Source organism: Cynocephalus volans, chromosome X (genome assembly GCF_027409185.1).
Source record: "Cynocephalus volans isolate mCynVol1 chromosome X, mCynVol1.pri, whole genome shotgun sequence".
Classification (NCBI taxonomy): Eukaryota; Metazoa; Chordata; class Mammalia; order Dermoptera; family Cynocephalidae; genus Cynocephalus; species Cynocephalus volans.
Window position 1 is genome coordinate 131,120,035 of NC_084478.1, and position 111,076 is coordinate 131,231,110.

General features: G+C 39.0%; 2 protein-coding genes and 1 long non-coding RNA gene across 4 annotated transcripts; all 3 read left to right on the top strand.

The window, feature by feature from the left end:
* Positions 1-21,050: 21,050 nt before the first annotated feature.
* IL13RA1 (interleukin 13 receptor subunit alpha 1) lies at positions 21,051-79,980 on the top strand. Of its 2 annotated transcripts, XM_063084254.1 has the most exons (11): positions 21,054-21,484; positions 32,533-32,672; positions 38,366-38,504; positions 40,300-40,420; positions 47,344-47,528; positions 49,689-49,840; positions 59,447-59,494; positions 59,759-59,891; positions 62,574-62,670; positions 64,447-64,531; positions 77,443-79,980. In XM_063084254.1, exons 1-11 carry the CDS (start codon positions 21,406-21,408, stop codon positions 77,533-77,535), a joined length of 1,272 nt encoding a protein of 423 aa, XP_062940324.1. In that variant the 5' UTR covers positions 21,054-21,405; the 3' UTR covers positions 77,536-79,980. The 2 variants fall into 2 exon arrangements, with proteins under 2 accessions (XP_062940325.1, XP_062940324.1); XM_063084255.1 differs by lacking the exon at positions 62,574-62,670 and having other exon boundaries at positions 21,051-21,484.
* Positions 79,981-102,032: 22,052 nt separating this feature from the next.
* On the top strand, positions 102,033-102,784 carry LOC134367438 (uncharacterized). Its single transcript, XR_010022414.1, has 3 exons — positions 102,033-102,174; positions 102,497-102,548; positions 102,760-102,784. It is a non-coding gene; the product is annotated as an uncharacterized LOC134367438 (long non-coding RNA).
* On the top strand, positions 102,780-104,674 carry ZCCHC12 (zinc finger CCHC-type containing 12). The gene is made up of 2 exons (XM_063084193.1): positions 102,780-102,875; positions 103,294-104,674. Exon 2 carries the CDS (start codon positions 103,402-103,404, stop codon positions 104,602-104,604), a length of 1,203 nt encoding a protein of 400 aa, XP_062940263.1. The 5' UTR covers positions 102,780-102,875; positions 103,294-103,401; the 3' UTR covers positions 104,605-104,674.
* The last annotated feature ends 6,402 nt before the right edge of the window (positions 104,675-111,076 follow it).

Here is a 111,076-nt window from a genome sequence, read left to right on the forward strand (position 1 = left end):
TGCGGGGAAGGGGAGGAAGGAGGAGAAGTGGTGGACTAATGGGTACAAAATTATGCAATCTACCCTAAGTGAATCATTGTGCAGTATATGCACATATGCAAACAACACACTGTACCCCACAAATATGTACAAGTGTTAAAATAAAAAATTAAATTAAAAAAAGATGATTTGATGGAAAAATGTCTATGACATGTTAAGAGAAAAAAGCAGGTTATAAAATAGCAGAAAATAATAATGATAATAATATTGCCCTTTCTCACCACCTTCATTACTATCATCCTAGACCAAATAACTTTTATGTCTTGCCTGGTCAACCACAATAGCCTTCTAACTTATCTCTCTGTGTCCACCCTTTACTATCTTAGAATCTACTCTCAACTCAATAGCCAAAGTAATCATTTTAAAACATAAGGCAGATTTTGCCATGCCTCTGTCAAATCCTCCAGTGGCTGGCTTTTCTTCTCACTCTAAATAAAAGCAAAAGCCTACAAAGCCCTGGCTTCTCTGGCATGTTGTTACCTTTAGAGAACAGCTGCTATCTGCCTTTCACTGTCCCAATCTGTTCCAGCCACACAGGCCTCCTTAGTGTTCCTTGTACACACCATGTCCACTTCTACCTCAGAGCATTTGTACTTGCTGTTACCTCTGCCTGGAATGCTTTTGCACAAAATTACACTGTAGCTTTCTCTCTCATTTTAGGTCTCTATTCAAATGTCACCTTATCACAGAGGCTTTCTCTGAAATAATAACCACTGACCCTACTCTCAGGACTCCCCATCCCCTTAAACCTGCTTTATTTTTCTCCGTATCAGTTCAAATCCTCTGACATTATAGTACTGTCTTTTCTGGTTTGTTTATGGTTTGGCTCTCTCACCTAGAACATAATCTCCATGAGGGCAGGACCTTTGTCTTGTTCACTGCTGTATCCTCAGCTCCTAAAATAGCATCTGGCACATAGTAGATGCTCAATAAATATTTGTTGAATGACTGGGTGAATGAAAAGCACAGCTGAGAGTGCAAGTAAGGTGCCCTAAAGGACAAGGAAACTGAAAACTAGAGTGGTGTGCAGGTGACCTATGATCTAGTAGCTTCAGATTCAACCCCTGTAGCCAAGACTATTAGTTATCCCCCACTATCCATTCCCTCTAAGTCCATAGTAACAGAAGTCCTAATTTTTAACTGCACACATGGCCACGAAGAGTAAAGACTACCTTGACTAAGTTCTGACCAATGGGATATAAACACAAATGTCACATGGAAGCTACTGGGAATCTTCCTTAAAAGATAGCTGCCATGTCCCTTCTTCTTGACTCCTTACTTTTTCCTGCTGGCTGGAACATGAAATTGAGGGCTAGAGCTGAAGCAGCCATCTTGGACCATGAGTTGACCTGAGAAATAGAGACCACCCAGAAGACAGAAGCAGCCTGGGTGCCCGTGAGCGTCATGGGGACAAACACTTTATACCAGCCTTGGCCTGCTTTGCTCTGGCATGTTATGTGAGAGATGAATTTTCCTCTTGTTTATGCCACTATTATTTGAGAGCTCTGTTGCTCTCAGCTGAACCTAATATGAACCAATACAATGCACACACAGAGAGAGGAGCCGTGGCCTTAGAACCAAGAACCACATACAAAGCTTGGATCCTCAGTTAGCTTTTCCCTCCGTGAAATGGTGAAAAAGAAAAAACCTATCCACTGGTTTCCTACCTAGGCTTTGGCAGAAAAATAGAGCTCACTTGAGAATTTATAACCACTAATAGGGAAGGGTTTTTAAAACAAGATATAAAAACTACAACCCAAAAGGGGAGATGATAAAGCTGAGTGCATTAAAATGAAAAATACTCTTCTGAATGACAAAAGATACCATAAATGAAGTTAAAATTATGCCACAGACTACATAAAATAAATAACAAAAAGTAATGAAAAATAAATAAAGAACCCTATAAATCAATAAGAAAAAAGATAAACAACCTAGTAAAAAAACAGTGGGGGAAAGGACGTGAAAAGGTACTTCACAGAGAAGGAAAACCTATGACTAGCAAACGAATTAAAAGGTGCCCAACCTCCATATTGATCATGGAAATGTTAATTAAAATAATAACTCACCCCTGTTGAGTTCCTGCTATTTGTCAGGCAACACTGTAAGTGCTGTACAGAAGATATCATTTCACACCCATCAAATTGGCAAGACTTTTAAAAGTACAAAAAATAACCTGTTTTGGCAAGGATATAAAGCGATGGAAACGTTCAGGCATTGCTCATGAGAATACAACCACTTTACAGGGCCATTTGGCAGTATCCAGTAAAGCTGAAGATGCAAATATCATTTCTAGAAGGATAACTAGAAAAAAACCTTGCATGTGTGCTTAACAATGTTTATAAGAGCCCTATTTGTAATAGCGAAAAAATGGAAACAATATAAATGTCCTCCACCAGGAGAATAGATAAGTAAACATACGTACTCTGGAATGCTCTACAACAAGGAAAATGAATGAAATAGAGCTACTTGTATCAACGTGGATGAGTCTTAAAAACAAAATGCTGAATGAGAAAGGCAAGTTTGGGGGTGACATGTACCAAACACGATTTGCATATACACTCATGAATCACAATGACAGGGATACATTCTGAGAAATGCATCGTTAGACAATTTCGTCATTGTGCGAACAGCATAGAGTGTACTTACGCAAACCTAGATGGTACAGCCTACTACATACCCAGCCTATATGGCATAACCACCATCATATATGTGGTCCATTGTTGACTAAAACGTTGTTATGCAGTGTATGACTGTAGTTTTAAAACGTGTGGAACGATCCTGGTATTATGTATGAACACCCTCATTGTAGCAATGGTATAAAAATATTCAAGATAATGGTACCTCTAGGGAGAGATGGTGTAGGGGAGACTCTGGACAGAGTACATACAGGGTGTCAACTCTGCAATATTTTAATTCTTAGAAAGAAAAGAAACTCAGGGAAATATGGCATAGAGTTACAGTTTGATAAAGCTACATAGGAGGTATATGTGTGTTGACATGGTGGTCTCTATACATTTCTGTATGCTGGAAATACTAACAATTAAAATACAAAAAACAAAGTAATCCAGTAGTTTTGAAAACATTAGATAATAGCAAAAAACTTAATACTCCCATCATCTAGAAATGTTAACATTTTGATCTAAAAGTTTTCATTGGTTTCTAGTACTTATTGAACCCCTACTTTGTGCCCAGTCAGGATACTGGACATTCAAGATACCCTGACCCAATAATACTGTGACATTCCTGAATCACACCCTGCCATGTGTGCTGCTGAAATCTTTCAAAAGGGTCATAGCTGTGTTATAAAGTACTATATGTTTAAAATGTATGTTTAAGGTTTTTCACTGGACTAATATTCAATATTTGTCAAAGGGATTACCCACCATTTTCTGGAAATGACAGTAACTAATAAAGTCATCCCTTGCTATCTGCAGGGAATTGATTCCAGGACCCCTGCAGACACCAGAATCCACAGATACTCAAGACCCTGATATAAAATGACATAGAATTTGCACATAACCTATGCACATTCTCCTGTATACTTTAAATAATCTCTAGATTGCTTAAATTACCTAATACAATGTAAATGCTATGTAAATAGTTATTATACTGTATTGTTTTTATTTGTATCATTTTTTATCATCGTATTACTTTTTACTGTTTTTTTTTTCCAAATATTTTTGATCCCCGGTTGGTTGAATCAGCAGATGCAGACCCCGCAAATACAAAGGGCAGACTGTACCTTTATTGAGCATTTGCTATGTGCCAGACCCTGCTCTGAGAATTTTACATATATTAACACATTTAATCCTTGCAACTACCCTCTGGAGTAGGTGTTTTTATTATCATAATCATCCCCATTTTCTAACGGAGGAAGCTGAGGCCCAGAGAAGTTAAACTTGCACAAAGTCACACAGCCAGTAAGTGGTAGAGCCAGGATTTCTACCAGACAATCTGGCTGCAGAACCCTTGCTCTTTATTACATGAAATTTTATTCTAGGTATTACTACTTTTATAGTAATAGTACTTTTGGTGGTGGTTGTGTGGCAAGTGGTATCACTAGCATGAATTTGTTAATAGCAGCTTTATTGAGATATAAGTCACCCATTTAAAGTGTATTCAATGATTTTTAGTATATTCATTGACTTTTACAGCCATCACCACAATCGATTTTATAACATTTTCATTAACCCCCAGACCTAGGCAACCATTAGACCACTTTGTGTTTCTATAGACTTGCCTCTTCTGAACATCTCATATAAAAGGAATCACACAATATGTGGTCTTTTGTGATTGGTGTCTTTCTCTTAGAACGATGTTTTCATGGAGGTAAATCTACACAATGAACTACTATGAGGGATATTCAAAGAGTTCATGGAAGGATTCATACTATCTTTTAATTCCATTTTTTTCCATGAACTTTTTGCAGTACCCTAGTATTTGGCAAAAAAAAAAAAAAAAAAAAAAGAAATCATTCCTTTTTAACACAACTAGTTTACTAAAATATTGCAAGATTTCAAACATTATACTTTTCTTTTTATTTTTTACATTTTTTATTATGGTAAAATATACATAACAAAATTTACCATTTTAACTATTTTTAAGTGTACAATTCTATGACATTAAGTACATTCACGCTGATCTACAATCACCACCACTATTCATCCCAAGTACTTTTTCATTATCCCAAACTGAAAACTCTGTGCACATTCCCCCTTCCCCTAGCCCCTTGTAACCACTTTTCTACTTTTCTACTTTCTGTCTCTATTAATCTGACTATTCTAGGCACCTCATATAAGAAGAATAATACAGTACTTGTCTCTTTGTGACTGGCTTATTTCACTTAGCATGTCAGTAAAGTTTATCCATGTTGTGACATGTGTCAGAATTTCTTGCATTTTTAAGGCTGAATAATACTCCATTGTATGAATATACCACATTTTGTTTTGCCATTCATTCATTGGTGGACATTTAAATTGTTCCCATAATTTGGCTATGGTAAGTAATGCTGCTATGAACATGGGTGTGAAAATAGCTGTTCAAGTCCCCACTTCAATTCTACACCTGGAAGTGTAATTTCTGGATCATGTGGCAATTATATGCCTAATTTTTTTAGGAACCTCCATACTGTTATCCATAGCAGCTGCACCATTTTACATTGCCACTGGCAATGCACAAGGGTTCCAATATCTCCACACACACCCCCACACACTTGTTATTTTCTAGTTTTTCATAATAGCCATCCTAATGTGTGTGAGTAATATCTCACTGAGGCTTTGATTTGCATTTCCCTAATGATTATGCCTTATTTTTGTCTATCTTACCTTATTTTTAATAAATCACAATATCTGTTAAATACCTTAAGAGAATGAAAAAAATCTGTTTACAAAATAATTTCCAAGTATCTAGAAGTTTTTAAATTTAGTTTGTTCAAAGTTAAGTATACCTGTAACTGAAGAAATTGCTTCAATAGTTTAAGCATTAATATAGCAGGCATTGTGCTAAATACTTGTCATAGGTTAGGTTCCCAGGAGGTAAACTTTGAGACAGTTTGTTAAGGAGTGCCCTGGGGATGAATAACTGGGTGTGAGAGGGAAAGAAAGCAGGATTGAGGTCCTCAATAATTTTTAACAATTTAAAGGGGCTCTGAGATTAAAATTGAGAGCCACTAGTCTATAGGATACTAGAGGAGGTAAAACCCCCTCTGAATCACTTCCAATCAAATATTTAGCTACTAAAATTGAAAGACCCTCTTTCCTGTTCCTCATCTCCTCCCCTCATTCTCTTTATCTTTCTCTCTCTCTCTCATCTCCATTTCTTTTCCCACTCTTTCTTAAAACTCTCTCTCCCTCCTAGATGTGTTTCAGTCGGTTACCTGTGTGTTCATCTCCAGTATATGAGGAGTCTACAAAACGTTCATGGAAGCACATATTATGAAAAAAACTGCGTAGACTTCAAAAATTTTTTTGCACCAAAATAAACTCATCCTAACTTGTTATAACATATATGAACAGGATCTAGTTTGAGGCACTAAAGAAGGATAAGACATCACTTTGAAAAAAACCCTATCAGAGCAAGATGAATTCTGCTAAAATTGAAGCAAGAGCAAACATCAAATTTATAGTGTAGCTTCGTTGGAAGAATGGTGAAATCATTGACGCTTTATGAAAAGTCTATGGGGGCAATGCTCCCAATAAATCAGCAGTTTACAAATGGATAACTCATTTTAAGAAGGGACGAGACAATGTTGAAGATGAATTCTGCAGCAGCAGACCATCCACATCAATTTGGGAGGAAAAAATTAATTTTGTTTGTGCTGTAACTGAAGAGGACCGATGATTAACAGCAGAAACAATAGCCAACACCATAGACAACTCAATTAGTTTGGCTTACACGATCCTAACTGAAAAATGACAGTTGAGCAAACTTTCCACTTGATGGGTGCCAAAACAATTGCACCCAGATTAGCTACAGAGAAGAGCAGAGCTTTCCATAGAAATTTTAAACAAATGGGATCAAGATCCTGAAGCATTTATTTGAATAATTGTAACAGATGAAACATGGCTTTACCAGTTCGATCCTGAAGACAAAGCACAATCAAAGCCACGGCTACCAAGAGGTGGCAGTGGTCCAGTCAAAGCAAAAGTGGAGCAGTCAGGAGCAGAGGTCATGGCAACAGTTTTTTGGGATGCTCAAGGCATTTTGCTTGTTGACTTTCTGGAGGGCCAAAGAACGATAGATAACATCTGCTTCTTAGAAGAATATTTGAGAAAATTAACCAAAGCTTTAGCAGAAAAATGCCTGGGAAAGCTCTACCAGAGCGTCCTTCACCACAGCAATGCTCCTGCTCATTCCTCTCATCAAACGAGGGCAATTTTGCAAGAGTTTTGTGGAGAAATCATTAGGCATTGACCTTACAAGTTCTGATTTGGCTTTTTCTGACTTCTTTTTGTTTCCTAAACTTAAAATATCTTTAAAGGAAACCCATTTTTCTTCAGTTAATAATGTAAAAAAGACTGCATTGACATGGTTAAATTCCCAGGACCTTCAGTTCTTTAGGGCTGGACTAAATGGCTGGTATCACAAAAGTGTCTTAAACGTGATGGAGCTTATGTTGAGAAATAAAGTTAATATTTTTTATTTTTATCTTTGAATTCCATTTTTCCACAAACTTTTTGAAGCCCCCTCAAATGTTTATCTCATCTTCTACTCCTCATATCCTTTCTCTAGATTGCAAGAAATCAAATTGCTCCTGTTTCTGTGCTTACAGTAGCATTCTCATTGATGAAGACAGATACAATAAATTATATATAGTTTGTTTTTTAGAACTTCTTAATCATAGAGAGGCATTTTGTTATCGTATTTGCTAACAGTTAGAAATATATTGCACTTCATCTACAATGTAAGTTAAAATTGCACTTTTGCAATAAAAATTTTTCAAAAAATACCAACAGTGTCTATTTAAAATTTATTATGAAGAATAAAAGCATACACTTAATTGCCATCAAAAGATTAGACTCTCAGATTTAAGTGAGACCCATTTGAAATATGGAAGTTCAGCACCTGTTTACTTCAATCCAAGTGCGGAAACCACCAGAGAACAGAAAAGCACCCAAAACTCCACCAAGTGCCAATGTTCCTCCAGTAACACAATATGTCTTGAAAGAATGTCATGCTGCAAAGGACACAGAAAAAGCAAAGCTCTAAAGTAACTACAGTAAGGAATCGCCACAGCAATCAAATACCAACTTAGAAGTAGTCTTCTTTTTTGGTCTGGGGAGTTTTTGCTTTTTTGGAAACAAAATGTTGTTGCTTTCTCTAAATGCCATGAAGAAAAAAATACACAGCTTACTAAATTTAGTTGCAGCTCTGTCACAACAATGATGACAAAATTTTCCTCTGACCACAATGTGTTTAAGTATAAGTGGTTCCTCTTTCCGGGCTCTGGCTTGTGCATATACAAATTCCTGGTGAGGTGACACCCACTCTCCTACAGCAGGACTCCTTCTTGAGAGTACAGAGTTAGGATCCTGCTGTCCTCCACAGGTGAAGTTGCCATGGAATTAAACTTCATCTTAGCTGGCGAGCTTTACTGCTTTTATACCTATTCGCAGAAACTGATGGTCCCAGCTGATCTGAGTGGCACCCAGAATTGCCTGTGTATTGGGCAGTACCTTTGCTACCTTATGGGATGGGAATCAGTGGACAAGGCAGCACACTCTCTGCTCCTGCCCCTGCCGTGCCACTGAGCCCCTTCATACTGGCTCTCTTCCCCCAAAGGGCCTCATCATTGCAGCTTGCACATATAGCTAGCCTGGGGATGAAAGGGTAAGAGGAAACAGGAAATTGAGTGGCAGTAAAGGAGAAATGAAAGAAAAAGAAGTGAGAACAAATGGAACGATGTTAGTAGAAAGGAGAACAACAGAAGAGGAACCACAAAAGTTAAGGGAACTATGAATATGAGAGAATACTAGAAATTCTAATAATAATTCTCATTTATTAGTGCTAACTATGTGTTAGGCACTGAATAAACATTTTATGTGACTTTCTTCATTTCATTTAATCCTTACAATAAACCCTGTGGTAGGCACTATTATGCCTATTTCACAAAAGATAAGAAATGTTCCTGTAATGAAAAAAGACAAAAAACAAACGACAACAATAAAAACTCCACAACATTTAAGAAAAGTCAAGAGAGAAGACTATACAAAGATACAGAAAAAAATGGGACAAATAGAAAGCACAAAATCAGATGGTAGGAATAAGTATATGTAAATGAACTAAATTCTGAAGTTATAAGATAATGATTTCCTATTGGATAGAAAAAACGAACTTACACTTTATATTGAGCAGACCTAAAACATAATGGCACAGAAAGGAAAGTAAAGATGTAGAAAAATGGACAAGGTACATACTAACCAAAAGAAAGCTTATGAAGCTATAATAATATTAGTCAAAGTAAACTTTAAGGCAAAAAGCAGTACTAGATTAATGAAAGTGATAAATGGTTCTGTTCACTAGGAAGCTGTAACAATTTTAAATTTGCATGCATCTGATGAAATAGCCCCCAAAATACACATATAAAGCAAAAGTTAACAGAATAATAAGGAGAACTTGACAAATCCACCATCATAATATCACAGTGGAAGATTTTAACACTTGTCTCTCAGTAATTGGTAGGTCCAACAGACAAAAACAAGAAAACCAGAAAATGTATTCATTTGACCAACACAACCCACAAACTTGATTTGATGGACGCATGTACAAAACTGGGCATAATAACTGGTGAATATATATTTTCCTCAAAAACTCATGCAACATTTAGAAAGATAAGCAATACATTGAATCATAAAGCAAATCTCATCAAATTTGCAAGGGATGGTACCATCCTGAAAACTGGAGATGCAGAGAAGTTAAAAGACTGGCCCTTGTTTCTATGGCTGGTCTCTGTCTCTCAGCCTAGAATGCACACAGCCACAGCATAGCACCAGGGATGCTATACTGCAGTCAACTTGCTCTATGACCAAGGGTCAGAAACGACAATGCAGGTGAAGGGGTATGGGAGAGATGGAGTAATGCAGGGACCAAATTGTGATGCGTTTTGCTGTTCCTCCTGAAGCCTGGAGTTTTCCAAAGGATAAGTGAGGCCTCCATTCTGTGCTTGTATAGGGATCTATCCTACAGCATTCTCTGGGGATGCAATTTAGATATGCAAATCAGAGTGCTGATACCTGAGGTGGAGTCACAGATATGCAAAAAGCCCCCTTCTTAGAGAGGCATTGTGGATTGAGGAAAGAGGGATGGCAGATTTCTTTGTTTAAATGTAAATATTAATTACCCTACACTTCCAAGGCAAACAATGGAAACTTTTAGGGGCAAGAAGGTGCAGGAGACTTACATGCTAACAACTCATGAGTCTTTAAACTAAGGAATCCAGAGGCTGAGAAGAGAGAGGTACTAATGCTCAAGAGCCAAAAATGGTGAGGCACTAACAAGGCTGTTAAAGGCTACCCTGGTAAGTGTGCAAGGATTGGACCCATCCTGTCTGAGCCAGTGAAGTGGACTGAACCTAAAGAGGGTTTTAGACCCAGGGTGGAGAGGGTAAATGAAAACGTTGCAGGGGATCTTGGCTGAGATGCTGGGGTAGTAGCAATGATGACAGCACCCTAACTGGAAGCCAAAGGAAGGCCTTGGATGCTAATGCACAGAAGCCCTTTCTCTTTCTGAGACTGAAGTGTTAGAAAGCAAAGCAGGGCCAATTCCAGAGAGAAGGTGTTTGCAGCCTGAAGGGAATTAGGCCAGGGAGTGCCTGGAGGGAATATTGAATGCTTTCAAGGGGAGCAAGAGAGAGTAGGGTGTCCAGGACCCAGGGGTATGTTCTTGCATATAGCAGCACCCCAAGTAGTTTTGCCCAGGGAAGAATCAGCCTCACAGCCCCTGAGCTCTGACTAAGGGAGCCCACAGTTTGCCTGGAGGCTGACCCTGTCCCTGGCTATCAACATCTCAAACAGCCCTTTCCTGACCTTCTTGCCTCCAGGCAGAAATTAACAAAGTCTTGGTAGTTCATCTTAGAAAGCCAGCTCTGCCGAACACCACTTTTATATTATGTTACCACCTCATTTGTAAAAGCCTTCTGTGGCTCCTTATTGCTTATGAGATCAAGCCATGAACTGATGGCTTCTTTCTGTCTCTCTGCCTCCATCTCTGTCTCTCTCTCATTCTGGTCATCCTTCAAGGTCTAGTTCAACTCCCACCTACTCCAAGAAGCCTTCAGAAACAATGCCAACTACACTGGTCTGTACTGCCTTTCTCTTAACCTGTACCACAGATAAGCATTTTTTGCCATTTTTTGTTTGTTTGTTTGCTTTTTGCATTTCTCTAATTATTTTATATACCTCTCCACAATTTAGACTAGGAGTTTCTCAAGGGCAGGGACTGTTGCCTTTTGTTTGTTTCTCGGTATCCCTTATAACACCTAACAAAGCATAATTTATTTTTTCATTAAAATATATTCATTGAGTATGTATTATGTTCCAGGTACAGTTTCTGAGTGCTGGGGATACAGCTGGGAACAAATCAGAAAAAATTCCCTGCCCTCATGAAGCTTACATTCTAGTGTAGAGAGACAACAACCCAGGAAGGGGTACAGGGAGGTAGTGTCGGTGGGGATTGCAACTTTTGATGAGGTGGTCAGGGAAGGCCTCAGTGAGAGATCTGAATGACACAGTAATGAGAAAAGTGGATATCTTGAAGGGTGGGAGCAAATAGCAGAGGAAATGGGCAAGGCAAAGACCCTGAAGCAGGAGTATGCTTTGGCTTGTGTGAGAAACAGCCAGGATAGTCAGTGTGGCTGGAGGAGAGTGAGGGAGGGGAAGAGATCAGTAGGAGAGGAGGTTAGAGAGTCCATTGTGAGGACTTTGGCACTGGAGACTTCTGGGTAGAGGAGTGCTTCATTGAATTAAAGAGTTAATTTAATAACCTGTAAAATTTGGAGGCCTAAGGTCTATGGGCTTCAGTACATAGACGCAGAAACCCCAGCAGCATGGCTACTTTATCTCTGGCTAAATTTAAAGGGTCCTGTCAGAGGCTTCTTGTGCAAACATCACTCCCTTGAGTGAACTCTGCTAAACCTGTAGAAGAAAACGACTTGCTAAGAGCAAGGACTTTCAATTCGAGGGCATGGCTTGTGCCACTAAACATGTGACATTCATCCTTTTATTCTCTATAGTGCCAGAGGATGTCTTCCCTCATGCTACCCCAAATAAATTTAGAATCCAAGTAAGAGCAGGGTGCTTGCTGTACACACATGGCTTTAAGGCAATCCCCTGGTGGTTGTCCTTTCGTATCAGATTACTGCCCCTAAGCTCCTCTGAGGTAGAAATCCTGGAATCACTCTGCATAGAGTCTCTGGCCTCCAAGAGCTTAAATTCAGTGGCAGAAATGGACATGCACACACAAACCTCTGTATTATTTGCTATGATAGAGAAACTTGTAAAGTGCTATGAGCACCCACCCAGAAGTGAGCAAAGAATTTTGCATTTGGGGGTTTAAAAAGCTACAAAAAAAAAAAATGTGACACTCGAGAAATGAATAAGTATTCAGGTGAAGAGAACAGCAACAGAAAAGGTCTGTAGTGAGAAAATATCAGAGAGGACAAAACAGAGCGAGGCAAGTTACTTATCAGTGAGGAAAGCAGGCCAGGCCAGGGAGCAATAGGGAGCCATAGGGCTTGTGCAGACAGGGAACACATGCCCTGTTGACAAAGGTGGCAGCCCCTGCTTGGCATCTGCTGACTACTGGCACACTGGAATGCAGCTCTAATATTACCAGAACTTCTAATTTCTTTAGAGAAGCTGGAAGTCTGGGCCTTATGCAAAATCGCCTAATTTTTTTTCATTTGTTGGTACCTAGGTCCAAATAAATTTAAACAAGATATAGGCCAAACAAAATTGCCCACAAGGGACATTCAGCCTGAAGATGGCAGGTCAGCTAGCAGTGCTTGAGCTCCAAGCCACCTGGGATCCTGCCTGGAGATAAAGCTGGAAGAGTCTGGGAAATGTGTCCTGAAGAGGCAAACCTGCAGGCAAAGGAATTGGGACTTCCTTTCATAGCATTTGAGTGTGTGTGTGGGGGGGTCACTTAAGAGGCTTATGCTGGGCTACCAGAGTACCCATACATATAAAGCAAGCATTATTAGACCTAAGGGGAGAGACAGATTGCAATTCAATAATAATATGGGATTTGAACACCCCATTTTCAACAATAAACAGATCATCTAGACAGCAAATCAAGAAAGACAGCAAATCAAGAAAGAAACATCTGGCGTAAAAGGCACCATAAACCAAATGGACCTTACAGATATTTACAGAACATTCCATCCAACAGCTGCAGAATACACATTCTTCTCAACTGTACATGGAACAGTCTCCAGGGTAGATCACATGTCATGCCACAAAACAAGTCAAGTCTACACAAATTTTAAAAGATAGAGATCATATCAAGTATCTTTTCTGATCACAGTGGTATAAAACTAGAAATCAACACAAGAAAAACTTAGGAAATTTTACAAATACATGGAAATTAAGCAACATGCTCCAAAACAACCAATGGGTTAATGAAGAAATTAAAAGGGAACTTTAAAAATTCCTTGAGACAAAGGAGAATGAAAACACATCACACCAAAATCTATGGGATATGGAAAGCAGTTTTAAGAGGATATTTTATAGCATTAAATGTCTATATCTAAAAAGAGGGCTGGCTGGTTAGTTCAGTTGGTTAGAGCACAGCCTTATAATACTGAGGTCATGGGCTCGGAACCCTGTACCAGCCAGCTGCCAAAAAAAAAAAAAAAAAAAAGATGGACACAGAAATCTATCAAAAAAGAAGAAATATTTCTAATAAACAACCTAACAATGCACCTAAATGAACTAGAAAAACAACAACAAACTAAACCCTAAATTGGCAGAAGGAACGAAATATTAAAGCTCAGAGCAGAAATAGATGAAATAGAAGCTAAAAAAAAACATTTGAAAAGATTGGTGAAATGAAGAGGTGCTTTTTAGAAAAGATAAACAAAATTGGCAAACCTTTAGATAGACTAACCAGGAGAAAAGAAGAGATGACTCAAATAAATAAAATCAGAAATGAAAAAGGACACATAACAACAGATACCACAGAAATAAAAAGGGTCATAAGAGACTATTATGAACAACTATATGCCAACAAATTTATTAACAAAGAAGAAATGGATAAATTACTGGACAAATACAATCTACCAAGTTTAAATTATGAAGAAATAAAAAATTGGAACAGACCACCAACAAGTGAGGAAACTGAGTCAGTAATACAAAGTCTTCCATGAAAGAAAATCCAAGGACCTGATGGCTTCATTGCTGAATTCTACCAAACATTTAAAGAAGAACTGGGTAGGCTGGTTAGCTCAGTTGGTTAAAATGCAGCCTGATAACACCAAGGTCATGGGTTCAGATCCCAGTACTAGCCAGCCACCAAAACAAACAAACAACCAAAAAAGAAAAACTAATACCAATTTTCTTCAGATTATTTCAAAGAATTGAGAAGGAGGAAACACTTCCCAATTCATTTTATGAGGCCAGCATTACTCTGATTCCAAAACCAGACAAGGACACAACAAAAAAAGAAAATTAAAGGCCAATATCCCTGTTGCACACAGATGCGAAAATCCTCAACAAGATACTAGCAAACAGAATCTGTATTAGTCCATTTTTGTGTTGATATAACAGAATACCTGAGACTGGGTAATTTATAAAGAACAGAGGTTTACTTGTTTACGATTCTGGGACAGCTGCATCTGGCATGGGCCTCAGGCTGCTTCTATTCATGACAGAAAATGGCAGGCCAGCCCTTGGGTACAAGCAGATCATATGGCGAGAGGAAGCAAGAGAGAGAGAGGAGGTAGCAGGGTCTTTTAAACAACCAGCTCTCGTGGGAACTAATGGAGCCAGAACTCACTCGTGACCACCCCACCCCACCCCCCAGGGAGAGCATTAATTCATTCATGAGGGATCTGCCCCCATGACCCAAACCACTCCCAACATTTCCAAGTTGGGGGTCCGATTTCCACATGAGTTTTGGGTGGACAACACACCCAAACTCTATCAGAATCCAACAACACATTAAAAAGATCATTCACTATGATCAAGTGGGATTTATGCCAGGGATACAAGGATGGTTTAACATACACAAGTCAATAAATGTGATATACCACATTAACAGAAAGAAGATAAAAACCATATGATCATTTCAATTGACTCAGAAAGAATATTTGACAAAATTCAACATTCCTTCATGATAAAAACTCCTAACAAATTAGGTATTGAAGGTATGTACCTCAATACAATAAAGGCCATATATGAAAAACCTACAGCTAACATCATACTGAATGGGGAAAAACTGAAAACTTTTTCTCTTAGATCAGGAACAAGACAAGGATGCCCACTTTCAACCCTTCTATTCAACATAATACTGGAAGTCCTAGCCAGAGCAATTAGACAAGACAAAAAAAGAAAAGGCATCCAAATTGGAAAGGAGTAAGTCAAACTGTCCCTGTTTGCAGACAATATGATCTTAGATATAGGAAACCCTAAAGACTCCACCAAAAAGCTATTAGAACTAATAAATGAATTCAGTAAAGTTGCAGGATACAAAATCAACATACAAAAATCAGTAGCATTTCCATATAATAATAATTATAATTATAATTATAATATATGTAATATATATAATATAATATAATATATAATTATATAATAATTATAATTATAATTATAATTATTCTATATAATTCAGATAATAGTGAATTATCTGAAAAAGAAATTAAGAAAACAATTCCTTTTACAATAACTAGACAAAGAATTAGACACATAGGAATAAACTTAACCAAGGAGATGAAAGACCTCTACAATGAAAACTATAAAACTTTGAAGAAAGAAAGGACATAAATAAATGGAAATATATCCCATGTTCATGGACTGGAAGAATTAAGATTGTTAAAATGGCTATTCTACCCAAAGCAATATACAGATTTAATGCAATCCCTATCAAAATATCAAGGATATTCTTCACTAAAATAGAAAAAAAATCCTAAAATTTATATGGAACCAAAAAAGATGCTGAATAGCCAAAGCAATCCTGAAAAACAAACAAACAAACAAAGCTGGGAAGCATCACACTACCCGACTTTAAGTTACACTACAATGCTATAGTAGCCAAAACTGCATGATACTAGTATAAAAACAGACAAATGAAATAGAATAGAGAACCCAGAAGCAAATTCACACACATACAGCCAACTCATCTTTGACAAAGGCACCAAGAATACATATTGGGGGAAGGAAAGTTTCTTCAGTAAATGGTGCTAGGAGAACTGGATATTCACAAGCAGAACAATGAGACTAGATCCCTACCTCTCACCATATACAAAAATCAACTCAAAATGGATTAATGATTTAAATGTAAAACCCAAAACTATGAAACAACTAGAAGAAAACATAGGGGAAATGATCTGTGACATGGGCTTATTTTTAAATAAGACTTCAAAAGCACAAGCAATAAAAGCAAAAATAGATAAGTGGGATAACATCAAACTAAAAAAGATTTTGCACATCAAAGGAAACTGTTAACAGAATAAAGAGACAACCACAGAATGGGAGAAAATATTTGCAAACTATACAACTGACAAGGGGTTAATATCAAGAATGTATAAGGAACTTAAACAACTCAACAGCAAACAAAACAAAACAAAACAAACAAACAAACAACCCCCCCAAAACAAATAACCCAGTTGAGTAATGGATCTTAATAGACATTTCTCAAAAGAAGACATAGAAACAGCCATCAGGCATATGAAAAAATATTCACCATCACTAATCATCGGTGAAATGCAAGTCGAAACAATGAGATACCACCTCACTCCAGGTAGAATGGCTATTATCAAAAACAGAAAAGAAAACAAGTGTTGGTGAGAATGTGAAGAAAAGGGAACACTTGCACACTGTTGGTGGGAGTGTAAACTAGTACAGCCATTACGGAAAACAGTATGGAGGTTCCTCAAAAAATTAAAACTAGAACTACCATATAATCCAGTAACTCCATTACTGGGTATATATACTCAAAGGAAACGGAGTCAGTGTGTCGAAGAGATATCTGCACTTCCATGTTTATTGCAGCACAATTTACAATAGCCAAGATATGGAATAAACCTAAGTGTCCAACAATGGATAAATGGATTAAAAAGTGTGGTATATATATGCAGTTGCTGTAGATTGGATGTGTCCCCAAACTCACTGAAGCTTAAATTCCCACTGTAACTGTTGAGGGTGGGAAATCCTATTACAGTAATTGAAAAGTGGGGCCTTGAAGAAGTGATTAGGCTGTAGGACCATGCTGTAGTGAATGGATTGAAAAGGGTGGTCATGGGCGTGGTTCTGAGCGCTTTAAAAGAAGAGTAGGTAAGAGGTTAGTCTCTCTCTTTGTGCTGCTATTTTCTGCCATGTGAGACCCCTGGGTCACTGTTGTCACCACCAAGGCCTTCACCAAATGTGTTCCCTGCACTTTGGACTTCCCAGCCTCTAAAACAATAAGCAATAAATTTTGTTTTCTTACAAATTACCCAGTTTCAGGTATTTTGTTATAAGCAACAGGAACGACTAATACAATAATGGATTTCTATTCAGCCATAAAAACAATGGAATCCTGTCATTTGTGGCAACATGGATGGACTTGGAGTTTGTTATATTAAGTGAAATAAGCCAGGCACAGAAAGACACATGATCTCACATACCACACATACCACATGACCTCACTCATATGTGGAATCTAAAAAAAAGAAGTTGATATTATAGAGACAGAGAGTAAAACAGTGGTTACCAGAGACTGGGGAGAGGAGGGAGAAGAGAAAACAGAGGGAGGTTGGCTAACAGGTACAAAATTACAATTAGATAGGAGGAAAAAGTTCTATTGTCCTATACCACAGTAGGGTAACTACGGTTAACAGTTAACTTTTGTATATTACATAATAACTAGAGGAGAGGCTTTTGCACGTTTTTGCCACAAAGAAATGATAAATGCATGAGGTAATGGTAACATTAACTACCCTGACTTGATCATTATATAACATATATGTATCAAAACATCAGATTGTACCCCATAATTATTTATTGTACCCCATAATTTTAAAAAGAAGCTTAAGCTGGAGAGTGAAATGATCAATTGGCACATTGGGAAGATCTCTCTCACGGAGGGTGGATCTTCAGGGCCAGTTTGAAGACCGTTGCTATGAATAGCCTAAGGGAAAGGTGATAAAGACCTGAAATAGGACCACAGAGGTGAAGAGGGAGAAAGAGATCTGAGAGATGTTTTTCAATCATCTGCATGACTGCATGGCTAAGTGGGGGAACCAAGGGCGCTAGAGACAGGAAAGGGATGTGTCAAGAGTAAGTACTTTTAGCATTGATCTCTCACTGATTTTTGGGAAACATGGTAACAATTACAAAATGCAACAAAGAGTATTCTAGCTCAACATTTCTCAACTTTGGCACTATTGTCATTTTCAGCAAAATAATGATTTGTTTTGTGGGCTGTCCTGTGCATTGGAGGATATTTAGCAGCATCCCTGGCCTCTACCAACAAGATGCCAAGAGCATGTTTCCCTCCCCCCAGTCATGACAACCAAAAATATCACAAGACATTGACATATGTCCCCTAGGGGGCAAAATCAACCTTGGCTGGGAACCACTGCTCTAGAGTCAGAAAGAGGGACATTCCCTGTTTTCAACTTCCCTTTTTTCTTTCCATTGCAGTGGTGTGAGCATCTGTTTGGTTTCTGTTTAACAAAAGGTAAAGGACCCTTTGTGAGGTTTCTGCCTATGGGACCAGCATTTTTAGCTAAGCCCTCGGTAGGTATGCTGGTATTTATGTCATTTTTGAACTCAGGAGGGTGTCTCCAACTGGTTGGAAGGAGACCTGACTTTGGAAAAATGGACATTATTCTTTCCTGCTAGATATTTCCTTGTACAAGTGGTCTTCAAAAAAGTTCATGGAAAGATTCGTATTATCATTTAATTCTATTTTTCCAGAAACTTTTTGAAGTACCCTCATATATGCCCTTTTCCACCTCCACTTAGAGAAAGAAGAAAGACTTAGTGAGAACAGTAAAGATCAAAACAGCTAACTGGAGCAGCGGAGGTACACAGAGCAGCCCAGAACTCCAGCTCTCCGGGGCCAAAGCAAAAGAAAGGCCACTGGTAGTCTCACACCCAAGTCATCAAGGGTTAAAGCAAAACCTGGTGTTGACTCATGATTTTGATTGCACAAAGCCAAACAGAAAGCTCCTTGTTTACTGCAGATCCTAGAAAGCCTTCCATTTGTCTTCATTCTTCCAGCAGACCAGAGCAGTAGCCTAATTCAATCCAACATGCTCTTTGCGTTAAAGTACACAAGGATTACAAATAAAAGTTTTATGTTGACAAAACAGCATTCCTAACCCTCTCCACGCCTTTCAAAAATTTTAAAAAATTGTTGCTTGATGTTTAGGTTTGGGAAGAAAGGGAACCGACTAGATAGTCCTACTCATGGACGGCAGGCCAGAACTATCTTGGTGAAAAAACTGAGGTCCCTCTCCTCCCCATGGTGTTCTTTGTCTTTTTCCTCACAATGCTCAAATTCGCAGGGCCTTTTCTGGAGGCTAATGACAAGTTGCGACCCTTATTTTTCTAATCATTTGCTGCCATCCATTACTGTTCATTTCATTAAGTGCTTGCTCAGTCTATGGCAGGCAGTGCCCACAATGGCACGTAGCCAGTCCCCGGGGGCTCCTGTTCTAACTGGAGACTCCTTAAAAGGCAGATGACATAATCATTTTGGAAACATTATTACAAACTTATTATGTAATGTTCATAGCAAATGTCAACAAGTGTATGTGTCTGTGATGATGGGGAAGGGAGGCCTTGGGTTAGAGAGTGGCCAACCTATTTGCAGGGAGGATTTGGAAATAATAGTAATATCTCGGGCTGGCTGGTTAGCTCACTTGGGTAGAGTTTGGTGCTGATAACACCAAGGTCAAAGGTTCAAATCCCTGTACCCGCCAGCCACCAAAATAAATAAATAAGTAAATAAATAAAATAATAATAGTAATATCTCTCAGTTCTATGGGCTTTGATAGTTTACAAAGCATTGTTATAAACATTATTTTGTTCAAGAATATATGCAGGCGAGGATTTATTCTTTAACCACAACAATCAATATTCCAAGATTCAGCACTGGCAGGCACTCCTCCTGGAAGCCTCCCTTGCCCCGTCTCTTCTATAAGGTGCCCTTGTTTGTATCCCACAATTCCTTGTTCTTCCTCTTATGATAGCCCCTCAAACTGGCTGCAGCTCTTTGTTGGCAGGACCTGCTTTTAAATGAGTGTCTTCCACGGTTTCTGGAAGGAGTTCATAAATATTCACTGAATTCGAGGGCCTTAATTCCAAGAATGGAGCTCTTATTTCAGGTAGGTTAAACATCCCTATGACCTTTGAGTGAGGTCTAGACTAGGCATACTATTAGAATTTTTATTGCTATATTTTTTGCCCTGGTTTTAGGTATATACATTGGCCTAATTCAACAAAATACACCTCAGGTAGTGGGTCTCATCATGTATCCAGACATGATTCTTTTGGGGGGCAGGGGGTGACAAAACAATGTCCCCCCAATGATGTCCATGCCCTAATTCCCAACACCTATGAATATGCTACCTTACATACCAAAAATGACTTTACTGATGTGACTAAACCTAGGATTTTGAGATGGAGAGATTATTGTAGATTATTTGGTTGGCCCAACGTAATCACAAGGGTCTTTATACGGCAAAAAGGGAGGCAGAAGGGTCAGAATCAGAGAAAAAGAGGTGACAAAGGAAGCAGAGATCTGAGTGGTGCAGCAACAAGCCAAGGAATGTGGGCAGTGTCTAGAAGCTGGAAGAGTCAAGGAAACAGATTCTCCTCTAGAATCTCCAGAAGGAACAGGGCTCTGCTCACACCTCGATTTTAGCTCAGTAAGACTTCTGACCTCGAGAAATGTAACATAATAAAACTGTTGTTTTAAGTCACTAAATGTGCGGTAATTTGTTGCAGCAGCAGTAGGAAACTCATACGGGTTCTTGTTTTCCACCCTCCCCAGCCTCATTGACCTTTATCGGCTTCCATGCCATAACGACTCACCTCTCGACCTCTCAATATATATTTTCGAAAAATTAACATACAGAAAGTTGGCTGTGTGCTTTTAAAAATGCTTCACTGGTACTTCACACCAGTGAAGTAGGGCTGGTATTTACTAACCTTGGAGTCACAGATTAGGAAACAAGGGCTCAGAGGCCAAGGACTGAAAGCCAGATTTCCAGACTCAAGGCCAAGGATCTTTCCCACAGATGGCTCTGCCCTGGTGTCCGGTGTCCAGCAGGGCACGGCCCTTGGCACCTCCGAGGCCCCGCAAGTCTGCACACAGCGGCCACGCCGGCGGACGGGGGCTCTGCCGCGCGGAGGGCGGGGACGCCCGGGCTGGGCCGCGCAGTGGTCAAGGAAGTTCGGTTTGGTCGGAGACCCGACTCCGGAGCGGCGGTGGTGCTGCGGCAAGGAGGCCAGGTGTCGCGCCCTAGGAGCCGCCGGCGCCACGCCCCCTGCGCCCGCGCTCGCCGGCTCGGGTTACCTGCGGCCGGTGGGCGGGGCGGCTTTTCCCGTCTGCGCCGGCCCCTAGCCTCCAGGGCGGCGGAGCCGGGAAGTGGGAGAGGGAACGAAGGAGGCGGAGACTGCCGAGGCTCCAGCCCGGCTGGGCTCCGACGCGAGGGGCTGCATGGAGCGGCCGGCACGACTATGCGGTCTGTGGGCGCTGCTGCTCTGCGCCGGCGGCCGCGGGAGCGCCGTGCCCACGGGTGAGTGCGACCCCCGGGGACCGGGGCGGCGGCTGGAGGGCAGGGGACGGCGGGGGTCGCGGCTGAGAGGCCCGCGAGGGCGCCGCAGAGCCTGGGGCCGAGGCGGGGGTGGGCACTGGAGGCTGCCCTGGCGAAGCCTCGCTCTCGGCGATCCCAGCTTCCCGCGCCTGCTCTCTGGGGCCCGGTGCTCGCGCCCGGTTCGAAGTGAGGGACCCAGGAGTGGCGGGGTTTTCCCAGACCCCGGGCGGGGCGGCGGTGGCGGAGCAGGAGGACGACGACTTGCCCTCGCACTTCCCTTGCTCCGTCGGGAACAGCCGAGGAGGCTGGCGCCCAAGGGCGGGACCGAAACATGCCCACGTCGTCGGAGGGCCGAGAGTCAGCACCCGGAATGTCGCCTGAGAACCCAGGAGGGGATGAGGGGCAAGGAGCTAGTGGAGATGGTGACCGAAGTCCGTGAGAGCTGGGAAGGCGCCGGCCCTCCTTGCCCGGGGCCGCATGGATCCTCCCTATCTAAGGGTGGCCCTTGGGGATGGAAGTTGAAAGGAACCTTGAAAGATCCCAGTCCCTATAGGAAAAGGACGTGAGGCTCATGGCCTTCTCTGTCGTCCAAGAAATCCGTTGTGAAACCCTGAACAGCATCCGGGCAGATTTGGTTTTTTTCTCTCCCTCTCTTTAATAAACTTTACATTTTGGAATTATTTTAGATTTATGAAAAAGTTGTAAAGATAGTTAAGAGAGTTCCTATGTACCCACACTCTGTGCAGTAACTTTTAATGAATCCGGCAGAGTTGCTGTGAAAGAAATTGGGGGATAATGACTTCCTCGTGGACGGCTCCTGGCACCCGTGCCCTTCTGGACATTTTAGGTGACAACGGTAGTTTCAGATTTTTTAGGTTTTATTATCACATTGACACAATCACCTACAATTCGCTTATTGCATTTTTACCAGTGTGTTGTGTTTTGAAACTCAAGCTGAAGTTGATTGGGAAGCCTTGATGCCCTCTATTGATTCAGTCAACAAAATTATGCAGTTTGCTCTGTGCCAGGCAGTATTCTCGGGGCTGAGGATGCAAAAGTGAGCAAAATAGATCAAGTCCCTGCCCTGTGGAGCTAATATGTTATTGGCAGAGTCAGGGAGGGGGAAAAAAGTAAAATATATGGAGTGTCAGAAAAAAGTAAAATATATGCTAAGTCTATGGAGCAAAACAAAGCAGGGAAGAGGTTTGCCATTGTAAATAGGGTGGGGTGGAAAGACCTCACTGAAAAGGAGATCTGAGGGAAGCATGAAGTTTGTCAGTCAATAATTATTTAAGTGTCTGCCTTGCTCAGTAGCCAGGATTTGTAGATTGACTTAGAATCTTAGACTGTACAGCATAATCCTTGCCCCTAAAGTGCCTCTAATTCAGTTGGGGACATCTGATTTCCAAAATCATATGGCAAAACTGCAGTCCAGAGAAGGGAAGGGACTTGTCTAAGGTCACCCATCTCATTAGTCTCCTGATTTTCACAGTGCCACTCCAACACCCTCCCTCCCACCCAGTCCCTCCCCCACACACCTGAAACAGCAGCTGGTCTTCTAGACAATACTGGCAACTCCCAGCTTAATCAGTTTTGTCACAGTGGTGCTGGTAACTTGGTTATTTAGAATACAGACACTTTTTATCCCATTAGAAATATTAATAGAATTGCATTGAGGTGCGGTAGAAAAAAAACATTAGATCTACTGTCAGGAGACTTGAGTTATAGTGATTCTGACATTTACCACTTGTGAGACTCTGGGCAAGTCATTTCTCCTCCCTTGTCCCACAGTTTTCTCATTTGTGAAATAAGGAGATTGAACTCCGTGAGTTCTAAGAGCTCCTCCAGCTCTAATCCTCTGAGTATTTATACAAATGATTAGGTTACCAGCTTAGTCTGTTTAGCTCAATAGCTCATATTCTGACGTCTTAACAGCTAGCGTTTATGTAGTGTTTACTCTATGCTCTGCAGTTTTCTAAGTGCTTTACTTGAACTATTTTATTTAATCTTTACCAACTACCTAACCTGTAGGTGCCGTTATTAAGTCCCATTTTGTATGAGGAAGCTGAAGCACAATGAGCCGAAGACACTTGCCCAAAGTCACATAGCCAGTGAAGTGGAGGAGCCAGGCTTCCAGCCCTGGCTACCTGATTCCAGAGGCCATGCCTTTAACCACTGGACTCGGTGCCTCTCTCAATAGAAGTGAGGGGTAAAGGGAGTCCATAGCTGGCAGAAGGGCTGGGTGTCTCCAAGTGTAGCAGGGCACGACTGGTTGGGACCCATGAAGGTATGTTCAGACCGTTTGTTAAGAAGCGAATGATCATATACTGGAGACTGGCTTTATAACGGCTAGACGGTGTAGTCCAAACAGTAAGTTCCGTAGGTGTTCAGAAGAGAGAAAACCATGAGCGTTGGTAGTTTTATGGAAGAGGTAAAACTTGAGCTAGACCTTCAGGATGGGTGGAATTTAAGCAGGGGAAACAGTTATTCCCAGCGGGGGAAATGCAGGAGCAGACACCCAGAAGTGAGGGTGTGAATGCTCCTGTGTGATCAATAAGGAGCCTGGCTTGGCAGAAAGGTGTGTTGGCAGAGTCAGTCCAGGAGAAGAGCTTTATTTGCCCCCGAAGACCCTGAGCATGGTGCAACTTAAAGGAAATGACACTGGAGGAGAAGCAAGCAGAAATCTAGGGCCTCCACTAGAAAGATGTGCTGTGAATGTCTCCTGTCCAGGTCTATGACTTACTGGTATCTGCCCCTCTTGTGGGGCCCAACAGAGCACATTCGTGTGATTGGAGTGATTAAGAAAGATGTTGTAAGAAAAAATGAACAGGAGTCGATGACTGAGTGGATGTGAGGGAAGGAGATGGATGACTCATATATGACTCTTGTGATTTCCTTAACATTTCCCGAAATGTGCCTGCCTCTGCCAGATCCTGTGATTAGGCAGGAGAGAACAAAACTATAAGCTAAGAAAAATGGTTTATAATTAAAGAATATTGATTGTGTTAACTCTTAATTCAAATAGAATGTTATTTATGCTAGATGACTATATGGATTTACTTGGGGTTTGAAGTTTAGTTGGGGGAGATACTTGGATCCCTCCCTCCTCCCTGCTCCCCTTTCTGAAGTCACTGATAACTCCTAAGAAGTGGTTGAAATTAGATGCCTAAGGAAAGCTTGTCAGGCAGAAAGGATCCCTGCGCTGTGTCAAAGGCCATGGGCACATACGAATTTCACAGAAAACCAAAGCAACTCTTTAGAACTGTTTTGTAGCTTAGAAAAGAAAGAACTAACACATAAACAGTACCTGCTGTGTGCAAACACCGTTCTCAGCACTTTACCTGTATTAACTCATTTAATCCTCATAAACAACCCTTTGCAGTAGGTTACTATTATCATCCTCATGTTATAGATGAGAAAACTGAGGAATAGAGAGGTTAAATAACTTGCCAGCTAGTAAGTATCTGAGGTGGGGTATGAACTCAGAAGTCTGGCTCCAGAGTTCATGGTCTTAATCACTAGACTATACTGAAATTATGTATGAAGAGAAATTAGAGACCTTTACAAGACATATAATCACCACTTATTTATGTATGTGTCTGGGTATATTATACACACAGCATACATAATTCGCATGTATTCATATATATTTAAACATTTGAATATTGTATTTAGAGTTTCAGAGAATGTGTGTGTTTTCAATTTTTTATTGTAGTAAAATATATATAGCATAAAATTTACCTTAAGACAACCGTTTTTAAGATACGGTTCAGTTTTACTAAGTACATTCATAATGTTGTGCACCCATCACCACCATCCATCTCCATAAGTCTTTTCATCTTGTAAAACTGAAACTCTGTACCCATTAAACAATAATTCCTCACTCCCTCTTTTCCCCATCCCCTGGCAACCACCATTCTACTTTCTGTCTCTATGATTTTGACTACTCTAAGTATCTCATATTAGTGTAATCATATAGTATGAGGATACTTCAAAAAGTTTGTAAAGACAAAAAATAAATAAAATTGAAAAATAATATGAATCTTTCCATGAACTTTTTGAAGACCCCTAGTATTTGCCTTTTTTAATACCTGGTTTATTTCACTTAGGATAATACCCTCAAGGTTCATCTATATTGTCAGAATTTCTTTCCTTTTTAAAGATGAATAATATTCCATTCTATGTATATACTACATTTTGCTTATCCGTTTATCTGTCAATGGATGCTTGGGTCGCTTCCACGTTTTAGCTATTATGAGTAATGCTGTGATAAACATGGGTATAAAAATATCTCTTCGAGATCCTGCTTTCAGTTCTTTTGGGTGTATACCAAAAAAGTGGAATTGCTGGATCAAATGGTAATTCTATTTTTAATTTTTTAAGGCATACTGTCTTCCATAGTGGCTGTACCATATTACACTTCCACCAACAGTGCACAACGGTTCCAATTTTTCAAGGTCCTTGTCAACACTTGTTAGTTTATATTTTTTGATAGTAGCCTAATGGGTATGAGGTAGAATGTCATTGTAGTTTTGGTTTGCATTTTCCTAATTATTAGTGGTGTTGAGCGTCTTCATGTGCTTATTGGCCATTCATATACCTTTTTTGGAGAAATGCCTATTTGAGTCTTTTGCCCATTTCTGAACTGATTTGTTTCTCTTCTTGTTGTTGAGTTTTAAGAGTTTTCTATATATTCTGGATATTAATCCCTTATCAGATATATGATTTACAAATATTTTCTCCCATTCTGTGGGTTGCCTTTGTATTCAGTTAATATTGTCTTTTGATGCACAAATTTAAAGTTTTTTCATGAAGTCCAGTCTGTCAATCTTTTTCTTTTGTTACTTGTGTCTTTGGTGTCATATCCAAGAAATCATTGCAGAATCCAGTGGCATGAAGCTTTTGTCCTGTGTTCTCTTCCATAAGTTTTATAGTTTTACGTTCTTACATTTAGGTCTTTGATCCATTTTGAGTTAATTTTTATACTTGGTGTTAGATAAGGGTCCAACTTTATTCTTTTGCAGGTGGATATCCCATTTTCCCAGCACCATTTGTTGAAAAGACCATCCTTTCCCCATTGTGTGATCTTGGCACCCTTGTTAAAAATCCTTTGATCATCTATGTGATGGTTTATTTCTGGGCTGTCTATTCTATTTCATTGGTTTATTTGTCTGTCTTTATGCCAGTACTATACTATTTTGATTACTGTAGCTTTGTAGTAGGTTTTGAAATCAGGAAGTGTGATTCCTCCAGCTTTTTTCTTCCTTTTCAAGATTGTTTTGGCTATTCAGGGTCCCTTGAGATTCTATATTGTTTTAGTCCGTTTTGTGTTGCTATAACAGAAATACCTGAGACTGGATAATTTATAAGGAAAAGAGGTTTATTTGGCTTACGATTCTGGGACAGCTGCATCTGGCATGGGCCTCAGGCTGCTTCTAGTCATGGCGGAAAGTAGCAGGCAGCCGGCAGGTTCAAGCAGATCACATGGTGAGAGGAAGCAAGAGAGAGAGAGAAGGTGCCAGGGTCTTTTTAAGCAAGGAGCTTTCACAGGACCTAATTGCGAGAACTCACTTATTAATCCCCCCTCCACCAGGGAGAGCATTAATCCATTCATAAGGGATCCACCCCCATGACTCAATCAGTTTCCAACACTGCCACATTGGAGATCAAATTTCCACATGAGTTGGAGGAGACAACACATCCAAACGCCATCATATATGAATTTTAGAGATTGGTTTTTCTACTTCTGCAAAAAATGTCATTGGGATTTTGATAGGGATTGCACTGAATCTGTAAATCACTTTGGATAGTATTGACATCTTAACAATATTAAGTCTTATAATACATGCACATGGGATGTGTTTTCATTTATTTATATCTCTTTAAATTTCTTTCCTGAATGTCTTGTAGTTTTCATTATACAAGACTTTCACCTCCTTGGTTAATTCCCAAATACTTTATTCTTTTTGATGTGGTTGTAAATGGAATAGTTTTCATAATTTCCTTTTCAGACTGTTTATTGTTACTGCATAGAAATGCAATTGATTTTTGTGTGTTCACTTTGTCTCCTGCTACATTGATGAATTCATTTATTAGCTCTAATGGTTTTTTGGTGGAATCTTTAGGGTTTTCTACATGTAAGATCATATCATCTTTGAACAGATAATTTACTTCTTTCTTTCTAATTGGATGCCTTTTATTTTTTTCTTGCATAATATTTCTGGCTAGAACTTCCAGTACTATGTTGAGTAAAAGTGGCAAAAGTCAGTATCTTTGGCTTGTTCCTCATCTTAGAGGAAAAGCTTTTGATCTTAGAGGAAAAGCATCACACCACTGAGTGTTTTCCATGTATAGCTTTTATTATATTGAGGTTGTTTATATTCCTAGTTTGTTGAGTGTTTTTAATCATGAAAAAGTGTTGAATTTTGTCAAATGCTTTTTCTACATCAATTGAAATGATTGTGTGTTTTTTTTCCTTCATTCTTTTAATGTGGTGTATTACACTGATCAATTTTTGTACAATGAACCGTCCTTGTGTTTTAGAAATAAATCCCATTTGGTCATGGTGTATAATACTTTTGATATGCTCCTAAATTTGCTTTGCTATTATCTTGTTGAGGATTTGTATATCAATGTTCATAAGTGATATTGGTTTGTAGTTCTCTTGTAGTATCTTTGGCTTTGATATTAGGTAATGCTGGCCTCACAGAATGAGTTTTAGAAAAGTTTGAGAAGGATTGGTATTACAGGTTGAGTATCCCTTATGTGAAATGCTTGAGACCAGAAGTGTTTCAGATTTTGGATTTTTTTGGATTTCAGAATATTTGCAGAATACATACTGGCTGAGCATCCCTAACCCAAAAATCTAAAATCAAAATGCTCCAATGAGCATTTCCTTTAAGTGTCATGTTGGCACTCAGAAAGTTTCAGATTTTAGAGCATTTTAGATTTCAGATTTTCAGATTAGGGATGTTCAACCTGTAGTTCTTTAAATGTTTTGTAGAATTAACCAGGGCTTTTCTTTGTAGGGAGATTTTTAATTACTGATTCAATCTCCTTGCTACCTGTAGGTTTATTCAGATTTTCTATTCCTTTGTGATTTCATTTTAGTAGGTTTTGTGTTTCTGGAATTTGTTCATTTCATCTAGGCTATCCAATTTTTTAGTGTACAGTTGTTCATACTACTCTCTTATAATCCTTTTTATTTCTGTAGAATCGGTAGTAATGTACCCATTTTCATTTCTGATTTTAGTCATTTCAGTGTTCTCTCTTTTTTCTTAGTCCATCTAGCTTAAACGTTTGTCAATTCTGTTGACCATTTTGAAAACCCAACTTTATTTTATTGATTTTTTCTTTATTTTTTTATTCCCTGTTTCATTTATCTCTGCTCTAATCTTCATTATTTCCTTCTTTCTGATAGCTTTGGATTCAGTTTGTTCTTCTTTTTCTAGTTTCTTAAGATGTAATGTTAGATTGTTTATTCGAGATCTTTCTTGTTTTTTAATATAACTGTTTATAGTTATAAATTTCCCCATTAGATCTGCTTTCACTGTATCCCATAAGTTTTGGGATGTTTGTATTCATGTCTTTCATCACATTTGGGAAGTTTTCAGCCATTATTTCTTCAAATATTATTTCTGCCCTTTTCTTTCTCTCTTTTCCTACTGGAACACCCACAATGCATATGTTGGTCTGCTGATGGTGTCCCCAAGGTCCCTTAGGCTCTGTTTACTTTTCTTCATTTTTTTTAATCTGTTCCTCAGACTTGATAATTTCTGTTGTCCTATCTTCAGGTTTGCTGATTCTTTCTTTTGCCTGCTCAAATCTGCCTTTGAATCCTTATAGTGAATTTTTCATTTCAGTTATTGTCCTTTTCAGCTGCATAATTTCTTCTTGGGTAATTTTAGGTTTTCTGCCTCTTTCTTGATATTTCCATTTTTTTTGCACATCATTTTCTTGACTTTCTCCGCATCTTCCTTTAGTTCTTCAGACATCTTTAAGACATTTGTTGTAAAGTTTTTGTCTACCATCAGGTCTTTTTCAGGGACAGTTTCTGTTGATTTACTTTTTCCCTTTGAATGGGCCATACTTTACTGTTTCTTTCTATGCCCTATGGTTTTGTGTTGAAAACTGGACATTTGAATCTAATAATATGGTAACTATGAAAAACAGATAGATTCTCCTCCTTCCCCTGGGTTTGCTGGGTTTTGTTATTGTTTTTATTTTTTGATGGTTGTAAGTTGTCTCTGTGTTGAGGATCGGCCTGAGGTGTAAACTAAAGGTCTTCTCAGGTGTTTTCTAAGGCTTTCCTGGGCATGCAGGGCCACTTTCTAATTTTCCTCACATATACAGTCATTTTTGGATGTTCTGGTCTTTAATGTCTGGCTGCCGAAAGGGGAAAAGGAGAAAAATAGCAGGGAGAGTACCAGTGCTTTAAATCCCCCAGAAGTCATTTCAGCTGGAGAGGAGTGGGAGGGGCTTTCAACAGTTAGGGGAGGTGCAACAACAATGGCCACTGGCCTCTTTGTCTGCACCTCTGTGGTTAAAAGCAGCAATCAGTGATCAGAGGACATATCCCTGATATTTGGAGGACAGGGTCCTTTTTGTCCACACTGACTTCTGCAAACTGTGTGCAGGCTGCTCTGGGAACATGTGCACAGCTGCTTGCCATAGGATTAGGGTGGGTAGCTGCAACTGTGGTAAAAGCTAAAATTGACCTAAATTGATTGAAATTAACCACAGTTTACATCCAAGCCTTTCCCTGGAAGTTGCAAGCCTTCAATATCATGTCAGTGATATTTTTGAAGACAAATCATTTGTCCTCTGATTGACTCCAGAGTTCCAAAATATTTAACAGCAGACAGATTCTGCCAGTATAATTGTTGTCTAGATGGAGAGACAGATTCCTGGTGCTTCCTACTCTGCCATCTTCCTGGAATCTGTATGTATGTTTTTAAACAATAGGAAGTAGAAAAATTTCAAGAAATATGAAGGGAACCACTAGAAAAAAAAAAAAAAAAAAAGGAAAGAATGACAGATGGCCCCAACTAGCCTAAAATGCAAGCCATTTAAAAGACTGACTAAAGGATACTTCAAAACAGATGGGAAAAAATTAATTCCATTTGAGAAATTGGAAATAGGGCAGAATATTGTGTTATTTCAAAACCTAGCTTAAAAAATAGGTTTTAAAAGGTCTTAAATTGCCTTGAAAATTGGGGTACAGTTGAAGTGAACCATAAATAGGTAATATTCTTATTATCAGGCTTTAATTTTTGTGTGGGAGTGGGAGGTAGGTGGGTGAATAGAGCATCCTGAAGTACTAACCCAAGTATCCTGGACTTTTGGTACAATGTGTTTCTGGAAACTGCAGAATGATGCAGATAATCCTAAAGTAGATTGTAGTTTCCAGTAGGAACAAAGTTTTTTATTAAAGGCTCTCTACCTGACAAATGATTTGTTTTCAAAAATATCATTGACATGACATTAGAAAGGCCAAAATGGCTATACACTCCTGTAATTACTTAAAATCCTAACGCTAGCAATGTTGCCTGAACCAGTGGTGCTCCCTGGCACTAGCTGGGTTTTAATGGAATGCAATAGGAATTCCTTGCTTCCAGGAGGCCTTGTACTGCTCTGGGCTGCTCCTTGCCACAGCTGGGCCTTGGATAAAGCTATTGATACTAGAGTTAGAAGAGGGGAACGAATATTGAGGGTGGAGGACCTTTGTAGGCTGCTGACCAAGTAGCTGCTATATAAAATTAGCTACTAGGGAAACCCCAACTACATAGTGCCTGTGGGGTTGATGTTTTGACACAAATGCAATTTTTTGCTTAGAGAGGAAGGTAATGGTTTAAGTACTGCCGATCATGTAAGAGGAGAGGTGCACTTCAAAGTGTTCACGTAGAGTATACAATTAATAATTTTTCAGTTTGCCACTTTAGAAAATTTGGAGGGGATTATTTTTTAAATAACTTTAATAAAATTTATTTTGGAATAATTTGTGATTTACAGAAAAGTTGTGAAGATAGAACAGAGCGTCCCTGTACACTCCCCACCGAGTTTCTGGTATGAGGAGAAGTCTCAGGGAAGTTTGAAATAATGTTTCAGTTTCTCCTCTTTCCCTTCCCTCTTCAGATTAGCCAAAGCTCCAGCTGTGTAGTGTCATACCTCTGGGGAACAAGGGCTGCTAAATCTCTTCAGAATTACTTCTTTGGAAAAGCTATAAAACACGATTACCAAGTCATGTCAGCAAAAGCAATTAAAGATGAGCTTTCTTAAACTAACTGATAGAACTACTGAGGTTAAACTGTCTATATTGAGTGAGATATGGATCCCAAGTGTAGTGAACCCAGAGTTCCCAGAGGAGAACAACTGGAGATACTAGCATTTAAGAATATGCTCTTCTCTATGTTCACAGTATAGCAAGTACAGTTAACCCTTGAACAACACAGGTTTGAACTGCATGGGTCCACTTATATGTGGATTTTTAAAAATATATTGGAAAATTTTTGCTTAGGTATGTCACATGACACACCTAACCAAACAGTTAAGTAGCCTACCTAACAGTAGGCTATTAATAGTTAAGTACTTAAGTAGTTAAGTTTTGGGGGATTCAAAAGTTATATGTGGATTTTCAACCATGCAGGGGGCCAGCCCCCCTAACTTTCCCGTTGTTCAAGGGTCAACCATAGTTAACAATGTGGCCTTGGAGCCACACTTTCCAGGTTGCAATTCCAACTCTGCCATTTACTAGCCATGGAATATGGGGCAAGTGACTTAACCTCCCTGTGCCTTAGTCACCTAATCTTTGACATGAAGCTAATAGTAGTCCCTATCTCAAAGGTTATTGTGAGGATTAAACAGACGAATATGTCTAGAGAATTTAGAACAGTGTCTGGCTCAGTAAATGTTATTGTTAATTCAGCTGTTAATATTCTTGGCCTCTAGGACTTAGGAGAATGGATTAAATGAATTCACTGAAAATACTGGGTGGTGTTGATAAATTTATTTCCTGTGCTTGATTTTAACAGAAACTCAGCTACCTGTGACAAATTTGAGTGTCTCTGTTGAAAACCTCTGTACAGTAGTATGGACATGGAATCCTCCTGAGGGAGCCAGCCCAAATTGTAGTCTGTGGTATTTTAGTCATTTTGGTGACAAACAGGATAAGGTAAGTTTTCTGGAACATACTGCATTAATGAGGTAAAGTGAACACTATGAATTGGAGCCAAGAATAAGCCACATTCTAATCTTACTTAAAACTGGGAATTTTATTTTGGGTTGTGTCCAGATTTCAACTGGGAAAGTTATAGAAACAACTATTGATAAAATTGTACATTTAAAAATATATTGCTAATTATTTGATTAAATGCAATTGAGATTGCTCTGATAGGAAATACTAGATATCTTCATTTATTAGGCATTTAATAAATAATTCATTATTTTATTGTTAAAATTTGTTCCTATGTTCCTGCCTGTAGCTATATTGCCATGTGTCTATATAACTTTTTCAATTTGTCAGGGAATTTTCACATTTACCATATTGTTAATCACATGGACATATAGAAATGCAAGAACTATGTGGTGTAAAGGTAAATGGCCATATGGAAAGTGAAAAAATAAAATATCAGTGGCAGGTGGGTTTGAGTAGAGGGTTTACTGATGCCTGAGGAAAAACGAGGAAAACTTTCAGCTTTTCCAGTCAGATGTAGTCGACGGATTTAAGTGAATTTTTGTTAACAGGATTGGATATTTTCATGTTCTTTATGATAATCTTATTCAACTGTTTTATATCTTTATACTTTCTTTCTGTGTGTGTGTTGGTGGGAGGGGGGGAGTATTGGGGGTTGAATTTGTCCAGGATTTTGAGGAGGCAGAATGAGAAGTTGTTAAGTTGTTATTAGTGACAATATTTTGGATCAGTGAATCGTGAAATCACCAAGTTCAATCAGCTTTGGTGGCAGGAGGAGTCAGGAAGGACTAGGTTCTCATTGGCATACTGCTTTTAGCTGGCTCACTGGCCTGAGGTAAATTACTGGCCTGGGGTAGGTTACTTAACCTCTCTGAACCTTAGTTTCCTTGTGTGTAAAATGTGGCCCTGCTCACTTCCCTGGCTTGCTGGGACACAGAAAATAATGTATGTGAGAGTTTAATAGTGAGGATGGAGTGCGCTCTTCCTCTGGAGGGAAACTTGCTAATCTGCCTTCCTCTCCTCTCTCCTGCTGAGGTGTTAATTATGGCTTAGGTATTAATTGATAAATAATTGAGGCTAGTCAGAAGTATTTGCATTTTGAAAGAGGTCCTCTAAATATGGGAACCTGTGATACTTCTAGCAATGAAATTTCTCTTTACACATTGTTGTTTTTTTTCTTATTCCTAAGGAAGAGCCTTAGGCATTTGGAGTCTTAGTGGTGATGTTTGGTACTTAAGCCTTAGAAATTCAGGAAAAGACCCTTAAGTGCCTCTGGATATAAACCCCATAGTCACCTAAGTATCTAATTGAAACTCTGAGGAGCGGTCACCTTTTTTCTAACCTGTCCCTTTTTCATCAGCCTGTCAAGGATCAATCAGGTAGACTTGTTAATATTCTAGCCCATAAATGGGGCGAATCCCTCAGTTAAAAATGGTTTTAGGAGGCAGTGGAATCAGACAGAATTGGGTTTGAAATTTAGTCTCTTCCCCTTTCAAGCTGTGTCTGGGGCAAGTCACTTAATGTCTCTGAGCATCCATTTTCTTGTTTGTAAAATGTGGGGCGGGTTGGGGGGGTAGTAACAGTACCTACTTTATATGGATGGTGTGTGTATTAAAGGAGATGAGGCTCGTAATGCACCTGGCACAGAGTTAGTGCTAAGTAATTGTTAGCTTTTATTATCATTACTATTGTTACATTTAAAAATATGAAATTGCTACTTCGATGGGTCAAAATGGTTCAATGTTGTCAGTATTATATGGTTCAGCCTAATATTATCATTTAATGTTGTTCCCTCCATTTTGCCCCTGAAAAGACCAGATGGAGACCATAAAGAATGACCTCTGCCTAAGGCCTGCTCATTTATTTTAGCCATTTGACAGTGCTGGTGGCTATCAATCCTGCAGTTGTGATAAATTCCAACTTCCTTCCAATCAGTGATAGGAGATTTCCTACCTAAACCTTTCGAAGTTTACCATCCTGAGGCTGGAAATGAGTGGCAGGAGTAATTTTCCTCTTCTCTTTCTGTCCTTTGGATGCAGCATTAACATCTTCAGGCAAAACTGGGGTGTATATATCCCCGAAGCATACTAAACCGTGACATTTTGATAGTTCGTACATGTTAGGGGGGTTATGCAAACGTCCAAAGGTCCAAAGTTGCTAAGTGAGATAAACTCTGGAGGTCATTTTCAATCTTCAGATTGGAGGCTTATCAAGATGAGAGACAAGGATTTGTAGATGACATTCTAAAAAGAAAAGCTTAGTGTAAGTGGTTGCCCTCTGACATTGTTTTAGTAATGGCTAATAGTTCCCTGGTTCTGCAAGTAGAAGAAGGATCTGGCATCAGATTTTACCTGTCTTTCATCACCAAGGATAGACAAGTCCCTCTAGGTAAATTAATCAAAAGGCCAGGTATCCAGAGAGGCAGAAGCTGAAACTGACTCCTTTCCCTTCTGAGAAAGGAATTCTCAAACTGGGAAAGGTGAACATTGGTTCACTTTAGCCAAGTGAGCATTGGTCCTGAGAGGGAGGGATCAGTTTAGGACTCTGGCTTCGGGTTTTGATAAATTTTCAGAGGCCAGATTCCCTGAGGGGTGGAGCATAATGTCATGCAGCAGCTACCAGTGGAATGATTCACCAAATCCAAAAGTCGTGTGTGGAGCCATCACACATACTTCACCAAGATGTGATAGGAGGAATTTAGTTCCTTGTCTGAAAGAGAGAGGTATGCTTGGCTTGGTGATCATTGATAATCAGAGTTCCTACTTTATTCTTTCCAATTTAATATTATTTACCTTGAATTTTGAAAGAAATTTTTTAAATATATTTTTAAAAATCTTTCCTCCTATTGTCTCTTTTCTAAGTTATTTTTTTATTCATATGCCTAAAACATAAGGTTCAGATTTAGTTACTAACATATTTTTTTTTAATAAACTCTATTATAATAAGGGCCGAGCCGTGGCGCACTCGGGAGAGTGCGGCGCTGGGAGCGCAGCGACACTCCCGCTGCGGGTTCGGATCCTATATAGGATTGGCTGGTGCACTCACTGGTTGAGTGCCGGTCACGAAAAAGACAAAAAAAAAAAAAAAAAACTCTATTATAATAAAAATCTTTGTGTAATAAAGCTCCTCAGCCCTCTAACTAAAACAATATCTAATATAATAACTAGGATTTTTCCATGATGATTATGTCACCAAATTAGGCTCTTGGGTCCCAAAGTCATAGAAAGGAACAATGCACCCAGCAGTAAAGCAAGCAAAGTTTTATTAAAAGAGGAGATAGACTTATGCATAAGGGGGTAGCTATAGGAAAGCTAGCGCCCTGAGGCGAGCTGTTCAGGGTGCTTTATAGGGCAAAGGGTTGAGGGGTACAGGCCAGCGTCGTCATTCTGCACCTCTGGAGGTGATCCATTCTGTTCTTCCTGGTTGTGTCACGGGTGCATGCTCAGTTAGGGCTTTGGTCCTTGTGCCTGCTCAGTAGGTCCAAGATGGTGGTGGTGTTCATTTTCATCACCCCAGGAGTGTCATTGTAGCAGTCACCTTGAAGTTTGTGTGCATGTGGAAACTCCTAAAGGGGTCTTAAGGTTAATCTGTGACTTAATTTTTACAAACAAGCCTTGGGGAGGGGATTTGCAACTCAGTGAAAAATCTGTCTCTTCTTATATCAGTTTATTTTATCAGGGTAGTTATGCCCAACCGGTCTCTTTCAGTTACTTTTTTCAGGGCAATAGGGTAATCATATGCCCTGGGGCTCTCATGACTAAGGAGTGGAAAAGTAAAAAAATGTCCTCTGTAGGGAAAATGGAATCAGTTTGGTTCACAGGCCTAGCCCTATCCTGTCTCAATTCTAATTTATGGCATTTGACCGTATATTTTCCCCCAGTGTCCTTAAAGGGTAAATGCAGTTTCCAAACAAGAATTATCAAGGATCCTAGGGTCAGGGTGACTCCTTCAGAGATATATAGGACTTGTGCTTAATAAAATTGTGAGGTTGGTGAAATTTGCATTTGAAGCCTTCCTGCCACCATTATGACGATCTCGGGAGCTGTTCTTCAGCTTCACAGATGCAAAAACCTTATTTCCTCAGCACACCTTTGTTTCTCGAGGGGCCAGTTCCTTACTTTGCTGTGAAAACTATAATGGTGAAGCATTCTAGGAAGACTTCTGTCAGCATAACTGGTGCATTCCAACCCTGTAGGCAGAGCCTATGTGGAAAGCCAAATGATAAGTAGATTTCTTGGTGAGGAATCAGGAATTAGTTGTGAAAATGTACTTAGCTGAGAGTAGCTGGAGGCCCCACAGAAGGTAAGCATAGCTTTCTTTGCCGGTGGGACAGAAGTACTCAACGTCCACACAGCTAAATCACCCTCTGTTTTCTCCCTGCCAGGATTTGTTCACAGATGTTTCTTTTTCTGTTCTTCCATGGCTGACCAAGTCCCTTTTTCTGAGTGCTGTCTTGACTGGGCCTAAGAGTCTCTATAAAGTGATTTTTTTTCATGTCTTTGCTATGGTTTATTAATTGTTAATTTGTTAGCCACTTCTCAGACGGCATCCTTCTGTCCTGGTTTTGGGGGTATTCCACAGTTGCCAAGATGCTCATCTGGCAGCAGGCATATGAAATGGCAGAATATCTCCTTAGGGTGATAGATAGAGCTAACTGTGGCTAATTTCCCCTTCATGGCCATCAGCACGTATATAAAAGGAAATACTATCTCAAACTTGAGTCAGAAACTATTGTAAAACAGGAAGCACTGTCCTTGGAGCTCTGATTGAAAGCAGCTCTATTAATTATTCTAACTCTGTCACTTTGGGAAATGTTAATTTCCTAGAGAGCTCTTTAATTTCATTATTCTAAATCATAATAACCATATTCGTGATTTGTGTCTATATAATGTCAATAAGTTGGCTTTCTGTGGTTCCACAAAGCTTACCTACTTTTCAGAATAAGAATATAGTTAGTGCGTATAGCAACCCTTGAAATTTATATGGGTGTGTGAGATAGTTCAAATAGTCGAACAGTACAAAAAGGAGTTTAATAAAAAGTCTCCCATCAGCCCTGTGGCTCCCCTCCTTTACTTCCTCTGCCCGGAGGTAACCATGATTACTGGATTCTTAAAGCAATCACTTTTTTACCTTGATGTTGATAGTATACTACATCTGCTTGGAATTGAATTTTGATAATTATATTGTATTTCCTTTAAAATTGCTTTTAGAGAGTTCATATGTTAGCATGGTAGGTTTATAGGTAAATTTCATGATGTTTACGCATTTAAAATGTGGGAAATTGTCTTTTATCTGCACCAGGGTTTCTCAACAGTGGTACTACTGACATTTGGTACAGGCTAATTTACCTTTGGTAAAGGTAAGAAGAGCTATTCTGTGAATTACAGGATGTTTAGCAACATCCCTGACCTCTACTCACTAGATGCCAGTAGCCTCCTCCTCCCAAGTTATGACAACCAAAAATGTCCATAGCCTAGACATTACCAACTGTTCCCAAGGGTGACGGTTGTGGGGGGGGGGACAGAATCACACCTGGTGAATCACTGATCTGTACCATTTGAGAACTTAGCACTTTTTTCTCTACATATTTGGGCATGCTAATGTTTTACTACTTAAGTGTATTTCTGTGTGTTTCCTGCAGCAATGCCTTTTTAAAAATTTTCTAACCTTAGAAAATTGCTCCAGAAACTCATCGTTCAGAAGAAGTACCCCTGAATGAAAGGATCTGTCTGCAAGTGGGGTCCCAGTGTAGCACCAATGAAAGTGAGAATCCTAGCATTTGGGTGGAAAAGTGCATCTCGCCACCTGAAGGTAACAACTGAAAGCACCATCTCTTGGTATTTAAAGAATAAATCCAAATGCTCCATATGCTTATGTTCAGTGTTCATTAATTCATTCAGTTCTCAAACACTTGCTGAGTGTCAGTGCCAGGCACTGTAGTAGGTGCTGGCAACACAATAATAAATATGAGGATGTCTCTGCCTTCAAGGAGCTCACAGACAACTTGAATACCATGCCTAATAGTTATACAGCACTTAATAATTCAGAAATACACACACACACGCGCGCGCGTTAAATCGAGCTTCATAAGCTTATCTTGTGAAGTGAATAAGGCATGTAGTATTACTCTGATCTGTTTTATGAAGAAGAAAGGAACTGAATGACTTGCTCTAGATCTTCAGATTCCAGGCCCAGTACTTTAAAAAAAAAAAAACCAACCAAATACTATCTTACTCATTATATATGGATATTAGTTTGACATACAGAATATATTTGGAGAAAGATGTTAAAAAAGAAAAAATAGGCATGCTGGCCCAGCTCCAATACAAGACTAACCCTAGGAAAAGCTGTCAAGTAGTGAGGTTGATCAATTGTTCCTTAATTCCACATTACTCAATGTCCTTCTGGTTCTTATGTTACTTACAGAGAGTAATGTATACTGATTAAGAGCAGGGCTACCAGAGACCAGCCACCTAGGTTTAAATCCCAGCTCTGCTAGCTAACTACTAGTTGTGGGACTTTGGACAGATTACTTAGCCTCATCTGCATCTCAGTTTCCTTGTGTGGAAGATGAGGGTGATGATGGGTTGATTGTTGAGAGGTTTACCTAAGTCATTATATGTGAGGTGCTTGGAATAGTGCCTGGCAAAGTGTTAATGTTGTATACATATTATCTATTAATATTATGTTGTCCCTTGGTTAGGCAGGACCCCATCTCCCACCTCTGAACCTGTGCTCCAGGCCATTCTTTCTACCTGCCTTGTACTGATTAAAAACATAAGAACTATTTGTAAAATTATAAAATCCAGGACTACCGGGAGGCTGGGTGCATAGTTTAAAACAACTTACTTGCCCTATTTTCATTTTTTTAGGAGTTTAATAATCTGGAAAAAACCCCACTGAATTATACTATGATGTAAAATGGTTGATGATGTCTCAGTGCAGTACCCCTTTAAGGATCATGACGGATAACAGGTTCACATTTTAAACAGAAGCATTTAATTTGGAGACATGACACATTAATTAAAATGGCTTTATAAAAGTAGAGATTTCAGACCAGAAAGATTTTAGGGCTCCTAAAATCACAGTACACAATAGGCAACTACTAAGGGTTAAGTCATGCTTACCTTTCCCTAGAATTGCTTCAGGAGGAATGTTTAGTTTTTTTAAGTAGGATGTGTCAGTATTGATCAAAAGACAGGAAGGTGAATTGTACCTCAATAAACTTAAAAACAACAACAACAAAATACATAGTTATAGGAGTTGTGTGTATTTCCACGTTCATTTAAGTAATCCGTAGTCATTGCCTATGGTTGTCCTATTATTTGACCTTTAACCTCTCCAGTTGGGGTGCAAGAGTTAGGGTCCCTCAGAGATAGCAAAGATGTTTTCTTTGTATCAGGAGATATAAGAGAAGGTGGCAAACAAATTAGATGTGGGCTTTCTCCATCCTGGGTAACTTCTGGGCAAAATGGGGTAAGAGATTAGGGATTAGCTTTCCTTCACCATCCCCCATGGCACAGAGCAATTGACTATGGCACAGAGCAATTGACTAGTTTGCATTACAAGAAAGAAGGGTCCTAAACTTTTGGCCTGAATATTCTAGGCGATCCTGAGTCTGCTGTGACTGAGTTCCAATGCATTTGGCACAACCTTAGCTACATGAAATGTTCTTGGCTCCCGGGGAAGAATGCAAGTCCTGACACTAACTATACTCTCTACTACTGGTGAGTATATAAAGTAGAGTTCCTGGAAGACTGACTGTGATTGTATTGAGAGACTTTGGATCCAATGTAGTTAAAAAAAATAAAAGAACAATCCTATTCCTTTCTGTAATCTCTAGAATTTGCTTAGTGGAAAAATGCATCTGCTTGTGGTGTCTACTTGTTAAAAAAAACTTTCTATTTTTAGATATAGATCCACAGGATGTTGCAAAAAATGTACAGGGAGATCCCATGTACTTTTCACTCAATATCTCCCAGTGGTAACATCTTGTGTAACTATAGTGCAATATCAAAACCAGGAAATTGGCATTGGTACAATCCTCCAACCTTATTCATATTTCACCCATTTTACATGGACGTGTATGTCTGTGTGTATGTAATTCTGTGTAGTTTTATCACATGTGAAGATATAGAATGGTTCCATCACCACAGGGATCTCTCAAGTTGCCCTTTATAACTACACCTGCCTCTCCCCTATACCCCCTGTCCCTCCGTACTCCTCTCCCCAAAGTCTATATCCTCTGGCAACCACTAATCTGTTCTCTATCTCTATAATTTTGTCATTTCAAGAATGTTATTGGAACGGAATCCTACAGTATATAACCACTTCAGACTGGATATTTTTACTCAGCATAATGCCATTGAGATCCATGCAAGTTGTTGTGCATATCATGAGTTCATTCCTTTTTTTGCTGAGTCCATGATATGGATATACTGGTTTGTTTAAACATTTATTCATTGAAGGATGTCTCAGCTATATCCAGTTTTTTGCTATTATGAATAAATTTGCTATAAATATTCATGTACAAGTTTTTTTATATGAACATACTTTTCATTTCTCTGGAATAAATGCCCAAGAGTACAATTGCTGGGTCATATGATAATTTCATATTTAGTTTTACAAAAACTGGCCAAACTATTTTCTAGAGTGGTTGGACCATCTTACATTCCCACCAGCAATGTATGAGTTATTGATATCTACTTTTAAAAAGAAAAATAATATTATGACCAGAGTCAAAAAGTAGTTTAGCTTTCCACAAATTAACTTTGATATTTTGGTATTTGATACTTTCGTATTTGATATTTGTGACTATATTGATTACAAACTTTGCTAAATTTCTGAATTAGTCTTTGATCATTTCCTTTCCTTTGGAGCCTAGAATTATTAGCTACAGAACAAGGAAGAAAGGACCAGGTTAATCCAATTTGATTCAGTAAACCTTTATTTTTACTTTTATTTTTTGGGGGGGAGAGAGGGGGACAGCTGGTCCATATGGGGATCTGAACCATTGACCTTGGTGTTATTATACCATGTTCTAACCAACTGAGCTAAACGGCCAGCCCAGGAAACCTTTATTTAGCACACATTGTGGGTAAAGCACTAAACGGGCAGCAGAGACAACATGTCTCTTTGCTCCTAAAGCTTAACATATAGAGGGCAAGATAGTGCCCAACACAGTTCCCTATATTAAAATCAGATAGTGTATGCTGAAGACTGTCGCAGAAGGATAGATGGACTCTGGTGGGAAGCTAGAGTCACCACTCTTAGGGTGGTGGCAGAGGGAGGCTGGAAGACTTTGATAAGGGGGGCAGACTGCACAGGTCGAGGAGTTTCTCAGAGGCTGCCTCTGGGGAAGAACGTTCCGAGCAACGGGCATATCTAGTCAGTGTGATACCAGGATGGAGAAGGGGAGATCTAGCTTCAGCAATCTTCCCTGCACATGGCCTTGTGCCCCTTACTATCGTTTGTTAAAACTGCTTCTGAGAGTACAGGGTGTGAAGGGCCATGTCCAGGACTTCCGAAACTACAGGATAAACGTGGCCTTTCCTCCTGAAGTGTCCATTTTGCCTGATGACTTCATGAAATGTATTTTTGGTATGTTAAAACATTCATGGCTATATTAGGGAATAGCATGCAAAAAGATCACGTGAATTTTTGGATGAAAACCTCTACAGTTGCCCAGGGGTTCGCATTCACTCTGCTCTGCGGTGGGAGGGTCCTCCTGGCAAAGGTGAGAAGAACTGCACTGAGATTATGTGGTTCTGTCTGGAGGTTTGGTTTTTCCCCCGATGTAAATAATTCTCATTTGAGGTTTTGTAGTATCATTTGCCCACTCTTGGTACCTGTTGTTTCTCCTTTGCTTAATACCCTTCAGTAGCTCCCTGGTGGCTTTGGGATAAAGTACAAATTCTTCAGCATGACAAAGCCCTTTATGACCTGGCCTCTGTCAACCTCTCCAGCCTTGGTCTCATCTCCCTCCATGTACCCCGCCCCTCTTGTAGCCTACCGTCCAGTCCACACCGAACTTCTGTTAGTTCCTCAAACTGACTCCTCAAACAGAATAGTGAGATTCAAACAGAATCGTGGAAACATTCTGCATCCTTGCACAGCCCATGCCTTTCCTTTTCGCGTCTTATTTGTCCTTGTCTCAGCTCAGACACCATTTCCTCTCCAGAAAGCCTTCCTTGACCTCTCGAGTCTAGATACGTGACCCGGCATCACGTCCCAGGGCAACTTGCCCTTTCCCCACGTCATAGCATTCAGCACATTGTGTTGTCATTTCCTGTTTACTTGGTGACAGCCTGCCCCAGGCTGCAATGTCTCTTTAGAGCAGTGACTGTGTCTTGTTTCCCCCTGGTGCCTGACACATGGTAGGTGTTTCATAAATAAGTTGTGAATGTTTGGTAGGATCCAGTGCTGGAGAACATTCAGGGGTGAGGTGAGGACTTAGGAGATAGAAGCAACTCAGGAGCATTATAGGCCAGGGATGAACAGAGAAAAGGATTGAGTAGATCTGGCTCCCCAAAGTATTACTAGTGAAGAAGCCAAAGAACTAAGCCTTAGAAGGAATAGCCTGGCTCTGTTGATATTGCAGTGAAGTCTGGGGAGAGCTGTTACTACAGGCTTTTAAGATGTCTTATGAGTTGGTGGCATCTCTGCATTTATTATGTTATTAACCCCTCTACTTTCCCTGGAGTCATTATTGGTAAAACCACAGAGAAAACTTTTAAAGAGTCTGTCTCTATATAAGGGGCAGGTAATGAAGGGAAGAAGTCTTAAAACTGTATCTCATTCCATCACAGACTGTGCAGGAAAGTAACTCAGCTATTAGAATGTGGGTGGCACTGGAAGTAGATAGTAGCCTAGTCCTTGGGGTTCTTATAAGACAAAAGTAGAGAAGTGCCTTGGGGATTTACACTTACACACCAAGTCTTCATGCAGATTGTAAAAAGAGTGTCCCCTGTGGGTGAGTGAATAACAAAAAACTGGACCGACCAATTTGAAAAGCATTCCTTTTCCTCTGGTCTGAGATGTTCTCTTCCTCTGGGGTGATACAGGCTCTCTCTTGCTAAAACCAACAGCAGATGGTGCTTGGGTTGGCTTTCAGCCCTCAGTGGATGCCTTTTTGCAGGAAACAATCTGTACAGCCATTGGAGGTGGTTCAAGAAGCAATCCCACAAGAGTGGTGGTTCACTGGCACCCAAGGGAGGCAGGTATCAAGATCCTACTTGTCATACACATTCACAGAACGCTCCTTCCATAGTGTAGATCTGTGCTGTCCAATACAGGAGCCACTAGCTACATGTAGCTATTTACATTTAGATTGAAGTTAATAAAAATTAAATGAAGGCTTCAGTTGCTCAATCTTAGTAGTCAGTTTCACAGTGACTAGTGGCTTTTGTATTGGACACCACAGATATGGAACACTTCCATAATCCCAGAAAGTTCTGTTGGGCAGTGCTGGAGTAGATTCTACATTTTCTGCCCTTACCACCCTGAAGTTTGTTCTTTCTAAAGCCACACTGCTTGGGTTTGAATCTTGGCTCTCTTCCTTATTAGCAATGTGATTTCGGGCAATTCTCTTCTCTCTGAGCCTCAATTTTTTAATCTGTAAAATGGGAATAGTAATAATAGTGCCTACTTCTTAAGGTTGTTGTGAGGGCTGTTATTGTATGAAAAGTGTTCAGAGCTGTGACTAACTGCTAGCATGTATAGGTAAGGACTCAGTACATGAGAGCTGTCGTTATGGGTTTTTATCCTTGCACACGTAGTCAGTACACACCAGACAGTGCTGGCCTCTCCCCCACCTCACAGAATTAGCACCTAGCCCATACCTACTCCTTCCCTTCTCTCCTCTAGATAGATCCTTTCCAATCAAAACCACAAAAGAAAGGGAGTCAAGACAGTGCTTGTTAGCAAGCACCCAGGAATGGTTTAGTTACCACTATAAATCATGTCAAACAAACTGCCAAAGATTGTTTCCCCTAATCTCCAACCGCAAAGTGTGGAGTCATTTTTCGAATTCAGAATAATCCTTTGAGGCCCCAGGGCAATGACTTGTGTCCCTGCATGTATAGTCTGGCATTTAAAGGAACCTGACCTGAGCAGCTACAGACTAGCCATGCCAGTACATTTTAAGGAATTGCTTACCACATTAATCATCTTCAGAGATGGGTGAATAGTCTTTAATTTGTCCATTTCCTCCTCGTGTCTGCAGTGTGATCCTGTGGAGGAATTCAGTGTGTGAATTTTAACAGGAATCACCTGCTATCTTAGGTTATCATCTAATCTTTCATGTGAAGTCCAAAAAAGCTGTCTATTCAAAACCAGTATTTTCCCTTTTATTATTATGTCTAAATTAAAACAAAATTGTTTTGAAATTTTGTATTTAGGGTCCGTGAGTGTATATGAAATACTCAGGGTACAAAAATGAAAAATGGATTTAAAAGATTGCCCATTCAAAGAGTTCCTTTCATTATTTAAAAATACTAATTTTATACACAGTTTTCTTTAGTTATGTAAGAAAAATGTCACAAGTTTCTTCAGTTTCTGTTTCTGGCTATGGGTGGAAAACATTCCAGGATTGCCTGATCCAAAAATCAGCCAATAACTTAATTTTTAAAATATTATTTTCTTTCATAAACCACAGGGGCCTGCAACTAAGAGAAAAAAGCTTATGTACTATCTCTTGAAGGACAGGAACATTTTTTTCATCGAAGCTTTCTTTGCACAACCTTTGAAGGAGTAAATGCATTAGATCTGAGTTTTTTAAAAAACCTTATTTGCAGCAGAATACCCTAGAGAATTGCTGTCAGACTGCTGATTCCTAGGTCCTGGCAAAACCTACTAAGTCAGATTCTCTGGGAGAAGGTTTGAGGAATCTGCATTTTATTTATTTATTTATTTAACCATATTGATTGTACATATTTATGCGTTACAGAGTTATATTTCAATACATGTATACAATGTGTGATGCTCTATTCAGGATCATTAGCATATTCATCATTGCAAAACTTAATCATTTCTTTGTGATGTGCACATTTGATCTCCTCTCTTCTAGTCATTTGATAATATGCAGTAAATCATTGTTAATTATAGATTCCTGGGCAGCAGTGTTGATGAACTTGGAGAGAATTATGTTAAGTGAAATAAGCCAGGCACAGAAAGAGAAATACCACATGTTCTCACTCATATGTAGGAACTAAAAATGAGAACAAAAGAAAACAAAACAAAAACACTAATAAATAATGAGAGAGAACTGTGGTTACTAGAGGGGGGAAGGGTGGGTAGCAGGGTAGTGAGATGCTGTTTCATGGACACAAAATTAGATCTAGATAGGAAAAGTAAGTCCTATTGGTGAACAGTCAACCCAGGAATCTGCATTTTAAATTGCTAAAGATTATTCTGAGGTAACAGGTCAAGGGATTTGGACTCTTTACTCTTAGTTCATTTTTAAAAATAGTTTTCCTTTTCTGTAGAGCCTTTGCTCAACTCCCATTGTGGCTGATGATGTAAGGCTTGACTCTATATTCTGCCCATTACTAAAAAGCAGAGTTCTCTGATAGCCTAGACAAGAAACGTAACGAGCACATTCTGCACTGTGCCTGCTGCTGATGATCATCGGACAAGGGTGTGTGCAGAGGTGAAATGGGAAGTAAGATACCAGCAATACTACTTCTGGAAGGCATTTAAAGCCATGTGGTGGAATAGGACACTTACAAAGCCATTGTGTTCTGGAATGTTGATCTGACAGTGATTAGAGGGAACTGATCATGAAGGACAGGGAGGTCAATCTGGAGAAGACATGAAACCTGAAGTGATTATGGTGTGAATCAGGGTGTGGGAAATGGGAATATCACAGAAGACAAGGGTCCGAGATGCTTTGCAAAGGAAGAAAGACAAGAATTTGGTGATAGAATAAAGGGAACGGTGATTTCAGAGTATCTAATCTAGGAGCAAGAGAAAATGAGCTCTGACTGGTTGAAATGGTAAGGTAATGAAAAGGCAGTTTGGTGGGAGAAGAGGGTGCATGGTATTTTTTGGACACTGAATTTGAGGCAAGAGTGGAACTCTTAAATGGAGTACAGTTAGAAATCTGGGACTAGCTCTGGCGTGAGAGGTCAAAACTAGGAATCCCCAGCATAGAAATTATAGTCAAGGGATGGGAGGGATAAACTGGGGGTGAGTGGATGAGGGAGTCACAAATAGAGAAGAATGGGAGTGCAGATCCCCCCCCCCCCCCAGGAAGAGGGAGGAGAAAGAGGAACAAGCCAAGAAAACAAGGAGGGAGCAGGCAGAGGGACCAGAGGGGAACCATGGAATTCAGCACACAGGCATTTTCAAAAAGCATAAAACTTCTAATCATGGCCTCAGAACATCCTCTCCTACACAGAAGCGGAAATAGGACTCCTGTAGTTTTCATAGCTATTGACAACACCAATGTTCAGCAAAAAGGAAGTCTTTTCTTCCTAGAGTATGAAATGAAGCACGTTGTAAATAGGGTTTTTAAAAAGCTATTTTGCCTTATTGCAAATATTGCTTTTCATGGACATCTTCAGTCATTAAAAAGAAAAAAAATTCCACCCTTGTTTTTTGAATACCTTGTTCAAAATAATGCAGAAGGTTGTCTCATTTTATCTTGTAGGCACAACAGCCTGGGAAAAGTTCTTCAATGTGAAAACATCTATAGAGAAGGTCAACACATTGGTTGTTCCTTTGATCTGACTACAGCGAAGGATTACCTTTTTGAACACAATGTCCAAATAATGGTCAAAGATATTGCAGGAAAAATTAGACCATTCTTCAATATAGTGCCTTTAACTTCCCATGGTAAGTTTTAGAAGTCCTCTATGATGGTGTGGATAAAAGTGGTTTTTGGCTTTTGAACAATCAGTACAAATAATAAAAAATGAGGATTTGGGTCTTAAGATCTTCCCAAAACAAGGGACTGTATTTATGTATACCTTTCTGTTATAGATCTTTTTTAAAGAAGCAAGCTTGGAAGTTCTGATATTTATTGAGCATGTGTGATTAAAAATCCATATTTACTTAGGAGTAGGCTGAGACTTAGAGCAGTTGCTTATAGAACCAAGATTAGAACCCGGGCTGCCTGACTCTGAGATCGTTCTCTTTTCACTTATAGTATTGAGAAGATGATGCTCATATAACCATATATACTTCCTGGATAATCTTTCTCTTAGCTTCAATTGAAGGTGGTGTAATCAGAGATGATATTCAAAATGTTTAATGCTGTGTGTGGCACACTGTTCAGCCAGAACAACCAGTACAGCCATAGCTGGGCATACCAGCTGGGTGTGGCCTATTAGAAAGAGCCTTCAACTTGAACACAGGTTCAAGGTTGAGGTCCTGGCTCCTCTACTCTAGAAAGGCATATAAACCCTTTTCAAGTTTTCCTTATTTGTAAAACGGAGTACACAGTCCCTCTTGACCTCAAAGAATTGTCACAAGGTACAAATGATTTAAGGTGTATAAAAGTGTTTTGTAAATCTCTAAAGCGTAATGGTTTATTTGTTGTAATATCCCAACGGGGAGCTCACATTCTGGCTAAGTGGTATACAGATGATTTATAGGCAAATAGCCATCAATTAACAAAGACCTCTAAGTCTATGAGCACAATACTATTTACCACCCCTTAAGATAGTCATGGAAGTGAATCCTAATAGGGAATCAAAGGCAGCTTAGTTTATAGGCCAAGGGAGCAAGGTCAGAGTAATTTGCCAGGTGGCGTAAGCTGAGGCAAAGCCCTTCTCTTTCCTCCCTGTTGTTTGGCAGATTATCTAGATGGACCTTCTTTTTTTTTTTTTTTTTTTTTTAAAAAAGATGACCGGTAAGTACCACGCTCAGCCAGTGAGCAAACCAGCCATCCCTACATAGGATCCGAACCCACGGCCTTGGTGTTATCAGCACCACACTCTCCTGAGTGAGCCACGGGCCGGCCCCCAGATGTACCTTCTAAGGCTTATTTTGCTGCTTTTCTTCCTGGATATTAATAGTGACATAAATGAAGACCCTTCTCAGCTGGAAGATGACATCTTTGAATTGTTTTCTGTTAATTATCCATTATCTTCTGTTGCTCGGTCTTAAGCATAGCAGACTCCTAAATAGGAAATTGACCAGGCTAAATGCTCTTTAAAAAAAAAAAAGAAAAAAATTATTCTTAATTGTGATTACAAACACATAACATTAAATTTACCGTCATAAATATTTTTAAGTGTACAGTTCAGTAGTGTTAAGTATGTTCACATTGTTGTGTAGCAGATCTCTAGAACTGATTCAACCTGGAAAACTGAAACTCTGTGCCCATTAAACATTAATTCCCCCTTTCCCCAGCCCTTGGCAACTACCTTTCTACTTTCTGTTTCTATAAATTTGACTACTTTAGATACCTCATATGAGTGGAATCATATAGTATTTGTCCTTTTGTGACTGGCTTGTTTTACTGAGCATGATGTCCTCGAAGTATATCCATGTAGTAGCGTGTGACAGAGACTAGGCTAATGTTTTAATTGTGGTTTTTGATTGCCATGAGTGAGTGACAGCTAGGGAAGCCCCTTGTATCTGGTTGCCTTGTTACCCATCTGGTGGAAGCTCATCTGGACCCAAGCATTTCTTTTCTTTATTTTCTCTGTTGTAGCTACATATCCTGATTATACCCTGGCCATTTTCTAACCATATGCAGGTCAGAGTTCATGTCATCTGACAGGCACCCCAAGGACATTCCTTAAATTCATTTTACTAGGCAGTTTAAAATAAACTTCCTGTATAATTTTGACTAATCAGCAATTCTAAAACTGTGTATCTGATCATGTAAGATCATTAAAAACAACAGCCCTGTTTTGATTTAACTTTATGAGCCTTCATTATTCCTGTGTGTGTGTGTGTGTGTGTGTGTGTGTACACGTGTGTGTGTACTATATAATCAAATAAACTTTGGAAGCTAATTCGTTTTCTTGTATTTCTATCTTTCAGTGAAACCTGGTCCTCCACGTATTAAAAATCTCTTCTTTCAAAATGGTAACTTATATGTACAATGGGAGAATCCACAGAATTTTTTTAGCAGATGTTTATATTATGAAGTAGAATTCAATAACAGCCAAACTGAGACACCTGTTATTTTCTATGTAAGTTTTTTTTAATTGTTGTTTTATTTCAATATTTCTCTCTCATTTGAATTTCTTACACTGAAATATCAAGGAAATGTAGCTCTTACGTTTATCACTTTATGATGATAATAAAACTTCTTGTCTGAAGTAGGTCATGGTGGAAGGTTTTCAGGTTTATTATAGTATTGGCTGCAAGGTTCAAGCTATTCATTAACTCATCGGCTCAACAAATTTTTATTAAGTGTCTACCATGTGCCGGGCACTGTTTTATGTGCTGGAGATAAGGCAGTGAACATGACACCTGATGAATAAGTTTTTTCTTTTTTTTTTTTCCATAAAGCTTACATACTAGAAAATAAGTATGTAAATGAGCAAGCTAATTTCAGAGCATATGTACTATGAAGAAAATAATGGGGTGATATAGTAGAGCGATTGGGAGAGCCTGAGAATATTAGGTAGGGAAGTCATCTGAAGGAATGAGACAAGAAGGATGAGCAGGAGTTAGCCAGCTAAAGATGTGGGGGTATAAGAAATAGCAAATACAATGACACTGAGGCAAGAATGAGGATGGCATGTGTGAGGAAACAGAAGGGAGGCTGGTGTGGCCAATTCTAGTAGGAAAAGATATCTAAGCAGTAGGCAGAGACCAGATTATGTAGATACTTTGAGGCTCTGATAAGGCCGTTCAGTTTTCTTGGAGTCTCTGGCAACTAAAGTAGTCAAATTTGAGTAGTCAGTATTTGTTGGATTATGTACATTTACATTATTCAGAATCTAATGTAAGACATGCTAGAGGTCCCTGTGGGGCATTGATCAGAATGTGATGTAACCTCAGGGCATTAATAACATTGTTACAATGTGGAGTAGAGGTCACAAACTAGGGCCTCATACATTTTTATTTGGACCACAAAGTGAGGTTTTGTTTGTTTCTTTGCTTATTAAATTTGAATTTTTTGCCCAGATTTAAAAAATCATGGTACCCTAGAAGTATATTTCCATAAGACCACAGAGACTGCAGCACTCACTTGTGTGTTACCTGCCTGGGCCCTTTGTGTATTTGAGTTTTAGAGGTTAGAAGCCAAGTGTTTTTATATTGGCTTTTAAAGGAGCCCAGCATCTTGCATGTGGACAAATTCCTTGGTCCAGTTGTTCTATCTCATCATGGAACTTTCAAAATGCTTATTAAGGGCTGGCTGGTTAGCTCAGTTGGTTAAAGCATGGTACTGACAACACCAAGGCCCAGGGTTCGATCCTTATACAGGCCAGCTGCCAAAAAAAAAAAAAAAAAAAAACAAAGCAAAACAAAATGCTTACTAATAGAAGCCGAAGTATAGTTGATTACTCTAGCCTTTACTGTTCTCTTCTGTCTGAAATCCTGGGACACATACTACTTGTATTACTTATTTTGCAACACATTTATGTCCTATTTAACCTGATCATGTGTCTGACTTTTCTCTTCACTGAAAATATAAACTCCTGTAGAAAGGAGTCAGGTGGTGTCTAGTTAGTGCTATTTCTGCTACTAATAGCAGCTAACATGTATGAGTGATTACTATGTGCTAGGTATTATAATAAGCACTATATCTGAGTTGTCTTATTTAGTTCTTACAATGACCCTAAGGATCTAGGTCCTGTTATTTTGTTCTCATTTTACAAATGAAAAAACTTACTTTCTCCTAAAGCTACATTTTAGTAAGTGGCAGAATTAAGATTTAAGCAAAGTTCTAACTCCAAAGCTTGTATTCTTAACCACTGGAGACCACATCAATACTTCTGCTTAATAGTAATAGTGTTTATAATGTTCTTCAAAGGTACTCTTCATGTTTCTTAAACAGTAGCTCATAAGAACCCAGGAAATAGGTACTATTTTAACCTACATTTTATTGAAAAACTAAGGCTCAGAGAGGTTAAGTAACTTGCTATAGGCCACATAGCTAATAAATAAGTATGACTTCAAAAGTTGGTTGGTCTCCAGGTATTAAACTTTGACCAAGAATACTTGGTATGACACCACATGCATAAACATCATTTAATAAATTCTTGTTGAATTGAGGTACTTGTTTATTTTTTGTAAACTTCTGAACTGAAGAGAGCACATACACTATGGAAGTTATCTACCTAAATTAGAACTATAGTCTATTCGGAATTAATTCTGTTTATACAGTTGAGTTTAATGTTCTCTTTCTTAGCAGATGTTCATCAGCTGCTTCCTCCCCTAGAATGTCATCAGATTTTTGTGTGCTCACTGATTTTGAGCTTTGCTGGTCAGACCCTGTAGTTTTTTTTTACAAGACTATTTGAGGAATTATTTTGCCTAGTGTGACAGTTAAGAGGGGGAAGTAATCTGGAACATGAACTGATACCATCACATGGGGGCTGTGGTCAGAGGTAGTTCATGACAGAATCATGAAGTAAGGAAAGGCTTGTTTTTGACCACCTGGTATCCCTGCAAACGATCTACTTGTGCTCCCGGCCCTTGTTTTCCTTCTCTTGGAACTATCTGAGTAAATGATAAATTATTCAAGGGGATTTACATTTGTTTTTTTATTTAATTTTTTAATTTACATAAGTAATACAACAATAATTTTTCATCAAAAACCAAACAATATAGATGTACATGCAGTAAAATAAAATATTTCTGTGTTTTAACTGTGTCAGCCTAGTTATTATTAAAATTGAGCATTGTTTTCTGTTTCTTGGTTATTTCTATTTTTTTATGAATTTCTCCATTCGGGATTGCTGGATCATATGGCAGTTCAATCTGCAGTTGTTTGAGGAGCCTCCATACTGTTTTCCATAATGGCTGCACTAATTTACAGTTCTACCAACAGTGTAGAAGGGTTCTCCTTTCCCTCCATCCTTGCCAGCATTTGTTATTCTCTGTCTTTTTGATAATGGCCAGTTTAACTGGGGTGAGGTGATATCTCAGTGTGGTTTTGATTTGTATCTCTCTGATGCTTAGTGATGTTGAGCATTTTTTTCATGTGTCTGTTGCCATTTCTGTATCTTCCTTTGAGAAATGCCTATTCGGCTCCTTTGACTATTTTTAATGGGTACTTGTTTTTTTACTGTTAAGTTGTTTGAGTTCCTTATATATTCTGGATATTAATCCCTTGTTGGGTGCATCGTTTGCAAATATTTTCTCCCACTCTTGTTGTCTTTTCACTCTTATTTCTTTTGCTGTGCAGAAGCTTCTTAGTTTGATATAATCCCATTTGTTATATTTTTTCTTGTGTTGCCTGTGCTTTAGGGGTCTTGTTCATAAAGTCTTTGCCCCATCCTGCTTCCTGAAGTGTTTTCCCTGTGTTTTCTGTTAGGAGTTTTATAATTTGGGGTCTTATATATAAGTCTTTAATGCATTTCAAGTTGATTTTGGTATATGGCGAGAGGTACAGGTCTAGTTTGATTCTTCTACATATGGATGCCCAGTTTTCCCAGCACCACTTATTGCAGAAGCCGTCCTTTCACCAATGTATGCTCCTGTTGTCCATGTCAAATATCAGTTGGCTGTAAGTATGTGGATTGATTTCTGGGTTCTCCATTCTATTCCATTTGTGTGAGTGTCTGTTTTTATGCCAGTACCATGCTGTTTTGGTTACTAAAGCTTTGTAGCAGAACTTGAAGTCAGGTAGAATAATGACTCTAGCTTTATTTTTTTGCTCAGGATTGCTTTGGCTATTCGGGGTCTTTTGTTGTTCCATATGAATTTAGGATTGTTTTTTCTGTTTCTGTTAAGAATGTCATTGGTGTTTTGATGGGAATTGCATTGAATCTGTAGATTACTTTGGGTAGTATGGACATTTTCACAATGTTAATTCTTCCAATCCAAGAGCATGAAATATCTTTCCATCTTCTTGTGTCCTCTTTAATTTCTTTTGACAGTGTTTTGTAGTTCTCATTGTAGAGATCTTTTGCATCCTTGGTTAACTTTATTCCTAGGTATTTTATTTTTCTGGTGACTATTGTAAATGGGCTAGCTTTCTTGATTTCTTTCTGCTAGTTTGTTGTTGGAGTATAAAAATGCTACTGATTTTTGTGTGTTGATTTTGTATCCTGCAACTTTACTGAAATTTTTTATCAGGTTTAAGAGTTTTTTGGTAGAGTCTTCAGGTGTTTCGATATATATGATCGTGTCATCTGCAAACAGTGATAGTTTGACTTTTTCTTTTCCAATCTTGTTGCGCTTTATTTCTTTCTCTTGCCCGATTGCTCTAGCTAGTACTTCTAAAACTATGTTAAATAAGAGTGGTAAGAATGGGCATCCTAGTCTTATTCCTGTTCAATATCAGGATGATATTGGTGGTGGGTTTGTCATATATGGCTTTTATGGTATTGAGATACTCCCCTTCTACATGTAATTTGCTGAGAGTCTTTATCATGAACTGATGTTAAATTTTGTCAAATGCTTTTTCTGTGTCTTTGAGATAATCATCTGGTTTTTATTTGATTTTTGTTGATGTGATGTATCACATTTATTGACTTGCCTATGTTGAACCATCCTTGAATCCCTGGTATGAATCCCACTTGATCATGGTATATAATTTTTTGGATGTGTTGCTGTATTCTCATTGCTAATATGTTGTTGAGAATTTTTGCATCTATGTTTATCAGAGATATTGGTCTGTAGTTTTCTTTTTTGTTGTATCTTTGTATGGTTTTGGTATCAGGGTGATGCTGGACACATAGAATGAGTTTGGGAGAATGGCCTCTGTTTCCGTTTTTTGGAATAGTTTGAAGAGAATTCATATTAATTACTCTTTAAAAGTTTGGTAGATTTCAGCAGTAAAGCTATCTGGTCCTGGGCTTTTCTTTGCTGATTACTGCTTCAATCTCTTTGCTTGTTATTGTTTTGTTCAGATTTTCTATTTCTTTTGGTTTAGTCTTGGTAGTTTGTATGTATTCAAAAATTCATCCGTTTCTTCTAGGTTTTCAAATTTGATGGTATATAGTTGTTTATAATAGTCTCTAATGATTGATTCTTTGTATTTCTGTGGTATCAGTTATAATGTCTCCTCTTTCATTTCTGATTTTTGTTATTTGCGTCTTCTCTCTTCTTCTTTTAGTTAGGCTAGCTAATGGTTTGTCTATTTTGTTTATCTTCTCCAAAAACCAAATTTTTGATTCATTGATCTTTTGTATCAATTTTTTGGACCTCTATTTCATTTACTTGTGCTCTAATCTTAACTATTCCTTTCCATCTACTAATTTTGGGATTGGATTGTTCTTCTTTTTCTAGTTCTTTGAAGTGTAGCATTAGGTTGTTTATTTGAGCTCTTTCTATTCTTTTGAAGTGTTTATTGCAATAAACTTTTCTATTAGTACTGCTTTTGCAGTATCCCACGGGTTTTGATATGATGTATCTTTATTTTCATTAGTTTCAAGAATTTCTTTGATTTCCTGTTTAATTTCTGATTGGACCCAGAGGTCATTCAAGAGCATGTTGTTTAATTTCCGTCTATTTGTATAGTTTGCAGAGTTTAACTTGTAATTGATGTCTAGTTTTTTCTGTTGTGGTTTGAGAAGATACTTGAAATGACTTTAGTTTGGTTTTTTTTTAAATTTGTTGAGACTTGATTTGTGACCTAACATGTGGTCTATTGTGGAGAATGTTCAATGTGCTGATGAGAAGAATGTATATTCTTTCTGTAACTGTTGGATGAAATGTTCTGTAGCTATCTGCCAGGTCCAACTGGTCTAAAGTGTAGTTTAAACTCTGTGTTTCACTGTTGATTTGTTTCCTAGATGATCTGTCCAGCACTGAGAAAGGGGTGTTCAGGTCCTCTACTAATATTGTATTGGGGTCTATCTCTTTCTTTAGGCCTAATCATGTTTGCTTTATATATCTGGGTACTCCAATGTTGGGTGCATATTTATTTACGATTGTTGGATCTTCATGCTGGATAGATCCCTTTATCATTATATAGTGGCCTTTGTCTCTTTTTATTGTTTTTGGTTTAAAGTCTATTATATCTGATATAAGAATAGCTACTTCTGCTCATTTTTGGTTTCCATTTGCATGGTTATATCTTTTTCTGTCCCTTCACTATTAGTCTGAGTGTGTCTTTAAAGGTGAATTGAGTATCTTAAAGATAGCATATGGTTGGGTCTAGCTTTTAAATCCAGCTAGTCAGTCTGTGTCCTTTGAGTGAGGAGCTTAATCTATTTACATTTAAGGTTGTTATTGAAAGGTTTTGTCTTACTCCTGGCATTTTATTGATTTTTGTTTGCATGTTTTAAATATCTTTTGTTCCTTTCTTCCCCCTTTATTGTTTGTCTTTAATGTTTGTTGGTTTTTTGAGGTGGTGAGATATAGTTTCTTTCTCTTTCTCATTTGCATTTTTGTTTGACCAGTGTGTTTTGTTCTTTCATGTGTATTCACAGTATTGATTATCATTTTTCAGATTCCAGATGCAGGACTCTCTTGAGGGTTTCTAGCAGGGCTGGTCATGTGGTGGTGAACTCCCACAGCTTTTGTTTGTATGGGAAATACACTATTTCTCCCTTATTTATGAAGGATAGCCTTCCTGGTTATAGTATTCTTGGCTGGCAGTTTGTTTCTTCTAGTATTTTGAATATATCATTCCATTTTCTTCTGGTCTGTAGGGTTTCTGTTGAGAAGTGTGCTGTTAGTCTCATGGGGACTCCCTTATAGGTGACTTGATGCTTTCTCTTGCTGCTTTTATGATTCTCTCTTTGACTTTGAGCTTTGCTAGTTTTTCTATATGTGTTTAAGAGAGGATTTTTTTGGATTGGATCTGTTTGGGAATCTTTGAACCCCCTGGATCTGAAGGTCCATGTCCCTCCCTATTATTATTTTGTTGAATAGGTTTTCAGTGCCTTTTCCTTTCTCCTCCCTTTCTGAAACACTCATAATTCAGATGTTTGTGTGCTTAAGGTTGTCTACTAGCTCTCTCACATTTTCTTCATTTTTAAAAATTCTTTCTTCCTCATTTTTGTATGCCTGGGTTATTTTGAAGAGACTATCTTTGAAATCTGAAATTCCTCTGCTTGCTCTAACCTGCTGCTTAACCTCTTGGTTGTGTTTTTTTATTTTGTTGAGTGAATCCCAGAGTTCCAGGAGTTGTGCTGCCTTCTTTTTTGAGGTATTAATTGCTTTATAAATTTCCTCCTTCATATCCTGGATATTTTTTCTCATTTCATTATGTTGTCTAACTGACTCTTCTTGTATCTCGTTGAGTTTCCTTAAGATTGTTGCTCAGAATTCTTTATCTGTCATTTTAAGAGTTTCCTGCTCTATGAAGTCTGGTAGTTGAGAATTACTATATTCCTTTGGTGGTGTCATATTTTTTGGTTTTTCATATTTCTAGTATCTCTACATTGATGTCTGGTCATCTGGTATAGCATTTGCTTTTTCTATTGTTTGAGAGTAGGCTTTGAAGAGAGAGAATTTCTCTTCTTTTTCTGATGACTCTCCTTGTGTCAGTGCAGTCAAGTAGGTGGCAGGCTGCCTGCACAGTGGGTATAGCTGCTACTGTGGTGGCATGCCAGCCTTGCGGTGGCAGTGGCTGTGGTAGTTGGCACCCACATGGAAGTGGTGTTTTCAGCATGTTCCTGCCTTCTGCCAGGCAGGGGGTGCTGCCCATGGCTCCTCAGGATTTATATTTGTATAAGAGCCTACAGACTTAAATTTACATGATGATTTGCTGACTTTGGAATTTATATATTTGGGAGATGATTTGGAGGAGGAGAGACATCAATCTGTCTGCAAGTTGATCCCTCAAGTGGTAGTTGACACTTGTGATTCCCCAGTAGGCTCATGATTCCAAATTGCCAGCACTGGGCTATAGTAACCCTCTGAGTGGCTTTTTCTCTGCCCTTTATGAAATATTGAGTGGATAGTCTTTCATCATTCAATCGGCCTTTCAACTCTTCACAAATGCTGGTAGGAACCATTTAGTGAATGACACTGAATGTCAAAAATAATGGCTATGTGTTCTGGTCTTTGTTCCATGTTTAAACATCTCTTTGATAGAAGTCGAATATTTAAACTATGAAACAGATGTTCATATGTTTGTTTTTTACTCCATTTAAAAATATTTGCATTGAAGGAATGGATTATTCTCTTTACATCAGACAGCAAATGACTTATGTTGTGTGAAGGAGAATTTTGCATTATACTTTCTTTTCTCTAACCCAGTCACTTTTTTTTATATCTTATGCTCTCTACAAGGGAATATAGTCTCTCTCTCCCTCTATCTTTTTTAAAAAATTTGTTATTGACATATAATATACCATAGAAAAATCTCACAAATCATAATGTACAGCTTAATGATTTCTCAGAAATCTTAATTGATCATTTTTACCTATATAACCAGCACCTGAGAAGCCCCACCATGGCCCCTTTCAGTTGCTGCTCTCCCAAAGAGCAACTATTATCTTGACTTCTAATCCTATAGATTAATTTTGTTGCTACTTATAAAGTTATATAAATAATAATAATAAATTATATAATTTATATAAATAATAACTTTGTATAAATTGAATTATACAGAATGTACTTTTCTTTTTCTGCCTTCTTTCATTTAATGTTATGTTTATGACGTCAACAGTATTGTTCCCAGCAGTTGTAGATGGTTCATTCTCATTGCATTCATTTCATTGTGTGACCATACCACACTCTATTTATCCATTCTCTCATTGATGGACATTTGGATGGTTCCCAGTTTGGGGTTTAAAGAATAAAGTTGTTATGAACATTTGCATACTTGCCTCTTGGTACAAATGTGCATACATTTCTGTTGGGCATATATATAGGCATGTATGAGTGTGGGTAATAAAGTTACATATGATTGTCTCTAGTAGATAATAAAAAATAGTTTTCCCAAATGGTTGTACCGGTTTATACTAATAAGCAGAAATGGAGAGTTCTAGATGCTTCACATCTTCACCAACTCTTGGTATTGTTTAGTACATGTGTGTATTGTTATCTTGTGGATTTAATTTACATTTCCCTGATAACTGGTAAGGTTGAGCATTTTTTCATATGTGTATTGGCAGTTTACATGTTCTCTTGTGAAGTTCCTGTTCAAGTCTTTGCCAGTTTTGCTGTTGGGTTTTCTGTCTTTTCCTTATTAATTTCTAGGGGAAAAAATATATATACAAGTACTTTGTCAGAAATTACAGGTATGTTCTCCCACTCTATGCATTGCCTGTTTATTTCCCTAATAGAGTATCATTTGATGAACAGAAGTTTTTGATTATAATACAGATGACTTTATAAAAAATTTTCCTTTATGGTTAAAGTGGGGTTTTTTTTGTCCTGTTTAAGAAAACGTTTCCTTCTTTAAGCAAGATATTCTTCTACATTTTTATTTAAAAGCTTGATATATTTATGCATTTATTTGTTCATTTATTTTATATTTCACATTTAGATCTGCAGTATATCTGGAATTGATTTTGTGAATAGTGTGAGGTGGGGGGGTCAAGATTCTTTTTTTCTCACATTAATATGCAATTGACCCAGCACCACTTGTAAAGAAGCCAACCTTTTTCACTCTACTTGGTCCTCTTTTAATGGGATAAATGGAAAGCTTGCTAGAAATGGTTAAATGATATAAAATGTGGTCTTTTAGAATCTGGGACTCATTCTTTTTTATTTTCAAGGTTGAAGAGGCCAAATGTGAGAATTTAGAATTTGAGAGAAATGCGGAGGTCAGTAATTCAACTTTAGCTATTTGGGCTTAGACTCAGAGCAGTTGGGGGCATATCATAAATTTGAGCTGCTCTGAGAATAACAAACTACTTTGTTCTGTGGGTTGTTGCCATGTTTCTTTCAAGAGTAAAAATTAGATAATTTGAATTGCAATCCAAGTCTTAATCATATACAGAATTTGGCAGATAATTATATTATGATTCAATAGCAGAGAAAGAGAATAAATTGGTAATATTTTGGTGTATTTGTATTTTATATCTAAGGATACAATTTGTTTCATGATCCCTGGTGTTCTTCCTGATACTTTGAACACTGTCAGAATAAGAGTCAAAACAAACAGATTTTGCTATGAGGATGACAAACTCTGGAGTAATTGGAGTCAAGCAAAGAGTATAGGTAAGAGAGAAGGATTTCATTAAAATTTAAAACACTGATGCGTGGAAACAAAGCTGAAGCAGAAAATAGATTAGGGAAAGAGACTGTCATGTTTTCTTGATGTCAGCCAAGGAGTACTTACAACTGAAATTGATTTTTTGTTTAGTTATGTCAAGTCACCCAGGATTAATTTACAATATACAGCTCTTTGGAAAACCACAATCCAAATGGTGTTATCCTCTCCTCTGTCCCATCTCAATCTTTTTTAACAATCTGAGTGAAAATATAGAAGGGAGGCTTGATCAAATCTGCAAATGGCACAATGCTAGAGAACTGTCCTATGTGCTGGTTAACAGAATCAAGAGTGGAACAGTGACCTTGATGGCATTTAATAGATATAAGCCTGTATCTAGGTTTGAAAAAAAAATTATTAATCCAGAACTGAGCAAGCCAGGCTCAAGTACAGGATGGGAAAGACCAGTTCTTTATGGATGTGTGTGTTGTGGGGTGGGCTTTAGTTGACTGTAAGCTCAACATGACTCAACATTGGAACCTTAAATATCCCTAAAAGGCATATGCAGTCTTAGGCAGCAATGATAGTGCAGCACCCAGAACAAGGAAATGCTGCACAGTGGAGCACAGCGGTCTGGCCATATGAGAAGTGTGCAGTATTCCTTTCAGAGTACCGTGTTGTAGGAGATGCATTGGCAGACTGCAATATGTCCTTGAAGGGTAATCAGGATGTTGAAGAACCTCAAAATTTAGCAAGGAATAATTGATTAAGTAACCCTGAGGAAGTCATGTTTGCTGAGTTTTAGTATTTGAGGTATTGTCAGGTAGAAGAGGGTTTCTTTTTTGTGCCTCCAGGGGGCAATATAGAACCAACTTAAGAACTTTTAAAGCCGCTATCTAAGAGTCAGAGAAATGGGTTGTTGAGGTCATCAATTCCCTATTAATTAAGAGGCTGAACAAGCTATGTGCCAGGCATTGTTGTATTCATTATCTATTATTGCATAACAAAGCTCCCCAAAGTTTAGTGGCTTAAAACAACACACACGTACCATTTCATAGTTTCTGTGGGTTGGGAATCTAGGCATGGCATAGCATAGCTAGAGGTCTCATGAGATTGCAGTCAACCTGCAACTAGGACTGCAATCTCATCTAAAGGCTTGACTGGGGCTGGAGAATCCACTTCCAAACTCATTCATGTGATTGTTGGAGAGCCTCAGTTTCTCACTTGTTGCTGGATGAAGGCTGTAGTGGGTTGAATTGTGTTCCCCAAAAAGATAAGTTCAAGTCTCAATACCCAATACCTTTTAATGTGATCTTATTTGGAAATAGGCTTTTTACAGATGTAGTCAAGTTAAGATGAAGTTATACTGGATAACTTGGGCCCCAAATCTAATGACTAGTGTCTTTATGAGAAGAGGAGAGGACACACACAGACACAGGGAAGAAGATCATATGAACATGGAGGCAGAGATTAGAGGGATACAGATACAACCAAGGAACACCAAGGTTTCCCCAAGGAGCCACTAGAAGCTGGGAAGAGACAAGGAGGGATTCTTCTCTAGAGCCATCAGAGGGAGTCTGACCCTGCTGAGACCTTGATTCTGGACTTCTAGCTTCGAGAACCGTGAGAGAATAAAAAAATTTCATTGTGTTAAGCCACCCAGTTTGTGGTCATTTGTCACAACAGCCCTCTGAAACTAATATGGAGGCTTCCTTTAGTTAGTTCCTTGCCAGTTGGACCTCCCCACAGGGCTACCTCCTGACATGGAAGCTGGCTTCCACAAGTAAGTTATCCAAGCAAGAGTGTTTGAGAGAACACCCAATATGGAAACCATGCTCTTTTACAACCTAATCTTGGAAATGACATTCCATCATTGCTACTGTTCTGTTATTTAGAAGTCAGTCAGTTAGTCCAGCCTACGTTCAAGGGAAGGGGATTACACAAGGGTGTGAATATCAGGAGGCAGGAATCATTTTAGGGTCATCTTAGAGGATGCCTAAAACAATGGTGCTAGGCCTGACGATGATTTCTAGATGTTCATTTCCTAGTGGGAATGATGAACGTATAAGTAGACAAAAGGCATTCTGTGTGTTAGGTGTAGCAAGGCAGGCTTTGGAATTGAACAGTGCTGTGTTTGAGACTTGACTCCATCATTTAATAAACCCTTCCGGATGACTTACTAAACCTCTTTGAGCCTTATCCTTTTCATCTGAATAAATGGGAGATAATACTATCTATCTTTATAGCATAGATATAAGCATGTAAAAGTTCCTAGGATGGTATCAGACATATAGTAGGTGCTCATTTAAGAATAGTAGTAGTGGTAGTTGTTAGGATTATTTTAGGTGTTCTAGTAGTGCTAAGTAACCAGTAAGAAAAGATAGTCACCATTAATGAAATGACATTAATAGATATAACAGCTTTGTTAACAGTATCGGAAACTAGTTAAGATATCCTGATTTCAGATAATCCTTAAGATATTGACTCATCCAGGGAATTTCAGGCACCAGAGAAGGATGTCTTTTAAACTATTAAGATACCAGAAGATAAGATAATTGGAGAGTTTTGGAAAATAGATTGGGGTAGGAGGCAGAAATATCTGTGATCTCACTAGCCAACAAATTGTTGCTTGGTTTATTACTAAAAGGGTTTTATTTCTCATGCCTTTCTATTTGATTTTCATTCTCCAGGTAAGATGCCCTATTCTACATTCTACATAACCATGTTACTCATCATTCCAGTCATTGTTGCAGGTGCAATCATAGTCCTTCTGTTTTACCTAAAAAGGTAAGACAGCTGCCCAGGCAGGTTTTACAGTTTCTGCTAGCCTGGTTGCTATGGCTATTACTCTTTGTGCTGGTGTTTTATGCTTTCGCAGTGTATAAGAAGCATTTTAGCCATAAATGGCTTTTGGTGGTATGACATAGCAGAGAAGTATTATTGCACTCATTTTCTGGTGAGGAAAGCACTGCTTCTTTTGTATGTGTTTGGCATTGTTGATAGGGCCTATGTTTACTTTACTCTTTCAAATGCCTAGTTTATCAACAGTTAGTTGGTAGCTCATGGAATGAAGTTTTAGAAATGGAAAACATTACTAATGAAATGACTGGTCTATTATTAATGCAAAGCAGGCTGCTATTTAATGCTGCAGGAGAGAGAACTTCACCAGGTTGTCACTATTATATAGCACTCATTCCTTGAGAATGTTTTATTTTCTCTATCTCACTATATGGACTGTTATTTACTCTTGCAGTAAATACCTAAGGTTGGAGTAATCTGGGTCCAGAACCAGTATTTGAACATCCCTATTTCGAGTGCATATTTATGTGCCAGCCACTGCTCTAAGTGCTGGGGTTATAGCAATAAACAGCAAAAAGTCCCTGTCTGTGTTCCAGTGGGATGTAGACATATATATATAAAAAGATGAAGATAGCCAATACTAGGGGAGCTTGTTTGGAGGTTCTAGCAGGGGAGCGCAGCTACTCGTATACCCTTGACCGAAGAACGGTCCTCTCCTCTAGCGGGGAAGGTCGTCCTCTTCGACCGAGCGCGCAGCTTCGGGAGGGACGCACATGGAGCGGTGAGGGAGGAAGGGGACACCCGCCTAGCCAGCCAGATCAGCCGAATCAACCCTGGCGATCAATGGGGTGACAGATGTCGCAGCCAGATCGCCCTCACATCCCAATACTAGGGGATTAGCATTAGAGGTAGTAAGAAGTGGTCACATGTGGGATAGATTTTGAAAGTAGAATTGATAATACTTGCTGATAGCGTCTTGTCTGTGGGGGTTTGAGGGAAATTAAGGATTCAAGGATACCTCTTAGATTTTTGGCTTGAACAGCTGAGTAAATGCTGGTGCTATTTATCAAGAGAGAAAAGATTGTGGGGAGAGCTGGCTTTAAGGGAAAGGTAAAGACTTCTGCTTTGAACATGTCAAGTTTGAGACGCCTATTAGATGTTCAAGTAGAGATGTTAATTAGGCAATTGTACTCATGAATCTGGAGTTTAAGGGAGAGGTCTGGGATGGAGATATAATTTTGGGTAGTCCTTGGCATGTAAATGGATTTAAAGCCCTAAGACTGAAAGAGGACACTCGTAAAGTGAGTGAGATCCGAAGAGCAGAGGACAGATGACCAACCCTGGGATACACCAATGTGCATACCCTGGGAGATGAGGCAGGCCTCCCAATACTATAAGATTCAAAAATGGAGAACAGAGAAATAAAAAGAAGAAAGGAAAATTAAAGAGGAATATTTCCTGTTCTCAGAAGATATTTTTTTTTCCAAAATTATAAACAGCAAGTTCCCATCTTATCTGTTAAAAGTACAGCACTGTTATTATTTAAATAATAGGATATAAGTAATTTGCTTATCCTGATGGCCTGTTTGCTGCATCCAAACTCGACGTTCTTGGACAGTGAAATTTCTTCACAACTGCTTCGTCACTAAAGTTGAATTGTATAGCACGTCTTTTATCCATGCCTTCTTTGAATATGGCTGTATTTATGTGGGATACTCCTATGGACTGGAAGGTTTGATCCAAAATGTGTCTGTTTTCTTAAAGGCTCAAGATCATTATATTCCCTCCAATTCCTGATCCAGGCAAGATTTTTAAAGAAATGTTTGGAGACCAGAATGATGATACCCTGGTAAGCATTGACTCCACAGGGTTTGAATTTTTTTTTTTTTTTTTGAGGCTATGGGATTTTTTAAAAATTGTGATAAAATATACATAACATGAAACACACCATTTTAACCAGTTCAGTAGCATTAAGTACATTTACAATGTTGTGAAACCATCACCACTATCTATTTCTAGAACTTTTTCATCATCCCAAACAGAAACTGTGCCTATCAAACAGTAACTCCCTATCCTCTCCCTTCCCGTTCTCCCACCCCTGATAACTTCTATCCTACTTTCTATCTCTATGAACTTGCCTATTCTAGGCACCTCATATATGTGGAATTATACAATATTTGTCCTTTTGTGTCTGGCTTCTTTCACTTAGCATAATGTTTTCACTGTTCATTCATGTTATAGCATATATCAGTACTTTATGTTGAAATTGGTTATTTTAAACTATAATTTATCGAAAAGATTAAAGAAGAGCTTATTTAAAATGTTGTATCTCAGGCCGAACATACCATCTAAGAAGTCCCCAGAATACTTTGCCCATCTCATATCACTGGGCTCCATTCTCTCTCTGGAGTAGGGGACATATTGTATCTAAACATGCAGTAGGAGGAGCCTCCATTACAGAGCTAGCCTAATAGTCAAGCCTTCTGACTCTTGGATAATTTTTAAAATTTGCTATGGGGAAATATAAAGATAGAGTAAGCAACTGAAATGTATTTCATTTATACCATTACTTGGAAAGCTGGACTCCAAAGACATGGAAGTAGAGCAGACCTACCCCACCTGTTATATAGTTGGTTTCCAGCAGATTCTCATACTAGAATTTGTGGCTGGAAAACCTAAGACATTATGGGAACAAAAGAGTTTGAGGTTTTTGTGATAAGTACATTTGCTTTAATGAAATAATAAAGACACTAAATGAAATAAATATCAATATCATTGTATATATCTTAAATTAGTAATAACAGGCATATAGCAGTTAATTTAGGGAAGTAGTTCAGCATAGTTTGATAATAGCCTGAGTTCTGGAGTCAGATTGTCTGGATTCAAATCTCTGTTGTGTCATTTACCATCTTTTTGACCTTGGGTAACTTCCTTAGCCTCTCTGTGACTTGGTTTCCCATTTGTGAGGTGGAAGTAATGATAGCACCTACCTCATGGCGTTGTTATGTGGATTAAATTAATTTGATACATAATTTAATAGAAACTGCTTAGCATGCCTGTCATATTTTAAGTCATTAATAAGTGTTAGTGATTAGTATTACTATTGATGATAATTTCCATTTATCTTTAACCCCCAAATAATTCTTGTAATAATGGGTGATTCACAGTGGCAGTGATAATGTTTGGTTAGGGAAGGCAGGGAGGCTGATATGTTATCAGAGGAGGATTCATCTGGATCACTTTTTCACCAAGTTCACTTCACAGATAGTGGGTAACTCTTCCAGACCCTGGGGAATAGAGCATCATTAGTCAGGTAGGTCTGGAAGCCAAGTGCCTGATGAGGAGACTTTACACCATAACTGGGATGAGTATGGCAACCAGCAGTTCTTCAACTTTAGTTAGATCACAGTCAACTGGAATGCTTGTAAGAAATATAGATTCGTGGGCCCCATATGCAGAAATTCTGATTCGGCAGGTCTGGGGTCAGTTTCAGGAATCTGCATATTTAATAAGAGCCTATAGATGATTCTGATCCCAGTAAGATAGTCTGTGGACCACACTTTGTAAAGCACTATTATAGATATTTTACTTAGAATTACCCCTGTCTCTTTCTTCATTCCACCAGCTACTGTGATAGATGCTGGGCTAGGAACTGTGCAAGTACTCTAACAACTCTAATCAGTTTTTGAGTGTCTGCTATGTGCCAAGCAGTAAATTAAGTGCTTTGCTTATCTTACTGAATCCTCATAACCACCCTGTGGAGTAGGTGCTGTTAGTACCATTTTACAGATGAGGGAATGGAGCCTCAGTGAGGTGAAGTAACTTAGCTGTTGTCACACAGTAAGTTGGTGTTAAGGTAAGATTTGACCCAGGACTGGCTGATGCCCGAGTGCTCTCTCTCTTTGCGCTATGCTACACTGCCTCTTTTGTGGTAGGTTGCTTGTCCTCAAGAACCTCACCATCTTCTAAGAGGTCTGTATGACAGAAGTAGAGGGTAGAGATAGGAGGGTTCTGAGAAGAAGATTTGGAGTCACATTATGAATAGCTTTGAATAAGAAGGTATTAGGAATATCATTCTGACAACAATCTGGGGGAAATGAATTGGAGAGGGAAGGCACTAGCATGGTAGCAAACAGGGAACCTGGACGTGAATTTCCCCATTAGATGTTTTGTTTGGCCATTTGGTATATTTAAAATCTTTCCATTTGGAATCTTAGGCAGGGCACACACTCTCCAATTTGTCTCAGGCCGTGCCATTCCCAATTCCCACTGTGGTTTCACATATAGACCTAAATGGTAGACCCCTGAAAGGCATTTGAGTTTGCTACCCCTCTTAGCAGAATGGAGACTAGTTAGTGTCATGGCACAAATGCCCAATATCTGTGTAAACATGTTTGGACTCACTAATAATATATACAAGACATGCTAACCAAAGCATTGATGAAATATAAAGTTTACATCCTAATTTCTAAAAAGTAATAATATTCAGTCTCTAACAAGTGGGCAGGGAACTGAAACTTTCATGTACTGCTGGTGGGCCTGTAAAATAATATGTATCCATTATGGAGGGCAACTTGGTAAAATGTTACAAGAATCTTTGATCCTATAATTATACTTTCAGGAATCGATTTTAAGGAAATAATCCAACAGTGGCACAAGAGTGGTAAATGCAGCATTTACTTCTAACAAGAAAAATTAGAAACCAATGAAACATGAACAATTGAAAATTAGTTAAAAAAAAAAAGTTAGGTTTTCAAAGTATTTAATGTCATAATAAAATACTCATGAGTATGAAACATCATAAATGTGTAATATGTTACAATCCTTATTTTTATAAAAATGCATTAATATATACATAGAACAATGAGTGGAAGGGAATGAGTCAGGATGAGTGATCATCCATGGGCAGAGGGATTGTGGGTCACTGATATTATTCTCCATCTGCCTTCCTGCAATTTCCAAATTGCCTATAATGAGCAGGTATTACTTTTATAGTAAAAGAAACCCTATACCAGTCATTAAGGGAAAAAGAGAATATTGTAGTCATCCAGGTCTAAGTGATAATAGAGACCTGAACTTAGGTGGTAGCAGAGGAGACTGATGTAGGAGACATTATTAAAGGATATTCGTTATGACTCGGTGACACTGTGTGGGTGATGAGAGGTGGGAAGAGTAAAAATAATTTCAAGTTTTCAAGTCAGGATGCTAGAGTGAATGATGGTAACATTGACAGCAAAATCAGATCAATTATCTTTCTCAGAGATGGGAAAATTGCTTTTTTTTCAATTTGCTGTCTAGAGGGTAATATGTTTTCATCTTGATGAGTCAGATAATTCTGTAATTTGGTGAGGCCGATATACTGACAAGAAGGACCACTGAAAGCACCACGGTATTTTTGTTGGTGGTGGCTGCAGACCATTAAACAAAATCATCCTTTAAAACTATAAGTAAAATAAAAAAAACAGACATGGGAAAGGATAAGAGAACAAATTTTCATGTCTGCTTTTAACCAAGTGAATAATCTGCTTTCTTTACATGGCAGCAATCCTCACAAATCGAACTGCATATGCAGCATAAAGACTAACCTTTTCTAGAATCATCAGATTATAGAACATGGCCTTAGAGGTCATCTAATGAGGTGGATGTTTGCATGTTTAATTATTTCTCTTCCATTATAAATTTTCAAAACTCTATATTCTTGTCCAACTCTCTCACTTTAGAGATGGGACATAAGGAGCCACGGAGAAGTTTCTCGAGGACTATCACACAGAGATAATAACCAGAACCTGAACTAGAACCTATATAGCCCAAAGTTAATAACTCCTAATCCAAAGCAGTAATCCATGTCCATTTTTAGTACCATTAATAGTGGTTCTTAAGAAAACGTACTTACATGTGGTCATGAATAATTAAATCTTCTGTATAGTTTTCCTTAAGGTTTCTAGTATTTTGATAATGTTTTGTTCATCACTGTAGTAACGTTTTGGCCAACAGCAGTTCTTTCTGTTGCTTTGCTCTTTGCCTTTTCCTTGTGACTAATTGGGCTACTGGCCATATTGGGGGGGAGGGGTGTTGCAGAGGGAATTGTTTCTCCTCTGTATCTGCGTTTTTTTAATCCACAAAAAATTATCTATTCCCCGTTTCTTGGAAACCAGTTATATTTTCAGCATTGTGCCAGTTTTACATTCCTGATCAGAAAGCAGCTTTTTAATTTGAAGTTGACTTTCAAATACTGCCAATTTTTTTTTAACTTCAGTATGTATCTTCAAAACCTAAGAATGCTTTCCCACATAGCCAAAATAGCATTATTGTACTTTTAAAATTATTAATTCCTTAATATCATCTAATAATTCCTTAATATCATCTAATACTCATTCCATATTGAAATTTTTCACCTGTCCCAATTGTCAGGAGACAGATATGATCCAGTTGTCCCACCAGTAGTGAGGCTAAGATTGACTACACATTTAGGGTGATAATAGCATGTCCCCTCCTGCCATCTGCATTTATTTCCCCCTTTGTCACCTGAAGATAATTTGTGTGGTGTTATGCTAGCACCCTGTCAACTCTTCAGCTAATGCTTTTTACGTCAGTTGATATCCTTGCTTGAATCGATAATTTCTTCAGGGGTTGTAAAGTGACTATTTTTCTCATCATTTCCTCTACATTTGTAAGCTGGAACTTTTCTGTAAAGCACTGCTTTCAGTCACCATCTGGGCAATTTGGTTATTCTGAAATTCGGTTCCTGCTGAAAAGGCAGAATGCATTTCAATTCTTTTCCTTTATTTATAATTTTTTCTTTTTCTTTTCTTTTCTTTTATTTTTTGGTGGCTGGCCAGTCTGGGGATTCAAATCTGTGACCTTGGTGTTATAGGGCTGGACTCTAATCAACTAAGCACTAACTGGCTGGCTATTTATCAATTTTTAAAGTGAGGAGTTGGTTTAATAGCCACCTCAAATGGTACCAAACTAGTGCCCTCCACACCACATTCAACTTGTTCTTGTTTAAGCTGCAATGATTTTAAGGCATGGGGATCTACAATTCATATTTTACAACTTCCTATTTTGAATGTTGATCTGAAGAGGACTGAGACATAAAATGGGTTGATTTGTATATAGAAGGCCAGTGTCTTTGTGTGGGGCTTATGCACATGAAACCCACTCCTATAATAGTGGGAAACAGCTTAACCAAATCTTGAAAGTAATCTTAAATTGAGACTTGGTGTTTCATTATACTACCAAATTTTTTTTTTTTTTAAATAGAGAAGCCTGTATAACGTGCTATTTTTCAAGGCTAAGATGACCAACAACTAAAAGCCAGTTGTGTTAGCCTCCTAAACTCTGATATTTTTCATGTGTGGTGTTTTTCATCTTTGGCCATTATTCTGTTGTTGATTACCTTGTTTAAAAATTTGGCAATGTCAGGATTGAATCATGGACTATAACTTTGTGTCTTTATTTTTTATACAAGTGATTTTAGGCTGGCATAAAATTCACAAAATTAAATAATAGTTTAGAGCCCTTTATATTTATTCTTTTTACCTTACATGGACATATTCATAAAAGCAGTTCTCAGGAAATGGCCACAGTGCTGATAAAGGGTAAAGATGAGAGTAATCCAAGTTTTAGGAATGAAAAAAGGCAGTTGAAAAGATGAATGTATTCTTAGAAGGCATTTCAGCTGCAGTGTTCACTTCATTGAAACAAATTTCTTTTTTCTTGTCCAACACAGTTAAGCATTAAGTCAAATGACCAGAAACCAATGAAAGTATAATTTTCAGGGTGCATTTTCTTAATTAAATTATTTTTTCTTCTAAAAACTATATATTTATTGTAGAAAAATTAGAACTACAGATAATCAAAAGAGAAAAATGAAATCATTCTTAATCCTATCAGCCAGACATAACTATCTTTAATGTTACGTGAACAACATAGAGAAACAGAAATACTGTTATTGATAAATGGAATAATAGCAACAACAATTATGATAGTTTATACTTACCGAACCTTTACTATGTGCCACACACGTTTTTAAGCACTTCTCTCATTAATCTGTCCCTACCCTGAGGCAGATATATATTATCTCCATTATACGAATTAAGAAAATGAGACACCAGGGGATTTACGTGTAATTTGCTCAACATTACATTGCTAGTACATAACAGAGTTAAAAATCCGAACTTAACTAACAAGTGGAAGAGCTGGGATCTGACCCTAGGCATCCTGATTCTCCAGTGCATACTCTTACCCAATCATGTTGTATAATACATTTGAATAGAATTATCATATTGAACTTTATTTGAATTGAACAGATGGAAAGAAACAGATGGAACTAAAGGAATTTCTGAACTTTTGATAAATTGTAAAATAATGTTTAATGATTATTGAAAAGAGCAATTTTTCCTTATGCTGTTCCCATTTGCTCCCCATTTTTAAAGTTGTCCAATGTCTCCATTGTCGGTACCCTCATATAGAGCCCTCATTTCATTTTACTTCTGTGTGTGAATACATATTTGATACTCACTATCAGTCACATGTCAATGTCTCTTCAGTCATTTTGGTTGTTTGAAGTTCTAAAATTTTTCTTAGAAAGGATTCATGGGACCAGCATTTCCTGAATAATTTACAGCTTGATAGAGTTTGCTGCATTTATAATTGAAAGTCATTTGGGCACGATATAAAATCCATGGCTGAGTTGTCCTGTCTTGGGAATTTTAAATGTATCATCCATTTTCTTATGCCATAAAATATTGTTGTCAAAGTCAACTGACAATGTAATTTTTTTGTATTAAAGTACTTGGTATTTTTGCCCAGTTGTCAAAAGATTTTTTTCCCTCAAAGTCCAATTTTACCAGAATATGTCTTTGTGGTGTTGGTCATGGTGGGCTGATTTTCTGAGGTATGTGGTGTACCATTTCAGAATGTAATTTCAGATCTATTTTTTTAATTTCAGTAAAAATGTCTTCACTTATAGATTTTAGTTATTCTATTCCCTTGTTCTCTTTGCCTGTCACATCTTCGTGGATAATTTTAATCCATCTTCATTTTTTTTTTTTTTTAATTAAAAGAACCCTACTTTTCATTTTCTGTTTCTCTTAAGGTGTTATCTGATTATCTGTTGGGTTTATTTGCCTCTGTGCTCCTTCTACTTAGTCTTCTTTTCTGAAATGATTATTTTCTCTTACTTTTTATTTGTTTTGGTGGCTGGCCAGTACAGGGATCGAACTCTGGACCTTGGTGTTATTAGCACAATGCTCTAACCAACTGAGCTACCCGGCCAGCCCTTCTTTTATTATCAGTTCTTTCCTGAGTTTTGTCTTCTCATTTCTGAGTTGTTCTTATTTTTACTTTATGTATATTCTTCCATATCATTTATATTTTTTCATATCATGTAATTTTTTATTAATGTATTTTCAGCTAGTTTTGAAATATTAGATTAAAGTTTTTATCTATTTTTTGTGGACATATGTTTCTGACGTGTTTTAATTCTGTAAGAATATTATTCTGTTGCTCATTTTTGCATGAAATTAGTTTCCTGAACTTTTAGAAGACTTGATTTAGACTAGGTTTTTTTTTCTAATTTTATGGCTATAGAGTTCCATATTCTGTTGTTTCTGAGAATTGTTCAAAATTATGGTGAATTATTTTCTGAAATCTCCTGGCCCTGCCTGTCCACCTCCTCTACTTTTATCTGGGCTTTTTTTTTTTTTTTTTTTTTTGGTTTCTCTGGTCCCTGTCCTGGCCAATTTGGACTCTGTTCTTACCAATTTCTCTAGAATGTGGCTTTGCCCTGAAAGGGAGCTTTGGATGGTTAGTTATTATTATTATTTTTTTTTATTGAAACATAATTGATTGTACATGTCTGTGGAGTACAATGTTGAATATCAATACCTGTGTGCAATATGTGATGCTCAAATCAGGATAATTAGTATATTCGACATTATACAATGTAATCATTTTTTATGGCCCTTTACCAATTTATTGCTAACCATCCACACCCTCCCTTCCCACCTCTGGTAACCTCAGTTCTGTTCTCTCCTTTTGAAAGTTCAGGGTATTATTGTGATTGTTGTAGCTTTCTTTTTTTTTTTTTTTTAATAAATTTGTTTGGTGTTTTTTAACTCCCGCTTATGACTCAGAGCATGTGGTATTTCTCTTTCTCGGCCTGGCTTATTTTACTTAACATAATTTTAAGTTCATCCATGTTGCTACAAATGGCAGAATTTCATTCTTTTTTATGGTGGAGTAGTATACCATTGTGTATGTATATACACCATGTTTTCCTTTGGATGGTTAGTTTTGAGAGTTCGTGGGGGCCTAGGCTGCTCCCAGTCTAGAGCATGGACTCCTTGCACTCAACCACTGTTTGAAGGTGCAGACCCCTCCCATTCTTAGTTGCTGTTCATAAATTAGCTTGCTGAAGTTTGAGTGAGTTTTCTTAGAGTTCTCAGAACTATCGAATGCCATGTTGATTGCCTCTGTGTACTCTTCCACAGCTGATACCGTTTTGGTCTTGTAGTTCTTTCTAGTTTGTCCCTACCCACTCTTATTTTGGGGTTCATAGGAGGAATCATTTTCATCTAGTTTTGCTGTAGATTGTGCCGCTGGACTTTAGTTTTGCTTTTCTACTTGCCCAACTTGTCTTTCCTATTTGTGTGTGTTTGTTTGTTTGTTTGTTTGTTTGTTTATGATGGCATTTGGGGATTCAAAAACTATGCTGCCGCCACCACCACCTCCCTCGCAGAATTTCTCTGTAAACTACAGACCGTGGGCCAAATCCTGCCTGCTGCTTGTTTTTGTACAGCCTTTGACCTAAGAATGGTTTTTATTCTTGTAAATACTTGAAAAAAATCTAAAGAATACTCTTTCATGGCCAAAAAAATTATATGAAATTCAAATTTCAGTGTCCATAAATAAAGTTTCATTGGAGCACAGCCATGCCCATTCATTTATATATTTTCTATGGCTGTTTTCATGCTACAAGAGTTGAGTTATTGGTACAGAGGCTATTTGGCCCTCAAAGCTGAAAATACTTGTTATCTGGCCATTTACCGAAAAGTGTGCTAACTCTGGTCCTATAATATACTCTTTAATGGCTAAATAGTATTCTGTTGTGTGAATATATTATAATGTACTTAACCAAGTCCCTATTATTGAGCATTTAGATGAATTCTAAATTTCATTAATTTCATTAATAGTTTCATTGCTAATTGTTAGCATATGTATTTTATTACTTTCTTGAGATAAATCATTACAAGCAGGATTCATGGATCAAGGGGGAGAGTAGACACATTTTGATAAACTCTTTAACTGATATTGACAAATTATCATCCAGAAAGGTTGGACAAGTTAAATATTCATTAAAATACCAGTTAAGTAAGTTATGACACATTTATGCAATGAAATATTATACAGAGGTTAAAGAAAATGAGGTAGATTTTACTGATGTATAAAACTATATATGTTGTTAAATGAAACACCCAAGTTAATATATAGAATATGATTCCTTTAGGTTAAGGAAACAGGGGCATTAGAATACACATTCTTAAATTTTTCACAAGAAGAATAGATTACAACTACGGGTTGTACTAATTTATATACCTACCAGTACTATGTCTGAATGGTTGTTTGGCCACACTTTTGCCAATATGGTATTATCTCATTTTAAAATTCTTGCCAAGTTGATAGTTGAGAAAAAGACATCTTGTCTTAATTTTACATATCAGGTTTTATATTTTTTTCATAAGTTCATTGGCTTGAATTAATTCTTTTGTGAAATTCTTGTTCCTTGTCCATTTTTCCCTGTGGTATCTTTTTTTTCCTTGATGGTTTGTAAAGCTCTTTATATATCAGATATTAATCTTTTGGCTTGTCATCCATGTTTGCCTTTGTATTGTATTTATGGTGATTAATGATGTACAAAAGATTTTTTTTCCGTTTTTATGCAGTAAAATCTTCCTTTATTTTGTATGTGTTGACAGCCCTTCCTACCTCAGATTTATATAGTTGTTCCCCTTTATATTTTTCTAGTACTTACTTGATTTTGTTTTTTACAGTTAAGTCTTTAATTCATCAGGGATTTATTTCTGTAGGCTGCGAGGTAGGGTTTAACTTTGTTTCTCAGATGCTTAGCCAGTTGTCTTAGTGCCATTCATTGAATAAGCCATTATTTCAAGGTTATATAACTTTTCAGATTGTTTTTATTAGAAGTCTGTGCATTTCACATTTTTAAAAATCAAGTTTGCCGAGATGCAATTTACATACAATAAAACTTACTCTTTTAAGTGTTCAGTTGTAGTGGTTTAGCAAATATATTCAGTTTTGTAGCCACCACTCCAATCAAGATACAGAATATTTCCATCATCCCACAAAAGTTCCTTTGTGCCCCTTTGTAGTCAGTCCTCTCCCCAGACCCTAGACTGTTTCAACCACTAATCTGTTTTCTGTCCCTAAAGTTTTGCCTTTTCCAGAATGTCATGTAAGTGAAATCGTACAGTACAAAGCTTTTTGAATCTGGCTTATTTCACTTAGCATAATGCATTTAAGAGCCATCCATGTTGTTGTGTGCATCAATAGTTCATTTCTTTTTATTGCTAAGCAATGTTCCGTGGTATGGCTGTACCACAGTTCAACCCTTTACTTGCTCAAGGACATCAGGACTGTATCTGATTTTTGGTGTTGCTTTGCCTCCCACGGATTTGTCACCCCTTTTCCAAAGGTGACAGAGCTGCCAAAGATTACTCAAAGCCCATCTCTTCTGAGCAGTGAGAAGCCCCGAAAAAGGGTTAATCTCCTGGAACCCTCAAGATAAAGTCATTCCTTCCATTTGGGAAATTAACCACGAATTGGGGTTCTCTCCCTGCGTTTATTCTCCAGACCAGGAAGTTCCAGGAAGAGAACATAGGTGGGGTTTTTGCTAAGTACAGTTTAACAAGTTTAACAATAGAAGCTGGTAACATTCAATAAGGTTCATATTCAACATTCTATAATGCAATTAAGTTGATCCACTAACAAAAGCTTGATTTTAGCAAACATTCTCTTCTTACAGCAATTTCCCAGTATCTTTACATATCAATCAGTAACCTGTCTGTCTTTGAGCCAGCAACTTTGCTGTGTTACAATTTTTTATCTTACAACAGAGACTATTTAGCCTGGGGAGAATTTCCTGTCCTTCGCAAGGTCAATATTTGAAACTGCAAGGCTTTGGAAAACCAGGCCCTGTGAAGTACATTTGTTTTATGCATACTTTACATTTTGGCTATTATTAGTAAAGCTGCTATAAACATTCACGTATAATTCTTTATGTGGACATGTTTTTCTTTCTCTTGGGTAAATATCTGGGAGTGGTGTTTCTGGTCATCTGGTAAGTGTATGTTTTGTTTTATAAGAAACTGTCAAATGTTTTCCATAGTGACTGTACTATTTTACATTTCCATGACAATATGCAAGGGATCCATTTACTCTGCATACTCACTAGCACTTGGAATTGCCAGATTTTAAATTTTAACCATTCTACTAGGTGTGTCAGAGTTAAATAATTTAATTAGAATAATTTGGATATTTTAAGTGGTGTTTCTCAGCTCATCCGTCCATACACCCTCTAAGACTGGATGCTCCTAATTTTCTCAGTCTACCTCCAGTTGCACAACCTGAGGCAGCTGAATAGTCTTTGTTGCTCTTGTTTCTGTTTTTCTTTTCCCCATTTCTTTTCCTAAGCTTATAGGACCATAGAACATCATAGAGCAGAAAAGGAGCTGAGACAGAATCTAGTGTGGGAGTTGGCAAATTTTTTCTGTAAAGGACCAGATAGTAAATATTTTTGGCTTTGTAAGCCATTCAGTCTCTGTCACAGCTCTGCCATGATAACATGAAAACAGTCATAGATAATACAGAAACAAATGGGTGTGTTCCAATAAAACTTTATTTACAAAAACAGGCAGCCAACCAGATTTGGCCTGTGGACCATACAGGAGTACTTCAAAAAGTTCATGGAAGAATTTGTATTATCTTTTAATTCTATTTTTCCACAAACTTTTTGAAATACCCTTGTAGTTTGTTGACCCCTGGTTTAGTCTAACAACTTAATTTTATAGATGAGCTCAGGTTTCACCCTTTCTCCTGATTTACAGGTAAAGAAGGCAAGGACCAGGATATTGGCTTTCACCATAACAGACATGCTTGAACTGGGTTCAAGATGAGTTTGCCTTATGCATAATTCCCTGTTCTAGCAAATGATATTAGATGAAGCTGTTAATACAGGATCTTTCAAAAGTTTTAACTGCACTAAGATTTTTGGACATCCTATGTAATGCCATGCACTTAAATGTTAGTTGACTTTTTGAGTCTATCGTATCTCTGAAGCAATGGTCAGATTTGAGTGATAAGAAAATAAAGATAATAAAGGTCTGAGTGAAACAGTTGAAGTAAGAAAAGTATGCTACCCTTTTATTCTTCTTCAAAAGACTTTATTTCCAATTTTAGAAATGTCCTAAGTTGTTTGTCATTTGAGATAGCCATTAAACATCATGTAAGATATCCCATGCTTTTCCCCCTTTGAATGTTAATTCCTGATTGTTTTGTTTCATTAATTGTTCAAGTAGATGAAGATCCTTAGGTCAAAAAAACTAAAACAAAAACCAGAGAAACATACACTCATGGTTCTATGCACGCAAACCTAAAAATAAGTGTTGGCTGTGAGTACTCAGGGAAAGATCGTTGTTTGGAAAAATCATCATGTATCTGTTTTTTCCTCCCTTCCAGCACTGGAAGAAATATGACATCTATGAGAAGCAAACCAAAGAAGAAACTGACTCTGTAGTGCTGATAGAAAATCTGAAGAAAGCCTCTCAGTGATGGGGATAATTTATTTTCACCTTCAGTGTGATCTTGTGAAGATTCATCCCATTCTTCATTTGTTATCTGGCAACTTGTTAAATGGAAACCGAAACTCTTAGACCATTTCAAAGCAGGCCGCTCATAAGAGCCCCGGGTCTTTATGTTGAGTCATGCACCAAAAAACTAAAAATAATGGGCTATTTGGAGAAGAGAGTGGAGTCATTCTCATTGAATTATAAAAGCAGACATCCTTTGCGAAGGCTTCAAACTAGGGGACAAAGCAAAAAGTGATGATGGCAGTAAAGTTAACCTTATCAAGAGTTGTGACGACTTTCAGAGGGATCTGTTTGCTTTGTATTCTTTGGGTCAAACAGCACCAACAAGTTTTATTTGTGGGGGAACTCATTTTGGGTGCAAATCCTAATGCCAAATTTGAGTCAGAGAGAACATCTAACAAAATGGGTAAAATCTGGTATGTGTTGTTTGGTATCCCACTGAGCAAAGTTTGTGGCTATTAAAACTCTTAGCAGTCTGTAATCATCATCCCCTTCTACAGCATTTTTCTCTGCTTTGAAAGCCCCGGAAATCAGTGTTGGCCATGATGATGACAACTACAGAAAAAGCAGAGGGAGCTTCTTTACCAAGACCTTTCAAAGCCATTGCAGACTTTGAAGCTCAGTAGAGGCAGAATGACTAACTCATTGGGTATTAGAGTTTGAACCATGAAGCCTCTAGTAACGTGTTGTTTTTTCTTCGCCTCTGCTACTCAAATCAAGTATTTACTCTATGTGTCTGGCTTCCACTAGACCCTCAAGTGTGAGGCACAGATCCCCCTCAAAGGGTTTACAATCTAGTTGGGACTCCTCAGTTCTTAACATTTGATTTATCTCCACTGGTCATTTTTCAGACCTTCCAACTTTCCAGCTTCCTCACGATTTCCCCTTTTGCATTCTCCCTCATTCCCTACCTTGTAGCCTTTTGCCTTTCATTGGAAATTAGGATATAAATCTGCTCAGAACACCTAGAGGAGCAGCAGGTAATTTGCATCTCAGGTAAAGTGTGAGTAGACTGAGAAACAATGACTAATTCTAGCATATTTTGTAACTTTCCTTTGAGTCTACAATTGTTTGAGTGTTTTTAGCATTTGATGTTTCTCTATACCTTTTCTAAACAGAGATGAGTTATTATCTTCACCTAGAACTTTGTTACTTGCTTGAGAAAAAGAGTAGTTGTATCTTTTTCTCTTTCTTTACAAAGGCCCTAGGATTCCTCTTTTCCCTGCCACAAATGCTTAATTAAGTAGGTTTTGTGTCTTATATTGATAAACAGCCATCCAAGGCTCTAATGTTTATATTTTTATTATTATTATTTGTGCATATGTTAGGGTTCCATCCTCACCCATCTCCATAGCATATCCATATATATTCCCTCTACTGCCTCTACTGCTCCTACCTCCTCCAAACTTAAAGTATGGGAAATGAGAGGAACCCTTCCCTATCTCTGCTCATACACACAGACTCAGATTACAGGTAGGAACCTGAGAACTTCATATCACAAGTTCTCCAAACATTTACCAATTTATATTAATAAGCTCATGCTACTTGCAACTCTTGCTCCTAGGGGATGAGAGATAACAGACCCCTACTCTCCACGGGTTTGAGTAAAAGTGGCAACCTGTTTCCCTGGCAGTGGAGGAGCACTGTGCCCTGGCTTCTCTGGGGAAGCTGGTGTTCATGGCAGTGGTACATGTAAAGGTGTTTCCTCCCTGGCTTTTATTTTTCTGAGATCAGATTGAGGCTGGGAAACAGGCATAGTGGATGTTTTACTTTGTTCTCCTATTCTCTAGAAAGGATATGGTTTTCCTGTGGAGGAATGAGAGTACTTCCTCGCCAGGTCTTTTATCATTCTGGGAAGCAAAACACTTAATTGCCTCACCCAAAGCCATTTTTACTGTTATCTTATTTAGGTGTTGATGAAGAGGATGCTTTGAAATTTCCAAGGAACTGCTGACATTGACAGTCATGCAGCGTGGGAATGGGAAAATTGTATTTTGTTTCCATCCTCTTCTAGCAGTACAGTAGCTGAGGGAAAAGGGGGCAGTAAATTATGGGAGTACCTATGATTATTTAACAATTTCTAAAAAGTGATCTCCAGGGCTTGGGAGCTCTTGGATTCTTCAGTATATCAGTAGGATTCCCATTACCTGTAGGAAACTACTAGGTTCCTTTACTGTTTTATGTCTAACCTATACGGATTTTTTTCCCACACACCCAAGTAAACCCACTGTAAGCACGGTCATTCTTATTCTTTCATTCAGATAAGTTTTTTCCTCATCTGGGTACTGAAGGGATACATGAAACAACGTTAACATTTTGGTAACGTCTTCCATTAAGAATTGTTTTTGTTTAACTTCTTATATGAAAGCTTGAGTAAAATAAATATTAATTGTCTTTTTGTATGCCACCCAAATGTTTTCCTTTGTTTTATTTTGGGAAAAGTGTTGTATGGGGGTGGTGGAGAAAAATGGAGTTGAAGGAATAAATATTGTGAAAGAATTCCAAAGCAGCTATATTATCTTATAATCATTTATCATAAGCTTCTCTCCTGTTCTGGTGTGCCTTTGTTTCCTGATAAGGGCATGAATGTACTTAGTTTAATATTAGTACAGACTTTGCAAGCAGTACCTGAAGGGAATTAAGTAGTTAATAAATTATAGTTATAATAACTAATGGAAATGGAGAGCTGGTCCTTTCTAATATCAAGCTTAAAATGGGGTGCAATATGCTTGCTGTCATGGTATACATGATGTATGAGGGTACTTCATGGAAAGTTCATGGAAAGATTGGTATTATCTTGTAATTCTATTTTTCCAGGAACTTTTTGAAGTCCCTTGGATAAATGGAATACATGACTGTCATGGTATACGTGATGGGAGATCTCTAACTACAAGTTAATCAGGCTAGCAAGTTAGATTCGAGATTAGTTTTCAATAGTTGGCCTCTTAAGAGACGGTGATATAGTTTCCTATTTTCTATAACTACAGCAAAATGGTTAGAATGTCATAGAGTTTTTTTTCTCACTGTGTTAGTTTCTAGAAGTGTCTTTAGCGAGACTACATTTGCTTATTACCCTGAACCTTTACGGGATCCAAAACCTAGGGTGAGGGCGCTGATCTTGGTCAGGTTATTTCTATAACTAGAATTATCCAGGAAGATTCTGGAAATCCATCTCCAGGTAAGAATAATCTTTTCTTGTTGTTTTGAAATAAAAAAACATTCTGATTCTTAACACATCAACACTGACTATAACAGAAAACATTTAATTGAGGACCCTTAAGGTCATAAATCTGTATGAGATCTATGGAAAACAAATTCCTGTAACCACAAATATGTTCACCTTGTCTCAGGGGAAGAGGAGCCAGAATGATGTCAGCACATTTGCTTTCCAGAGTAATTTACCATTTTGGCGTATCCATGAACTGCTCTTTTAAAAGTGCTTTTGATGCTCACATGACTAGCACATTACGTTACTAAGATATTAGTAGTTTTACAAGAAAGCAAGGGAATAAGAACATTTATTTCAGGGACTCTGTTTTCTTTTAAACCCTATTGATTAGGTCAAGCGAGAAGGTTTTTTATAAATACTGTGACTAAATCTTGGTATGCTTTTACTTTAAGGAAGGGAGGAGTTTTACTGACATTTGGATGTACTAGATATTTTTGACATCAATCCCCAAGATGATTCTTCCTGGAGGTTCTTTGGTCTTTAACCGTGTTTCCTAATGTTCACATTTTTAGTTTACCATTAGCAACAGGAAAATATTTCACTGCTAGTTTTCAGTATTTATCATGTAGACCATTATATAAAAAGAAAAACTGAATAGTCATTGAGTGGCAACTGTGTGCCAGTTACATGTGTTATTTCACTTAATCCCTATGCTGGTCCCATGAGATAGGTTACATTATTATCTTCGTTTTACTGATGAAGAAACTGAGACATAAAATGAGTTATATGTGCAAGATCACACTGCTAGTAAGTAACTGAGACAGAATTGGAAAACAAGTCGGCCTGACTTTAGAACCTGTATAATACAGCCAGCGATGCATTTATTTGTCCTAAGGAGGCTACCTAAAGAAGAGACTTCCTATTTCACATTATTGTCAAATTGCTTATCAACTGGAGGACTGTTTGAAAATTTAAATCATTTAATTGCAAAGCGAGTTTTTTACAGTGTCTTAAAATTGATTTGTGCATTCATTTGTGTGCCAGGCAGTGTGCTAGGTTATAGGAATTTACAAGTGAATAAGATTTTGCTTAGTATCAGGTAGTTAGTCAAGGGAAGACTACTTTTTGTATAGGGGAAAAAACCTGGATTAGAATTTAAGAGTTCTAAATGGCCTTGGGCAGGTCTGTCTCCCTGTCTGGGTCTGTTTCCTCATCTGTTAAATGGAGATGTTAGACTTCGTGATTTATCATCCCGTCCATGACTCATAACCATTGCTATAAGTTGTAGAACTCACTCCCAAATGAGAATCTTTGCTATGTCCACTAGGTCTATGACGATGGGCAAGTCCTTTCCTCTCCCTGGGTGTCTGTGTTCTCATCTGTAAAATGAGGAGGTTGGACTAGATTAGCTCTATTAATTCTGACATTCAATAAATGCTAAGATGGTTTTTGTCTGACAAATCAGGAAAATATGGGGGCCGGCCTGTGGCTCACTTGGGAGAGTGTGGTGCTGATAACACCAAGGCCACGAGTTCGGATCCTATATAGGGATGGCCGGTTAGCTCACTTGGGAGCGTGGTGCTGACAACACCAAGCCAAGGGTTAAGATCCCCTTACCAGTCATCTTTAAAAAAAAAAAAAAATCAGGAAAATATGTTTACAGTTACCTCCTACTTTTGCTACAGGAAGTAGCAGTAACTATTAGCAGTAACTGCCAAAATACCCAGAGGAACAAGCCCTTTAATGCAATGGGAAGAGCAAAGTAATTGATACATTGGATGAGCCCTGTGGTTCTTAACATGCTTTGCAGACCTTAGCTCATTTTGCCTAGAAACACAAAAATGGACTGTGTATGATAAAGATTGCATATATAATGACTACATATGATATAACCTAAAATAGAGTCCATTTGAATTCAGTACTTGCAAATTTGATAATTGAATTTAACTTTTTGATTTTTATTTGATCAAAATAATACATGTACATAATTTTAAAAGTCAAAGAATATTATAGGGCTTATAGAAAAAACAAAAACAAAACAAACAAAAAAACCCCAGCTGTCCATTGCCTCCCGCCCCCGATTTCTGCTTCCAGAAAAGATGCCCACAACTTTCCTCTTTGAGACATTACCTTATATTATTTCTCACATAATATTTTTCCTTCTATTTTCTCTATTTCTGGAATTCCTATTGGTTGGATATTGGACAACCTGAACTGAGTCTATAATTTTCATGTCTTTTTCTCACATATTCCATTTATTTGTCTTTTACTTTTTGAGAGATTTCCTTAACTTGATCTATCTGAGCCTCAGTCCTCATCTGTAAAATGTTGATAAAAGGACCTATCTCATAGGGTTATTGTGAGGTGTTGATGAAATAAAACATATAAAGTGCTTAGCCCAGTGAACTTAAATAAGTGGTAGCTGTGATTGCACATACTGTTATTGTGGGACCAGTTCTTTCTATCTTCTCATGTGAAAATGATAATCCTGGTGGTAGCAATATATCTTGATTTTACAATATCATAATATTTACCTTCATTGTACTGAATTTGTAATGACATGATATTTTTCAATTATGCTGTTTTTAGAGAAAAAAATCTATGGTGTAAATTCAATTAGCAACATTAACTCTTTTATTTATGCTTCTAAAAATACTTAAAAGTAGCTTTTTCTTTTTTCTTTTCTTTCTTTCCACTCTCCCTTCATCCTTGGGATAGATGAGAATTGGATAGCTGCTCCTTGACAGTAAAAGAAGTAGTTTGGAGCCCCAAATAACCATTTTCTCAGGATGAAAATGCAGTGTAAACTTTTAATGTGTGAGGGTTGCTGTACACTGGGGGCACTGAAGAGACTAACAGATAATTAAACCCCAAGCCCCAGAGGAGGACTGGATTACCTGTGAACTTTTTAGCCAAGGGTTGCCCTGTCTGCACTTAATGGCTCCATGGAGACTAAAAGTAGAATTACAGAAAAAGAAGGTCTGTAAGCCAAAAACAATCTAGCTTTGCTACTTTCTCCATTCATTCATTCATTTATTCAGGCAGAGATGATATTAAAACTCTATGACATAGGAACCAACCAATCAGATCAGATGCTGACTGTAATTACTTGGTAGGTATTTACCTCTTCTGGATTCACAGATATTTATTGAATGTTTACCAGGTGCCAGCACTGTGCTAGGCAATATATGATGCTGGGCAAATTCCTTTCTTTTCTCAGAGCTTCAGTTTTCTCACCTGTGAAAAGTGAGCAAGTGCAGGGGTCCCTTCAGGTCTAACATCACAATCAATAAAACGGTAACTTTTAATGGTTTTTAGGAAAATAATGAAAGCAAGTATAGAAAAACAGCAGCTGATCCAAGACTTGTAGATTTGAAAATGTGGGGGGGGGGGGACAAGAAAATGATTCTATGAGTTATTGTTTGACTTGAAAATTGAGCTAAGAATGAATTCAAATTTCTTATCTACATGATGTTTCCAAAGGCACTAGAGAGGAGACAAAGATAGCTCTAATCAAAAGGTGATTTTTTTTACAACCTTGACATTCAAGTTGCACCCCACTAGCCGCCACCAACATGCATCCACAAGACACACAACCTTCCCCCTTCAGAGTCTACTACTTTCTTTTAGCATCTCTCCAGCCGCCACCACCCCCAGACCCTCGCTTTCAGTGTCTGGCAGTAGCTTATTCACTGGCAAGAATCCATGTTCTGGGTCTTTCCTAATTTCTCTTTTCAGACTTTCCCTGCCTCATTTTCTGTTCCTTCTGGTCTCTGCCTCCAAATAAGACATTTGATCAGTTCAGCCTTGCTAATGTGGTCAAGGAGGGCTAGGAAGTTCATGGATTACCATTCTTGGATAAGATTTCTATTACAAGGAGCCTCCCTAAAACCATGCTACCACTTTCATGGTGGGTTTTAAAAAATCTTTTACTATGGAAAAGTCCAAACACATACAAAAGTTGAGAGACCATTACGATGAATGATCATGTACACTTCATCCACCTTCAACAATTATCCACACTGTCAATCTCTTTCACCTACACCTCCATGCATTCTCTGTTCCCTACACAATGAGTTATTTTGAAGCAAATCCCAGACACATCATTTCATCTGTAAATAATTCAGTATACATCTTTACAGACTAACTACCCCTTTTATTTTAAAAAACATAACTGCAATACCATTACCACACTTCTAAAAGTTAACAATAATTGCTTAATATTACCAAATATCCAATCAGTGTTCAAATTTCCCCAGTTGTCTCAAAATTTTTTTCTACAATTTGCTCAAATCAGGATCCAACAAGGCTCTAGTGGATTTTTTAATACTGATGCTTTGTGATGTACAGGGGTGAGGATTTGGGAACAAATGATTGTTTGGCTTTTATATCCATACTATACTGGCATCTGGTAATGAATATGGCCCTGTCAACACAAGTAGCTCTTTTTCCCCCTTCCAAATTGCTGTTACTAAACATTTGTTTAGCATCCCATTGGATTCCAGAAATTCTTTATAAGCACATCTGTGAAAGGGTAAAAGAAGTGAAACCCAGCTTGGCCTGGAAATTTAAAAGTTCTTGTTCAACCAAGACATAGCCCTCCTTACAAAACAACAAACCCGACATGAGCATGCACATACACACACAAAGGCCAACTTCTAATGTGTCTAGGGAATGTTTCCTGCAAATGGCAGTGTAGAGCATATCTGTTTGTGTCATTTTTTCTCACAGGATAAGGACCAATATAAGCACATTGGAAATGTGATATTAAAAGAGAGCACTTCAGCATGGATTAAGACCAAAATGGTGCAACCCCTTTTTGATATATATTTTTTTAATTTATTTTTTTAATTTATTTTTATTTTTTATTTATTTTTTTAAATTTTATTTTGTCGATATACATTGTGGCTGATTAATGCTCCCCATCACCAAAACCTCCCTCCCTTCTCCCTCCCCCCCACCAATGTCCTTTCTGTTTGCTTGTCGTATCAACTTCAAGTAATTGTGGTGGTTATATCTTAAATGCACTTAGGTAACGGGTGCAAAACTATGCTATCTACCCTAAGTGAATCATAGTGCAGTATATGCATGTACTGAAACAACACACTGTACCCCACAAATATGTACAAGTAAATGTTAAAATAAAAAAAAATAAATGCACTGATAATTTGACAACAGGATGGAAAAACAGGTTAACAAGTCTGAATGTTAGGTTGAGAAGAATTATTCTGTGTATGCTTCTTAAATCTGCTGAGTTTACACTTGATCATGCAGTTTTCAGTAAGCTGCTGCCTTGAATACCATTGGGAAATATTGATACAAACCAGTGACTATCACCAGCAAGATATATGGATACGTTGGAGTGAAAAAAGCTGATTAAATTGAACCACGGCATCTGGGAGCTGCATTTCTGCTGTCAGGGTCTGCTTTATTCCACTTTACTTTTTTATTCATTCATCCAAGAAGCTTTTAAATGAATATAGATTATGTGCAAGATGCTGTGATGTGTTCACAGAAGAGTAGGGCGTGCTTTCTGTCCTATTGTTGCTTATAGTCCAGGTCAGGGATGGCAAATTTATTTCATCTTGTGGACCAGTTCTGCCTGGAGTACTGTTTCAAGAAGCATTTTGAGATTGGATTTGGGCTCAGTGGGAAGACAGCTAAGCTGTATTAGTAATGTCTGTCATTGGGTACTGGTGGGAGGAGGTGCCACATAGTTGCCATCTTGGGCTAAGGGCTAGAGGGAGATATTCATGTGTATAAATAATGAATAATATATAAGACAGAATGTTGAAGTTCAAGTAAAGTGCTGCGGACAGTCAGTAGAAAAAAATGATGGCGGTGTTGGGGACGGGAAGATACCCAGAAAAATTTCTTGAAGGAGGTGCTAGTTAATCTGCACTTTGAAGCGTGAGTAGAATCTGAATACGTTAACAAAAAAGGGCATTCTTGTCCTTGGGATGAGTTTGATTAAAGGCACAGATCATGGTGGCAGGGTGGGTTTTGAAAGGAAGATGATGGAGATAAGCAGATGAGTTAGGAGATGAGGCAAGAGGTGGTCAGGATTGGCTCTGTGCCTGGCAAACTGGAGAGGAGGGCACAGATCTGAAATAGCTTAGAGGTGTACTCACCAGGACTTGATGAATGGGAAGGAGATGTTCAAGGTGATAGAGCGAACACAGGCTTGGGTGGAGAGTAGGGAGTGGATGAGGAATAAGAATTCCATTTTGGACATGTTGACTTTGGAGTCCTAGAGGGAACTATTAGGCCACTATTTCCAACAGGGTTGAGGGCATTCAGGAATGGCAATGAGAGGAGAGCTGTTTCAAGAGTCAGGGTCACAGGAACCAGCCACCAGGGAAAGACCAGAAGACACATTGCAGGTCCTCCAGCACAGGGTGAGGAAACCCCAAAACTAAGCTTGCTATGGGGGCAGTCATGGGATGGCAGGTTAGAGGTTGTTAAAACAGAGCACAGATGAGTGGATACGGAAAATGTGGTACATCTACACAATGGAATACTACTCAGCTATAAAAACGAATGAAATACTGCCATTTGCAACGACATGGATGGACCTAGAGAGAATTATATTAAGTGAAACGGGTCAGGCACAGAAAGAGAAATATCACATGTTCTCACTTATTGGTGGGAGCTAAACATAAATAAATAAATACACAAATAAACGGGGGGTGGGAGGGAAGAAGACACAACAATTACAATTCCTTGAAGTTGATTTGACAAGCAAACAGGAAGGAGGTTGTTGGGAGGGAGGGGGGAGAGGGTGTAATGGGCCACAATAATCAACCACATTGTATATCGACAAAATAAAATTAAATTTAAAAAAAAAACAAAAACAGAGCACTTATCAGGAACTTGAAGCTCAAGAGTAGCACACTGCTGCCATCTGGGGACCGCAAGTAGACATTATAATGGCAGCTTTGTGAAAGCCGCTTAGAGAGGATGTTATTTTGGAGCCAGCAAGACTTCTCCTCTTAAAAGCCTTTTTTTTTAATAGCTCTTCCTCGAACTCTTTTCAGCTTAGCTCTACTTCTCTGTCCCCAGTGAAGAAAACCATGGGGACACATGTTCTGTAGCATCCTTACTTTCCAAAAGGTTTAACCCCTGAAAGCAGACTACTTCCGCTCAGCTACAGCATCCTAGCAGTGAATTGAGATCCTACCTGCTGCTGCTGCTGTCCTTTAGCTACTGACCAAATTTCTGTCCTGGACCATGACTCCCTGGTGGATCCACCAAATCTCTCATTTTGACTGAGTTACTGCCTGCCTCTGACCTTTGATACTAGAATACGAATTTTTTTTTTTTTTTTGCCTTTAGGGGCACCATTTATTCATTTATGTTTTCTTTTGCTAACATCCTCTTCTGAAGTGGAACTGGATCTTTGTTCATTTATTCATTCAACAAACATTTATGGAGTGGCTACAGTGTGCCAGGCACTGGGGATACATTAGGGGACAAAACAGATAGGGCCCCTCAAAAAGCTGTATTACAGTGTAACTGTAAAGACAGAAGACAGTCATTTTAAATGTGATAATTGGTATGAAGGAAAGATCAATGATGCATAAGAACAGGTAACAGGGGAATCTGACCTAGTCTCGGAGAGTAGCAAACACTTTTCTGAGGATATGACATTGAGGCTGAAAATTGAAGGATAGGTAGGAATTAGCCAGATGTCAACTGTTCTGAAAAAATATAAAACCCACAAGACCAGGAAAAGAAGGGACCATCCTGGTTCCTCTGTCTTCTCGGATGATAGTGCAGCAAGTAGATTCAACCGCTTTACACAGGACAGTCCCTGCAAGGATCTTTAATCCTGAGTTGGCATATTCATTTAAGTGAAAAGCATATGTCTAACATAAAACTAATAATTACAAGAACAGCAATCAGAAAATCAGGAAATAGAGAAATAGAGAACAAACAAACAAAACCTCTTCAAGTTAGACTACCCTATTTGAAAAGGAATAGATATAGGTTTTCAAAAAATACTCATTTTCTTGAAGTCTTAAAATACTATGTTTTGGTTTCTTTTCTTTTTCTTTTAAGAATTGAACCAATTTTTTAAAAAAATCCCCATATGTACTCAATTGAACAACTCGATCATAATGTCTTAGGTCTTCTAACACATCAGACCTGAACAAAATAGGATATCAAAATCTGTCTGTGTTTCAGATTCCCCATCAGTAAAATAGGGAATAAATAATAATAGCTACATCTTAGGGTTTTTTGGAGAATTAATGAGTTAGCACTTGCATAGCACTTAAACCAGTGCCTGGCCCACAGTAAGTACATATAATACATGTTAGTATTATTATTTCAGAGCTGAGCTGTTTATAGAACACGTCAGGGAAGAATACTTTCAGACTGATGGAATGTTGAGGTTGCTTTAATACCGTGCCATGGAAAAGGCTGGCTACTCCAGCTACACAAGGGCCACACCTGACACTAGAAATGGTAAGTGAAAAAAAGAATCATTCCAGTACCTTGTATATAAGTCACCTGGTTTGCAGAAGTATACAGGGAGAAGCTTGTTCTGTGGCTCATGTTTATAAGGGATTTCCCATCTCTTATTCTTAACAGGTAATGATCTAGTCTCTGCCTAAATACCTCCAGCAATAGGGAGTTCCCTATTTTTGGAGAAAGGCCATTTCATTCATTGATAATTCAAATTTTTTAGATCAGTCTTCGCATTCTATAGTCAAAAATCGTATTCCTCATATGTCTACCCATTAGTCTTCCTTCTGCTTTGGAGAACCACACAGAACAAAAAAGTCCTCCTTCAAAATTGGCAAAATAGGAGTAAGGACTCAGATTACAATATTGTATCACTGTTAAATTTCCTGAATCTGATAATGGTATTGTAGTCATCTATGAGAATGTCCTTGTCCTTGGGAAATATGCACTGCAGTATTAAGGAGTAAAGTGGTAGGATGTATGCAACCTGCCTGCATACAGTTGAGAAAAAAGAACATTAATATATAAGTAGTGAGAGAGAGCAATAAAACAAATGCCAAAATATTTAAAATTGGTGGGATCTGGATAGATGGTATGTGGGAATTCTTTGTACTATTCTTGCAACTCTCCTGTAATTTTGAAAATATTTCAAAATAGAAAGTTAATAAAAGTCCTCCCTCTTGCATATGACAGCTCTTAAAGGTTTGAGAACAATTACCTCATTTATTCTATTCTATTTTTCTCTCTCACTCACTTGTTCATTCTTCACTCATTCATTCTTTGAAAAATATCGATTGAGCATTTGCTTTGTGTCAGGCTCAGAGCTGGGCACTGTGAATACAGCAGAGAAAACAAACCTGCCTGCTCTCATGGAACTCGGGGGGACTTGGGGAAAACCGAAGGTAATCAAATTGTTTTACAAATAGTTCTATTCTTTCTAACTGATAGGACTATGAAGGAAGAATCGGGGGGCGGGGGATTGGTATGAGAGAATCTACCTGAAGGTTCTGAACCTGGCAGGTGGCCCTAGCGTCTGAGGTTATAGGGATGCAAAGGGCAGTGAGCCAAAGAGATTAGCACTCCTGTATGAAAAATCTGTTGGCTGGGTGGAGGGATTTGTGAGCCCAGGTGAACAGCTTTGGACAAGCATTTGACAAGTTGTTCCATCTGCTCCCTTAAATGTCACAGAGCATTGAAAAGAAATTACCTGGAGTTGAATGACAGCTGCTGTGTCCCAGCCATGTAAGGGAAAGAAGATAGAAGAGCCTCAGTGCCTTGGTGCAGGTTGGGACCAATCAATAGCAGGAGTCTTTAGCCAACTCCTCAGAATGTTGGGGACTGCCTCAGAAACCAGGGCCCAGCTCCTTCCCTGCCCCTGTCCTTGTCTCCCGTCAATCACAGCTATGTCATGGCAGTTGGGCTCCTTGTCACATAATTTCAAGTTTGGGTTTGAGTTGGGCCTAGAAGAGTCCTGGATTCAGAAACTCCAACAGGAATCATGCCAGGTTCTGTAGGTGGACTTGCCTTACAGTCTGGAAGAGAAAACTTGGGCTTTAGAACCATTAACATGTATTTTTTCCCAAGAAAAATAGCCATTATATGTGGGGGTGGATTTGAAGAGCAAGCTAAGTATGTGCCTGTGCGTCCTAGTGCCTAGAACTTAATAAGCCGTCAATATCATTCTTGTCATCATTGATAACAAGTGGGCTGGGTGAAAAAAAAATGAGGTAGCGTGAAGACACGGGCTATTTAACACCTCCAGAGCACTGTCAATGGATTTGGGTCTGCTCTGAAATGGTCCATTTGCACTGTACAAACTTTCCCAGTATACAAAGCACTCACACTTTTGGACATGCTTTCTCCATATTAAGTCATATACATAGCTTAATAAAACTGTTCGTTTAGAAAATTACTTGAATTCCCCATTGATCAATGGTTATGTTCAAGTCTAAGAAAATATGAAGTGGAAAGTGCAAAGGATTTGGAGATAGATGGACCTGTTTTCAAAACATGACCCCACCTTTATAAGCTGTGTGACTTTAGGCATCTTACTTAACCTTCCTGAGTGTCAGTTTCTATTAAACATACCAATCCACAAGATCGGATTGAGGAATAAAGGAGTTGACATATGTAAGGCACCTCATACGATGTCTGCCACATTAGAACATTCAATAAATACTTATTCTTTGCAACCTCCTTTGAACCGAGGAGGCAGAACCAGTCTAAAAGAGTCAGAAATGTAAATGTGTTAAGATGTGATTTTAATATTTTCATGTATCTACAATAAATGGGAAATAGGACAATAACACATATGCTACAGTGACTCAAAATTAACTTACCTTTTAAAGAGCTTTAAGAAGAAATAATAACAGGTGCTAGTGATAGAGCACTTACGTGGCAAAAAACATCCTTAAGGTTTTAAAAGGACAATCTCCTTTAATATTCACAATAACATTTGAGCTAGATGAGATTATAATCTCCATTTACAAATGTGGAAACTGAGGCACAGAAGGATTACGAAGCTAAAAACGAAGTGGTAAATGCAGAATTTGAACCTAGTCAGTTTGGCTGCAGAGCCTGCATAATTTACCACTCTTGCCCTATCTTTATTTATTTTTTTATCTTTTTAAGCATACTTTATTATTCACACTGTCACTTTTTTTATTGAAACATAATTGATTATACATATTCGTGGGGTACAGAGCTGAATATTGGGAAGCAAAGGAGTATTTCTTTTAGGTAAGTCAAATCTTTCTTCCTCTTAACTCCCTCTCCATCCCTCCCTCTTTTAATCTTGAGACACTTAACTTAGCAACCCTTTTCTTTAAACATCTGGAATAAACAGCCTGACTCAGCCCAACATTTTAACAATTCATGTAGTCCACATAAACTCGGGCGAATGAGTGTAATTTTAAGGTTTTATTGAAAAAAAACAGACATAAATGTGTGTAAAACATACATGTGCATTTTAACAAACAGGAAACAAATACCAATGTAACCACCAGCAAGATCGGAAAGAAAACATTGGGATATCACAGAAGCCCTCTGTGGGTCTCTTTGTAACCAAACTCCCACCTCACCCCCAGGGCTAATCACTATTCTGCCTTTTATGATAATAGTCCCTTGCTTTCTTTTAGTTTTATCTTCTCTATATGCATATCTAAACAATGTAGTTGAGTGTCACTTGTGTTTGAACTTCATATAAATGGATCCATATCATAAGTATTCTTTTTTTAATAAAAGCTTTTTTGTATAGTGCACATCCATAAAATTCATTCTTTTAAGGTGTATAATTCAATGGTTTTTAAATATATTTGGAGTTGTATGACCATCATGACAATCCATTTTAGAACATTTTCATCACCTCAAAAAGAAGCCCTGTAGCCATTAGTTGTCTCTTTCTTGTCTTTCTTTTCTCTGGCCCCTGGCAACATCTAATCTACTTTCTGTCTCTATGGATTTGCCTCTTCTGAGCATTTTATATATATTTATTATACAATATGTGGCCTTTTGTGTCTGTCTTCTTCCACTTAGCATGTTTTCAAAGTTCATCATGTTGTAGCATGAATCAATACTTCTTTCTTTTTATTAATTCATCAGTTGATGGACACTTGGGATGTTTCCACTTTGGGACTATTATTAATAATGCTGCTATGGACATTAGTGTACAAGTTTTTTTATTAGTAGTAGTAGTATAGTCAACATTATGCAATGTAATCGATTTTTGCGGCCCTTTACCAGTTTCTCCCTTTCCCACCTCTGGTAACCTCAGTTCTGTTCTCTTCTCTTGAGAAGTACAATGTATTATTGTGATTGTTGTATCTTTTTTTTTTTCTTTTTTATTAGCTCCCACATATCAATGAGGATATGTGGTATTTCTCTTTCTGTGCCTGGCTTATTTCACTTAACATAATTTTCTGTAAGTTCATCCACGTTGCTGCAAGTGGCAGCATTTCATTATTTTTTATGGCAGAGTAGTATTCCATTATATAAATATACCACATTTTCCTTATCCACTCATCCAGTGATGGGCATTTAAGTTGGTTCCAACTCTTGTCTATTGTAAATAGAGCTACAATAAACATGGCAGCACAGGTGTCCCTTCACTTGATGATTTCCATTCTTTGGGTATACACCCCGCAGTGGAATTGCTGGATCATGTGGCAGGTCTATCTGTAGTTGTTTGAGGAACCTCCATACTGTTGTCCATAATGGCTGCATCATTTTACATTCCCACGAACAATGTAGAAGGGTTTCGCTTTCTCTGCGTCTTTGCCAGTATGTTATTCTCTGTATTTTTGATAATGGCCAGTCTAAATGGAATGAGATGATACCTCAATCTGGTTTTGATTTGCATTTCCCGGATGCTGAGTGATATTGAGCATTTTTTCATGTGTCCATTGGTCATTTGTGTATCTTCCTTTGAGAAATGTCTATTCAGCTCCTTTGCCCACTTTTTAATCAGGTTACTTGTTTTACTGTTAACTTGTTTGAGTTCCTTGTATATTCTGGATATTAATCCTTTGTCAGATGCATATTTTGCAAATATCTTCTCCCAGTCCGTTGGTTTTCCTTTTGCTCTGTTAATTGTTTATTTTGCTGTGCAGAAGCTTTTTAGTTTGATATAATCCCATTTGTTTATTTTTCCTTTAGTTGCCCATGCTTTGGGGGTCATATTCATAAAGTCTATACCCAATCTGACTTCCTGAAGTGTCTCCCCTGTGTGTTTTTTTTTTAGGAGGTTTATATTTCAGGACATAAATTTAATTATTTAATCCATTTTGAGTTGATTTGGGTATATGGCGAGTATAGGTATAGGTATGGGTCTAGTTTCATTCTTCTACATATGGATGTCCAATTTTCCCAGTACCATTTATCAAAGAGGCAGTCTTTTCCCCAGTGTGTACATTCTCGGTGCCTTTGAGGAAGATCAGTTGGCTGTAGGTATATGGGCTGATTTCTGGGTTCTCTATTCTGTAGTGTACAAGTTTTTGTATGGACATATGTTCTCATTTTTCTTGGGTACTCAGCTGAGTGGAATTGCTGGATCATATGGTAATTCTATATTTAACCTTTTGAGGAAACTCTAGACTGTTTTCCAAAGCAGCTGCACCATTTTACACTCCCATCGGCAATATTTGAGGATTCAAATTTCTCCATACCCTTGCCAACACTCGTTACTGTCTCTTTTATTATAGCCATACTAGTAGGTATAAAGTGGCACCTCATTGTGGTTTTAATTGGTATTTCCCTGATGGCTAATGATGTTAAGCATCTTTTTGTGTGTTTATTGGCCATTTGTGTATCTTCCCTGGAGAAATGTCTGTTCAGATTTTTTGTCCATTTTTGAATTGGGTTGTTTGTCTTTTTGTTATTGAGTTATAAAAATATTTTATATATTCTAGATAAAGGTCTTTTATCTGATATATGATTTGCACATATTTTCTCTCATTCTGTGGATTCTTTTCGATTTCCTAACAGTATCCTTTGATGCACAAAAGTTTTAAATTTTTATGAAATACAAATTTTCTGTTTTCTTTTGTTGCTTAAACTTTGGTGTCATATCTAAGAATGCTTTGCCTAACTCAAGGACACAAAGATTATTCTATCATTTCTTCTAAGAGTTTTATAATTTTAGCTCTTATATTTATGACTATGATCCATTTTGAGTTAATTTTTGTACACAATGTGAGGTAGTGGTCCAAATTCATTCTTTTGTATGTGGATATTCAGTTGATCCTGCACCATTTGTCGAATAGACCATTCTTTCCCTATTGAATGGTCTTGTCACCCCTGTCAAGAATCAATTGACCAAAAATGTATGGGTTTATTTCTGGACTCTCAATTCTATTCCACTGATATATATATATTTTCTTATGCCAGGACCACACAGTCTTGATTACTGTAGCTTTGTAGTAAGTTTTTAAATTGGGAAGTGTGAGTCCTCCAACTTTGTTCTTTTTCAAGATTGTTTTGACTATTCTGGGTCCTCTGGATTTCCATATGAATTTTAGGATCAGATTGTCAATTTCTACAAAGAAGCCAACTGAAATTACACACTTGGAATTACACAAAATTTGTAGTTCAATCTATAGATCACCATTTTAGCAAAATTAATTCTTTCAATCCATGAACATGAAAAATCTTTCCATTTATTTATATGTTTAATTTCTTTCAACAGTGTTTTGTGGCTTTCAATGTAGAAGCCTTGCACTTCCTTTGTTAAATTTCCTCATATGTATTTTATTTTTTGATGCTATTATAAATGGAATTGTTTTCTTAATTTCATTTTTGGATTGTTCATTGCTAGCACATGGAAGCACAATTGATTTTTATGTATCGATCTTGTATCTTACAATCTTGCTGAACTCATTTATTAGTTCTAGTAGTTTTTAGTGATCTCTTTTGGATTGTCTATATACAAAATTATGTCATCTACAAATAGAGATAGTTTTACCTCTTCCTTTCCAATCTTTATGCCGTTTATTTCCTGTTCTTGCCTAATCTCCCTGGCTAGAACCCCTGCTACAATTTTGAATAGAGGTGGCAAGAAAATACATTTTTTACTTATTTTCATGCTTTCTTCTAATGACTTCCTGTTCCTATCTTTATCATATTTTTTTTCTAATTTTGTTAGGCTTATCTTGTTTGCTTTCTTACATCTTGAGATGGACATTTATCTCATTAACTTTTGGCCTTTCACTATTGCTAATAGATACTTTCTCCTTCTAAGCATTGCTTTAGCTGTATCCTACAAGTTTTGATATGAATTATTTTTATTATTGTTTAGCTAAAAATGTTTTTTAATTTCACTATCATTCTTCTTAGACCCATCAGTTATTTTCGAGTGTGTGTCTTAGTTTCCAAACATACCCAGATTTTCCAGTTATCCTTTTTGTTACTGATTTGTAACTTATTTGCACTGTGGTTAGATTTCAGTACTTTGAGATGTGTTGACACTTGCTTCCTGGCCTAGTATATGGTCAAATTTTGTAAATGTTCTGTATGTGTATTCTGGAGTTGTTGACTGCAGTGTCTTATACATTGGCTCTTAAATCAAGTTCTTGATCATATTGTCAAAAATTCTATATCCCTTAGAAACATTTTTTGTCTCCTTGATCAACTACTGAGAGAGAGATGGCAAAACCTCCCACTCTGATTGTATATTTGCCTATTTCTCCTTTAGTAAGTTAATTTTTCCTTCATATATTTTGTGGCTTTGTTATAAGTGCATACTCAAATTTGTTAAACTTCCTGGTGAATTATAATTATCATTATAAAATAATTTCTGTATCTCTATTGATGCTTTTTGCTTTCAAGTGGTTTGTGTCTAATATGAATATGAATACATGTTTTCTGTTCATTATATATTATTTGCATGATTTATCTTTCTCCATCATTTTACTGTCAACCTATCTGTATCCTTATGCTTTAGATTTGTCTCTTTTAAACAGCATGTAGTTTGTATTTATTAATTACATTTGACAATATTTGTTTTTTTTTTTACTTGAGCATTTATCATAAATATTTAATAAAGCTATTGATAAATTTGGGTTTAAAGCTCTCTACCAGTTTGGAAATGACACCCCATTGCTATTATTTTGATAGTTCCATCCTATTAATTACTAACTATATATGTAATTACCTTATCAAAGTGTAAATTTAATAAATACCTAAATCATTTCTGATATGACACAAGGCCCTTAGAAAAGTTAAATTCCATTTACACCCCTCCTGACATCTTTTTTGATTGTATGGTACTTTAAGTTTGTTTTTTAAAAACCAGAATAGATGTTTTTATGATTCCTTCTTCCATCAATGTTCATTACATTGCCTACTTACTACCACTTCCTTGCTCTCCATACTTCCTGTGTTTAGTTCTTCTAAGGTCATTTTCCTCCTGAAGCACATCCTTTAGAATTTCCATTAGTGAGGTCTGCTGGTGAAAAACTCTGTTTTTGTTTGTCTAAAATATCTTTAAAAGCATCACCCTCTCTTGCAGATTTTTGTGAACATGACTCTGCCTTTATGGTGTGAGATTAATATAGGCAGGGTCTCCATTTAGCTTCCCCATCCAGGCTTTCATCTGATGACTCAAAGCCCTACTGTGAAAGAGCCTCTGTGTCCTCAGCTTCTCTGGTGGAATAACAATGCCTATCTCTATGCAGTTGCTGAGAAACTTAAATGAAATAACCCATGGAAAATTCCTAGCACACAGGAGAAAGACATCCAAAGGTAGTTGTTATTAATTATTTCAACTGAAAGTTTTAGCTCTTAACTTTCAGGATTTTAAGGTTTATTTTTTGCAATTGGAAAATAAAATACTCAGAGACATCAGAGCCAGAATCTTTGAAATTGGAAGCCCCCTTTACGCCTAACCCTCCTCCCACAACATGAAGCCAGAAATAAGGTTTGCTCTGTATTCAGCTGGAGCCAGTTCAGGAAATGCTCCTCCCAGCCCTACATTGAGACCCTCACTTTGTTCTGGTGACCCAACCAGGCACCTTTACATAATCAACATTTTTTGTGAGAGCTCTGAGATCTAGTCTTTGTCTTTTCTGATACCACCAGATCCAACTGCAGATCACCTGATTTGGTGATGAAGCCAATTTAAATGCAGAACAAGATACTGATTTTAAAGTTAGAGGCCAGGGTCAGATGTCATAATACTGATGAGCAAAAGCAAGAGTCTGAAGAAAACCCATAAGCTACTGCCAGCATCACCTCTGATTGTGCAGGGTGAGCAACCTGCCTTCTGTGTACCTCCAACACCCTCCACCCTCCACCACCACCATCCCACTATTCCATCCACAAAAGAAGGGCCATGTTCCTGAGATAAAGGTGCTTTATCTCCAAATTCGGAGTGTGTACTCCAAGGAATTCTAGGTATTGGGGTTGAAAATAAGAAAGCAGAAAGGAGCAGGTGAACTACCAACTCAACAGCAGTCAAAGGGCATCAGGAGTCAAGAACAAGCAATAGCAGCTCCTTTGCACTTGGGCAATCCACTTCTGCAGTGCATGCCACCACCACCCTAGGGCCCCCAAAGCCCCACAGGAGCCTCCTAGCCATACTTTACATAAGGGAAATATGACATACTTTCCCAGAACCAGAAGTAAGGGAAAATGGACTGTTATGGGCTGAATTGTGTCCCCCTTACCCCGCCCAACATTCATATGTTGAAGTCTTAACTCCCAGTACCTCAGAATGTGACTTTAGCTGGACGTAGGGCCTTTGAAGAGGTGATATAGTTAAAAAGTAAAGCCCTAAGGGTGGACCCTAATCCAATGTGACTGTTGTCCTTATAAGAGGAAATCTGGAGACACTGAGAGACACCAGGGGCACACATGCACAGAGAGTGCCTTTGGTTGAATGTTCCCCCAAAACTTAATCCCCACTGTTACTGGTGAAGGTGAGAAATCCTATTATGGCAATTGAAAGGTGGGGCCTTGAAGCGGTGATTAGATTGTAGGACCATGCAGTAGTGAATGGATTAACAATGGTGGCCAGGGGCATGGTTCTGAGGACTTTAAAAGAAAAGCACACCAGGAGCTCTCTCTGCTCTCTCTGCTCCACCATTTTTGCAGTGTGATACTCTGCCATCACTGTCGCCACCACCAAGGCTCTCACCAGATGTGTTCCCCAGACTTTGGACTTTCCAGCCTCAGGAACTGTAAGCAATAAATTTCATGTTTTAAATAAATTACCTAGTTCCAAATATTTTGTTATAAGCAACAGAAACAGAATAATACAGTGTCCTTATAAAAGAGACCCCAGAGAACTAGTTTGTCCCTTCTACCATGTGAGGACACAGAGAGAAGGCACCATCTATGAGCCAGGAAACAGGCCCTCACCAGACACCAAATCTGCCAGCACCTTGATCTTGGACTTTCCAGCCTCCAGAAATGTAAGAAATAAATTTCTGTTGTTTATAAACCACCCAGTCTATAGTATTTTGTTATAGCAGCTTGAATGGACTAAAACACTGCCATAACAAATTACCCAAAACTTGGTGGCTTAAAACAAAAGAAATTAATTTTCTCACAGTTCCAGAAGCCAGAAGTTTAATATCAGTTCCTCTGGGCTGATTTCAAGGTGTTGGCAGGACCCTGCTCTGTTCCTTGCCTCTTCCAATTTCTGGTGGCTGCTGGGGTTCCTTGGCTTGTGGCCAAATCACTCCAATTTCTGCCTCTGTCTTCACATCACCTTCTCTCCTCTTCTATGTATACCAACCTTCCCTCTGCCTGTCTCTTATAAGGACACTTGTGATCAGATTTTAGGCACACCTTAAAATAATCTCCCCAAGTCAAGATCCTTAATTTAATCACATCTGCATAACCCTTTTACTTTATAAAGTAACATTTACAGGTTTGAGGTATTAGGACTTGACATATTTGGGTGGCCATTATTTAGCCTCCAACAGTGTATTAGTCCATTTCTGTTGCTTGTAGCAAAATACATGGAACTGGGTATTGTATAAAGAAAACAAAATTTATTGCTTACAGTTTTGGAGCTAGGAAGTCCCAAGTCCAGGGAACACAGCTGGTGACAGCCTTGCTGGTGGTGACAGTGACCCAGGTGTCTCAAATTGCAAGATGGTGGAAGCAGAGAGAACAATAGAGAGACAGACTCTTTGTGCTTCCCTTTTTTAAAGCCCTCCAAACCACGCCCATGACCACCATTTTTAACCCATTCAGTACAGTGTGGGTCCTACAATCCAATCACCTCTTCAAGGCACCACCTTTCAATTACCATAATAGGATTTGCCACCCTCAACAGTTACAGTGGGGATTAAGCTTCTAATATATGAAACTCAGGGCACACAACTCAGGTTTCAGTGAGCTTTGGCGGGGACATAATTCAATCCACTACAGACAGGGTCCGAATTCTTTACATACAATTTCAGGAAGATCATGGACCCCAGGGAGGAACATCTGCTCTGGAGTTGTATTTCACCACAGATATGCTGTGCACAGTTAAACTGGAGACTGGCCCATTTACTTATTTGCAAACCTCTTTATACCTAAGAATCAACTGCAGCGCTGGTTAAACAAAATACAAAACCACAACCCAGCCCCTAGTCCTAGTAAATCAGAATCCCCCAGAGATGGGTCCCTGGAATCTGCATTTCTAACAAGCGTCTCCAATGATTGTGATGCAGCCAGCCCCGCACTAATACTTGAGTGAGTATTGGTTAAGAGCCTTGGTGTTCCAAGTCTCTCTGTTAAATAGACATATCACCGCCTCCTTCACAATAAAAAGAAAAAAAAATGATGTCTTTGGAACTCTACTTGCCCACAGAAAGGGCTAGTGCTCTTTCCCCCCTCTCTTCCCCCTATACAAAGGTGAGGAACTTTTACTGATGACTTGATTTTGGTCCTCCCTTGGGTTTAATGCCTCAAGATGTGGGGATGAGCCAAGGGAGAGGGAGAATGGAAGGGTGGAGGGAGGGAAGGTGTCATGAGCCCAAAAGCACAGGCAACAAAAGAAAAAATAAACAAATGGGACTATATCAAACTAAAAAGCTTCCGCACAGCAAAGGAAACAACAGAGTGAAATGACAACCTACACAGTGGGAGAAAATTTTTGCTAACTCTGCATCCGACAAGGGATTAATATCCATAATATAGAAGGAACTCAAGCAATTACACAGTAAAAAACCAAACAACCCAATTTAAAAATGGGTAAAGGAGATGAATAGACATTTTGTAAAGGAAGACATACAAATGGCCAACAGGTACATGAAAAAATGTTCACCATCACTACTCATCAGGGAAATGCAAATTAAAACCATACTGAGATATCACCTCACCCCAGTTAGACTGGCTATAATCCAAAAGACAGAAAATAACAAATGCTGTCGAGGATGTGGAGAGAAGTGAACACTCCTACACTGTTGGTGGACTGTAAATTAGTACAACCACATGGAAAACGGTACGGAGGTTTCTCAAACAGCTACAGATAGCAATCCCTCTTCTGGGTATATACCGAAAGGAATGGAAATCATCATGTCAAAGGGATACCTGCACTCCCATGTTCATCGCAGCTCTGTTTACAATAGCCAAGACAGGGAACCAACCTAAATGTCCATTGATGGATGATTGGATAAGGAAGCTGTGGTATATATACAGCATGGGATATTACTCTGCCATAAAAAATAATGAAATTCTCCCATTTGCAACAACATGGATGAACTTGGAGATACTTATGTTGACTGAAATAAGCAAAGCACAGAGGGGTAAATACCACATGTACTCACTCATATGTGGGAGCTAAGAGAGAAAGAAGGAAGGAAAGAAAGACCACAGTAGTGCGTTGGACTTGCAGAGGGAGAGAGCAGACCTAGGGATACAAAGTGGAGTGGGGAAAGGGGATGGGGAGGGAGGTCGGGGATAATTGGGTGCGGGACACGGGGTATAATCACAATTTGTGGTAATGGGTATGCTGTCAATATGGATCTGGCCATCACATCTCAGTCAGGAGGGATGACAATCAGCTTTGTTTCTCATGAATATTCATAACCAGTAGAAAATTACAAACAAACAAAAACAAATTCTCGGGTAAAACGCAAACCAGCTCAGTCATTCCAACTAAAAGCTGTACTTGATGCCCCCGCACCGGGCCTGTGACGCCCTGTCCACCTCCTGCGTCCGTTCGCCTCGGGCCGAGGCTGCGCCCGGAGCCCGCCCCCGCGCCGCGCTGATTGGCCGCATTGGCCGCCTCCTCACGCGCTTTCGTCTCTGCGGGCAGAGGATAAAAGCAGCCGGGGCTGCCTTGGGAACCGCGCTGCCTCGCCTAGGCTACCCCTCGCTGGGCCGCCGTGCGAAGCTGCTCGGTCGGGCAGCCCCGGTCGCTTAGCGGCCGAGGAGGCGCCCGTCCTTTTTCCCTGCAGGATCGCGGAGATCGGAAAACGGAATCCACAGCTGTCAACGCCGGAGCATCCGCGGCCCATCAGCGGAGCACAGGTAAAAAAAAAAAGGGGGCGCGATGGCCCGGCGGAGAGGGAGGGGAAGCCCCGCCGGTACTGGGCGGTTCCCGGCTTGGAGAATCCGTCGCCGTGAGACAGCGGAAGGAGCACTGCTGTGGCCGGGCTGCCCTGAGGAAGGCAGCGGGGCTCACCTGGATGCTGCCGACTGGGTAGGATTTGCCTGGATGGGGGCCGGGGAGGGGTTCGGCGAGGAGAGGGGGGATCTCGCAAGCTGAACCCCCTTTGCATCTCCTCATCTCTTCCTGGGGAGGAATATGTGGGTGAGTGTGTTCAACTCCTGTTCCCTTTCTCCGTGGCAGGCCACCAAAGCCGAATCCGAACTTGAATTCTGCGCAGCTGATTGCAGAGCTGGTAGGCCGACGGTTTCCCGGGAAAATGTAATGGGGGGTGGGACGGGGGTGGGGGGACACTTGGGCTTGTACTCAGAAGGTGGGAAAGGGAATTTTCTGCCTGGCGACAGCGGAGGCGGGGTTGGGTGGGTGGGGGGGAGACGGTGCACCAGGATGACAGGTGAGGCCGCTCCAGATCCTTTTCTTCCCTGCCCTCCTCGACTGTGGCGCAGTCTTGAGGCCCTGAGGAGCCGGATCTGCGACCCCCTGCAGACGGAGGTTGACTGTATCCCAGAAGCGAGCTTTCTCACGGAGGGCACCCGCTGCAGAGTCTGGAAATAAAATAAAGGTGCGCTCTTATTTCCGAGCTCGTGGAAGAATCTGAGAAATAACGGGGCTCGGGGGGGGGGGACTTTGAAGGGGGTGTGGTTGAGGCCTGAGACCCTGAGGTTAATGAGATCTCATTTTATTCCCATAAATCTCTGACCATCGTGCTGTATTTTGAGAGCGCAATATCGGCTCCACGCACTATTACACCTAGAATTAGAAGCAACAGTTGCCATCCCTCTTGAAGGACTAGCTGGAGGGAATGGATGTGGCTACAAAAGCTGTGCTAGCATGCGGACACAGTCTCTTACAGGATATTTTCAGGGCAGTGGGCAGATGTAAAGTGTACTGCAGGGTGTTCAGGTGGGGAGAGAATGCAGCCGCAGCCCAGCCTGCTCCCTTATTAACCGTGCCCCCGCCCCCTTTTCCCTTTTTTACAGCTCCTACTGACATAGGAGAGAGGAAGAGCTCCCTGGCAGCCTGCAGATTAGGCTTTTCTAAAAAGCCTAAGCCTCCTGTTATATCCGGATACTTTTTCGTTGTCAGTCATGGCTAGCATCCTTGCACGTGTGGGTAACAGCCGGCGGCAGAATGCGCCCTTGCCACCTTGGGCCCATTCCATGCTGAGGTCTCTGGGGAGAAGTCTTGGTCCTTTAATGGCCAACATGGCAGAGAGAAACATGAAGTTGTTCTCCGGGAGGGTGGTACCAGCCCAGGGGGAGGAAACCTTTGAAAACTGGCTGATCCAAGTCAACGGGGTCCTGCCAGATTGGAATATGTCTGAGGAGGAAAAGCTCACGCGCTTGATGAAAACCCTTAGGGGCCCTGCCCGGGAGGTTATGCGTCTGCTCCAGGCGGCTAACCCCAACCTAAGTGTGGCAGACTTCCTGCGGGCCATGAAATTGGTGTTTGGGGAGTCTGAAAGCAGTGTGACTGCCCATGGTAAATTTTTTAACACCCTGCAGGCGCAAGGGGAGAAAGCCTCCCTTTATGTGATCCGTTTAGAGGTGCAGCTCCAGAATGCTATTCAGGCAGGCATCATCCCTGAGAAAGATGCAAACCAGACTCGCCTGCACCAGCTCCTGTTAGGCGCTGACTTGAGTAGGGACCTGCGCTTCAGGCTTAAGGATCTTCTCAGGATGTATGCAAATGAGCAGGAGCGTCTTCCTGGTTTCCTGGAGTTAATCAGGATGATAAGGGAGGAAGAGGATTGGGATGACACTTTTATTAAGCGGAAGCGGCCAAAAAGATCTGAGTCAATGGTGGAGAGAGCAGCCAGCCCTGTGGCATTTCAGGGCTCCCCACCGATAGGGATCAGCAGTGCTGACTGCAATGTGATAGAGATAGATGATACCCTTGATGACTCAGATGAGGATGTGATCCTGGTGGAGTCTCAGGACCCTCCACTTTCATCCTCAGGTGCTCCTTCCTTCAGAGGCATGGGCAGATCTCTGGATCAAGTGCTGGTCATTGATTCCCCCAACAATTCTGGGGTCCAGTTTCCTTCCACCAGTGGTGGTTCTGGGCATAAGAATGATGGTCCTGGGGATACGCGTAGAGCCAGGAAGCGAAAATACACAGTTCGCTGTTCATATTGTGGTGAGGAGGGCCACTCAAAAGAAACCTGTGACAATGAGAGCAACGCAGCCCAGGTTTTTGAGAATCTGATCATCACCCTGCAGGAGCTGACACATACAGAGGGGGAGGGGTTAAGAGAGGGCCCTGATGAAGACCCCTCTGAGCTACAGTAAGATGCTAGCCCCCAGCCTTAAATGAACGCTTACCTGTATTCAGAGTCCAGTGCTGGGAAAGCTGGGGGAAGGGGGCTGCTCATTGCATGAATTAATCCACAAAGCAGCTTTCTTTTGGGGTGGAGAAGAAAGGGTCTTGGATACCTGCACAATGGAGGGAGATGGCCTGACCTCTGTCCTTGCTTCCTGTCCCTGCTGCCTAAGAGTCTATTTTCTGTGTGTGCCTATTTCCTTGATGGCTTTATTCTCTTTGTGAATGTGGTATAATTCATTGTTAAATCTTCAAACAGTAAAGAAAAGTACCAAAAGTAGAGTACAAATTACTCCAAACTCTCCACCCTTATATAACCATTGTTAACCTTTTGATGATGTCCTCCTAGATATTTCCCTATACCTATGTACCCAGCTAGATATATGTATAGTTAAAAGTGATCAAATATAAGTGCTGTTCTATACTCTGTATTTTTTCACCAAACAATATATGTTGTGGGCTTCTTTCCATGTCAATAAATATATATCAGCATCTATTTTAATGTCTATGTGGTATTATTTTAGGAAAAAGAAATAAGAAAAATATAATAAAAAGCTATAAGGGGGGGGTCATACTCTGAGGTGGGGTTTTTATCAACCTCATTTTGCAGATGAAGAACAGGGAAGAAGAAATGGACTGAAATATTTCCCAAAGGTAAAGGGACAGAGCCCTTTTACCACAACGGACTAGTCCACTAGCTCATAGAGTCAAATTATGGCACCTCCTAGTTGACAATACCCCAATGTTTTCCTCTCTAATGTACCCAGAGGAGTCTATGGTAGGAGAGTCTGGTGCTGAAGTAATAGCCCATTGTGGGGATTGCAAGGGTTCCATTATGTTCACTTTGGGAGGGGCTGTTCCTCCTCCTCTGCACGGATTCCTTGGAGTGCTACTGCTGCTTCTGGATAACGTCCTGGTCACAACAAGGAGTCTCTCCTGTGAGCTGACACCACCCTTTGCCCCTCCCCAATTCAGGAAAAGAGAGAGCAGCTACTCATGGGGCTCGGCCCCAGCAGGCTCAGCTCCCGATAGCACCCAAGCCTCACCCTATGCACTCTGAAGCTACATGCTAGAGGACACAGGCCGCCCAAGGACTCCCAGCTAATCCCGTTCCACTTTATGGGGAGAGATGCTAAGCAATTTAGTTGCCAGAGCATGTAAAGGAACATGGGGACCGGCCCCTCGGGAACCTGCCCTGTCCCATCTGGTCTCTTACTGGAGGGTGAAGAAAGAGGACATGTGTGCTCTCCATCACTGAGGGACCCGATATTTCTTGTAGGTGCATAAGTCCCTATTTTTGTGAGCAGAACAAGGCTAGGGTTGGGGGTGGGGATAATTGCATTTAAGACAGGGGGTAGAGAGTGAAATGACTGTGCAGACCCGAGGCCCTGGAGGAGTTTGTCATGCAGGAAATAGGGGCTCCGCAGAGCGGAGAGGACAGAGTGTGCAGCAGCAGGAGCCGGTGTGACAGGGGTAGAGCTGTATGGGAAAGGGGAGAGGGTGAGGGTGCTATGAACAGGGGGGGTCACATCTAGATTGACAGGGACAGGAAGCCTGGTAGGAATAGCAAACTCCAGGGTTTCATACAGAACTCTGGGTTACTTTATACCAGGAATGGTACAGGTTGAGGATCTTAGGGAGGGGTATTAGGGTCCTAATTATGCTAGCAGTTGATGGCCGTTCAGTAGGGACAAAGTGGGTACAGGCTGAGGTCCCGAGGGAGGGGTAGTAGCCAGGCACTACAAGAAGCCTTCCCTGGGCTGCCACAGCCACAACCTGTCTTGATGTGTTTCTCTTTCCGGAAATAGCCCCCAGCTCCTCCCTGTCTTCTCATTCCTGCTCCATTCATGACCCCGCAATCTGACCTTAATACAATCCCACCACCGACCCTCTGGGACCACACTCATCTCTTGGTGGATGGGGTGGAGGTTCAGTCCCCCATGCTCTGCCTGTCACCCCCCTCCTCTCCCCCTGGCATTCCATGTTTGCCATAAGCCTCAACCTCCTGAGCCCTCATGGTCAGAAGGAGACTGGGAGGGCTCCTCTGCCTCTGACCCTTTAGCCAAGAACTGGATCAGGAGCAAAGACTCAAGAAAACCACTTCTTGAATCCCTCCGGGGCACCTCTGGGCCCCTGGCAGCCACCTCAATCTCTTCAGAGCTAAAGGAGACCCCTCCTGCACCTCCCAGGAAAGAGGCAGCTCTGCTTAGGCCTCCAAAGCCACAGAGGCTCCCAGCACCCCCCATTCTACCCTTGAGAGGTATCTACCCTCCTCATGCAGTCCAGAGTAGAATATTGTTCCACTTCTTACCTTTTCTCAATTTTACTCTATAAACACCTGTTGAAACATTTGCCCAAAGACCCAGGTTATGCTGCCATCATTTCTTTCTGGTACCATGTAGAATAGAAAGATGAAGAGAAAAATGAGTAAATTCTGTCCATACCACCACTCTCCTTTCTGCTGGAGTTAGCTTGGACCTTCAGTGTAGACTACTGCCTCAAGAACCTGTTCTGTGATTCATCCCCTTTTTCATTCCTCCCTCATCCTCTTCTTTGTTGTGTAAATTAGAAATTATCTAAATTTTTATATCACCAGCCTGATGTAATCTGATGTTTCTTTTTTTATTTCATTTTGTGTGATGTTGGCTTTTCATTTATTCAAGAAATATGTATTCTCCTTAATTGGGTACCTTGGCATTCAGATCAGACTAATGGTTAGCCAAAAGCAAGCTTTTAGAGAATTTAATGTCGGGCAGCCTTTGTTCAAAGCTACGGGCTTATTTTCTTCCTTTCTGCCGTCATTCTCATTAGTTGCTAAGAGATAAAAATCACTCTTTTGTCAGAAGAAACTGGCCTCTGATGCCCTCTTGCATCATCTCCCGCCTCCCAGGCATCCTTTCCCTCGGTTTCCATGACACCCGTCTCTCACGGCTTCCCCCTCCCTGCCCTTTTTGGTGCCCACTTCTCAGTCTCCTTTGCTGAATCTTCTTCCTCTTCCTGATCCTTCCAGAATAATAATAAAAATAAAAATCAGTACAACCGTTATTTTTTAAAGAGCTTATTATGTGCCAGGCACCCTGTATCTTAGCTTTTGCAATCCTCACATCAACCCCATAAGTATCACTGTTTTCACATATTTCAGATGATGAAACAGGCAGAAAAGTTAAGAAACTCGCCTAGGTTCATGCAGCTAGTTAGTGGTGGAGCCAGAGGTCAGACTCCGGGGTGACTGACTCCAAAGCCCATACTTCTCAATGTCTTACCTCTCATGTGTTTAGGGCACCCTATCATGTATGTATCATTATCTGCATATGACATACAAGGAAACTGAGGTTTGTAAATGCAGGATAAGACCTGCCTTTCCCAGGTGTGCCCCATGTAGGAGTGATTAGCACGGGGCTCATCCATTGTAGGCTCTCAAGAAATAGCCGCTACTAGGCCTCTGCTAGAATGCGTCACTCTGCTACACAAGGAAGGACAGGAACATTTTAATGCTGTTTGTGCCATGCAGACAGTGCTTCTTTAGTGTTGATCCGAGGATGTGACAGTCTGGCTCCGGGAGCTACACTGAGCCTGGCCCAAGACTAGAGTGGATTCAAAAATGCCTGAGAGTTTACCAGTGGTGTTGATGACATGATAAAGGGAACACTCACTGGATACTGAGGCAGATTCCTTGGATAGGAACGATGCTAGCTCACTCCCCACACTCCACACATAGTTTGTGTGTCCCCGGAGGATTTTTCTTTCCCCCACATACCAGAGGCACCCCTATCCTTTCAGTTAGTTCGAGACCAGCCAAGTCTTCCTCCACCCAAACCACTCCCATTAGCAACAGATGAGAGCGAGGGGGTGGGGGGGAGCTGATCTCAATGACAGAGGCTCCTTGTGTGCATGGTGGGAAGGAGGTAGGATTGAGATCTGAGTAGTCCTTTACAATCCAGGGGTATCAGGGGCAGGATAAAAGGCAGCAGGGTGAGTGGGGCTGGGTCTCGAAGCTTCATCCTGACAGGACGTATAGGCCCCCAGTTGCAGCAGCTCATCTCAGCCCAGAAATGACAACTTAGTATGGCCTCTCACAACTGCTGCTGCCTCAGATAAATATCATGTTTACCATCCCCACTTTCCAGATGAGGCACAGACTGAGGCACACACAGTCGTAGTCACTTGCCTAAGATCACACAGCTAGGAAAGGTTGGGGCTGGAATTGAACTTCAGATCTGCCTCTTCCCAGAGTCAGAATCTTTTTTTTTTTAATTAATTTATTTTTAATTGAAACATAACTGATTGTACATATCTGTGGGGTACAGCATTGAATACAATACCTGTGTGTAATACGTGATTCTCAAATCATGATAATTACTATATTTATCATTACACAATGTAAACATTTTTTGTGGCCCTTTACCAATTTGTCACTAACCACCCTTACCCCTTTCCCACCTCTGGTGGCCTCAGTTCCATTCTCTCCTTTTGAAAATTCAATGATTTATTGTGATTGTTCGTTGTTTGTTTGTTTGTTTCTTTCTTATTTTTAAGCTCCCACTTATGAGTGAGGACATGCAGCATTTCTCTTTCTGTGCCTGACTTATTTCTCTTAACATAATTTCCTCTAAGTTCATCTATGTTGGTGTGAATGGCAATATTTCATTCCTTCTTATGGCAGAGTAGTATTCCATTGTGTATATATACCACGTTTTCCTTATCCAGTCGTCTGTCGATGGACATTTAGGTTGGTTCCAACTCTCAGTTATTGTAAATAGAGCTGTGATAAACATGGGAGTGGAGGTGTCCCTTCGACATGATGAATTCCATTCCTTCGGGTATATACCCAGCAGTGGGATTGCTGGATGGTATGGCAGTTCTATCTGTAGTTGTTTGAGGAACCTCCATATTGTTTTCCATGATGCCTGCACTAATTCACAGTCCCACCAACAGGGTAGGAGGATTCCCCTTTTTCCATATCCTCGCCAGCATGTTATTCTCTATCTTTTTTATACTGGCCAATGTAACTGGGGCAAGATGATATCTCAGTGTGGTTTTGATTTGCATTTCCCTGATGCTGCATGATGCTGAGCATTTTTTCATGTGTCCGTTGGCCATCTGTATATCTGCCTTTGAGAAATGCAGAAGTCTTTACCGTGTGCTGTAAAGCTGTTCCTAAGGTAATGGATACAAATATCTGATCATTCTATTGGCTGCATCTCCTGGGTACCAATTGTTTATTTCTTCTTTCCTTCCTTCCCTTCTTTCTTCTGGCAGGTAAAGGGATACTGGGTGCAAATTTCTAATTGCCTTACTCATGACTGAAAGTCTGCACAGTAGCATGGCCTCTGTCTCATTTCTCTCATTAAACAAGACAGAAAAAATGATCAGTTTAAGAAAGTTCCTTCCCAGAACCTGAAACCATCATCTCCTCATATCTATTTTCATATCCAATTTCTGATGTAAGATACTAAAAATAAACTCTTGGTGAGGATGTGGGCAATAGTCTCCCACATTCCTGGTAAGAGGATTGACGTACTCTTGCTGGAAGTCCACCTGGGAAATGCATCAAAGATTGAAATATGAAAATCACTAGATCCAGCAGTTTGACTTCCTGAAATGGATGCTGAGAAAAGAGTTAGACAAGTATAAAAATTTTTATGAACAAAGATGTTTATCCTAGCTCTTTTTTTTTTTATTAATAGTGGAAAACTGGAAGCAACTTAAAAGACCATGAGCAAGGTTTGGCTGAATATATTAGGCTCCGTACTTGCAATGGAATGCTACACATTTAAAACTCTAGGTGTGTCTTCAGGGCATTGGGTCTAACTGGAAAAATGAGGTGTGGCCTCTCTAGAAAAGGGCTTAAAAGACCACTAGTCATTTGAGAATATGCAGTAAATTATAGTTAATTATAGATGCCTAACACTACCATACAGCACTAGAACTTATTTTTCCTATCTAGCTGTAATTTTGCATCTGTTAACCAACCTCTATCCCTCCTCTCATCACAAAGAAACGATACACTTTTGCGACGAGGAATATGCTAATTACCCTGATTTGATCATCACATATTGTATACATGTATTGAAATATAACTCTGCACCCCATAAATATGTACGATCAATACGTATCAATTAAAAATAAATAAATAAATTTATTTAAAAAATATTTTTTAAAAGATCACTAGTTTGCCAGGCCATGTTATCTCTGACCTCCAACATGCTGCTCCATCAGTCTGGACCCCACCCTTCACCTGGAAAAAACCCTTATCAAACTTCAAGTATCGTATCACCGGGCACTCCCCTGGGCCAGCTTTCCCTGACTTCGCTAAAGGTCGTTCCCTATATCTTAGGTAGTATTTAATTGCTGGGCTTTTGTTGTAATTGCTAGGCTTATATCCTCTGTGCGTAGCACAGTGTTGTTGAGGTGTCTTGGCACATACTCCAGGCACACTCC

What these genes read in the sequence shown, in the direction of transcription:
- ZCCHC12 (XM_063084193.1), top strand. Translation starts at nt 103,402, where the DNA reads ATGGCTAGCATCCTTGCACGTGTGGGTAACAGCCGGCGGCAGAATGCG.
- IL13RA1 (XM_063084254.1), top strand. Translation starts at nt 21,406, where the DNA reads ATGGAGCGGCCGGCACGACTATGCGGTCTGTGGGCGCTGCTGCTCTGC. An exon ending in CGGGAGCGCCGTGCCCACGG is followed by an intron (nt 21,485 to 32,532) that starts GTGAGTGCGACC and finishes TGATTTTAACAG; the next exon opens with AAACTCAGCTACCTGTGACA. An exon ending in AGACACCTGTTATTTTCTAT is followed by an intron (nt 49,841 to 59,446) that starts GTAAGTTTTTTT and finishes TTTATTTTCAAG; the next exon opens with GTTGAAGAGGCCAAATGTGA.